Below are 144179 nucleotides of genomic sequence, written 5' to 3'. Positions count from 1 at the left end.
CAGTGCTATACATAATTTCCACCCTTGAGTTGAATGAGCCAGTGCTATACATAATTTCCACCCTTGATTTGAATGTACCAGTGCTATATGTAATTCCACCCTTGATTTAAATGGGCCAGTGCTATACATAATTTCCACCCTTGATTTGAATGGGCCAGTGCTATACAAAATTTCCACCCTTGAGTGAATGAGCCAGTGCTATACATAATTTCCACCCTTGATTTGAATGTACCAGTGCTATTTGTAATTTCCATCCTTGATTTGAATGTACCAGTGCTATTTGTAATTTCCATCCTTGATTTGAAGGGGCCAGTGCTATGTTATTTTCACATTTGATTTGAACGGGCCAGTGCTATATGTAATTTCCACCCTTGATTTGAATGGGCCAGTGCTAAACATAATTTCCACCCTTGATTTGAATGGGCCAGTCTATACATAATTTCCACCATTGATTTGAATGGACCAGTACCATATGTAATTTTCACACTTGATTTGAAGGGGCCATTACTATATGTAATTTCCACCCGTGATTTGAATGGGCCACTACCATATGTAATTTTCACCACTGATTTGAAGGGGTCATTACTACCAGTATATGTAATTTCCACCATGATTTGAAGGGGCCATTACTATATGTAATTTCCACCCTTGATTTGAAGGGGCCAGTACTATATGTAATTTCCATCCTTGATTTGAAGGGACCATTACTATATGTAATTTCCACCCTTGATTTTAATGTACCAGTGCTATATGTAATTTCCACCCTTGGTTTGAATGGGCCACTACCATATGTAATTTTCACCACTGATTTGAAGGGGTCATTACTACCAGTATATGTAATTTCCACCATGATTTGAAGGGGCCATTACTATATGTAATTTCCATCCTTGATTTGAAGGGACCATTACTATATGTAATTTTCACCCTTGATTTGAAGGGGCCATTACTATATGTAATTTCCACCCGTGATTTGAATGGGCCACTACCATATGTAATTTTCACCACTGATTTGAAGGGGTCATTACTACCAGTATATGTAATTTCCACCATGATTTGAATGTACCAGTGCTATATGTAATTTTCACCACTGATTTGAAGGGGTCATTACTACCAATATATGTAATTTCCACCATGATTTGAAGGGGTCATTACTACCAGTATATGTAATTTCCATCCTTGATTTGAATGGGCAAGTACTATATGTAATTTCCACCCGTGATTTGAATGGGCCACTACCATATGTAATTTTCACCACTGATTTGAAGGGGTCATTACTACCAGTATATGTAATTTCCATCCTTGATTTGAATGGGCAAGTACTATATGTAATTTCCACCCATGATTTGAATGGGCCATTACCATATGTAATTTCCATCCTTGATTTGAATGGGCCAGTACAATTGCCAACAGGGTTTCTTATGTTAGCATTACAGGGACAAGAATTCACAAACAGTGAGGTTATAACGCAGACATAATAGAAATATTTTATTTCAAGTCAAATAAAGCAATAATCATAAACTTTACACATTAAAAATCTGTACATTTAGTTCATTAAAAGCAGTTCAAAAGTTACAGTATGATCACACTACATGCAATTACATACACTTACCGGGTAATGCCTTCAACGTTACCCCTGTATTGATATGGTCCAGAATTCACTGCACATTGATTTTAATGTTTACTGGATAGAAGAATGTTAATGTTACCATGCTGTTCTGGTACTACAGACAATGGAAATGGTGATTTTCTTAGTAAAAAGTTGTTTTACTAATGTAGAGTGTGTTTGGCTGCTCTCTGGCAGACTGACCAGGATGTCTCTCTACAACTTCACAAACAGTGCTCTCTGAAACATCTTTCTGACCAGTAGGAATATTGCTTCAGTAAGTTTTACATTTTTGACATAATGGTTTTGGCATAATCAACTGAAAGATACATATAAGAAGGCTTATTATGGCTGCATGGTTAAAAAAAATCCAGTTCTTAGATGTTATATTTTTGTCAGTAATAGCTCAGATGGACATGTGCACAGCCAAGGATGTACAGTATAATCTCACACTAATGTGAAAGGGAAATTGATAGACCAATGAACATATTAGTAAAACAACTACAGCATCCAGCTCTTGAAATGTGTCCACAATAGCTGAGTCTCAAGTTATCTGGTAATTTTTTTTACAGAACATGTTGATTTTGTTGAAGGTATTCAGATTGCAAAATATGAAAAATATATTTTTTTGTTATTCTTACAAATTTGCCAAAACAAGCCTGGTACACGTTCAGTAAAGAAGTAATCAGGGAACTCCATACAAGTGTTGTGTCAAATATCAGATAAAGTATACACCCATGATTTGAAAAAAAATGTATTTACAACAAGTCCATGTGAATGTGGATGAATTCAAATGTTGTATACATGACATGATGAATGAACCATGCAGCCCAAGAACAAGAATTTTGAAGTACAATATTGAAAAAGAAACAAAATCCACACAAGACCACACGAAATGACGGAATTAATAAATTAGAATGAAATATTTTTGATAAATTTAATTTTTTATTGAAAAAATAGATTTCTATTTTTAGTTGTAACAGAGTTACATTTGTCAGAAATGTATACCCCCTTTAGATATTGGTACATTCCTCAATGTACTACAGTGGAAATGGAATATAGTGGGTAATTCATTTGTAGCATTTTTAAATTGACCTTTGTACAGCTACAGCTCACTTTTATCTTCTGTAGTATCAAAATTGTTCTTACACGATGACATCTATTTCTAACCCAGGTATAAATATATATATGTGTATTTCATAGCACAATAAATTAATTTTTGTCATCAATATTGTAAGTGTACACAATCTAGAAATCTATGTGGTGTATTAAATGAAATGTGATGAAGATATCATGAAAATTGAAGAAGAGTCACATGACAAATACTTAAATAAGTGAATCTATGAAAGAACTGGTTAGTGTTTATCTCAGACTGTTCTGCTAGATTCTTGAAATCACTATAGACAGATACAAGTTGCATACCATCTTATCATCCCTTGTCTGTATACAATTTATATGACACATTTAATGTAGTTTGGTTCATTTTTACCTGATTGATAAGCAGGAAGTGATGTCAAACATGATTGGTATACAGGAAGTGATGTTAAACCTGGTAAGTGAACTGTATATGTGAATTACCCTTGATTTACTTTGCATAGATCTCTAAAAATATACATGTTCCTGACATGAACCCTGTAAAGTGAATACAACATGGATGATACACACAGGCAGTTTTTTTATTTGCTTATTACAGCCATGTGATCTACTCAATTCAGCAGGTTGTTAAGCACTGACTGCACAATTCACAGATTTCAGATAGTAGCTACAAATACAATCTAACATGAAAACTACCACACTATAAGTCCTCCATTTGGAAAGGTGGCAGTGATGTGATTTTATTCCATTGGCAACAACAACAGTTTGTGTGACCTTTGACATCAGCAAGGCAGTGTGGGATACCATATTACTGGTACAAAAATAAATAAATTATTTCACAATGTTTAGGCTCTTGAAATTCCACATGCAGCATATATGTGTCTATAGTTACCATCTCACAATGGTACTGCTATAAAAGTGATGCAGCTTGCAAGTTTTCTCTTATGATGGTATCCATGACAACTTGAAAGACCACCTGAACATTGGTAGTATCTGTTGCCGTGGTGAAGTGCGGATAAATCACTTTGGATGAATTCTTGCATTGTATCATGAACTGATATTGTATGAATCTAGCTGCAGCGTCAACGTCACAATCAGGACCTAACAGGTTAAAAAAAATCATAATTAAATAATAAGTCATATAAATCTCCACTCATCAAGTTACAGTGGAATGTATTCATGGTGGCTCAGCTTAACTGTGACTCCCTGCTAATTTTCCATGATTTGTGAACTTTGAAAATTGGCCCTTTGCAAAATTACGATATATAACAAGACCCCAATAAAAACAGAACAAACAAAAAAACAAGCCATGCATGGCACAGTCCCCGTTAGTTATCAAATTTAAGATATATAGTTTTGTTTATAGTAATATACCTGGAATATAACCATGTCAGGAATATGATTTTCTAACATTAAAATGATTGACATTTGTATCTGATCGTCAAACAAGTACTTGTCCATATTGAGAGATATTGCTCTGGAACAGTATTCAAAATCAACCATTTTGAATACATATAACAGCGTCCGGATTACTTTCGGAAATTCCGTCGCGTTTCGGAAAGTTTTAATTTTCAAAACTTTTGAATATTTATTTGTGCTTTTAGGTTAGTGAGAAGGTTATAATAATTCTTCATTTCACTTTAACACTGTTTTTACACCCCTCAGACCCCTTTAAAAAGTCACTTCTGGCCATTATAATGGCCACTATTTTCTTAATGGCCAGAGTATTGACCAGAATATTTTAAGTGGCCAAAATATTTACCAGTGTTTTTAAAATGGTGGTTTTAATGACCCATGTTTTTTATACTGGTCAGAATAATTACAATTGCTTTTTAAATGATGGAGTTGATGAACATTTTTTTTTGATGGGCAGTATAATGGTCATTTTATTTTTCATTACATACATAAAATGACCAGTATTTTTGTTTATGTCTCTAAATATAATGGCCCAGAAAACAGCCTCAATATACGTGTGGGAATTTATTTTTCCCAAGTTTCACTGGCGCTTCCAAGTACACTTAAATGAAATTTCGCGAATATTGCCTCGATCCCCAGTGAAATTTCATAGTAACGCTGATGCCAGTGACTGCTGGTGGACTGCATAACCTGCGGAGTATTTAGATGGTGTTGAATCATAGGACGATTGCAGTACTGCAACTGGCACATCAAGGTATGAATTTGTAATTATTTTACCATTTTACAATGACTTCAATACAATATTAGATACTTTTGTTGTTGTTTATGTAGCAGCATGGAACTATAAACCCATTTATAGTTCCATGGTAGCAGGATAGTCTTTTGGGGCTTTCGTTTTTGTTCAGTCATGGCACACTGTGTAAGTAATACTTCATTATTATTCATAATTGTCAAACAACAAGCTCAAGTAGGTGTTAATGAGGATTAGCTCCTATGTTTGTTAATACAAGAAAAGTATAAACAAAATTTATTTCCAACTCCTGAAATCTGCAAAAAAACATCAACGTAAATTTGTTTCCATTCATGGCAATGTTTTCAAATTATTTTAATAAAATAATTTAACTGACTGCAAAATGTTTGTTTTTTTTAAATTTTTGAAGACTATGTATATTGTTTTTTTTTTCTCTTCAGACAATACCAGCAATAGTGTACTGTACACTGGGAAATCTAATTTAGTAATCATGTATTAACTATACATGTATATATTATGCCCATAACATCAAATACCATACAGAATCCCTTTTTCCTGTAAACTAGTATAGATGATATATGCCTACAGTGTGCAACAGTTCATTTTACTTTGCGCACAAAAGAAAAAAGTAAAACTCATACTCAAAATAACTTTTAATTTAGCATGGATTTAAACTAAATTTCAATTGAATCTAATATTCTTTGCTCATCTTTGATTTGATTTGAATGAGTTGTAGAGATCAATATAAAGGGGAAGTGAATCTTAATGTATGCACCTAAGGTAGAAATAAACAGAAGACACTTATTCGTAGATTCACGTAGAGCTCTTTAGCAAAGGCTAAGAGGTCCAATACCTTAACCTGTGCTAAAAAAATGTGCATGAATACAGGCTAAGAAATACTAGGTACAGAGTAAATCTGGTCAGTCCAAAGCCTTAGCACAGGCAAAACAAAACAAGCATGAACGCTTAGCTCGGCTAAAAAACCCATTGAATTTAATGTTCATTTAGGAGATTTACTACTATATTCATAACTTTTTATTTTGGTGTGCCATTTCCTGCATGACAATCAACGCTAACACATATAGAGAGATTGACTCAAGAAAAAATGTACCGATGATGAGATACTGTGCTACTTCCTGTTATTCTGCAATTTGCACTTTCTGAATTTGCTTTGGTATTGTTTTATAGCTGTAGAACTAACCTTCCTACTTACTCTTACTGAGCACTCATAGTTAAAGTTTCTGAAGATTTTGCCTATTCTTAATAAGTTTGGGCGTTCCTTACCCCGTGCTAACCATTGTTTCCTTCTGTGCATGAACTCAAACATATGAGATTAGCTTAAATCTTAGCCCGTACTTTGTGTAGCATGAACACTACTTTTGAAGATACAGGGGGCAAATGGGCGAGACTTAAACAAAATATAATGAAGGTGTAATATGCAGTCAGTAAATGTCCTAGGCATTTCTGGGTCAGCCAAATTGATCATGGGTACTCTTGCTCAACTTGGACAAAAAAATATTTAGTCTATATAATGGTACTTAAATCATAGACCTTAGAGAACAGGGACATGCTACTGTGGCTATCCCTTTCATGTAACCTTAGTTATAATCCCCCTACCCAAATTAACACCTTAGAGAAACTGATAATAAATCTATGTCAACACCACTGTTACATCCTCTCCTGTTTCATAAGCCAAACATGGCTGCCAGGGTGTAGCTACACAAAATGAGACAATTTTGTGGTTGGAATATAATCAGAAAAATTAAATTTGATCAAAACTTGAATAGCCAAGTCCATTCTATTGATGCGAGTGAAACTAAAAATTAACAATTTGTATTCCACTATGAAATCAGGAAAGGTAAACAAAAATGGTAAGTTTTCTCTGCAAGGAAACAAAACTGCCTAAAAGTAAACAATGACCTGTGAAAATTTGTGTCATTATAACAAGTGGATTTTTCATCATATTTAGAACAGATATAGCATAGTGTACTTGTTATACACTGACTAATGGGAATACTAGTAAAAACTGTTTCAGATGTATAAATCTTCTAGGTACATGTATATGTATTAATAAGATTATACAGGAGGTTATAACCCACATTGCACATTGTCTCATACAGAAGTTGCATGACCCTGTTTTCTAAGGTCATGCTTAAATCATAACCATCTGAATACCATTATTTCACTTTTCAAACTAAACTGTTTTTATATTTTATTAATATCATTTTTTTGATTTTGAAAAAAAAATATAGAAACAATATTACACTTAACATAATTACTCTATTAGCAGCACATGCACTTAGGTAAATTACAGGGATCTTCAATGGTCGAAATATGTAATATTTTCATGATTTAGTATCCACAAATGTAATTTTAGAGCAAATATGGTATTGTATTGGATCATAATTATAATACAATTATTTATTTTGTGAAAGTACCTGGGGATCGATGAAGTTGTACATGCATGGTGGCATTCCCATTGTGGAGGGACTCTATAATTTTGTATGTACACAGCTTCCTACTTTGAAAGACAAAATCATGCAGCTGCATTGTTACATAACTTTCTTTTGTCTCTTGTAGGAAGTTAAATCCCCCTATTGTTCTCAGAAATTAGGTTCCCAAGTACAGCAATGTACTGTCCACAGAGGGACTGTGTACTGTCCTAGTCTCTCAAGAGATGAACTGTGTGTATATATGGCACAACCCCTAATATATTCGGTTAGGAAACAATTTGATGTTATTCTGTTTTATTTGATATTTATATTTTTTCAATCAGAATGTACCGGGTATCATCTTTTTGGAAGTATATCTGAGTTGCATAGGGAAAAAATTGACATATCACAAGATGTTATTTTATCCACATTGTTATTAGTGAGGACAGAAATATGCCAAAATACACAGACACCACAAATTTTTGTTTCCAAAATTGATTACAAAGTGTCTTAATTAAAAACTGGTCATTGTAAGCTAATAGCAATCTGAATTATTTTTTGCAGATAATGACAATTTAAAAAAAGGAAATACTATATAAATGGAACGTAAGAAGTTGAAGAACCAGAATTTATGGACGTTAAGGGGAAAAAAAAGTTTAACCAGTATTGATGGATGCAATGGTTTAGCATTTGCATGTTTATCAGTTTTACATTTGCACACAGATTTTGAAAGTTCCAAGTGTGTAGAGTTACTGTACATTCCTTTTTTTATGTTTTCCCTCAAATAAAAGTGACATCTTTCAACTGGTATTTCATGATTTTCAGCTATCTTATATAGTTCTTCTTGCTGACCCTTTTGTACACACCCACACTCACTCCACAATCTTTCATCTTCTTAATAATAATTAACAGGAAAATATTATTGAAAAAATCCTGTAGAGATCAAAAACATGAACAAATTTTACACGCCTACATCTTTGAGAAAAAATATTTTACACTAGAAAAAGAATAGCACAAAAACAAAGAGGAGAAAAAACATTTTGCACAGCCCCCTCCTTAAGCTAATCGCCTCTCAAGAAAACTTGATGAATATCTGGAGGAGTATGACATTGCAAACCTAAAATATTATTATCCACTAAAACAGTCTGTATGGCTGTGCACTACATCATGATTTTTAAAAAACAAAACAAAATATTGCTTACATATTCTTGTTTTGTCTAATGTTTTCATTAATTATCCAATTTCTGTACTTTATGTGTTTGTACACTGAGCTGAATAATTAAGATGATGTTTTGAAGCACAGTGATAGAGGGACTGTGTTTGAAGCAATGTTTTAACCCACCCCCCCCCCCCCATATGACATTTTTACTTTGCAAAGCTGTACCTCCCAGATCTTTAGTTGTTTATGCATAGATGGTCTTTGGTTATAAATTATTTACTTAAGTGTAAACCTTTGTCATACTTTCTGCTGTGTTGACTTCCTGTCACTATGCTTTTGTTTCCCTTTGGTTAGCTAAACATATGAACGCTTGTTGAAAATCACACTTGGAAGTAAGAGTTTCTAATGGAATAGCAAGCAATCTAATCTATTCCTGAAATTGTTAAATTATATATAGTGTTATTTGAAAATGTCAAAATAAACTTCTAGGAATCTGTTATTCAGTTCAAAAAATAAACTGGTTGCATGCAGAATCTCAGAGAAACAATTGCATGTACATGCAGGAATGGTCGGATGTTGCAGCAGCAGAAGTTTGGGCCTGGACATTCCAGTCACATTTTTAAAATGATTTTAAATAATGTACGTATTCTTAACAAACTGTTACATGAGAGGGGGCAGAGCATGAAATAATATTTTAGTTTTGGAAACTATGCAAAGATGTGTGTTCAGTAATTCAATACCTTTGATGAGCCATTATTAATAGCACACATTAGGTTAGATTTGAATAGATTCCTAGTAAGATTGGTGCATTCTTAATTCAAAAAAACTTAAAAAGTTTTAATACTACTAAATTATACATATGTTTGATATAATTTATTGTAAAACATTAATGTTGTTGTGAAAATAGTTTCATACAAAACGGTGAAAATTTGCCAAAATCCTTATATGTGTTGCCAGTGATATGCTAGTTTCCATTGTTATTTAAATGTACTCATCAGGGAGGTAATCCATTACAAAACATCACTAATTCACAGTAGTCTGGTTTCAGGCTACACCAAGTCATAGTCATAAGAGGGACTTTGACCAAGTACAGGCTAAGATATAAGTGAATCCCAAATGTTTGCATATCAGCTATACCCAATTGTGTTCACTCACAGGAGGGCCCAACAGTTATAGCACAGGCCACAGTGTTGAGGGTCTGTGCACTGGCTAAGAACACCCAAACTTGTTTCCCAAGGGAGGCAGCAATTATGAACAAACAATTAAACAGCAATGGTACAGTTCTATAACTACACTGTTAACCGAAATAAACCAACCACAAATTATCGAAACAACCACCATATATTTTTCTCCCTTAATATTTTTTTTTTTCATTCCTTTTCCATGTTTTATTGATTTATAATGCTTATTTTTTTTTATTAACCAGTTTTTTCAATTGTTTTTTTTTTAAACCATTGTGGTGCTTCCGATACTAGTTTGCTGATAGTTGTTAGAAGGGAATTTTTGTGATGTTGATTGGTACACTCAAAAGCAATATCACATGTGCAATTTACGTTACACTCCAAAACGGCATGCGTGCGCATGCGAAACACCATATCTTCGACTTCTGGGGAAGTCGTCAACTAGTATCCCACCAGTCATTAATTACTCCGTACACGCTTCCACACTGATTGGGTCGCTGTAGTAGAGCATACAACAACGCCAATTTGGTTCGCTGTCTACAACATGCACTAATAAAACTCTGCATTCTGTAACGCCGTTATATACTGTTCCTGTGCATCCAAATAAATCGGTCTGTCTACGCTCGTGTTTCAGTGCACTTCGCTTCATAAATTAGAATGAAACATGTCAGCAGCAGAAATTTTGCGTTCGTAAACAGCGCCCCTTAGCCCGTGCTAAGGACTGGCCCTCCCAATGCATGGATGCAATTGGGTCTAGTCAAAACATCAGCTAAAATCTTAGCCAGTACTTCATGTAGCATGAACACTATTATTGTACAGCATTATAATACCGTGAACAAACAAACATGCCATTCACTGCTAAGTCAGCTAGCTACACACATGGAGCTCTATGCTAGGACCCCCCCCCATATAACTTACTGAACCACCCAACACCGTTTTGTACACATGCAGTAGTCGTGGAATATTTTCACAGATAATTTTCATATCACATTAAACCATTCATAATAGAGAAAATAGCAAAATATAAAAATAAAGCAGAGCATCATGGGTATTTTTTAGTTGACTGTGTCTTAGCCACTTTAAAATCACCTTCCATCAACCCTTCAACATAAACTTCTACAGTTTATAACACATGTTATGAAAAGTTACTGGTTAAGTATTTCAATTTAAAATGTTATAGTTTGGGTGTATTTGAAGACTAAACTTTAGTTTTTTGTCATTATTAAAATGGGAATTTTGTTTATGTTTGAGCTTAACCCCACTCATAAAGACAGGCTCATTTTCGGATTAATAACTCGCTGTTAATGTGACTTTTTGGAGTAACTCCCTGTGACTTTTTGGAGTAACCAGCTGTTTATGTGACTTTTTTTGGTGGAAAGTCAGTTGCTGAGTATTTTTGGGGTTGCACCCTTTTCGAAGGTTCAGTAGTGAATGTCTTGTTTGTTTGTTCAAGGTATTAAAATGCTGGACATTGCCTTTATAAGAACAGGATGTAGTACAGAGTCTCATTGTCAGTCCATTTTTATCTCAAGAATAATGTCACAGGATGTGCTTGTATTGATTGTCAAGTTTAGTATAGTTATGAATAAGAATAGTTATGAATATAATAGTTAAATTTTCAAATGGACATCAAGTACAATGGTATTTTGGGTGACTAGCCTGGGCTCAATGTTTGCACACACTTCATTAGCACCCGTGATAAGGGTCTAGACCGAATTTTGAAAACGAGTCATCTTCTATGTTCAATAACCTATTGCATTATACTATATATTATTAAGTCAACAGTATCAAGTGCATGATTTGTTGTGATTTTAAAAACAAATTAACCCAAAACGTCATATTTTTTCAAGATATATAATTCCATATTTCAAATTTTTCAAAATCTTGTATTTTACGTTTACCTACAATTGTACTGGCTTAAAATTGAAGCAAACTGAAGCGAGTGAGGAAAAAGAGGAGAGCTGTCAATCCCCATGTGCCATTACCAGGTATATCTGTGACATGAAAAAAAAAATGACCATTTTATTCATGTAATGAAAAATAAAATGATCATTATAATACCCATTAAAAAAATAGATTGTCACCCACTCCATCATTAAATAAAAAATTACTATTATTCTGACCAGTGTAAAAATAGTGGTCATTATAACAACCAGTTTGAAAATACTGGTCAATATTTTGACCATTAAAAAATTTCAGGTTGGTATTCTGGCCATTAAGAAAATAGTGGCCATTACAATGGCCAGAAGTGACTTTTCAAAGGGGTCTGAGGGGTGAAAAAAACAGAGTTAAAGTGAAATGAAAAATTATTATAACCTGCTCACTAGCCTAAAAGTATGAATAAATATTCAAAAGTTGTGAAAATTAAATCTTTCCGAAACGCGACGGAATTTCCGAAAGTTATCCGGACGCTGTTATATATATAACATGATGTACAACGAATATATAAAATTTGAATATAATCAGTCAAAGCATTTAAGACATAATGGCCGCCAGACAGACATTTTGAGTCTGATCTGAAAAATAAATGATGTGCATCAGGAACCTGTAATGTCTAATATATGTACCAAGTTTGAATTAAATCCATCCATAAATGCCAGAAATGCTTGATATTTGATGATTTTTGGCTATCTATGACATGATATATAATGAATATTTAAAATTTGAACATAATCAGTGAAAGCAAGTCAGAACTATGGCACAAGAACCACATTCATTAATACAAAATGGCCGCCAGTCGGCCATTTTGAATCTTATCTGAAGAACAAAATTATTTGCATCAAGGTCCCATAATGTCAAATGTATATACCAAGTTTGAACAAAATCCATCTGTAAACAGCCGAGAAATGCTTGATTTGTAGGATTTTTTAGCACAAAATCAGAATCAGATCGTGAAACAAAATGATGTACATCAAGGTCCTATAATGTCTAATGTATATACCAAGTTTAAACAAAATCCATCTGTAAACAGCCGAGAAATGCTTGATTTGTAAGATATTTTAGCACAAAAATGGCCGCCATTCGGCCATCTTGAATCAGATCGTGAAACAAAATGATGTGCATCAAGGTCCTATATAATGTCTAATGTATATACCAAGTTTGAACAAAATCCATCTGTAAACAGCCGAGAAATGCTTGATTTGTAGGATATTTTAGCACAAAAATGGCCGCCATTCGGCCATCTTAAATCAGATCGTGAAACAAAATGATGTGCATCAAGGTCCTAAAATGTCTAATGTATATACCAAGTTTGAACAAAATCAATTTATAAACAGCCGAGAAATGCTTAATGTTGATGATTTTTAGCACAAAAATGGCCATCATTCGGCCATCTTGAATCAGATCGTGAAACAAATTGATGAGCATATGTATAGTATCATGTATGATCTATGTGTGAAGTTTGATTGTAATTGGTCCAGGCATTTCTAAGATACAGGTCTGGACGCACGCACAGACGCACACACAGACGGAGGTCAAAACATAAGTCCCCGTTTTCGGACTGCGTCCGAACGGGAACTAAAAAGTCTTTAGCATTTCATCATCACTTTCTCATTGCCTCCATTTTACTCACCCTGATATTCAGGAAAATAATATCTTAAATGCCTTCCTGACGTTGTAATTTTATCTTGAAATAAATCCACTTTATTAAGAAATAATATCAAACATGTGTGTGAAAAAAACTTATTGTTGCAGATAGAACTGAATAGTTTCAAGCTCTCATGGAGACGATTCTGAAATAAAAAAAACAATTACTGTATTTTAACTAGAATTAAATATACATTGAAGTTCCCACTTGGATTTGTGCATCTCATGTTATGCAAGATACATAACTAGGGACCACACAAATTGGCTTGTCACTGTAAGCAGATGTGCACCTTACAAGCTGACAAAACACATAACAACACATAACAATACATAACACCACATATTCATGGTCAGTAAACAATCATCAATGTGTTTTGGGGTTTTCACATGGCATTTTTGAAAACTATGTAATATTCAAAACTTGAAAAATCAAAGAAAGCTTAGAAAGAACCCCTGTGTGCTGAGATTGGAGAAACATTAAAATTAATTCAAAATTTAAGATGGTTTTTAGTCTAATTTATTCCAGAGCATCTCTGCGATGAATACAATTTAAATCTGATTTTTTTAGATGGGCTAATAATAGATAATCAATATGCATGTTTATCAATATTAAACAAACCATGTCTGTGGATTACCTCATACATGTACTATACACACACACACATACATGTACTTGTATTGCTATATGTTCCGAGGACTTCATTGGATTAACTTTTAATATAGTTGAATTAACTTTTAATATAGTTGCGATATGAACTTGATTAAAACGCGTTCCTATATAGGGTTGCATTTTAATTGGAGTTTAATTAAACTCAATTACAATGCAATACAATGGAGAATTGCATTTTAATTAAGTTTAATTAAACAAGAGTTGAATATCCCGTGACTGAACATAGAAATGTTTGCAAAGCTTAGGTTTAGTATCGGGGGAAGGTATGGTACAATTATATTAATATTAATATAAACTGAACCATACCTTCCCCCGATACTAAACCTAAGCTTCGCAAAACGTATTAATAATCGAATTAACTATTAATATAAATTATGTTTTCCCGAGGACTATGAAAAAGGTCCTCGGAAGGTGTGTATGTCCTCGGAAGTAGGTATATATCTGTATTTTTGTCCATGCAACATATAGCAATCCAAGTACACACACACATACAGACAGGGTAACTGCAAAGACTCCCATTGTGTGCTTCGCACACAGGAGTCAAAAATGGTTGAGATGTATCTTGCAGTATCATGTGATGGATACATAATATTTGTAGATGCAAACCATCAAATGTGCCTTCATTCTCATATCACACATTACCAAGTTCCAGGCAACAAAACAAGGCTTTCGCTATCATATCGCCCTCTATGATCCCCATATCAACATTTTTGTTTATTTTCTTGGTAGTCAGTTTTAGTGAGATTCATTGAGTCAGACACTTTTGTTGGTGGAAACGTGTATTAGGGCTGAGAAATAGAACTGTTTTTGTGATTTAGATAAGTTGAAAATGTGTGAATGTATGAACATGACATGCCACATTATATGTAAATGTATAGATGCTATGTAAATGTGTGGATGCTATGCAAATGTGTGGATGCTATGTAAATGTGTGTATGCTATGTAACTGTGGATGCTATGTAACTGTGGATGCTATGTAAATGTGTGTATGCTATGTAAATGTGTGGTGCTATGTAAATGTGTGTATGCTATGTAAATGTGTGGTGCTATGTAAATGTGTGTATGCTATGTAACTGTGGATGCTATGTAAATGTGTGGATGCTATGTAAATGTGTGGATGCTATGTAAATGTGTGTATGCTATGTAACTGTGGATGCTATGTAAATGTGTGTATGCTATGTAAATGTGTGGATGCTATGTAAATGTGTGGGTGCTATGTAAATGTGTGGATGCTATGTAAATGTGTGGATCCTATGTAAATGTGTGGATGCTATGCAAATGTATGGATCCTATGCAAATGTATGGATACTATGTAAATGTGTGGGTGCTATGTAAATGTGTGGATGCTATGTAAATGTGTGGGTGTTATGTGAATGTGTGAATTCTATGTAAATGTGTGGATTATATGTAAATGTGTGGATGCTAAGAAAATGTATGAATGCTATGTAAATGTATGAATGCTATGTAAATGTGTGGATGCTATGCAAATGAGTGGATGCTATGTAAATGTGTGTATGCTATGTAAATGTGTGGGTGCTATGTGAATGTGTAAATTCTATGTAAATGTGTGGATTCTATGTAAATGTGTGGATGCTAAGAAAATGTATGAATGCTATGTAAATCTGTGGATGCTATGCAAATGAGTGGATGCTATGTAAATGTGTGTATGCTATGTAAATATGTGGGTGCTATGTAAATGTGTGGATTCTATGTAAATGTGTGGATGCTATGCAAATGTGTGAATGCTAAGAAAATGTGTGGATGCTATGTAAATGTGTGAATGCTATGTAAATATGTGAATGCTATGTAAATGTGTGAATGCTATGTAAATGTGTGAATGCTATGCAAATGAGAGGATGCTATCCAATGGGTGGATGCAATGTAAATGTGTGGATTCTAAGAAAATGTATGAATGCTATGTAAATGTGTGGATGCTATGCAAATGTATGGATGCTATGTAAATGTGTGGATGCTATGTAAATGTGTGGATGCTATGTAAATGTATGGATGCTATGTAAATGTGTGGATGTTATGTAAATGTGTGGATGCTATGTAAATGAGTGGATGCTATGTAAATGTGTGGATGCTATGCAAATGAGTGGATGCAATGCAAATGTGTGGATGCTATGCAAATGAGTGGATGCTATGCAAATATGTGGATGCTATGTAAATGTGTGGATGCAGTGTAAATGTGTGGATGCAGTGTAAATGTGTGGATTCCATGTAAATGTGTGGATGCTATGTAAATGAGTGGATGCTATGTAAATGTGTGTATGCTATGTAAATGTATGGATGCTATGTAAATGTGTGGATGCTATGTAAATATATGGATGCTATGTAAATGGGTGGATGCTATGCAAATGTGTGGAAGCTATGCAAATGTGTGGATGCTATGTAAATGTGTGGATGCTATGCAAATGTGTGGAAGCTATGTAAATGTGTGGATGCTATGTAAATGTATGGATGCTATGTAAATGAGTGGATGCTGTGTAAATGTGTGGATGCTATGTAAATGTATGGATGCTGTGTAAATGAGTGGATGCTGTGTAAATGTGTGGATGCTATGCAAATGAGTGGATGCTATGTAAATGTGTGGATGCTATGCAAATGAGTGGATGCTATGCAAATGTGTGGATGCTATGTAAATGTATGGATGCTATGTAAATGTGTGGATGCTATGTAAATGTGTGGATGCTATGTAAATGTGTGGATGCTATGCAAATGAGTGGATGCTATGCAAATGTGTGGATGCTATGCAAATGTGTGGATGCTATGTAAATGTATGGATGCTATGTAAATGTGTGGATGCTATGTAAATGTGTGGATGCTATGTAAATGTATGGATGCTATGTAAATGTGTGTATGCTATGTAAATGTATGGATGCTATGTAAATGTGTGGATGCTATGTAAATATATGGATGCTATGTAAATGGGTGGATGCTATGCAAATGTGTGGATGCTATGTAAATGTGTGGATGCTATGCAAATGTGTGGATGCTATGTAAATGTGTGGATGCTATGTAAATGTGTGGATGCTATGTAAATGTATGGATGCTATGCAAATGAGTGGATGCTATGTAAATGTATGGATGCTATGCAAATGTGTGGATGCTATGCAAATGAGTGGATGCTATGTAAATGTGTGGATGCTATGTAAATGTATGGATGCTATGTAAATGTATGGATGCTATGTAAATGTGTGGATGCTATGTAAATGTGTGGATGCTATGTAAATGTATGGATGATATGTAAATGTGTGGATGCTATGCAAATGAGTGGATGCTATGTAAATGTGTGGATGCTATGCAAATGAGTGGATGCTATGTAAATGAGTGGATGCTCTGCAAATGTGTGGATGATATGTAAATGAGTGGATGCTATGCAAATGAGTGGATGATATGTAAATGAGTGGATGCTATGCAAATGAGTGGATGCTATGCAAATGAGTGGATGCTATGTAAATGAGTGGATGCTATGTAAATGAGTGGATGCTATGCAAATGAGTGGATGCTATGTAAATGAGTGGATGCTATGTAAATGTATGGTTGCTATGTAAATGTATGGATGCTATGTAAAATTGTGAATGCTATGTAAATGTGTGGATGCTATGCAAATGAGTGGATGCTATGCAAATGATGGATGCTATGTAAATGAGTGGATGCTATGCAAATGTGTGGATGATATGTAAGTTACTTACAACATCAGGGTCCTCAAACAATGTCATATCATAACCACTGAGTGCAGTAACAAACAATAATGCCCTGACATCATCAAAACACTGGATCCATTTTCTTCTTTCCGATCTTTGACCCCCTACATCATACAATCTAGAATGCCAAGGAAATACTCATAAATAAATCAAACAAGTTTTCTGTTATTTTTGCAAAACATTGTTTGTTGCTGAACAAACTGAGAACTGTGACATTACTAATACACCATACTGCTAATTATTTACAGGGTTTGAATTTCGCTATTTTCAGTGATAAGTAAAATCCGCTAAATTAAATCTATCTGAACATGTAAAATAACAATAAAACTCATTCATTGACAAATTCGTGAAATTAAAACACAGTGAATATGCTCAAACGTGAAATTCAATTTCAGTAAAAATAAATAGTTTTACAGTATATTGATTTTATTCAAGGATTTTGAATTGCTATTTTATAGACAGCAACAAGCAATGCTAAAATTAAACAAAAGGAAACTTTCCTCTAAGCACACAGCCAATGAATATTCATTTCATGAAACATATTAGTATTACCAGTAGTAATTTAAATTATACAGCAGTTTTGACAATTTGAAAATCTGAATTTGAGAATCAATCAAGCATGTCAATTCTATATTATACACACAAATGTGGATAGTTTATTTTCATGAAGGTTATCAAAAAGAATATTTTAGATTTCTGACACAGTGTGAAATTACTAGGTGTGGGAGGCAAATCACATTGTAGCTAATTATTCTCAACAGTTGACTCATACATTAAAAAAAATAGAAGAGTTTTTTCTCTTTCATACTTTTTTAGCAGGACCCTCCCCTACAAAATTATGCCACACACCTTTCAAACTAATAGCAATGCTGAAAAATCTGGCACTTGTGCTGAAATGGTACTGTATTATCCATGTACATTGGTTTGTGGATAACACATGTCATGGTATCACTGAACCAGATCTACAAACAGTATTATATCTGCCATACCCTGTACTCACCTGAATATGACCCCATTGATTTTAAAGTGAGTTTCTATAATACCAGTTGTCCGAACTCTTGCACGGAGTACGTCGGTGGCAGAAGGGATGTAATTAGGAGAACATATGCGATCCATACTTTCAAAATAACTGAAAACAAGAAAACAAAGTGATGAACGTTAGTTAGAAAAGTGTAATGAATTCTCAATTAGCAAGTTTTCTCTATTAGAAGCATAACTCCAATACAAACACATGACAATCCACAAAGAAATATGTTGATAATATTTTAATTGTTATTTCAATTATTTTTGTTTTAATCTAAATATCATATCAACAAATATGAAATGTAAAGATTCAGGCCATGGACAATAATTGACAATGAGAACAAGAGAGTCAAGCTACAAAACATAGTTATAGGCAGCAAGCTGAAACAAAAATGGTCAGGATGCAAATCATAAAAAGTTACAGACAAACTGACTACCATAAATTAACAAGTTATTGTTAATGACATAGTCCCCACTGGAATTATGGGAAATGTTATACAAAACATGAAACAAATCATCATGTACATGTATAATGATTGTATCAAATTTGAAAACTGACAAATCCTGAGATACCAAAAAAAGCAAGATGAATGCCAGTCGACTGTCTTTGATCCGATTTTCAAAATACAAAATGGCTGCAAATTGGCCATCTTTGATCTGATTGTGAAATGAATCGTCAAAGACATGTATCCAAACATGTATAATGTATGTAGCAAATTTGACCAAAAACTAACAAAGCATGCATCTGATACCACATTTTCAAAAAACAAAATGGCTGCCAGTCAGCCATCTTGGATTTAATCAGTTAACCACTGCATGTGCATATGTCCCAGATAAAGTACTAGACACATGCAAAGAATTAACAGATTTGGTCTACAGGGTTCTGAAATATGACTCCGGACAGATGGATGGATGGACGAATAACAAAGTCCCCATTTTGAACTTCATTTGAACTGTGTAGTGAAAGAACACTATTGCATCTTTGCATTTAGTTTATTTCAATTATAAAACTCTTGGTCAGGTTCTGCATTTTTCCTTTATGCAAATTGTAAACCAGTCACACTTGTATTCATATGCTAATCTAAATACTACAGATAACCGTGCCTAACTCTTAGGTGCATAAGTGAAATCAGATCTTTCTCTTTGGCTAAGCCTGTGCAGCTATAGTCAATGTCTGGAGTTGACCATGGAAGGTACTAACGTTAGTTAGTTGAAGAGACAGATTGAGGAAGTTGGCAAGGGAAGGGGTTCAACCCTACATCATCAATCATATCAGGGTGGGGCTTCTAACGACTGAGCTATTAAGATTTCCGGTGCATATTCAAAAAAATGTGGTATTCTTTGAATTATTTATGTAGCATATGATATATCTTTTGTATTTACACTCATTCAGTGCTGTACGCTGGCAATAATAGCTAATAGCTGAATCTGAATCAAATGCCACACTTTTGGTCAGAGTCCTTTAATTTGCACGAGTGCTTCAGACTTTGCACATTTCCTTGTGGTTTTTTGCATAAGTTAACAATAAAATACTGTGTGTATGTGAACATATGGTTTTATTGTTACAATGAACACATTAATACACTCAAGCCTAAATACATGTACATTATAACTATATGACTGTCTAAATGTCTAATTAATTATAATTTTGGTGAAAACAGATATTTTTATTGGTTCAGGGTTAAATTCACTGAACAGTGATTACCTACATGTACTTTAGTTTGCATCACAGAAGTCACCAATGAAAAGAAAAATGGTAATGTGCACAGCACCACAGTGGTATGTTCTCAGTGGGTGGGGAGAGACAGGAGTGACTTTTGGGGAAAACATTGTTCGATGTAAACATTGTGTAAATCTTGTCTTAAAATGTTAGTCATTTAATTGCACTATGTCCTGTGACTTTGTTAGTTATTGAACAATTTTAAGTTTGTGAATATATGCTATTTTGATGGAAAGTTGTACTTTGAATTTTCATGATTTAATCTGTAATACTCAGGAAGCCCTGCTATGTCATAAGATTGAGTTACCTATTATAGCATGTGATATCCCAGGGACTATAATGTGTTGTCATCAAAACAGGATAGCAGCAGTATATATTTGAACACATGCAGTTTTTAAAGCAAATGATATAAACAAGTCTTTTACTTGTTTAAAAGTTTAATATTTCACTGTGACTGTCGTAATCTAAAAATGTTTCAATTTAGCTTCTTGGCTAAGTTTAACTGATCTTTTGAAATAAAATTCATTTGTTGTTTATCAATGCAGAATTATGGTTAATTCTGTAAACCTTGTCTAAAAATAATGCACTATATAATAGGGTTGAACCACCTAGCTAGACGTAGTGATGGGTTGAACCACCTAGCTAGACGTAGTGATGGGTTGGACCACCTAGCTAGACGTAGTGATGGGTTGGACCACCTAGCTAGACGTAGTGATGGGTTGGACCACCTAGCTAGACATAGTGATGGGTTGGACCACCTAGCTAGACGTAATGATGGGTTGAACCACCTAGCTTGATGTAGTGATGGGTTGAACCACCTAGCTAGACATAGTGATGGGTTGGACCACCTAGCTAGACGTAGTGATGGGTTGGACCACCTAGCTAGACATAGTGATGGGTTGGACCACCTAGCTAGACGTAGTGATGGGTTGAACCACCTAGCTAGACGTAGTGATGGGTTGGACCACCTAGCTAAACGTAGTGATGGGTTGGACCACCTAGCTAGACGTAGTGATGGGTTGGACCACCTAGCTAGACGTAATGATGGGTTGAACCACCTAGCTAGACGTAGTGATGGGTTGGACCACCTAGCTAGACGTAGTGATGGGTTGGACCACCTAACTAAACGTAGTGATGGGTTGGACCACCTAGCTAGACGTAGTGATGGGTTGGACCACCTAGCTAGACATAGTGATGCATTGGACCACCTAGCTAGACGTAGTGATGGGTTGGACCACCTAGCTAGACGTAGTGATGGGTTGGACCACCTAGCTAGACGTAGTGATGGGTTGGACCACCTAGCTAGACGTAGTGATGGGTTGGACCACCTAGCTAGACATAGTGAAGGAAATCAATTCAATGCTTCACTGGTGTACAGAGTATTTTTCACACATAAATAACAAACTCACTTGTCCAGAGAGAAACATTCATTTCTTGGGATCTCACCATTAATCTACACATTGACATAAACATTGTAGCATATATTGTATTGTATATGTAGCATATACAGATATTTACTGTTTATCATAACTTGCCATTGAAGTGTGGAACTTACAAATCTAACATTTTAATTTGCATTTATTTGATTGTATGTAAGATATCCTGCTTGAGCAGTCTCTGTATAAACAATGACTGAAATATGTCACGTTGATAAGAGTTACTTGTATCCATGTAGAAATAAGTACAACAATTTCAAAGACAATTAGTTTCAGTAACGCAGACAAAGAGTAAAAGCAAGCAGACTATGTGGGAAACAAAACAATAAGTGAGTTATATCCACATCAAAGAAGCAGACACAGTTTCACCGGTTATTGTAACGACTTGCTACACCATGCATGAATGGTACACAGTCCTATATATCATGCTATGGTAATTGACATGGTTCGCTTCACAACCGATCTTAAAGACAAACACCTGTTTACGTTAACCAATTGTTTAAAGGCAAGTTAACCACCTGTTAGACAGTGTAGAATTTCAACTTATGGAAACTTAAAACAAGGTGTCACTAAGTAAATAACTGTACTAAGGCTAGTTCAGGGAATTGACATTTTTGGACAGACAGACAAATTAAAAGATGGGGTCAATGAAAGGTGCCCTTAATATGTAGTTATTTTAACAATTCAATTTAATAACAAAACATTTGTTGATAAAGTTAAGTACTTTAATATATATAATCTAGAATTTATAAAATAAGACTATGTAACTTTCATAACTATACATTACATTATACATGGGTATAGTTATAATGTGATAACGATCTCACAGGAAGAGAACTCTCGCAGGAAGCGAACTCTCGCAGGAAGAGAACTCTCACAGTATGCGAACATTTGAAAGCAATCACATTGTGTGCGCGTGACCTTAATATTTTGTTTGTTTGACCTAATATAAATGCATCTTATGATGTGGTTATATTTACATTGAAATCATCTTTCAATCAAATCAATAACTCAAGGTTTAAGTCTCCTCTTTGCCAGACTTAACAATCCATAGTTGCAGTAATTACACTGTCACTGCTTTGTATAATTGATTTATGTAGTGACAAATCAGGTTTGTAAAAGCAGTTTTCATTTTGTATTTGACAAGTATCTCAAGCTCCAATCACATTTACATGTTCCATCACGTTTTTTTGTATTCATATGTACAGTTTTTGATGAGTATTGTAGTTTATTTTCTATATTTGTTTTAGTGTATTAAATACTGTTACAAATGTGAAATATTAATTTCCTCAAATAACAATTATTTTATACTACAAAAAGGGAATTTAGAACCACAATCACAAACACGATATTTGGTATCATTAATGTAATATACTCTAATTAAATGAAATGATAAAGTATTCTGTTTCACTTTTATTGGTCTCTAGGGAGTTATAAATTAAACCTAAACCTTAGTAACCATTCTCTATAAATAAAACCTAAACCTTAGTAACCATTCTCTATAAATAAAATAATTTATGAGAAGCTAATAAAGTATGACCTTTTTGTTGACCTTTAATGATTGGATATGTATGAGATATTGTTCTAGACTAGCATTAATATTATGCAAAATAAGAAGAAAAAATACACGTATGTTCAAAATGACAATTATTTTTCAGTTTCTCACAAAATTGTCATAAATATAATAAAATCACACATACATACATACATACATAAAAATGGGAGCTGGATCTCAATAATGAAATTAAAGGTGTCTTCAGCTAATCAAATTATAATGATTGGTATAGAATATTTTACCCACATTTGATTAGCAATATCCTAATAATGCCAGTCAATATGGAAATACACAATGCTTTGTCTGATTCAGGTTTTTTTTATAAAGCTTTGTGATACATGAGCATTTTATAAATGATTGCGAGAGGGAGTGATTTCTTTTTTGTCTTCTGAAGTATCTACAGTACAGTACATGAAACATTGCATCTACAGTACATGAAACATTGCATCTACAGTACATAAAACATTGCATCTACAGTACATGAAACATTGCATCTACAGTACATGAAACATTGCATCTACAGTACATGAAACATTGCATCTACAGTACATGAAACATTGCATCTACAGTACATGAAACATTGCATCTACAGTACATGAAACATTGCATCTACAGTACATGAAACATTGCATCTACAGTACATGAAACATTGCATCTACAGTACATGAAACATTGCATCTACAGTACATGAAATATTGCATCTACAGTACATGAAACATTGCATCTACAGTACATGAAACATTGCATCTACAGTACATGAAACATTGCATCTACAGTACATGAAACATTGCATCTACAGTACATGAAATATTGCATCTACAGTACATGAAACATTGCATCTACAGTACATGAAACATTGCATCAATTTTCCAAATGAATGAATTTTCCAAATAATAATATAATCTTATAATTATGTTACAAAGACAGTTTCATAAATTATTCATAACTACTTACTTTTCATAATTCACTATAAGCCAAGCTTGTAGTTTGTTTTAATTTCTACATTAAAAGCCCATGTTACCAAGCCATAATATAATATTTATTGTCTGTGATGTTTGCACTCAGAATTTTTTTTCTTTTTGAATAATTTCTAAACCCTGAAAGTCTACTTGTTTTGATCTGATAAATGACAGGATTATTAAAGTTGCATTTACATTCTTGTCGTCAATTTGTAAGGTACCATATCCCCTGACCAACAAATATTGAGATTGTGGATGGATAACTTGAATTTGTAAGGTACCATATCCCCTGACCAACAAATATTGAGATTGTGGATGGATAACTTCAATTTGTAAGGTACCATCCCCTGACCAACAAATATTGAGATTGTGGATGGATAACTTGAATTTGTAAGGTACCATATCCCCTGACCAACAAATATTGAGATTGTGGATGGATAACTTGAATTTGTAAGGTATCATATCCCCTGACCAACAAATATTGAGATTGTGGATGGATAACTTGAATTTGTAAGGTACCATCCCCTGACCAACAAATATTGAGATTGTGGATGGATAACTTGAATTTGTAAGGTACCATCGGATGCCCCTGACCAACAAATATTGAGAATGTGGATGGATAACTTGAATTTGTAAGGTACCATATCCCCTGACCAACAAATATTGAGATTGTGGATAGATAACTTGAATTTGTAAGGTATCATATCCCCTGACCAACAAATATTGAGATTGTGGATGGATAACTTCAATTTGTAAGGTACCATATCCCCTGACCAACAAATATTGAGATTGCGGATGGATAACTTCAATTTGTAAGGTACCATCCCCTGACCAACAAATATTGAGATTGTGGATGGATAACTTGAATTTGTAAGGTACCATCCCCTGACCAACAAATATTGAGATTGTGGATGGATAACTTGAATTTGTAAGGTACCATATCCCCTGACCAACAAATATTGAGATTGTGGATGGATAACTTGAATTTGTAAGGTACCATCGGATGCCCCTGACCAACAAATATTGAGAATGTGGATGGATAACTTGAATTTGTAAGGTACCATATCCCCTGACCAACAAATATTGAGATTGTGGATGGATAACTTGAATTTGTAAGGTACCATCGGATGCCCCTGACCAACAAATATTGAGATTGTGGATGGATAACTTGAATTTGTAAGGTATCATATCCCCTGACCAACAAATATTGAGATTGTGGATGGATAACTTGAATTTGTAAGGTACCATCGGATGCCCCTGACCAACAAATATTGAGAATGTGGATGGATAACTTGAATTTGTAAGGTACCATATCCCCTGACCAACAAATATTGAGATTGTGGATGGATAACTTGAATTTGTAAGGTACCATATCCCCTGACCAACAAATATTGAGATTGTAGATGGATAACTTCAATTTGTAAGGTACCATATCCCCTGACCAACAAATATTGAGATTGTGGATGGATAACTTGAATTTGTAAGGTACCATATCCCCTGACCAACAAATATTGAGATTGTGGATGGATAACTTCAATTTGTAAGGTATCATATCCCCTGACCAACAAATATTGAGATTGTGGATGGATAACTTCAATTTGTAAGGTACCATATCCCCTGACCAACAAATATTGAGATTGTGGATGGATAACTTCAATTTGTAAGGTACCATATCCCCTGAACAACAAATATTGAGATTGTGGATGGATAACTTGAATTTGTAAGGTACCATATCCCCTGACCAACAAATATTGAGATTGTGGATGGATAACTTGAATTTGTAAGGTACCATCCCCTGACCAACAAATATTGAGATTGTGGATGGATAACTTGAATTTGTAAGGTACCATCCCCTGACCAACAAATATTGAGATTGTGGATGAATAACTTCAATTTTACTGCACAATATGAATTTAAGCCAGCCTCTTAAATAATTAGATTTGTAAATAACTGACACTGAGTTAGGGGGCTCTGAAGCCCAGTTCCATTGTAGGACTAAGACCCTCCAGTACTGTTAAAATGAAATGTATGGTCAGGGCAAGGAAGGATATCTAATGTTAATATTTCAGAATTTTTAGCAAATACAAAATCATTTTAACTTTTTTTTTGTTAGTATTCAGGTTATGTTTTACATGTTTTCAAAGTATGAATGTAATTTTTATAGTTCTAATGACAGCAGCCATATTTCCAGTGCTTTTAGCTTTCAGTATTTACTTGTGATAATAGTATTTGCAGTAAACACACAAATAGTACATACAAAACAGCTAAATTTTATTATATTTTGATAAAAGCGTCACTCGCTTTATTTATTTATTACTTTTCATAGTAAGCCTCTAAGTGTTCAGCAGTGGGCAGTAGTTACCTTGGAGACTGGTTAGCGCTGATATTAGTTGGTTTCCAATGAGCTGTTAACAGGAGCAGTATACTAGTACAGATTTTGTGTTAACAAACTACTGAATTTTTTTATATTTTTTATAAGTGCAAGGTGCTATACAAATGTTGGTATTTACATAATTCTACCAAAACTATAAATTCAAAGGTCAACACACCTTCACTACTGGTTAAATATATTACTCCAATTTTTCACACACCTAGCAACAGCTGTTTCTATGGTGGTATACATTTACCACCAAACTGACCTCACAATCTAAGGTCAAACCACAGCTACTCTTAATCTAATATATCTACTAAATTTAAAAGATATCAAGATTTATTTAATTAAATATTTCCTGTCACAAACTGGAAACCTATTTCATTAATATCCTGTGCTTTGTAATAGCTGTTTTTTTATCTGTAATGATTTCAACAATAAATTTCTGTTATTAAACATTCAGTTGTAACAGTGGTGACTGATCCAGTAAACCTATGGGTCACATAGGCCATATTAAAATAGTTGCTGGTCTTGCCTTCAATTATGGGAGGTCATTAAAGTAAGCAAAGTTAGATACATGGGTTAAAGAGTGTCAATTTCAATCAGTTTTATATAAGTATGTAGAGTCTCCTACAACACATGTAAAATAAATTTCAAAGTATTACAATTATAGAGCGTTAATAGTGACTCAATTTGGCAAAGAACAAAGAAAGCACCGTGGGGTATTGGAAACATAACATAGATAGAGAATATTTAAGGTTAAATTAAAATTTGTGACTAGATTATTAAAACAGTGTATACCAAGACTCAATGAAGTATCTTTAAAACAGATAAAAATAGGGTAATTTATGTAAAATGATATATTAATAGGCACATCTCTAATATGTCATGCCTAATCTAAACATATGAACTGTGGATTACCCTGAAGAATCTATGTATAAAGTTTTTTATAAATTGAGTGAGTGGATTTCATGTAAATCTCATGGTGAATGTGGAGTATTCCAGAACATATATATACCCTATACCAAGTTTTATTTCAAAATGTTGTGTTGTTTTGAGACATAAGAAAGTTGCCTAATTCATGGAAATCTCAAATCTAGGTATGTGCATTTTACCAAAGCATCTATGAACCAAGAGTCACTAAGGTTGGATTAGCCACTAAGGTTGGATTAGCGATACTGGCAATAGATATCTGTGTAATAACTACAAATTTACTAATTTATGCAAAATGGGTCATTAGTATGCACAGATGCCAGCCATAAAGTATTACCCCAGAGCACACATGTACCAAGTTGCCCTGAAATCAAATGAGTGGAGATATCGATGTGAACAATATTTTGAATCGTGATAAGAAGAGAAAACAATGGAGTTGACTTACTAAACTGCAGAATCATTTAATTCATATTCGTAACCACGTATGATACTCAGTCGTATTCCTTTGTCATTCCATAATGACTTGAGAGCGGTTGCAATACTTGGTCTCATTATAAAAGAGTCATTAAAACATCGTGTACATTGCAAGATTGTCTGTGCATGAAACTAAAACAAGAACAAAACAAAAAGGTCAAATTCAGACCATGCAATGCATTGTGGGTAGTATAATACATGAAAAGTAAAAAAATCAGTAGGTATTGATTTAGTTTCCAGAAAATCACAGTCTGACAGTATTCATAACACTTTTTGTTTGGCATTAAGAATTTATTTGAAAGAAATAAAAACATGTGTTAGAAAACAGAACCAATTTAAATGATGATATACAATGTAGATGGAATGTTGTGAGTGTGAAACTTACACAGTAACAATGAGGGTGGTCTGCAGTACAGACACTAAATAAATACAAATGCAATTATTGATTGTTATGATTTCATTCTTCACAATAAAATACAGCAGTCAATTGAAATTGTTTAAAGGCCCAGGAATACTATAAATACGCTCCTAAACAATAGGGATTATTTCCTTGGTTGTCATGCTGTAGTAAACAGCTCCAGCCAAGCTCCGGTAAATAAATTTTTTCTCAAACTTACAGGTCGATTATGTCGTGCCAATGTGGATGCATGTAACTATGAATATCACAGCAGTGACTGTGTGTAGTATTTATGACAATAAATAGTGTACAAGCTTAGATTTTGGCAGATAAAAGTCAAAAACACGAACCGGGGAAAGGGACACGCTACTAATCTTGAATAATTAACTACTGTCAATCAAAGTCACGTGATGTTGGACCGCTGAAACAGGATGCGTCATAGGCTATGCAAGTGATTAACAACACTCATTAGCATAGCCACACCTCCAATTCAAACTTGCCTGGGGCAAGTGAATTGGGCCTTTAAAGGGGAACCGCTCAATCCCATGGATTGCACCAAAGAATCATGGGACACTATTGCTTATGTTGTCTACAAAGTTAATCTATCTTTTGTTATCCATTGTAATTTTAATCCAGAAAGTAAATTTGTTGTGAGATTAGGCTTAACTGGAACTGCCCCTTTAAGTGGTATCACCATCTGAATGACTGAAATATGCAAAGCTTGACGTCAACGCCAACAGACTTAATTCTTTGGACATCATAACATTTTGTATAATTTCATGTTTTTTTCTATTGGGACAAACTTGACATCATATCACATTGACTACAAGTATTGATAACATTTTATGGTAAATTGGCAAATCAAAGTTAATTCTGCAGACATCCTGTGTGAAAACTTAAACGAACATAATGAAGTAATGCATATAAGACTGAGAACATCGTCTGTTGTCTGCAGTTGGTTCATTTCAATCACAAATAAGTTATGGTTACATCAATTCTATTTTAGTAAGATTTTGTAATCATTACCAACTGTATTAGGTTCATATATAAACAAAAAGAAATGGCTGCCAGACATGTTTCTGTGGATTAGTTTCTCCATGTGTTTAGGTAAAAATAGTTGTAATTTTTGAGAAAATTAACACCCTATTCCTGAGACAATTTCCTTCCTGGCCCTACTCAATAAAGAGATTATTATGAATGTTATAAAGTAAATTGAAAAATAAAACAATGATATATAAAACTGATATTGTTTATTTTTCAAAATTTGTGAAGTATTTCACACAGAAACAGAGGGAAAGAAATACTGCAGTAGAGTGTTGAGTTTTAGTTATAAGGTGACACTGACCTTGTTCTTTGGATTAGCCAGATTAATACGAAGCCAACCCATACCAGTTAATACAAACTTCATAGAACTCAAAAGATTGTCCAATACTGCCGGCTGAAAACAAAACAGTTTGAAATTATCATTAATATGAAAAAATAAAAACACAATGGAAGCATATTTGTATATGGTTGCTAAACACATTAGTTTGTTCAAATAATAATCAAGAAAATGGACATTATAAAGTTTCAAACATGGGCTATACAGGGCAAGTAGAGTTATGATTGCTATGATTATGGTCGCTATGGTAATGGTTGCTATGATTATGGTCGCTATGGTGATGATTTTTCATGATTTGGGTTGCAATGGTGATGACTGCTATGATTATGGTTGCTATGGTGATGACTGCTATGATTATGGTTGCAAAGAAAGGTTTTCATGAAGAAGTAGAAAATAGGATTTTTTAACAATTGTTTTAACATAAAAATTTCAAAAAATGAGTATATTGGATATATCTAAACCTAGGTTATAAAATGCATTGTTGATCCATGAAGATGTACTGATCATCACTAAAAATCAAACTCCTCTGTACATGCAACTCATAATTCCTTGTGTTACTGTGTTTTATTGAAATTTGTTAGTTCAAAACAAGTATGTGACCAATCATATTCAAATGAGTTTCTCCTCATCAAGACCACTGCTTTGCCTGCACTCAATGACTACAAATCACAAAAATATTCATAAAAAAGAAAACTTAAATTATTTTGCAAAATCAAATAATGTGCCACAATAACCCACCATATGGGATGTTCATGTTTTGTTTCATTCATTGCTTAAACATTGTACAATTACCCATACAAGCACAGATGTACATATCCATACACAGACACTGTACATTCCTCTAGCCTCTGTTTCAAACTGTGCCTAATGGGAGGGCTAACAATTAGTTTTTTTCTAGGGTAATGCTGTTCTAATTAATTTATTTTTTCAAAACAAAAGGGAACATTTTTCGTATTAGCACAGGACTGGGGTATAAGAAAGTACATGTATCAACACCTTACTCAAGGTGTGCTTTTTTTGAGTTAACTGACTTATTCAAAGTAGTGAATGAATACAAATACATATCTTTATAATATTTCAAAGTTACTTTTTTGGTTTTAAACAATTAAACAAGAGGAATTTTCAAAATTAAGAAAGATATTCAAGTTGCTAAAATACATGTACATAAAGATGAATTTCAATTCTTACAGATTTCACAAAAATGTCTTTGGATACAGAAAATGAAAAAAAAAGGATTTCACATGGCTATGTAGTTTGTCTAAATTGGGTTTCCATGGCAATTTTGTGAAATACCAGTTTACCAAAATTGACATTTTTGTTAGTTTTGGTTACAATATAGTTTCTATGGTAAAAGTATTAATTGACTGAAGTCAAATTCAGTTATTGATTCCATTCCATTCGATTGTGCTCAGTAACTCACTAGTGTTGTAAACACAGGAAGCAGAATTCTTGAGATTTAAAACTGGTGAGGCTAGTGGAGAAAATACTAATTTGTTTACTTTGTTCTCTGGTATGTCAGTCTCTTTGTCTGCTTGAGGTAAGCAATTGGTTTGTTGTAAAACAATGTTATTCACAGATTGTTGTGAACAATACTAGAATACAGTTAGTCAGCAGTCAGGGCGGTGCAAGTGTTAACCTGCATTACAATAGGTTTGAATGGAATTTGACACAGGGAGGGGGCGTTAACCTCAAAAAACAGAAGAAGTGGCACAGATCAGAATCAACATTACAATTTATAATATCACAAAAGCTATAACTCACTCATGACAAACATCACAATAGGACTGTTCAGTCTGAGAAAGTTTAGCAAAATGACAAGAACTTAGCAGTCTGACACTTGAGACGTAGAAAATGGATCCCAAAATAAACAGAAAAGAAGTATTCTTTACAAAACAATGTTTATTTACTCCATTACTAAGCTTGCATGATTTCTTGATCAAACATCGTTGGAATGTTTGCAGTTCAGGAAGCTGGACTTTTATAATTCAATGTCATTGGTTCCTACTATGAGAGACTAGAGAGGTGTGTCTCACTCAGTATTTATAATTCAATGTCATTGGTTCCTACTATGAGAGACTAGAGAGGTGTGTCTCACTCAGTATTTATAAACCTAGAGTCTTTTTATTATTTTTTGAAATCTTTTCAAATGCACATATCCGTATAACTCCTTTGTGATGCCATTTCCTCTGTTTTTTTCTCCTGATTTCCCTTAAACATAGCTGACTAACCAGGTACTTTGAACCCATTTACATGCTTTTATTTTACAAGTTCACATGGATTTAACTAAGTTTTAGTAATTTTCAGTAAAAAATAGTGAAATTAACAAGCAGTGAATAATTATTGCATTTACAGCAGCCAATGTAACATCATAACAGCTGATATAATAGAATGAAATATACATAACAAGTGGCTAAAATTTCAACCGTACTGTAAATTACAAGTATTAATTTTAATGTTTTTAAAAAATATGTAATTTTAAATGTGTACATTTTGAAGTTTTTTAAAAATATGTAATTTTAATGTGTACATTTCAAAGTTTTTTAAAATTATGTAATTTTAATGTGTACATTTCAAAATTTTTTAAAAATATGTAATTTTAATGTGTACATTTCAAAGTTTTTAAAAAATATGTAATTTTAATGTGTACATTTTGATGATTCAGGAATTATAGGCCATAAATAATTTAATCACTTTTGTACACTCAAAAAATATTTTATTTTATTGAAAAAACACCAAAAAACTAAGAAGAGACTGTACGAAAGTCTACCCACGATGCTTCTCAAAGACCTTTATTAATTCACCCTTTGAAATAGGACATACAGTGTACCGTATTTGCTCTATTAGTAGCCCATACGTTTACCTTAATTACAGAGGTGTTTCATACGATAAAAATAATCATATAGTAATGATTCAATATACAAGAAATGCAATTTTAGGTTTAGGTTTATATGTGCTGCAAAATTGTTTCGGTGCAAATGTTTTTTTGTGTTCTGAATTCTAAAGTTAAAATCACTTGCTCTAGTTGACATGACACAAGTCAACTTGATCACTGAAGTACATGTATATATTTTATTTCCTGTTTTAAAACATTAGATGCCACATGAATACTATAAATGTTTTTATGCGTTTTATGTGTTTCCATGGCAACAATTGTTAAAATGAATTAAACTTAAGTGAGTGATTATACTACATATGGCAGTGTATACTACTCATATCAAAAATGAAAAATACATAAAACTGACGTATAGTTCAGGTCAACCTTTGATGTAAAACAAGACATGAATGTCACATTATAAAGTAGTACAAGGAACATCTGCACACAGGTGAATAAATATGTACTCTTTGTGGGTACAACTCATCATAAAGTGATTTCCCATAATCTAGTTTTGTACTGACAACTAAAAACTTCCACTGACCCATGTTCAGAATCTCAGAGTACACAAGTGCAACAAAATTATTTGTCATACATGTATACATGCTCAAGAAACTGCATTCATAAATCTGAGTGAACCTTGATGTACATGACTGCTTTGTTAATCAGGTCTTAATATATTACCAGGACCTCGGTTTGTTTCAACATCACCACTGGGCATCAGAATCATTCTCATGTTGTCAAATACAATTTGTTATTAATACAGTAAGGTTTATTATTTAAAATGTATTCATTGTACATAGAACAACATCTGTTAATTTAAACAATTGTAAAAGCTATGTTTTCAGAGCAAGTACATGTAATAATTAAGAAAGCCAGTAGTGATAAAGGTTGGTCTGCTCATAACCTTCAATGGAGAAGTAACAATAATTGTTTGAAGTCTTTTTAGTGCAGTGATATTATTGCATTTCAATCATTATTAATGGGTATAAAATACTGTAAACCATTTAATTTTCACTTCTAGATATATTCAGGATTTTATGGAATTTGTGTACATTTCAATAAAGTCCCAGAAAAAATTGCCTTGCGAAATTGAAGCAGTTCATAGCACCACTGTAAAAAAAAAAAAAGTTTAAAATGAGAATAGTCAAAGATATACACATGTGGGTTCATAAGACATATGTACCAATCTGAGTGGTTCTAGAGATTAGTATCACAAGATTTTACTCTCTGTGATTCAATATCAGCCCTATGTATAACGCTGTGTTGCTCAGGCGAACTAATTGACAATGGCCCTACAGGTATCGCTATGCAATCACAGTAGTTTTGTATTCTTCTAGCATTTCAACCATGGAAAAAAATAATTGGGGAGGTGGCCGAATTATCAGAGGCGTATTTTGATTGGTCGAATTATAGGAGTATAAATTCTAGTAATTGAAATGCAGGATTGAAAAAGAACAAGACAATACGCAAGATTGATAAACCTTCAGCGAGCACTCCTGAAATTTCAGATCATTGGTACCATGTTTTTGGATACATTCAATGACCTGATACATAAAACTACATTTTTTATTGGTCAATCGCTTGACCATGTATGGCACAAGATAGTAAGCTTCTATCATAAAATTGGGTTTCTCATTTGATGCAACAAAACATGCATTCACAGCAGACGGAAATTCGTTTGAGATGTTACTGTATTTTTGTATTCAGTTTTCCATTTCAACCACCATCACCACTTAGTAAGCTGAGATTGTGCAATGGGATACTGACATCATTACCAATATAAATCATAATTCTGTTCAAACAATTAAAAATAAGATCACATTTAATTTAGTCAGTTTTCATAATGAATTACATAATAACATGTATTTATAAAATCTCTGGTTTAGGTGTCAAACACAGAGAAGAGTGAAAGGCCTTAATTTGGTTCTGAAATAGGCATCGCGAAATGTTGAAATTGAATCCCCCCAAAAAATTCACATAATAAAATATGCATTACTTTTTTCATAATTTTGATGATAATGAAAAGTAAAGTATGTTCTAAAAGAAGTTTCGAATAAATACAAACACGAATACATTGCTTAGTGGTTAGTACCGGTAGCAAATGATCACGGTAGCACAATCTGGTCATTCTGTGTGTCGCAAGTGAATAACTTACTTGTTTTCAAAGTATTGCAATTGTTGATTATTATTCAGTAATGATTATAATAACGTACAAAAAATTTATTTGTTGAATTTTTATGAATTGGAAGTAAAATTCAACTTAGTTTCATCGTAAACGAATGATTTCGATCGAATGTAACTGCTCGATGCAATATGATATCTGTCATGTTTTTCATTATACATAGCTCATTTAAATATGTTAATGACATTGGCACGTATTTTACAATATATATTAAATCGTTTCGGGAGGCTGTTTACTAAATAATAATGAATGAAACTTGCAAGAACAAACTGGCCCCAAAATAGCGGAAATTTGTAATGAGTCTACGCTGCTAGTGTCTGGTTAGGAGGGCGTCCTACCCATGATTTTATCATGTTCAAGGTCGTTCTATTTTCGAAATAGTTGTAACCAGAAATTATGCAAGTACTTTTGAACTTCAAACACAAATTTGATTATCATTATTATGTGTTAGTTTCTGTTGTTTCAAGGATTGAATTATGTACTAAACAAGATTTCACTAAAACTGTGAAAAGAAATATCAAGTTCCGTGTAAAAACACTATGTAAAGAGAGGGTGGAGCGCTATTTTAGCCAAAATAGGCTAGTAAGGCGTCATATGACACAGGTCTGTGCTGGGAGAGCGCTTCCTGTGATGACACAGCATGGTTCAGTAACCTTGTGGTGAACGCAACAATAACAAAATTAGTTGTTTTCAAAATATAAACTGAGCATTTGAAGAATAATTCAATATTGTTAACAGAAATAACAGCTCATTGTCGAAACGAAGCTTACCCATTCACGCTATTCACAATAAACATGATACTCTTGAATAGGTGTCAATGACTACGGTAAAATATAAATTAGACTCTTTTAGGCATCAGGAGTGAATGAAATATTCAAAATATAAAAAAAAAAAACTAAAAAAAACTGCCGAAAAAACATCGGGCGATTTCATGGTCTGTTGCAGACTGTACTTGATCGACCGTCCATACACGTGTTGTCACTGTACATTCACCATGTTGAATAGCACGAGATCCGCAAAATCTTCATTACAACTAACAGTTTAATGCTCACAATATAAAAAATATGAATATAATCATAGGCAACCTGCTATTATATAATGAATAAATTGACCGATACAGGGACAATCTTTTCCCCTGAAGTTGTGGATATTTCGGAAATCGCGACACGAGCAAAAGACCGATTTACTTGAAAACTATGTCCCCATGAATTAATCGTTCTGTACAATAATTTGACAGGATATACAATTTATGAACTAGTTTCGTAGATTGGAGACAATTGTTTGCTTTTTTGGCTTTTCACAAGAACATAAAGCTGGCAATCATAATATTCACATCCGTACGTCACGGAATCCTACCCCAATACATTCAATTTTACTGAAACTGGAAAACTTACCTTTGTCTCTTTTGCCCCCTTCTTGAAGTTCTTGAAATCAAATAAGGTTACTAGTTCTTCTAGTAACTGGTGAATGAGACCACTGAGCCGAATAGAATACATATATAAACAGTACTACATGTATAATAAATTGCACGCAATGGAGAAATCACTTGCCGTAATAACAGCAGCGTTACTCACAGATCTAATCTACTGTAAAATACTTTATTTCAGCTTTATTATTATCATTCGCTGAAAAGACTTTTTCTGGGTGTTTTGTATGGAATTTATTTCCATTGATTTTGACAAGTTGAATGTAAAATATAGGAAAAAAGGTATATTCGCTGGATTTTATTTTAACTGAAACATTCCTTCAGCGAAAATAGCAAAAAAATACTTTGCTAGTGGTGGTGATAGTGTGTGGTGGTGATAGTACATGGCACTAGGGTGATAGTGTGTGGTGGTGATAGTACATGGCACTATGGTGATAGTGTATGGTGGTGATAGTAAATGGCACTAAGTATTTTACAGTAATTAATTTATTCTTAGTATGCGCAGTCGGTTCTGTCAATGTTGCCGGGAGAGGTAATTTTTGATGAAAATCGTGAAAAAGACCTACTTAGGATTTTCAGATCTGGAGAAAATTTTTGTGTCTTTAGTAGACATATTATTGTTCATCAACCTGCGAAGTTTCACTGATATCTGCTGCAGAATTTCTGAGAAAATGTTGGAGACGGAAGGTGGGAAATGGAAACTCAAGGTTTGACACAGAGTTAATTTTAACCCACTGTTGGAAAAATGTGTGAATAAATTAACCTAGTTTTTTAGTTAGCTTTGAGTCAGAAAAGCTGGCCTCAACCCACAGTTCTGTTTTTACCCCCCCCCCCCCCCCACACACACACACACCACAGATGATCCAATGGTGGGTGAATAAGGCATGAAAATGTGAGGTATTAAATTAAATTGAAACAAACAGAATACAGGTTTAGTCCACTGATACAGAATATTTACAAAGCGATCTAGAACTCTGTTTCCCAACACTTAGATATCAATTGTTACAATGTATCTATCACATCACTTGATATTAGATCATTAACAACACAATGTGAGAAGTCATATAAAACTCTCTATTATTAGGGCTATATAACTTTAATTGAGCTATTCTAAATGTACATCCAAGTGTAATAAAACAAGGTTTATTGCTGAACAGCCAAGGTCAACACAATAAATTTAACAATGGCAGCAGTTGTTTACTTCATTGAGTCACAAATACCATGGCTATTGTTTGTATAAGTGTCCCAATAGAATCAAATGTCAACAGAGTTCAATGCCATGAACACTGCTTAATCAAATTAACAAGGATTTTAACAAATATATGGAATGAAAAAATAAACAAAAACTATTTTTTTTCGAACTAATATAATATATATTAAATATATTTAACTTTAAATAACTTAAAATTATTTAAATCAAAAAAATTTAATATTATTGCAAATGATTCATTCATTCAAAAATTATACAATGACAAATTACAATTTGAACAACTGCACATCAAATTTTGCAAGCAAACACTCGGTGTACATAAAAGGTCCAGTAACATTGCTTCTAGAGCAGAGCTTGGAAGCTACCCAATCATCACTGATATATGTGCACAAATGCTAAAATACCAAGAAGAATATTTAATTCAGAAAGCAGCCCTTTGGTTCAATGTGCATTCAAGTCAGAAAGCAAACTAAATGGCAACACCTGGATAGCATTTGTGAACAAATTACAGGAAATATCAAATGTACATGATAATGCAGAGTTCAATAGTATACAAACAAAAATGAAATTACAGAAAACCTATATTAATAACCAGTGGTTGCCAGCCCTCCAAAAAACAGAAAATAATAAATTACGCATTTACAAGACATTTAAATCAAAATATGAATTTGAGCCATATCTAGAACTTGTAAAAAATATTAGTCATAAAACAAGTACAACCAAATTTAGAATCTCTGCTCATACACTGCCAATTGAAAGGTTAAGATACAAAGGCATGCCTTCAGAGGAAAGAATTTGTAATTTGTGTGAAGACAAGGCTATTGGTGATGAAATACATGCATTATTGGTTTGTAAGAACCAAAGGTTAATAACTAGTCGTACACAATTAATTAATACTTTGTCATTGTATAATGATAGTCTACTAACATTATCAGAACAAAACATGTTCAAACAAATTTTAAGTTCAAATGATGGTTTCATTACCAACAGCCTGGGAAAATTCATCAATGATATTTTAACAGAAAACAAAAATTAAACTTTTAATATTTAAACTGAATATATCACATATAAGTGAAACAACACTCCACAGTGATGAGAGAATTACAATTTTATTGTGGGTATTGCAATTCTTTTTTAAATCATTCTGTCAAGAATACAAAGTGATGTGATGTCAATATTTGACCATTTTGGTTGTTAAAGGGGGAGGCGTCACTCCCCGGGATTGTACCATAAACTTACTGGGTATATTAGACAACATCCCAGTCTAGACACCCTATGCCATTTTTCAGATTATAAACATTAAGGCATATCTTAGGAGTCCTCACTATACTATTATGACCACAAACCCATTCTCCTGATTTTTGACAATTCAAAATGAAACATTTTTCGCCAATGGGAGTAACAGTGAAGCTTTTTCAAATGATGTCATTGCACACTGTGCTCGTTGATTCGCTAGTTGGATAATCCAGGGTATGGTGTGTGGTGGTGATAGTACATGGCACTAGGGTGATAGTGTGTGGTGGCGATGATAGTACATGGCACTAGGATGATAGTGTGTGGTGGTGATAGTACATGGCACTAAGGTGATAGTGTGTGGTGGTGATAGTACATGGCACTAAGGTGATAGTGTGTGGTGGTGATAATACATGGCACTAGGGTGATAGTGTGTGGTGGTGATAGTACATGGCACTAGGGTGATAGTGTGTGGTGGTGATAGTACATGGCACTAGGGTGATAGTGTGTGGTGGTGATAGTACATGGCACTAAGGTGATAGTGTGTGGTGGTGATAGTACATGGCACAAAGGTGATAGTGTGTGGTGGTGATAGTACATGGCACTAAGGTGATAGTGTGTGGTGGTGATAGTGTGTGGTGGTGATAGTACATGGCACTAGGGTGATAGTGTGTGGTGGTGATAGTACATGGCACTAAGGTGATAGTGTGTGGTGGTGATAGTACATGGCACTAGGGTGATAGTGTGTGGTGGTGATAGTACATGGCACTAGGGTGATAGTGTGTGGTGGTGATAGTAAATGGCACTAAGGTGATAGTGTGGTGGTGATAGTACATGGCACTAAGGTGATAGTGTGTGGTGGTGATAGTACATGGCACAAAGGTGATAGTGTGTGGTGGTGATAGTACATGGCACTAAGGTGATAGTGTGTGGTGGTGATAGTGTGTGGTGGTGATAGTACATGGCACTAGGGTGATAGTGTGTGGTGGTGATAGTACATGGCACTAAGGTGATAGTGTGTGGTGGTGATAGTACATGGCACTAGGGTGATAGTGTGTGGTGGTGATAGTACATGGCACTAGGGTGATAGTGTGTGGTGGTGATAGTACATGGCACTAGGGTGATAGTGTGTGGTGGTGATAGTACATGGCACTAGGGTGATAGTGTGTGGTGGTGATAGTAAATGGCACTAAGATGATAGTGTGTGGTGGTGATAGTACATGGCACTAAGGTGATAGTGTGTGGTGGTGATAGCACATGGCACTAGGATGATAGTGTGTGGTGGTGATAGTACATGGCACTAAGGTGATAATGTGTGGTGGTGATAGTACATGGCACTAGGATGATAGTGTGTGGTGGTGATAGTACATGGCACTAAGGTGATAGTGTGTGGTGGTGATACTACATGGCACTAGGGTGATAGTGTGTGGTGATGATAGTACATGGCACTAAGGTGATAGTGTGTGGTGGTGATAGTACATGGCACTAGGGTGATAGTGTGTGGTGATGATAGTACATGGCACTAAGGTGATAGTATGTGGTGGTGATAGTACATGGCACTAGGATGATAGTGTGTGGTGGTGATAGTATATGGCACTAGGGTGATAGTGTGTGGTGGTGATAGTACATGGCACTAGGGTGATAGTGTGTGGTGGTGATAGTACATGGCACTAGGGTGATAGTGTGTGGTGGTGATAGTACATGGCACTAGGGTGATAGTGTGTGGTGGTGACAGTACATGGCACTAAGGTGATAGTGTGTGGTGGTGATAGTACATGGCACTAGGGTGATAGTGTGTGGTGGTGATAGTACATGGCACTAGGGTGATAGTGTGTGGTGGTGATAGTAGATGACACTAGGGTGATAGTGTGTGGTGGTGATAGTACATGGCACTAGGGCGATAGTGTGTGGTGGTGATAGTAGATGGCACTAGGGTGATAGTGTGTGGTGGTGATAGTACATGGCACTAGGGTGATAGTGTGTGGTGGTGATAGTACATGGCACTAGGGTGATAGTGTGTGGTGGTGATAGTACATGGCACTAGGGTGATAGTGTGTGGTGGTGATAGTACATGGCACTAGGGTGAGTGTGGTGGTGATAGTACATGGCACTAGGGTGATAGTGTGTGGTGGTGACAGTACATGGCACTAAGGTGATAGTGTGTGGTGGTGGTGATAGTACATGGCACTAGGGTGATAGTGTGTGGTGGTGATAGTACATGGCACTAGGGTGATAGTGTGTGGTGGTGATAGTACATGGCACTAGGGTGATAGTGTGTGGTGGTGACAGTACATGGCACTAGGGTGATAGTGTGTGGTGGTGACAGTACATATCCATTAGGGTGATAGTGGTGGTGGTGATAGTACATGGCACTAGGATGATAGTGTGTGGTGGTGACAGTACATGGCACTAGGGTGATAGTGTGTGGTGGTGACAGTACATGGCACTAGGGTGATAGTGTGTGGTGGTGACAGTACATGGCACTAGGGTGATAGTGTGTGGTGGTGATAGTACATGGCACTAGGGTGATAGTGTGTGGTGGTGACAGTACATGGCACTAGGGTGATAGTGTGGGGTGGTGACAGTACATGGCACTAGGGTGATAGTGTGTGGTGGTGATAGTACATGGCACTAGGGTGATAGTGTGTGGTGGTGATAGTACATGGCACTAGGGTGATAGTGTGTGGTGGTGATAGAACATGGCACTAGGGTGATAGTGTGGGGTGGTGACAGTACATGGCACTAGGGTGATAGTGTGTGGTGGTGATAGTACATGGCACTGGGGTGATAGTGTGTGGTGGTGATAGTACATGGCACTAGGGTGATAGTGTGTGGTGGTGACAGTACATGGCACTAAGGTGATAGTGTGTGGTGGTGATAGTACATGGCACTAGGGTGATAGTGTGTGGTGGTGATAGTACATGGCACTAGGGTGATAGTGTGTGGTGGTGATAGTACATGGCACTAGGGTGATAGTGTGTGGTGGTGATAGTACATGGCACTAGGGTGATAGTGTGTGGTGGTGATAGTACATGGCACTAGGGTGATAGTGTGTGGTGGTGATAGTACATGGCACTAGGGTGATAGTGTGTGGTGGTGACAGTACATGGCACTAAGGTGATAGTGTGTGGTGGTGATAGTACATGGCACTAGGGTGATAGTGTGTGGTGGTGATAGTACATGGCACTAGGGTGATAGTGTGTGGTGGTGATAGTACATGGCACTAGGGTGATAGTGTGTGGTGGTGACAGTACATGGCACTAGGGTGATAGTGTGTGGTGGTGACAGTACATGGCACTAGGGTGATAGTGTGTGGTGGTGACAGTACATGGCACTAGGGTGATAGTGTGTGGTGGTGACAGTACATGGCACTAGGGTGATAGTGTGTGGTGGTGGTGATAGTACATGGCACTAGGGTGATAGTGTGTGGTGGTGATAGTACATGGCACTAGGGTGATAGTGTGTGGTGGTGATAGTACATGGCACTAGGGTGATAGTGTGTGGTGGTGATAGTACATGGCACTAGGGTGATAGTGTGTGGTGGTGATAGTACATGGCACTAGGGTGATAGTGTGTGGTGGTGATAGTACATGGCACTAGGGTGATAGTGTGTGGTGGTGACAGTACATGGCACTAGGGTGATAGTGTGTGGTGGTGATAGTACATGGCACTAGGGTGATAGTGTGTGGTGGTGATAGTACATGGCACTAAGGTGATAGTGTGCGGTGGTGACAGTACATGGCACTAAGGTGATAGTGTGCGGTGGTGATAGTACATGGCACTAGGGTGATAGTGTGTGGTGGTGATAGTACATGGCACTAGGGTGATAGTGTGTGGTGGTGATAGTACATGGCACTAAGGTGATAGTGTGTGGTGGTGATAGTACATGGCACTAGGGTGATAGTGTGTGGTGATGATAGTACATGGCACTAAGGTGATAGTATGTGGTGGTGATAGTACATGGCACTAGGGTGATAGTGTGTGGTGGTGACAGTACATGGCACTAAGGTGATAGTGTGTGGTGGTGATAGTACATGGCACTAGGGTGATAGTGTGTGGTTGTCATAGTACATGGCACTAGGGTGATAGTGTGTGGTGGTGACAGTACATGGCACTAGGGTGATAATGTGTGGTGGTGATAGTACATGGCACTAGGGTGATAGTGTGTGGTGGTGACAGTACATGGCACTAGGGTGATAGTGTGTGGTGGTGATAGTACATGGCACTAGGGTGATAGTGTGTGGTGGTGATAGTACATGGCACTAGGGTGATAGTGTGTGGTGGTGATAGTACATGGCACTAGGGTGATAGTGTGTGGTGGTGATAGTACATGGCACTAGGGTGATAGTGTGTGGTGGTGATAGTACATGGCACTAGGGTGATAGTGTGTGGTGGTGATAGTACATGGCACTAGGGTGATAGTGTGTGGTGGTGACAGTACATGGCACTAAGGTGATAGTGTGTGGTGGTGATAGTACATGGCACTAGGGTGATAGTGTGTGGTGGTGATAGTGTGTGGTGGTGATAGTACATGGCACTAGGGTGATAGTGTGTGGTGGTGACAGTACATGGCACTAGGGTGATAGTGTGTGGTGGTGATAGTACATGGCACTAGGGTGATAGTGTGTGGTGGTGACAGTACATGGCACTAGGGTGATAGTGTGTGGTGGTGACAGTACATGGCACTAGGGTGATAGTGTGTGGTGGTGATAGTACATGGCACTATGGTGATAGTGTGTGGTGGTGATAGTACATGGCACTAGGGTGATAGTGTGTGGTGGTGATAGTACATGGCACTAGGGTGATAGTGTGTGGTGGTGATAGTACATGGCACTAGGGTGATAGTGTGTGGTGGTGATAGTACATGGCACTAGGGTGATAGTGTGTGGTGGTGATAGTACATGGCACTAGGGTGATAGTGTGTGGTGGTGACAGTACATGGCACTAGGGTGATAGTGTGTGGTGGTGATAGTACATGGCACTAGGGTGATAGTATGTGGTGGTGATAGTACATGGCACTAGGGTGATAGTGTGTGGTGGTGACAGTACATGGCACTAATGTGATACATGTAGTGTGTGGTGGTGATAGTACATGGCACTAGGGTGATAGTGTGTGGTGGTGATAGTACATGGCACTAGGGTGATAGTGTGTGGTGGTGATAGTACATGGCACTAGGGTGATAGTGTGTGGTGGTGATAGTGCATGGCACTAAGGTGATAGTGTGTGGTGGTGATAGTACATGGCACTAGGGTGATAGTGTGTGGTGATGATAGTACATGGCACTAAGGTGATAGTATGTGGTGGTGATAGTACATGGCACTAGGGTGATAGTGTGTGGTGGTGACAGTACATGGCACTAAGGTGATAGTGTGTGGTGGTGATAGTACATGGCACTAGGGTGATAGTGTGTGGTGGTGATAGTACATGGCACTAGGGTGATAGTGTGTGGTGGTGACAGTACATGGCACTAGGGTGATAGTGTGTGGTGGTGATAGTACATGGCACTAGGGTGATAGTGTGTGGTGGTTACAGTACATGGCACTAGGGTGATAGTAAGTGGTGGTGATAGTACATGGCACTAGGGTGATAGTGTGTGGTGGTGATAGTACATGGCACTAGGGTGATAGTGTGTGGTGGTGATAGTACATGGCACTAGGGTGATAGTGTGTGGTGGTAATAGTACATGGCACTAGGGTGATAGTGTGTGGTGGTGATAGTACATGGCACTAGGGTGATAGTGTGTGGTGGTTACAGTACATGGCACTAGGGTGATAGTAAGTGGTGGTGATAGTACATGGCACTAGGGTGATAGTGTGTGGTGGTGATAGTACATGGCACTAGGGTGATAGTGTGTGGTGGTGATAGTACATGGCACTAGGGTGATAGTGTGTGGTGGTGATAGTACATGGCACTAGGGTGATAGTGTGTGGTGGTAATAGTACATGGCACTAGGGTGATAGTGTGTGGTGGTGATAGTACATGGCACTAGGGTGATAGTGTGTGGTGGTGTCAGTACATGGCACTAAGGTGATAGTGCGTGGTGGTGATAGTACATGGCACTAGGGTGATAGTGTGTGGTGGTGATAGTACATGGCACTAAGGTGATAGTGTGTGGTGGTGATAGTACATGGCACTAGGGTGATAGTGTGTGGTGATGATAGTACATGGCACTAAGGTGATAGTATGTGGTGGTGATAGTACATGGCACTAGGGTGATAGTGTGTGGTGGTGACAGTACATGGCACTAAGGTGATAGTGTGTGGTGGTGATAGTACATGGCACTAGGGTGATAGTGTGTGGTGGTGATAGTACATGGCACTAGGGTGATAGTGTGTGGTGGTGACAGTACATGGCACTAGGGTGATAGTGTGTGGTGGTGATAGTACATGGCACTAGGGTGATAGTGTGTGGTGGTGACAGTACATGGCACTAGGGTGATAGTGTGTGGTGGTGATAGTACATGGCACTAGGGTGATAGTGTGTGGTGGTGACAGTACATGGCACTAGGGTGATAGTGTGTGGTGGTGATAGTACATGGCACTAGGGTGATAGTGTGTGGTGGTGACAGTACATGGCACTAGGGTGATAGTGTGTGGTGGTGATAGTACATGGCACTAGGGTGATAGTGTGTGGTTGTCATAGTACATGGCACTAGGGTGATAGTGTGTGGTGGTGATAGTACATGGCACTAGGGTGATAGTGTGTGGTGGTGATAGTACATGGCACTAGGGTGATAGTGTGTGGTGGTGATAGTACATGGCACTAGGGTGATAGTGTGTGGTGGTGACAGTACATGGCACTAGGGTGATAGTGTGTGGTGGTGACAGTACATGGCACTAGGGTGATAGTGTGTGGTGGTGACAGTACATGGCACTAGGGTGATAGTGTGTGGTGGTGATAGTACATGGCACTAAGGTGATAGTGTGTGGTGGTGACAGTACGAGGCACTAGGGTGATAGTGTGTGGTGGTGACAGTACATGGCACTAAGGTGATAGTGTGTGGTGGTGATAGTACATGGCACTAGGGTGATAGTGTGTGGTGGTGATAGTACATGGCACTAGGGTGATAGTGTGTGGTGGTGATAGTACATGGCACTAGGGTGATAGTGTGTGGTGGTGATAGTACATGGCACTAGTAATATTCTTAAAAACAAAACAATTCCTGATCTTTTGCTACAACAGATAATAATTTATTCGAACAAATCAAAATATGCCAAAACCAAGCTGTAATAATTTAATACATCCAACAATTTTCAAATTCAATCAGAAACTTATAAATTATGAGTGAATGATTTCTGTTAAGATTACCAGTACTGCTATAAAAGTCATTTAACATAAATTGCCTTTGTATGTCAAAGGTCAACAGTAATGCAAGACAAATTATGCCCTTAGGTAAAAACACTACTCATAAAATGTACCACTCATTCTTGTATTAATAAGTAGAAAAGATAAAATAAAACATGTATACTGAATCCCTTGAATGAGGTACACACAAACATCATCATATTTTTCCATATTTGTTTCAAAAAAGCGAATCAAGACTGGTAGGCTTTGTCTAAAATAAACCAAGAATTAATATACTATATTTGCTCTATCAGTATGGCTATCAAATTATATATTATGTTTATATAGTAACAAATTTATAATACTTCAATTTTTCAAGTTTGTGTTTATATGATCTTCTAATAAAGCAACTGCAGTAGTTGAAAGTAATAATATTAGCATACCAGTCATTTCTAGGGCATTATGGGAAGGTTGTAAATCAACTATGGCATTACGGGAAATATTGTATTTCAAGCATTTACATTATCAGTTTTTTTTTTATTTTATTTATTTTATTTATTACATGTATTTAAATCCTGTGAGCGTATTTAGAGAATAAAGCTATGTACATGAACTTAACAAGTGAAAGAGTGAATGACACTAAGTGGTCAACTAAAGTGATTTCAACATTATCAAAATGACATTTCATCTTGTAAAATGTGAAGTGGATGTCAAAACAAGGGCACCACCTGCTTGTTTACAACAAGTGAAAGTCAACAGTTGTACATGGGTGGCTATTTAGACTCAAAACTAGAGTGAGTACATATTGCATTCCATGCTTGAATGAAGACATATTAATTAATCATTATCAGAGGAATCATTGTTTGTTTAATGAATAGATTATAGATTGCCTTTCCTGGTGCCTGTTCATTTATGAATGAAAACACATCCAGATCTAATGACTTACTACATCAAAGTTCAAAGTCAATCTCTATATTGTGGTGCACTTTAGACATTAGGCATGTTGTTTTAAGCTGAAAGCTGAACCATACCTTCTGATGAGAGTTGTGTATGCAGTGAACTTGAGCATGAATACAATGTTAGGATTCTTGACAGCAACAAAGCATACACTGAATGGTTAAACAGTTTTAAAGTATAATGCAGAATACCACTTAGCAATTCTAGTTATGACTACTACAGTTATTAGGTTTCTATGGGTTTATAGTTTCTGTAATTTAAAGGTAACAATGATTGAAGACTCAATGTCTTGGGTAAGTTGAAGTTTGCAGACAAAGATCCTACATCGCATGGCACATAATACAGTTAATTCAAGCACAATGTGACAGAACATAAGAAATGTAGATAACAGCTGTAGCTTGTAATTTATCATCACAAAAACTGTTCCAAACAATTTGATTTATTTACTACAAAAAACATTGATTATTTATTGATCACAGAATCAACACACTGGAGGCCCTAACACTCAATTGATTTTGTAAATTTTTTGTATTAACCAGATTAGCAAAGTAAGTCATTTTAATCAGCAATCTTGATTATAAACTCCCTGCCTTGTAATGAACATTCCCCTGTATTTCATGTCTTCAGTACCCCCCCCCCCTCAGACACATCCACCCCCTTACCCCCTTTACCTTGAAGCTCAATAATTCTTCATCAGTAAAGCCATCATGGTGTATAATTTTCATCTGTTTAACCAGTGTACTCTTACCACTCTCACCAGCACCTATATATCGCACGCATATAAATGGAATAAAGCATGTAAAGAGTAAATGCTACATTATTTGATAAGTTTTTTGTAGTTTCTTTTAGAATCACAACTTTAAATATGCACAATGTGACTTACTGTAGAGAGACAAATTTTCATGAATTTCACAATCAGTGAATATAGCGAAAATGTGTAGCTGTGATAATTTATCTGATGTTCTAAACCATGGAGTCTCAGTCACTGTTACAAAACTTTGTCTACACGAACGCCATACAATCTTTTCTAGCAGTGACAATATAAAATAAGACTCACATTGACTACAGCAACACATGTTTAATTTATGTAATTCTACACAAATTGAGCAGACATGGTATTGCACACTGGATCATTAAAACTTATTTTCAGAGCAGATAAATCTCTCTCATTTACGTGAAAGCAAAGGTAGTAAGAGACAGCTGTGCTTTCAGTTTCAATCATTTTAGCTTCAGTTTTGTTTACTCCAAATTACCACTTACATGTAATTACTATATATTGTACAGGGGATGATTAATTACAGCGTGGGATACTAGACCAAGTATGGTCTTTTTATTTCACAGACTGTTGCACTAACTGTAGATTTTATGACTTACACCCCTTTGGCGTTGTGAATACAATGTGTGACCAGTCAGCTGGGTTATCTCGATCAGAAACCGGGTTACAGGTACCTGGATGATTACACTCACTCGTTGTACAATGTTTGTTTTTTTAAATTAGCAAACTATGTGTAATGTGAACATTTTAAATGTTAATCTCACCTAAAAGCAGAATTTTTATGATGTTCTGTTCCTCCCTAGCATGTAACATGAGCTCGCGGTCAATCTCATCGCTTCGTTCGCGAGCCCGTTTTTCATCCTCGTCCAGAGTCAAACACGCCCCCATGGCCGATTAAATCGACGTACGGGCACCTCCAAATACATCCCAGGCGGACACAAACTTGCAAAATTGACGAAAATCAATCGTGATCATTGCTACGAAGGTCACGACAGTTCCCAAAAACTGTGGCTTTTGTTATTCCAACATGGCGCACATGTAAACACGGAAGTTAGACACAAGTGCAGAAATGTTACACACTCAATTGACCCATATTATTACGTCCCCATCAGTACCGGAAAGTTGATAACACGGATCCTCTGTAACTGCAAATACTCCCAGAAAAGCTAAAGTACGGAGACCTTATTCTGCAAAGGTGACATGTGAAAATGTTCTGCATGAAATTTCAAATGGCCAGTCAGCGTACTAATTTCATGCTTCGACACACACGTAAATAGTTGTTGAAACTCGCTTCTCATTTCGTAGCCACGTCGCTTGAGGGCGTACATTAATCAAATTTCCGACAAAAGATCAACGTGAATACATACCAGATAAAGCTATCAATAAAAACCGCATACATCGATGGTGTCAATGGAACAATAGGCACCCTTGTAATGTGCTCTATTTTCTCCTCAGTAAAGAACGTTCTGAATAATACAAACAAGATTTTGACAAACACTATTCCCCTAGCAATTTATTTGCAGTCGTGGTGTGAGGTAGGCGGGGCCGGCTATATTGTTGCTCAATCCGATTCAATGTTTGTTTTTGGCCAACGTTGTAGGTATACAAAACAGAAAACAGACATGCAAACATGTAAAAATATGAGGTTATATTTCTTCAAGTTGCCAAACTATGAGAATATTCGGAGACAACTTTTAAATATTACATCCTAAATTATGCAAACAAATGGTCATAGCAAATCGTTGTCCAATCATTGTTGTTTGCATTCAGTTGTAGAATAACGTCCGCATTGAAAGTCCTTGCAGATAAAGGCGTTCACTGTTTTTGACAGCAAAGATAGGAATGACAATTGGCTTGTTTTTAGAAAGTGTTAATGTTTATGTATCATTTTTATAGTATATCTATTTTAATTTATGGTTTTTCGATCTTTAACAAATTAAGGACACACCAAATTTAAGTAGAATAATAATTATTTAGATGATATTTGAAGTCATAGACATCGAATTGGTATTAACAATATTCTGAATAGCGAGCCATAACTTGCCAATACGTCGTCAGTATTCCGGCTAGGCAAAGATGTGTGTAATTCATATACATGTACATGTAACTGGTGAAGTTGGTGATGAGATTCACGTATTATTTGATTTTAAAAGTGGAGTTCTCTTCATGAAGTATTTTGTTGATTTGGGGTCCGTAGCTATCAAATAAATTACTGGTATTTTCTGGGATCTAACGTTGTGGTTTTTGATGTCATTTCGATTGATGAGCTGGCAGTAAGTAATCAGAATTTACATTTTAGCTTTGATTCCCAGTTATGCCCCCGGTGGCGACATTTAGTTTTATGAACGGCGAAAATCAAAATCATTTATTCATTTAGAAATATTTGAGAGTGGTGGTAGTCAATGTTAGTTATGGTAGTGGTAATATTGTTGGTAAGATTAGTGATGATGGTCTTTGTGAGAAGAGTGGTTCATTAGGTTGGTTTTGATGCTGGTATTAGGCACAGTGTTGAAAATAAATAATAATCAATAAATCAATACATTACTTTCAAGTTAGAAACTGTGCTTTGTTTATTTTTAGGGTGGCCTAAGACAACACGACTCTCCTTTAAGGCTGGCATAAAAATGATGACCCCTTTAAAACAGAGTCACGAGAATGAACGACCCTCACCACATACCCCCGGACCCTCTCCCTGGTATGAAGAACTGGTAAAGAATGGCATGAAATATGCAACGTTAATAATAAGAATTGAATAAGTTGAAATAAACACTTTACACGAAGTGTGGTCATGACGGAGTTTATTTAAATTGTTAAAAACAAGGCACCCACTCGACATAACTATGGTTATCAAGGAAAAAACAAATGAGTCACAATGGTTTTGAGTTTTGATGGAAATTGCCATTAAGATTTAATAGATTATCATTCACACTAAGTTAAATGTGGATGTTTTAATAATATTTTAAACACTGGTATTTTCTCCTGATTTATGGGTTAGATACCTGATCTGTCCACTGCCTAAAATGGTAATTGAAATATTAATAACTATAGAAAAATAATTTCACTGCTAGTAAATGACTAAATTATTCTGTCGATCATATATGTCAAAGCTTGCATTGAATATTTCCGGGAATAATTCAACTGTTTACGAACAGGCATGATTTCGGAGGAAATATTTTTACCGTAAATACTGATTTGTTACGGTAATAACTGATTATCCACTCTTAAAATGAAGGCTGTACTGTGTATTCGTTGATTTCAGAAAGCTTTTGATAGGATAGGTCATTATTTGTTATTCTATAAACTAAACTATTCAGAGTTATTAAATGTGTACGTTTTCAGTGAAATATTCAGTTGGTGTCCGACAAAACAACATATTATTACTATTTTTGTTTACAGTCTTTGTAAATGGACTGCAGTATGTACTGAGTACCAAATAACATGACTTTTTTCAGTAGCCCAATAATAGGAATACAAACAAGAATATCATTTTGTAAACGAGGGCCTTTAAGGAATAATGAGAAATTGTCTTTTAATGGATCTAACATTTGAAATAGTAAGTAACTACTGTTATCTAGAGATGTTTTTTTCTTCATTTTGACTTTTTTATCAACCACTGAAGAGCAACCCAAGATTATAAAGCTGTGTGTTGTGTCGGAAAAATGTTATCTAAAATTTGGGGTTGTTTAAAAGGCTACCAATTATGTATGGAAGTGCAATCACGCGGGGGGGTGATATTGAAGTCACAATATAGATTTTGTCGTTTTGTTCTTGGAGTAAATTGTAGTACATAAAAACGGTGAACTAAGAGGCTAGCTTAGGCGTTGAACTCCCCACTAATAAAAAAATATTATACATTTTCATATATGTACGGTTTATATTTTTTTCAATAAAAAATACTGTGATTTTCAGGAATTTAGCCAAGTATATTGTGGGGGGGGGTATGTTGTATATCATTGAATAATGAAGCGGAACATTCATAACCCTTTGCGCCCCAATACGGCCATATACAACCGCTTATTTCTGACCAAAGATAACCCATAAAAGGCCACCCGTTTATGCACTGTCAAAATCATAATCAAGGCCGTAAACGACCGGTATTTCATAGATTGAAACAGAAGTTGACTCTGATCTCCCCCGGTCTTTGCATGAAAAAATAAATTGTTGATGAAAATAATTAGAAATACAGGTACGTTCAGACTGAAAGTTATATACGAATTGACCTCGTACTTTTCTTGTACAACGTTTTTTTTCGGATGGTGTCTGTGAAGAGCTGTGAAAATTGCATAAATAAACAAACACAGCGGCATGTTTAGTGAAAGTTCATTTATTCACTGTGCTCAGGCGCCATTGGACTACTCCCCTTTGGCCAGTCCACAGTCCCTCAACGAACGGTTGGGAAACGCAGCTGTGACAGACCGTGTTTCGTTTGCGCTGATTTGTTCTACGCGTCTTGTTTGGGGTCATTTAAATTAGCATACGCGATGACGTTATTTTTTTCTCGTGCGCACGCGCGTATTGTTGTTTTGATTCACAGCTGTTTTGGTGTCTTATTATATTACCAGTACTATGTGGAAAGCGTACGACGATTTTGTCGCATTTGATGACGACGACGTTGATTGGTCGTACGTTTTAGAAGAAAAAGGCGATGACAACTACGACGTTACCGTGGAGAATACGAACAATCAACCCCCAGTGTTATCTGGTTCGCCAGAAACATCCTCACTCGCTGTTGACCGTGACATCGGTGATCCCTCGGTGACCAGTACACACGGGTATGATTGTCCGTTCTGCAGTAAGCATTATAAAAGTGCCAGTGGATTCAGATGGCATGTAAAAAAACACCACCACCAAGATGTGAAGGGTGAGTTTTGATATGAAATGTTTTTTTATTTTTTTATTTTCATGTATGGAAACGTCCCGCGACTATAATCTTTGGTCAATTTACAATATTTGAATTATGAATTTTAAGATGTAATAATTCTAAACCATTTTTTTACAGCTTCTCAGCACAAACATATTATAGCTGATGACAATTTAGAAGATAATTTGCAAAGAGGTATTGAGTTTTTAATATTTTTTTTTTTGACAAGAAAATTAATTTTAGATAATGAATACAGTATACAATTGTAAATACAACTCCATTTATAGTAATAAAAAAAAATGTCTGCATATTATTTTGCAAAACAATTTGTCAAGTCTAGCATTTTCTAGACTCAATGAGACTCAATGGTTATAGCAGATACCTTTGACAAGACGTTTATAGTTATGGACATTTTGTGCACACTGCAAATTGATCATCAATACTTTTATACATGTTTCTCCTGCTTTTCCCATAGATGGTTCTAAAAATGACATAAAGACTCCATCAGATAGTTCAAAGAAAACAGGTATGCAGAAATTTTGTTTTTATCATCAATTAAAGTGGATAAAATTATTGATATAATTGTTGATGGTTCTGGTAAAGGGCTTAGTTTGATTTTTGATTTTAGTTGTGTTTAAGATTCGATGATTTACCTATACATGTAATGACCTATACATGGATTCTCTTAATTTGTTATAAGCAGCTTCTCTATGTTCTTCATATAACATTGTAACAACTAATATCATAGCCAGATGATCACCTACATATCTATTCACATGTATAAAACACGTATAAGCTAGACACTATTTTCTTTTTTCCAGGTTTTGTCAATCCTCATAGAGCTTTGGATTTAGATGAACTTAGTCATAACATGCCCAATTATATTCAACAGGCATTTGAAAAAATTAGAAGTGACCCCAATTTAAACTTTGAAACAAGTGTTCATGGAAAGGATATTTCTGAATTAGCACATATGCTCGAAATGAAAATAAAACTGGGTTATGACATCACCACAATAACAGAAGTTATGGTTAAAGTAATATGGAAAGTTTTATCAGCTGGGGACAAGATGACCTTGTACAGCACACAAAATGAAGAAATATGGCATACCTTTTACAATGAATGGATTGATACCACCACTACCAAGATATTATCAACTCAATTTTATGCAATTCTGGAGGACACACAAATTAATGATTTTCACATTTTCCTTTTGACAAGAATTTTTTTGTTTGAACTTATTAAAATTGTCAGGACAATTGAAAATAATGCTGAAGGTGAACTAAATGCACATAAACATGATGTCTCATTGAGTAATGAAGAGAAACAAGCTCTTCGTTATTTTGCTGGGTATATCCCATTTAAAATAATGAAAAAATTAAATAGAGCCAAAGGTGGTACGACCCAGTTGTCAGATATAATTGATGACATGAGGGAAACCGACAATGATCATAGTGGTGGCTGTATGGCAGCTACAAAAACATGGCTACACAAGCAAGACCGAGGCGGTTTGTTTAATATTACTGACAGAGTATTTTTGTTCTTCGAAGAAGTAGAGAAAGTATGCAAAAAGCATCTCACCAACAAAATATTGAATATCTCCACCAGGGATGTTCATAGCAAAATTCAGGATGATCTATTTGCAAATAGAAAAGTTAATGTTCTTTGGTCTTGTGTGGCAAGAAAAGCAGCAAGTGAAGAGGCTTCATCAGTTCTTGCTACTATGGTTATTAAACTGTATGTTCAAATCCGGTGTTTTACATTTGCTAAAAGCGTAATGGATCTTGTCAAGAAGAGAAATAATATACACACTAAGGGCTCAAAGGGGCTCAGAAAGTCATTAAAATGTTAAATTTCAATATACTGGTACAATATTGTATCAAATGGAACGGATTTCATTTCCGATTTTTTCTTGTACGTTTATATTATAAATTTTTGAAATTATCAGGCAAAACTCTTTGCTGAGACATTTTTGTTGTTGTTTAATTCTATCAAACATTTTTGCTGAGACAAGTGAATAATTTTTATTAAATTATTTAAAAGCATTATATTTTTAATTCAAAAAATGTTACACATTATACATATTCAGCTGGATTTTGTTCACCCTAAATAATATATATCTCAACTAATTAGTTAATGATAATATGGTTGTAATTGAAATAAGATGTAAGGGATGAGGTCACACTTGGTTGGAATGATCACATTCCCATATAAAATCATACTGTACAAGTGTCTCTTTTGAATTTCATATTTTATTAACAAACAAATGTATGTTCTGTTTCAACGTTAATGTTTTCTTACCACTTATTATATAAAAATAAAAAATAAACTTCAATGCAAACAATCATGTTTTAATTTTTTTAAATGCTTCTACCATATTTGCTATATTACAAGCGCATCTCCAATAAAAGCGCATATACCGGGGTAAACTAAAAATCACATTGGCTGTATACTAAATCATTAAAATATTAAATATTTGACAATAGAAAAGTATCTGTGTGTAATATATGCAAATGTATGCGCTACTAATAGAGCAAATATACCATTTAATTTTCCTGTAGTACATGTATAACCCACGGATGTTGTTTATGGAATGTTTGGTCTCTAATTACAACAGATTTAGGAGTGCCTTTCAAACTTTTATCTAGTGATCGAGGTACCCTTGACTAGTGTCAGCCACTGTGACTGGGAGGATGGTTTTCAACGTGAATTTTAAATTATATACGGTATATTCAGCATCATTAAACCACACATTTGAATGATCCATTGAGGGCACATAGTTAAATTTTCCATTGTATGTATAAATATAGATAAAGCATACAGATTCCAATGTACCTGAAGTAAGTTACACATATTTAATTTAAATACGAAAATGTATAGATATTGATAATTTGATAAATGTGGCATCAGAAAAAAACATACAGTGACAGATGTATAATATTATCTTTTAATATTTTCTTCTTTTACAATATACAATATATAACTTATAATTAACAGTCTCTAATGTGCTTGAGTAGTTGTCAGAAGTCTACGGCCCAGTACGGGCAACAGTATTAAAATCTGACTTATTTTGACCATAGACACAACACAACATACAACATCATATACATATAAAGGCTACTAATTCAACATGGTGTTGGTTTTTTTTATCTAAACTCCTTTCCTACTCCTTTTCTGTAAGGGAGTGTTATCAATGACATGATCTGCAGGCTCTTTTCGTTTATAGTGCCCTGTGTTGCCTGTGACACACTGCAAATGGTGCGATTTCTGCAACCGAATAGCATTTTCTTGGTAACCAAATGCATAAACAGTTGGATCATTGTTTGCTCCACCTCGATGCCTATGTTTGCTAAAATGTTGCTCTAAAGGATCCTGGCACAGCTTCTCACTTAAGAAATATTCAACTCCATGCTGTAATAAATATGACGTAGCTTCCACAAATGAATTAACTGCAAACAAAAAAGAAAGATATTGTACATTTTTAACAACAAAACAACATTATTTTTACCTTTCAAATTAATTCAAGACATTTAAGGTAGAAGCCTACTCATAAATTAAAAACCCCAGAATTTATTCATTTTGCAATAAATTGTATTTCAAGGCAATATAAGGATATTGACCTCAAAAAAGTTGGAGGTCACTAGCCTTTTTTTCAAGAAATTGATGGTTGTATTTAGTGGAACGTCGCCATTTTAACACTATTAGAGTCGGTCGGTCGAATTATTGTTTTTTTTAAACTCATAAAAACTAAGGTTATCGTAAATAGCCGAGGTATATAGACTTCATATTATTATTTTTTTTTTTATTGTTAATGATGGAGTAGTTTTTGTTGTTCTGAATTATTTAAAAAATCTGGGTTTTAAAAAGTGTCAAAAAATGCATTTTTTTAACATTTTGTTTTATGGAATTGTTCTAAAAATAGCAATTTTCAAGAAATATTAGGACACATTTCCTAAAAAGCGTAACTGTAACCTACAAAATAATGGTATTTCATTGAACCATGAGACATTAACTTCATGATTGTACATAATAAACTAATGAACATTGTCATGTAATTTATGACCAATTTTGTCAAAAATTATGACTAGGCTTCATTACCTTCGCCAAATACTGAGATATGGGGAAACTTTTACCATTAGAACCAATGGACAACTACAATATTTTTTTTTGGCAAATAATTTATTCCATTACATTATTTCTTTTTCCAGTCCCCTTACAGTTTTCAGGTAGGTAACTATATCTAGGTAACAATGCTGTTCAATTTTCCAATCCTATACTGCCTGTGGTACAAACGGAAATTACTAAAACACAAATGGTTTACATACCTGTCATTCTTAATCCCTCCAATGTTTGTTTACTTATGCACATAGCATTTCTTTGAGATTTTGTGAAATTTCCTGGTCGTGTCATGACAGCCTCTTCCCAATCATCAAGATATTTAAGAAAATCATTTTTAAGCCACTGGAATGTAAGAAATGTGCATTTAAATTTGAAATAAAGCCAATATGTATTATAATATACTGGTATATCAGATCTATGGCATATAATTAAAATTGGCTTAATGTCACCAAATTGTGGATCAAGTAAATTTATTATAGTCACTGAAACTGATAGCCTATAAATGTACAAGACTTGTTATGCTATTCCATGATGTCATACACATGCCCCTTGCAAAGTAATATATTTTACCTTCAATCGTGGATCATTTGCATCAGTATAAGGGGCTAGGTTTGGTTTTCTTTTCCGCACATGTTCTTCCTTGCTCCTCACATTCAAGCAATCAAAGAATTTGTCCATAAAACGTACATACTTGGCAGTTGCTGTAGCTTCTGGTGGTCCAAAAGTTTCTATAGCATTGGCTACAGTTTCACTTAAGACCTAGGATAAAAAAATAATCATAAAGTTACACAAAAACAATAAATAAAAAATAGGTTTGTTAATTGGTTTAAATGTTTGTTTCGGCTAATGTGTTACATGTATAACTTCAATATACATTGATTTTCCGCTCACTGCAAGATCTTGCATATTTGTAAAAGGCATTATGATTTGATTTTGAATTTCCTTATATATAGCTAATGTCACAGTGCCAACCTTTGGGAGGGGAATATTTAATTGGAATACTCTTACTTCATCAAAATCGACAATCATAAAATTTATATATTATTTGGCAGGAAAATACCTCAAAATTATTTTAGCATTTGTTGAATCCCATGTGATATTTTGATGTCACCACAAAGCTATGACCCTTGTTTGTTTCGTTTTTAGGTTTGATTTCATGCATAACATAGGATCTTGCATTGAACAGAAAACGGTATATTGCATTAGCATAGTTTGATGAATAAATGTCATTTGCACATTTGGGGTAAAGCAGTGAAGGGTCATCAACAAGAATACTATCCACTCATTGTGTATAATTATTTTTACTCACCTGAGCTGCAAGGTTCACTTTCATAATTGAGAAGGATGTTATATTAATGTGTTCGTATCCAATTTTATGCAATAAATGAATATCCCTTGACTGGTCATCAATTACTAAGTTAGTCAAATGTCTCCATAAAATTGGATTTCCATTCTGTAAATACAAGTATGCATAATTATTAAACCATATGTACTACATTACATTGCATAAGTTTCCTACACCTTTGAATATATTTTTTCACATACTGTATTTGTTATGTTAGTAGTGCTTGCCCTCTATGTTAATGACAGAGGTGTCAAAGAAATCATAATGATCAAGTATACAAAAATGCAATCTATGATATATATGTCCAATACATACCCATAAACTTCTTGATTTTCGATGAGCCTCAGAATTAGCCCAACAATTCCTGGCAGTTTTAACCAAGTGGGGGACATCAGATATGAAATATATAAACCTTTCATTGGAAGCCCAGATATTTTTGCACTTGAATACTAGTGTATCTCTGGGTGCACCTGGAACCCTGTGCATTCTGTAAAATTTCCTGTTCCATGAAGCACCATCACTTGTTGATACCAAAACTTTCAAACCACAGGATACTTCAAGGTATTTAATTGTATTCCAGATGATAGGGAACAGGTGATCGGCCCTACAACCATCAGTTGGATGGTAGGCCACACTCATATGCAAATTAGATGCTAGACCACGAATCATGAGAACCAAAATGTGACTAGCAATTCCCAGTTCTCTAGTAATGCTCTCATCGTTGCTGCATTTCTCAAGTTTCAACAGCTCATTATTGATGTTGCCAAGATTAATGAACCCAATAAGCTCCCCTGTATATTTATCATATACTAGTTCTTGTTTAACCTTAAGCTCATCATGAAGAAGCGCTACATATTTCCCACCTTCACATTTCCCATGTGAATTCAATTCAGATATCACTTCTTTCAAAACTGAATGATTGATTCCTGGCTGAGGCTTAATACAGTTGGAGTAGTCACTCAAAGTTCTCTGACTTGGCAACTTAACAAACCCTGAAGAACGTAATGCTTCATATGCAGATGATGATTTGAATTTGAGAAAGAGACACCAACGTATAATTGTTGGATGCCAGCGCATCTGTCGGCTGTCATTACATCTAGCATGTTTTAGCTGTTCTTCCCAAAATAATCGTTGAAAGCTGTCTTCTGGATAAGATTTAATTACCTCACTACTTTTATCTTCCATTATTGCCTTAAGGTCACAATGCAATGATTTATCAACGCATATACTGTCAACACTAATGAGTCTCTTCGCTGCTCTATTCAATGACTTCCGGAAAGTTGTCTTTTCTTTCTGTAGGTTTTCAGCTCTTTCTTGCAGTTGTTTTTTGTCAAGATAACGTAAGTTGACTCGACTGTCAGGATGTGTTTTGCGTTCATGATCTTGACTTTCTCTTCTTGACAACAATGATCGAAGATTATTTCGATAGTTAGAACATTTAGTGCATCTTTTTTTTCCTGTGACAATTAAAGAACAATCAACAGACCGAATGGTAGAAGTGTAGACTGTACCATCTATTGATCTTGCATTAAAAGCATCTTCAATGTATGCAGAAATTTGTTTTTCCCCAGAAAAAGAAATCGATTTTACAATCTCTCCTCCTCTATTCTGTAGGAGCTCCATAAATGACTGATCTGTATTTCCCATGCATACATTACATTGACTTATCAGAGTTATCAAGTTGTTCAGAATACTCATATCTGTTACTATTGGTGGAATGCCTGTAAACATACTGTTACTGTTGATAACATTCTTTCCATGAATTTTCACACGCCAGCATAAATTATCATCGATCATAAGACATTTTGCTACTTTTGACTCATCACCAACAAACTCAATCTTACAAAATCGGAATTCTGTTGATGAACTCAAAATTGACCAACTGGAAGGCAGCACGACCTCACCAACATGTTGTTTAAGATACATAAAAGAAAACAAAACTGGCTCTGGTTCTGGTTCATGACATACCTGAAATATAAAATATTAATATATTTAGGTTGTTACAATATGAGTTTGACTCATGCCACTGTTGCCATAAAGAGATTCATTGTCTCATTGTGATACTGTGAAACTATAATGTGTAAGCTATGTATCTGTCTACCTGAAGCAGTTTTTCCACTTTTTTTCTTTCAACTAAATTTTTGTAATAACGCTTAGGCTGGTCCCATTTATTTTTCTTGTATGGCATTTTAAGATCCTGTAAGATAATTTAAAATTAATGCAAGAACATCACCAGAAATACAAATTGTTTTATGAGCCACAATACAGAGCCTTACTAAAACTGGTGAAAGAACAGAGAGCTCTGTATGGCTTCTTAAGGGCTCTACAATAAAAAAATAGGGTGGGCTGGAAGATTTTGGATATAACAACATAAAATTTTCTGCCCAATGAATTGAAGAAAAATAAATTGTTTATTTTAAAAAATGCTACATAGGATATAAATAATTCAATTGAAAGCAATGAACGGAAAATATTACCCCCCCCCCAAATTTGACATTGAGTAGATCTTTTTTATATCAGACATGATGCATATTCACAACATTTGCATTTTTGTTGCCATTAAATCAAATTGAATATAACACACTTTCTTCAAAAGGAGACTATTCCCCGATAAAAGGAACTATAAATAAAAGATAAATACTGAGGAGGACAACATTCAACATCATACACCATGTATAAAAAGGTTACAAACTTAAGTGGTCAAACCGAAACACAGTCATGAAATCAAATGTTATGTGTTCAGTCCCTGACGACAACATTCGTAAAAATAGCCGAATTTAAAGATATTGAAAGTAAAACACCAACATATAAACTAATTCTTACAAGAATTTTATAGTGGTTAAAGATACTATTTTTGAAAAGTCCTTTTATTTTTTAAACTATTTTTTGCAGGCAATAAGTAAATGGGGCAGACGATATTATTTTTAGTCAAAGGCGCCATTTGTATTTTCTTCACGAGAAACAAGTCGTCTGCAAATTTTAACAAATAGATGATTTATGATAACAGTACGGATTAAAGAAATACAAAGCCTGAATCATCGATAATTAAACTTCAATATTTGTTTTATAAATGAACAGATTATCAACATTAGGCCCTCGGTAGATGGTTACAAAAAATTGTCTTTGCACTGACACCCTGAGGTACGAAGTCAAAACACGTACAAACACAATCTCATGATTTTCTAATGAAAAAAATGAAAAAAAAACATTAACAGTGTCAGATACACTCACCTTGCTTTGGTTCCTGTTAGTTGTAATCTCTTGGTGTAGATGCTTTTATCGAAGTATATAACATAAATAATGTCCGTTTTGTCATGTAATGAAACCGCTGTTACGACTACCAGAAAGTGGGCGAGATGCCGGCGACGTCAATGACACTTGGGAAAAGCGAAACGCGCATCGTCAGCTGACACTTGTAAACAGTCGACGTGACGTCACCAATTCGTCAGCAGCCAATGAGACGAGCCATCAAACCAGATTACCATGACAATTACAGTGGTCGTGCAGCGTTTCCCAACCGTTCGTTGAGGGACTGTGGCCAGTCTAAACATTCCTCCCCTTTGGCAATTTGGTTGTTGATGCCCCCTTACCCGCTCAATCTAAAAATGGAACTTGCCTGCCCTCTGAATACAAAATCTTCTCCTACTGGAATTCCCCTCTGAGAAACCCTATTTTTAATGCCCTCCCACTGAAGATGTTTTATTTTGCCTGCCCGCTAAAAATCCCTTGCGAACACATTTTTTCACGAACAGCTCCGTTGACTGCACCTGATCAAAACGCTATAATCACTGTTTTTTCGTCTATAATGTGTAAAACTAGAATTGTATCGGTGAAACTGTCAAGTACAGTGCGATAGAGTTTAGCAGTTGTATGGCTTTGTATATTTTCGTTGTTAATTCGTGCCCCAAAAGGGAATTCGGTTAGCAAATATGCCAATTTGGATTATTTTAGTCACACCACCCGTTGTGTCGTCACCGGAAGCGCTGTCCCAGCACAAACCTGTGTCATAAGATAAGATAAGATAAGATAACTTTATTAACATTATTCTTTCTATAGAAGATGAACATAGTCAAGCGAAATAAAAAAAAAAGTAAAAAGGATAATAAAAAAATTAAAATAACAGATTAATTAAAAGGCAATTAAAAGGTAGTACAGAATCAGGTGTTTTATTAATACACACCTGTTTGCATTATAAACACACCAAGCTTAATGTGGCAGTTTGTCATAATGTAAATAAATTTATCGGGATGATCCATTGAAGTAAAATTAGGATTATCCTTATGTAAGTCTGTAAAAAGTATCTGCCTCATTTTATTGTGCTGTGGGCAGTCCATAATGTAATGGTACTCATCCTCAACTGAGTTATTGTCACATCTTGTGCAGAGTCTGTGTTCCAGTTTTGTTTTTGGTCTAGTATACCTCCCTTTCTCAATCATACTAGTAAGCTGATGGTCACTAATTCTTAATTTACAAATATATTTTCTATATTTTGAATTATTCACATCCATCAAATACTTTTCCATTTTGAAGTTTGTTTTAAACTTCCTGTAGGTGCGAAGATCATGAGAAAGTGAAATTCATCCTCAATCACATTCATGTTGCACTGTTTGCATTTTCTTTCATTTACTGGTGTTTTGGGGTGTGTGTACCTGCCCTTTTCAATTTCAAGTTTGTGTGTGCTTGTTCTCAATTTTAGTAATGCATTTCTATGGTTAAGGTTTTGTAGTGTCAAATACGGCTCAAAAGAGTATTTAAATTTGATTTTTGCAAATGTTCTAAGTTTACTATTATCATTTGAGATTTGTGACTTCCACTGGTTTACATATTTTTGTTTTATATTTGCTTCAATTTTATTTATAATCTTATGAATGTTTCTTTTTGGAATACCTGTTGTAAAATTTATTAATGATGTGTAATAATTATCTTTTAATATTTTATTTACTGATGATAACCATGTATGTTGCTGTGATTTTCGTTGTTCATAGTATGCTTATTTTGCAAGGTTATCCTCTGGCATATCTTTTAGTCTTAACCAGTATTTTATTAGCATTTTTTTAATTTCTATTAATAGTGGTAGTTCGCCTATTTCGCTCCTACATGCTGCGTTGCTTGTATATCTGTTTAAACAAAGTGTTCTTTTAAAATTTTAAGTGGGTTTTCTCAATTGGACATTTCTCCCATTTTCCAAAATCCAAAATGTCTGATCTCCAGACATAGAGTAAAATGGGTTCAATGTTTGAATGAAATAATTTCAGAAAGAGTTTGATGTCAGTGTTCCCTTCCAATGTTTTATTCAGTATAAACATAGCTTTGCATGCTTTCTCTGCTAATGTTTTCTTTGCTTCTATAAAATTTCCAGATGATGAGATTATTATCCCAAGATAAGTATAACTTGTCACACAGCAAATAATTGTATTTTTGTAATAGAAGTATTCAGATGTTTTTAATGATTTATTCCTAAAAATTATACGCGGAACTTGATATTGCTTTTTACAATTTGGGTTGCCTTTGAATCACATATTTTAGTAAATATTGTTTATAGAGTGAAATATTATTGTCATACATAATTCAATCTTTGAAACAACAGAAACTAACACATAATAACGGTAATCAAATTTGTGTTTGAAGTTCGAAAGTAGTTGCGTTATTTCCGGTTTCAACTAGTTCGAAAATAGAACGTCCTTGAGCGCAATAAAATCACGCGTAGAACTCCATCCGAACCAGACTCTAGCAGCGTAAACTTATTGCAATTTGCGCAATTTGGGCCCAGTTTGTTCTTACAAGTGTTCTAAGTTTCATTTATCATTATTTAGTAAACAGGTCTCTGAAACGATTTAATATATCCGTAAAATACGTGTCAATCGACGATTGACTTCGAAACGTTCGAAATTTCGAACAAACTCCCGGCACACCTAGCGCGATATGCGTCAGATCGGTGTAGAAGACGCCGAACTGCAGCGTCAATGCACACCACCACTATATGCACGACAAAAAGCGCCGGTTTACGGCATTTTTTATTGCGTGCTCTTATTTGCGTGCCAGCTTCTATTGCGTACCGTCTGCTTCATTACCTGGTTTGTTTGGACTCAAATAATAATAACTGGTGTAATATAGCTGAAACAGTTTTTGTTGTCGTATATTCGGAGAACCTTCAGAGTATCTTCAAAGTAAAGCGCCCGAAAACCGGCGATATCTGTTGGCAGATATTTATTTTTCGTCAGCACGGCTGTCAGATCTTGCGCGCGCTTCTTGAATTTTGTTACTCATGTAAATTAACAATCAAAATGATGACGACGACGATGCTAGTATGAATACGACATAATCTTTTAAAATTCTGTTCGTCGAGAAAGGGCAAGTGTTGTCTTACACAGACATTATGGATTACGTTCAGTACGTCCTAGTACAAATGTTGCTTCTCGTAAATATTGATGTTGTGCAAGGAAAATACATTCATGGATATTTGAGCACGAACGTGGTAAGTAATACTAAACTTCACAGAAAGCTCGTTTAACGGACACCAGAACAAATATATCATGTATTTATTAAATTTTCATATTTCTATATTTAAAACTTCTTCGTTTCTGCTCTAGTTATTATTATAATAAGTGGATCGCGATACACATTGATGTGCTAGAACACTGTTGTTATTGTCTTTGTACCAAGATTGGGCCAAACCTGGCAGCGTGAATTTGAATTACTAGTTTAAGCAGAATTAAAAAAAAACAAAGTGACATTTAGTCTGCTATTTTGGATATGATTGTGACAAAAGTCAACTTGCATCGATGTGAAACAATATAGTGGTAAAGTTTAATCAAGTTATAAGCAAAAAATAATTTTGACATACAAGATGGCCGCCAGGAAAAATCCTGTGATTCTTGTCATTCTTGATAACCTAATACAGAGGGTGTACCCATATAAAATAGAATAGAATACTTTATATCACCATAAAGAAAGTTTGACATTCCGTTTTTGGTATACATGTATACCGATAAAATCATATCACTATCTGTATTACCATTGCTAACTGATCAAAGATCAAAATGGTTACACAAAACAAATAAAGAAAAAACAACAAAAGCACAAGGCCTGGAGATCCAAACTCATTCAAAACACAGTTAATGTCTGGTACTAAAACTGACACATTCAAACTTGGTACTACATACATTGGATATTATATGGAACCTTGATACACAATATATTTTGCAGATCAGATTTAAAATGGTCACTGACTGCCATTTTGTTTTTTTCATGACTTAATTGGTACATACATTGGAAACTATAAGACCTTAGGGATATAAGCAGGGCTTAAACTTCACAAAGGTGTTAAAAGCAATTGTCTTGGTGCCCTTCATTATTCCCTATTTTATTCTTATGAAGGCCACTTCACTGAGCATTGATTTAAAACAAAACAATTGTTTTTGTTCGTTTGATTTTTGAGAAAATGTCAAGAATTTAGGTGATGTAAAATTGTGCCCTCTATCAATGTATAACGCACAGCAATATGTAATGTATCGCACCAGAAACCATTTTTGTTTCCCTTGTTGTCAGGCTGCCTTCAGTTCAAGTTAATTCTAACTGTTATCAACTGGTATCAACTTTAAGGAGGTTCATACCAAATTGAAGATTATATATCATCTTCTTCAATTTTTTTTTAGAAGAAATTTTAAGAGGGAGCACACCTTTGTTATCATTGGTAACAGTCTATATTTGTTATAACTGATCAACTGATCATAATCTACTGACTGTTCAAGGTTTGGTAAGAGGGTGCAAGCCCAGGGTATGAGGGCGCTCCCCTTTACCCCTGTCTGGAAGAAACCCTGTTCTTATTCATGCCTTCATTGTTAGCCCCAATTTCGATCGTGTCTGTGCATCCGTGTGTGCACATTCACAATACCAGCTTTTTCTCACACATGTGTGATCCAATTCAGTTCAAAGTTGGTACAGAGACAGGAACTGATGTGGTTATTAGGCACATCAAGTTATTTTTTTGATTCTTCAAAGTTTCACTGTGTTTTTCTTTGATTTTTAACATTTTTCCTTCAAAATTGCTGGAAAATCCGACTTTTCCCAAAATTACCCGAGTTTAATCCAAGTTTTGATGACGCATGCGCAGTTATCGTCTCGGTGGAAATACAGTCATTTTGGTGTGAGGATATTGTATCCCGGAATTGTATCTTCATTTGTCTCGCCAATTTCAAAGGTAAGAAACTGTGCTTATTATGGTATTTATACACTTTGTATTATTGTTTGTGTCTTGGGTTTGTTGATCGTGAGAAACTCTTGCTAACCTGGTGAGAGCTTTGCCAGAAAAACTGCCTTTCTATTATTGTTGTAAGAACTGATTGTGTATTGTGTAAATTGAAAGTTTACCTCATGATTTAAGAGGCTTGCAAACATCGTGGTGCAGTGCAGTGCTGCCTCGCTCAAAATCATTATCGCCATGCTTGATTTTTTTTGCAACATTTACATTTGTTTATGATTTCCACAGCTATTGTTCTATGAGATGCGTCTTCGCTGTTCATAAACAGCCATAAATAAATTTATTTGGGTCGGCATGTACTCATTGAAAGTGTTGGTTTATTTACGTAATCCACTGATCACGCCATAGCCGAAGTTAAAAATAAGTCGCTACTCAGGAGAGCTTGCCCACAATGCTCCTCTCATGTCCCAAATAAACGTAGCGGTACGTTTATTTTTTTCCTGAAAAATTCCACCTGGTACATTCATATTTGGGACAGTATGTTTATTTATTTTTTTGAAATCGGCCAAATAAAAAAAAAAATCATGCCTTTTTTCCATGAAAAACAAAGCCAAAAGATCGCACTAAAACATCAGTAAATCTCTTCTGTGTTATTTCGCCATGAGGTCGCTGAACTGTCATTAACATATTTAAATGATTTATGGTAATTTGAGCACATGGGCACAATCCAGCATTTTGATTGGTTGATTAGCGACTTGACCTATCTGGTCAATAAACACGTCTCGTGTGCATGGATAACATGGCGGATATTGTATCGCATCGAGCATTTACATGTAACCGAAATCATTTGCTTACGATGAAACTAAGTTGAATTTTACTTTTATAACAATTCAACGAATTTCTTTTTGTTCATTAATACAATCACTACTGAGTATTAATCAACGATTGCAATACTTCGAAAGCAAGTAAGCTACTGTACCGTGATCATTTGCTACTAAGCAATGGTTTGTTTTTATTTTAAACTTATACTTTATACTTTTCATTACCAACAAAATAAAAAAAAAAATAATGCATATTAAATATAGTGAGTATTTTTTTTTGTCATGTGAAGTTTTTTTGATTGACTGTAATTTTCCAACATTTCATGACGCCCATTGTAGAACCAAATTAAGGCCTTTCACTCCTCCTTGACGTCTATTTAAAAGATTATACGGCATCTTGCTTGTCCCCAGCCACGAAGGTCACACTAGACGAACTTGATCGATACTGCTGACCATTCCGTGCATTTTTTATCGACGCACGACAACACACAAATCAAGAAAAGTATTTTCCTTGCAACAATTTCGCGCAATATGTCACCATTGTTGTACAGTGACTGATTTTAATAATAATAATAATATTATAATATTTATTCAACATTAAAACAAACTACAGTGAGTTGTTCTATGGTCGTATAAAAAAAAAAAAAAACTACATTAAGATACAGTAAAGTTAACCAACTAAACAGAATGCTAAATAAAGCTAAATAATATTACAAACACATGGAATCACAATAAACTTGTATGATACAGTACAGTACAATACAATACGCTAACTAGTATTGCTAAGGAGTGGAAAATCACACTCACATTAAAGTCATAACTATGGAAAGAATATTTTTAAATTTGGTGGAGCTGCTCATATATCATTTGCATAAATTTTTGTATGTATTGTGCAGTTTCCCAGCCAGTCCGACTCGAGTAGTGATTGGTTGCTATTTCATTACATCTTACGACCTTTCAAACAGTATATTGCTAGACATGCATCAATTGTAATTGCTCAGTGTAAACTGCAGGGATTGAAATAGAATTTTTTTCCTGCATGCACAGTGTGCATGTTGAATTTGAAATTTACCTGCACTAACTTGTTGTGAAATGCACCACTTTTAAAGTTTAAATAAAATTTACAGGTTCTCGATTGATCACAAACGAATTTGCTTTTTATTGAGTTGTCTTACAATGTTAGTTGAACTTAATTTAGGCTTAGTGAATATAATGAGAAAATGTTGTGTTAATTTCTACATGCACAGTGTGCACATTATATTTTGAGTTTACTTGCACTAGCTAATAATCTATGTGCATAGTGCAGTGTGCACCAGAGTATTTCGACCCCTGAAACAGCAATTTCTTTCTGGCTGGTATAAATATATTAAGTAATATGTTTTCGTACTGAAAAGACTGTACACAAATATCTTTTTTAATTAAATTTAACAGCTAATGGGAGCTTACTTACTTTTGACTAAATGTTTTTTTGTTTTTTTTCCAGGTGCAGAGCCTGAATTTTTTTCTCAGAAAGCAAAGCCACTGAAACTGCATATATTACAAAAGCATACTATTCGCTGCATGTCTGACAATTGTATAAAGTTTCGCAGGTTCTCTTTTTTTTTCTGTCAAGTGCTGTCAACCAAAGCATACATATGTGTTTCTTTGTACATAAAAGTTCAATTTCACACGATTTGTTAATATTATTAATGTATGATAATAAAAACTTGATAATATTTTTCAGGATTCTTGCACTGTATTTGTATCATTGTCATATGAGAAGTACTCTTGTCCTTACTTAGAGATATTGAAACTAATTCAGGGCCACAAACTACATGTAGATCTGTACATGAAGTACATGGGAAGTAAAGTTCTTGTCACAGGTACTGTACACCAAGGATCATTGCAGTTTCTCAGTTGCTCATCTGGTGCTAGTACTTGTATGACAAACAGTATCATTGCCCTGTTATTGTCTACAAAATCAGAAGTTTTTCACTGGAACAGTTCTGTGATTGACAGTGTCCTTGTATTAGGAATACAGTTGTACAAAGAAGTTTATCCAAACAGACACAACACTGACTCTTCAACATATTTGCAGATCTGATTTGTATACTTACATGTCATTTTACCAGTTGTACTTGTTTGTTGCTCTCTGGTGTTCTTGCTGAGACCAGGATGGAGAGTGCTATAAACTTGAAAATGCCATAGAAATCATGTTTGCCAATTTATGTCCTTGCCAAAAACTGGACAAATTATATGTTGCAACTTTCAAATGACAACAAGTGAAGGCAGTGTTATTCATGACTTGTTTGATTGAATAAATTTTTTACTGCTTGAAGGCCATTGTTTTCCACAAAAATCTAAAAGAAAACAAGCTTTTTCTAGCTGTTACCAGCTTTTTGTGTCATCCAGTATTGTTCAAAGTTGGTACAGGGACAGGTAATAATTGTTTACAAGTGCACATCACATTATATGTTTAACAAGTTATAAATTTTTTCTAAGCGGGGGCTTAGGTTAATACCTTAATGTAAAAATTCTCATTATGGTTAAATTATTTCTTCATCTCTCTCAAATTCTGCTCCATGATGTGAATGAATAAGCCTATTGTTATTGAATCCGTATGCTTAAACATTTCAAAAAAAGTTTTATTTATAGTAAGTTTCAAGTATGAGAATAATAGTTTTATTTATTATATGTGCAGTAATTTATTCAGTGGTGCAAAATTCAAAGTTGGCTCAAGGTGCCTTACTTTGCTTTCTATATTTGTATGCATACTCATAATGGAAATTTTTTATTGCAAGAAATGAAAGAAAAAGCACTTAAAATTAATTAAAAACATAAAAATATATGTTTTTCTTTTCATTCCAGAATTTTAAATTCATAGACCGTTTTTGTTTCCAACCAAATGAAGTTGGACAGATGACTTTTGAGTTTAAGTATGAAGCAGTAAGTATAATTCATTGTATATTCAAGCTGTGTTAATGGTACCTCAGCAGCCACAATCAAATTTACATGTAAAATACACTATTCATGGGCTACCTGCTAGCAGCCAGTCTTTACCGACTAAGTGGTTGATTGAACTGGTTTTCCAAAGGACAGCAAGATTGGTGGACTTGTCCATTGCTTTCTAAAACAACTTATCAAGACTGCAACAACCACAAAATGTTCCATAATTATTAATTAATATTGGCAAACAAAACTACTGACTTTAGAACTTATTGTTCCAATTTTTATCTTTTTCCCCCCATAGTTCTGCTTAATATCTAAAATTTACACTGTCCAATTGACAAAGAGGTATAAACATTCTACACATACAATTGTGTTTTTGCAAATCAATGAAAGTTGATCTGTCTCATGATCCAATTTTAGCCAACTGTTTCACATATCACCAACATAGACAATATAGACTCACTTACTAATGTAATATATTTTTTACTACCAGGATGAGTGCTGTTATACACTATTAATGTTTAATGATGAACCATTCCAGTGGCCCTTTGTCAGAAAGCATGGAGCATCAATGGTAAGATTTTTTGAGATTTGTAATTTTTATTTCAACACATTGCCTGCTGGAAGCCTTGTTGGATAAACCAAAGTTTTTGTCAGTCTTGTCAATTGTACTCAGATTGGGGCCCTGTTAACTGTGTCTGTAAAGGTATACAATCTTGTGGTGTTTCTGATACTTAACTTTATTTTAGACATGTGGAGAGCTGAAAGAGTTGATACCAGGCTCATATAATGCTAAGATGACACTGACAGATCCTTTTAATGGATGTACGAGAACTAATAATCATACAGATGGAATTGAGGTAATTGACATTATATTAAAAGCTATATTAAAGCCATAATTTAATATATACTATTTTCATTTTTCAGAGATAAATGTATATGAATTATGTTAAAATGAAATGATCATCACAATCTTTCTATCATTAATCTTTTTAACATTCTCATTGATGTTTGTTTTGCACTTTGACACTTCAAATCTCAACAAGCAGACATGACACTCTTGGACACAACTATTTTCATGAGGAGTGCTGAGTGTTGAAATGTCAATACAGAAATCTTAATCTTATACATTACAGTATATATATATAGTTTTCATTTCACCCACGTACATGACATGTTGAAAAATAACCAAGCTAAATAACATATTGTCAATGCCACATTGATATTTCTGAATCATGTTTTAGATAATGCTCTGTGGATGTTGAATTTCTAGAGATGTTTCTCTGTCAATGCACCTCTGATCTCTCCAATACATTATGTCTTATATATGCATGATCTGAAAAAAAATGGCTGACTGAAGATGACTAAAGCCAATTTAAATCAAATTTGGTACAGTGATTATGCATATTTTGTGATTTAAAAAAATATGACCGACTGGTGACCATTTTCATTTTTGTGGGTTTCTTTTGAATGCAATTCCTGATTCCCAAATTACTGTCAGAAGTGATGTGATTCTGTTTGCGCATACATAATCTACATAGTAATGGGCGAGGGTAGGTCAAAAATATAGAAAGTCAAAAGAACACCGGTAGACATGCAACCCCAGAAGAAGTCAGCGGCATATATGAAACAGTTTTTTAAAGATAGTGGAGTGAGTGTGGGTGCAAATGTGGGTAGCTAGTAGAACTAAGACAGCTGAGAAACATGGATTTTCAGTTGAAAAGTTGATTGAAATAGAGATGGTATGAGTGTTTGATACCCACAAAAAATATGAAAATATTACGCTACAGTCAAAGATAATTTTCATGCTCATAGAATAGGCAGAATAGTGTGCAAATTTTCATAGGCTGGTGCAATTTAGTTGAAAGATGAGTGGAATTTTTAGGCTGTGAGTTGGAAATATTGATGTTTGGTATACTGCAACTCTGCTCAAAATCTGTCCTACTTTCCAGTACATGTATGTTGACCTTAAGTAATGCAATATGCACAAGCACATAAACAATTAACAGGCATATGCTATCAATTCGAAAATCAGAAATTACTTTTTCTATTTAATCTTAGTATGTAGATAGAATATCAATAAATACATCTTTTTTTTGGTGGTTTGCTTCAATATCGACCATTGACTGTCGATTTTATGTAAAATCATTTAAATCGTCATTTTCTGTTTCCCAGAGAAGACTGGACTAGTTTGATGATGATCATACATATTGTTTTTACAGGTGCACATCTTTTTTTATCTCTGCTAACGACCAAGTCTAACAAAGCTATTCATATTCTTTCATGGTTTCATGGTGTACATGCCAGTTTCTCTTGAAAGCAATGACTGTTTGACTTTAATCTTAGTATTAGAAGTACCAAGTATCTGAACTAATATTTACTTTTGAAATTCAGCTGAAACTGAGCTGATCACAAATTGCCAACAGTTCATCATTTCTTAAACATAGTCTTATTACTTTTTAAAATTTCTTACAAAGTCCAATGCCAAAGTCATTTTTAATGACTTTTTTATTTCTAGTATATGAAATGTAAAGGAACACGCAATTTTGTAACAGTTCGTGAAAGATGGTGGTACATTGTGATGAGTCATTGTTATTATGATACTGGTTTACATATCGAGTACAAAATTACAATGACTAATGGTAATAAGATATGGGATAGACACTTTTCTGCTGATGAAAGATGTAAGTATTGAACCACAATATGTTAATCTTAGCAGTTGATGTTATAGAATACAGAATAATCCTCAACAAAAATTAGAAACATCACATAGAAAAATACAGGGTCTAAAATTATGTCAATTTCAAAACAATTCAACCGACAACCAGTTTGCCGCCACAATTTCTTGCTGGAGCCACAGGCTGGAGCCTGAGTTCTATGCATGATTTGATTGCATTCAAAATTGTTCCATTTCAAACCACGCATATACACACACAGTGGTTTCTTGAAATGCATTCTAATTAGGTAGCTTGTCACTGATAAAAGTTACTGAAAACATTTTGAGCAATAGTACTCCAGTGAAATATCAACGTGCCTCTGCATCAAATGTATTTGATGAAGTTGCTGTTCTCCTCTGTTCTCTGCTTACCAAGGATTTATACTGAGCAACATCTATTATTTTGGGGGATTGGGTCAAAATTGCCTTCACATTTTTTCACATCTCAAAGTCTAAATTGGGTACACAGTCAGTTGTGTTCTACTTTTTAGCTCCGCTGTCGACTTTGTCGAGCGGAGCTTATCATATGAGTGATTGTCCGTCGGTGTCCGGCGTTCGGCGTCCGTGTCAATGTTTTACTTTTTCGACTTCTTCTTGAAAACTACAAGCCTGAATGCTTTGATACTTGGTGTATATGTACCTTGGGTAGACCTCTGTTAGATTTGTTCATTTCATGATGATATCTTCAATCCTCTAATTTTGGTGAATATTTTTGTCATTTTTGGTAAAAAGTGATATTTTCAACTTCTTGTTAAAAACCGCAAGTCCAATTGCTTTGATATTAGATATATAAGTACTACATGTGGACCTCTCTCAGATTTGTTCATTTTGTAATGATATCTTTAATTCTCTAATTTTCATGAATATTTTTGTCATTTTTGGTAAAAAATGATATTTTCGACTTCTTGTTGAAAACCGCAAGTCCAATTGCTTTGATATTACATATATAGGTACTACATGTGGACCTCTCTCAGATTTGTTCATTTTGTAATGATATCTTTAATTTTCTAATTTTGGTGAATATTTTTGTCATTTTTGGTAAAAAGTGATATTTACGACTTCTTGTTGAAAACCGCAAGTCCAATTGCTTTGATATTAGATATATAAGTACTACATGTGGACCTCTCTCAGATTTGTTCATTTTGTAATGATATCTTTAATTCTCTAATTTTCATGAATATTTTTGTCATTTTTGGTAAAAAATGATATTTTCGACTTCTTGTTGAAAACCGCAAGTCCAATTGCTTTGATATTACATACATGTATATAGGTACTACATGTGGACCTCTCTCAGATTTGTTCATTTTGTAATGATATCTTTAATTCTCTAGTTTTGGTGAATATTTTTGTCATTTTTGGTAAAAAGTGATATTTTCAACTTCTTGTTGAAAACCGCAAGTCCAATTGCTTTGATATTAGATATATTGGTATTACGTGTGCTTCTAACTCAGATTTGTTCATTTCATGATGATATCTTCAATTCTCTAATTTTGATGAATATTTTTTGTAATTTTTGGTAAAAAGTGATATTTTCCACTTCTTGTTGAAAACCGCAAGTCTGATTGTTTTGATACTATACATATTGTTCATTTTCTAATGATATCTTCTGTTCTTTAATTGAAATTTGCATTGCTAACAGCGGAGCTATCTATTTTACTACTTTCTAGAGAACTTTTACTTTTTTCCACTCAACATTTTCAACTCTCCATCCAACATTTTTCAAACTAGTTTTTGAATCATGTGTGCAAAGAACACAATCCTTGTGGCTATCCTTCATGTGTATGTGTAGCTTATCAGAATATCAGTGATGCTTAGTACATTATGCTCTGTGTTAAGCCACTTATGTGTATAGTGTGTATATGTATTAGGGTTGAAATTCAAACATACTTATAACATATTTTGCACAAATTAGGCAATTTTCTGACATATAAACTTAAATACTGTAGGTTAGATTGCTTTCACATACATCTCAAAGAGCCATTTTGATGATCTTTTTTTGCACAATTGTGTCTATGATTTCAATGTCTAATGTGTCAAAAATTTGATGAACAGTTATTAATAACCTTTATATTTGTTTGTTATTTTCAGATATTTTCGAGACAGACTTTACATTCCTGTTTCTGTATTTGTTTGCCCTCATAGTTACACTGTATTATATTAGTAAGTATTTTTATCACATACTTGTACTACTCTAATATCACATACATCTGTTAGCTGTGTAGATTTTGCTTGCACAGTTTACTTTTGTACCAGCTGTAAACTAAAATCTTCAATTGTTTCCTTTTTCGCATATTTCTGTTTCTATCTTAAATTCTTGGTGCCCATTTAGGTTCAAAATTAGTGTGCAGACAGTTGTGTTCTAGCACATTGATGAAAGTTAATTTGTCACAATCCTATATCTAAGATGGTCAACTGTCAGTCATACATTATATTGCAATTCCAAATCATAGTGTATTGTGGGATAGTTATAACCAAATACAACTGTGCCAATCAAAGTGTGTCTGCTCTGCAGTCTGACATATTGTTGGAGACTCACATTTTTATGGCAGTCCAAGGCATTAGTTAAGTGTAGAACTGGTACATACACTTGATCAAAGAGAAACCTATAAATGTTGACATTTCATTTGTCATATATTAAAGTACAAGAACAGTGGGAGCTGTGACATTCTCAATAGCTTTTTATATATAAATATAAAATTATATAGCCCGAATGTTTTTATTTTACAGAGATATTAAAAGAAAGAAGACTTCTTCATAGTACTTATAAGATGTTTGTTTTTTCAATGGTTTTTGAAAATATTAGTTTATTTTTTATGAATATTCAGCTTGGAACATATGCTCAAGATGGTGTGGGGCTTCCCAAACTTAAAGTACTTGGTAAGTAGTAATTTTAGAATTGAGTCACTGTTTGAGGTAGTCCAAAGCAGAATTTATGTTTTAGGTTTTGTGTGTCTGTCCAATACTATATTACAGACATGCCTAGATTGATGCCGTTGGTATAAAGATATAGATATAGTATACATGTGCATGTCAATTTGTTTTATTTGTTTTAATGACCTCCTACTGACTGGTGGCCACAATCCATCGTTTCTCAGAGATGTCTGGGCCAGTATTATTTGTGTGAACTTCACACATTGATTCAAAATGGCTGACTTGCAGTCATGTTAAACATTTCTTTATCCTAAGATTGTCTTTGGATGCACATCATTCAGCTGATTTATGTGGATTATGCAATTTTGTTTGTATGATATGAGAATATTATTACTTGAATATAATGCCATTTTGACTGAACAGAACTTAGATATACCGTATTTATTCGGGTAAGAGCCCAAGGCCCTGAACATGGAAAATTGCCAAAAAATAGGCGTGGGCGTTTGTCCGGATATCCCCGGCAAAAAGAAACGAAAGTCCTTGAAAATCGAAAACACGCAGACCAAATTGCGACAGGGAATAGAATGGTAAATAAAAACATGCAAGAGAATTAAATGAACAATATGCAACATTAGAAGTAAAACAAAAATAATGTATCACTTATAATGTGACAAATAAACCAGAAATAATAAAAATCGACAGTGAAGAATCATTTGAATTCAGGATTCCCTCGCTGACAAACACACTCAATATGCGTGAACTCAAGAACTAAAATGTCACGGGTTAAACTGCGTAAAATTATTTCCGGTTTTGACAAATACCGGATCAACAGTCAAAAACGAACAATAATAATTTACAAATTTACACAGTAAAAATTATAAAAATTCATAGCTGTTTGAAAAAACTTCTCAGATCTTTATTTGTACGTTCATTGCCATCTTCGTCAAACACAAAACCCTCAAAGTCCAAGTCGACGTCACTGTAGCCGTCGAACAAAATCTCTACAACCTCTTCCTGAAGTTCTTCGATATCATCCCACACAGTCTGTCTGTCAGCTTGACACTTTTCATTCGGGTCTAATCACAATAAAGAGACAAGAAAAATTGCGTCGCTCTGCTGCGATGGCACACGATGCTTTTGTTTACACTCTGGCAATCATCTTTGACCTTTATGCATCTGCTTTACTGATTGGCTAAGAATGACATCACTACTAGTATTTCATCATAAAGGTCAAATTGTGACATTGCTTTCTTATCAGACTAGACGCTTATCAATCACGGTGAAAGTTATCATTCAGCAAGTTTCGCCGGTTGGAATGTCTCACTATATGGATAGTACGGTGGGCTTGAAATAGGAAGTTTTTTTTTTTTTATCCAACGACAGAAGAGTAGTTTTCATGACAGAAATGCAATAGCGGTGATGAAAGATAGTAAAAAAGTTTGCAGTCTTTGGCGTGACATTGCAAAATTGCTGGCCCCAGTTATGGATTCGCAAGCTGCTACCAAATATTTTATAAAGCCAAAATAACGTGATTTCAACCACTCTCTCAGTATGGGCATCTACAATACTGTAACATTGGTTTAATTGATACATGTAATGTCGCTACGGCCGACCGAGTGCGCCACTCGCTTGCTTCGCGGCTCTCCTTATACGATTTGCTTGAATTGTTTCTAAGGAAGCACAAACCAAACGGGCCACGACATATTTCAAAAAGAGAACTACCGTTTCTGCTTTAATATATATTTTTGACTCCCGTATGCGAAGCACAAAAAGGGAGTCTTTGCAGTTAGTGTGTCTGTCTGTGTCTGTGTGTCTGTGTGTGTGTGCGTGTGTGTGTGTGTCTGTTCCACTGCTATCTCAAGAACCATACATCGGTTTTTGATGAAACTTAGTGCATACATGTAGATGCTCTGGGCCAATGCGCAGATTTGATTAGGTTTTGGTAAAAATCTATGCATATTAATTACCTAATTTGCATGATAATTAGCTGATTTTTAGCTGTTCCATGACTATTCCTCTGATATCTAAAGAACCATTCATTTGATTTTGATGAAACTTGGAACATATATGCTCTGAACTGATGCACACAATTGATTAGTTTTGGGTAAAAATCTGTGCAATATTAATTACCTAATTTGCACAATGATTAATCAATTTTTGGCTTTTCCATTGATATCTCAAGTACTAATCATCACATTTCAATAATACTTGGTACATAGATATCATAGAACACTGCACAGACCTGATAGTTTTTAGGGTAATATCAGTACATATTAATTGCCTAATTTGCAAAATTAATTAATTTTCAGCTTTTGATATTTCAAGTAGTAATCATCACATTTCAATGAAACTTGGTACATAGTTACTTAACGACTGTGCAGAGAACTGATTAGTTTTGTGGTAAATATTTGTGCATATTAATTACCTAATTTGTATAATTAGTTATTTTTTCCATTAATCCCTTACAAAAGTTTCCTATAGGATTCCTATAAGAATCTTACAGAACAAATTCCTGTAGGATTCCTATAATCAGTGTTCTCCACAAATCAAATTTAAAGAACGACGCTAATTTGCATATAATTAGCATATCTAATTTGCATATAATTCGCATACCAATCAAAGAAAATTCTTAGCACTTTTATATTTACATCAACCTTAAATACTGTGTACAAGTACTATATTAATGTTCTTGAATTATTTTGATGAATAAATTAAACCACTTGATGTAAAAAAAGTATCAACTTTGACAAATGAAGAATATCAATTTTATTCTCTGTAATAGAACAAGTTGTGAAATTCTAGCCTTTCATTCATTTCTTTTAAATTTCTTTCAAATATTTTCATTTTCAAAATGTTACAATGTGAAAACAGACAACCACTCAGCTATAATACGTATCGAGACAAAACATAATTTGCCGATAATCGAGTGTTGCCAGGAAAAGTGAGATTGTTGCAAAATGTAACAAATCGTTTTCAAAACAGTGCCGCTAAGAAAGTCTCGCTATATTGCAACGTTCACTAAGACTTAAATCTTGTTTGCGTCCACTGTAAAACGTGTATAGTAAACAAACCGCCCTTTTAGAAAATATTTTTATTAAAAATAAGAACAAGTCAACTAAAACGAAAATTAAAACATGTATAGTAAATAGACAGACACCCGCCCTTGTGGAAAATATTTTTATTCAAAATTATTCAAAGTACAAGTCAACTGAAACGAAAATTAAAACATGTATAGTAAATAGACAGACACAGGATACGACAGCAATAAAATTATATTCTACGTCGACGGTAAAGTCTGCGTGACTTGCGTGTTTTGATTATAAACAAAATAAATCCTGGCTAACGAAATTGACAATGCTATGATAAATGTGTTTTTCGTTGTCGCTATAATGCACTATCAGAACTCCAAGTTAAAATATTAACGGGGAAGTACAATTGCGCATGCCTCCCATTAGTCCCAAAGAACGGCATTATCACGTCGGTATGTTCAATGGTCCACACTGAATACAATGGCATAACACTAATAGTTTTGAAAAAAAAACCATTAACATGTCGGCAAGTTCAATCGTCCACACCGAAGACAATGTCATAACTCTGTAATAGTTCTGAAAATAAGGCGTTATCATGTCGGCAAGTTAAATTGTTCAAACTAAAAGCAACGTCATACACTGATTTAAAAAAAAAAAACGCCGATACCACACGGGTTTGGAAAAGATCGATCACGGGGCGTGTATACAGAAAACTACTGGTATGTAGCTCGCCAACTGGGCTTGGGATCTCTCCATCGCGTCAAGTGGTCATTCATTCGCAAACGTGAATTCGTACAGCGGGCGATGAACTGAACTTGACCTTTCGATGTGTCGCTTCCAAGGCGTTGTGATACTCTCTTTATTACTACCTATATTTAATAAAAGTGGGAACGTCATTCAGTTTCAGTTTCATTGTTAACGGCAGGTTACACTAGCGCACCGGAAGCATGTGTGCGAATGGAGGTCATAGCCGTCGCATCGCGATTTTATAGTAGCTCACATACCGGACTCACACCCTGCTCGGGGATCATGTGGTCCGTGTTACGAGCCCGGCCATTACAAATTGGTCTGGGATCAGCTTGTAAATAATCTACTGTAACTATACACTGCACAAACAAACTACAAGAGATTCCATAAAATAGAAATACAAGGTGGCGTTTATCACGCCATTAATTTATTCAAGACCTTTTGTTACCTGTTACAGCTCCAGACAGAAACAACAAATGCTTTGTCTCTAGACGCAACTCGTCCAAGCCAGAACAAATGAGAAATTTTTTTCTGAATTTACACAAGTTCATCATATTTGGTATGTCATGTTTATTTAAAAGAAACGTGCCTTGCTTGGGTTGAACCACGGTTACTAAAAAATAGTGACCGTGGTTGAACTGAATTAGGGACAGTGTATGTTCCTCCTCTTTGTTGTAGTTGTACAATAGAGTGTCAATCACAGCTGAATATGTGTCGCGGCGTCAACACTTTGAAATATGTGGACGAATTGTAAACTCTGTGCTTTCGACAAGAAGTATAAACCAGGTTTACCGTAAACTGCGTGTACAATAAGAAATTTACCGCATGCTGTAAGAGTGGGGACAGGGGGTGGGTGACTGGTACAGGATTACATTTTAAATCTTGTCCATGGCTACGAATATACGTTTTTTATTTGTTTGAATTACAAAGTATAAAAACATTGGACCACAGCCTACGAAAATATCCCCTCTGTACTGTGTACGAACACGAGATTTACCGAACTCTGTACCGTTCACGATATTTACCATATACAAACTTGCACTGCAACAGGAAACACAAAGACGTTACGATATTCTTAGGATACCGATTTCATTGCATGTGTGCGTAGCATTGTCACCTGCATACAATGCTGTGTTTACAGGGACACATAACAATGAAAAAACGACATGAGGTGAACAATTTCTGCGTAACAGACGTCTTACATGGTCATTTTTGAATATTACTAAACAATACTACGGGAGTCTCGCCACACTTCCACAAACTTGTCCTGTCATTGTCCCTCGTCAATGTCGGCACATTCGCAGGACTGTCACCCCCATGGATCGAATGGTATTGTCCTATTGTTAAACGCTAACCAAAATTAGTAAACAACATGGGGGACTCGACTCGCTGGAATGCCCGGGCGTCGATCATAAAAAGTGTGGATAGCTGCTCGAATTCGCCACTCTGTTTCAAATTTTGAGCATAAACGAATATTATACAGTACAAGGATTGCTGCCGCTGCCCCGCGCGTTAGGTATTCTCCCCTGTTTGCTTCCGCGCGTGCCCGGACACTCCCTCGCGTGTCCGCGCGTTAAGTAGTAGGACTGGTTTCAGTGTTTACCGTTTTGTTTTGGTGATTTATTTGATGATTCTTTTTACTTTTCGCCAATAAAAGGCAAGTAACAAGCTATTGGACCAATAAGTTGTTGCTGGTTCTTCTGTTATCAAGTATCTAAGCTAATTCTGGAATGATGAGGGAACTTGTTTTGACTCTCCCATTGCATGATTAACGCAGTGCTTGTGACAATCACTTCACGCATCCAGCCATTGTTTTTTGTTCAGCCAGTTTTTTCCCAGACATCCAACCATTGTCCTAGTTGTCACCTATGCCACTATCTGTCTCTTAGTTCTTTGTTTTATCGCTTGTCAATTAATAAGAGGTCTCAATAACGTCGTCGGGACATCTTCCGGACTCGTGAAACAGCTGTTTACCGAAAACAACGGAGCTAAAAAGTGATATTTTCGACTTCTTGTTAAAAACCGCAAGTCCAATTGCTTTGATATTACATATATAGGTACTACATGTGGACCTCTCTCAGATTTGTTCATTTTGTAATGATATCTTTAATTCTCTAATTTTGGTGAATATTTTTGTAATTTTTGGTAAAAAGTGATATTTTCGACTTCTTGTTAAAAACCGCAAGTCCAATTGCTTTGATATTACATATATAGGTACTACATGTGGACCTCTCAGATTTGTTCATTTTGTAATGATATCTTTAATTATCTAATTTTGGTCTAATTTTTTTCACTCATCAAAAATCAGTGAAAATAATTTCCTCACAAAATACCCAAGGGGCCCTTTCAGCGAAAATTAATTCCAGCTAAAATAAAGTATTTTACAGTAGATAAAAAAACTACCATTTACTGCATATGCACTATTAGATGCTTATTCCCAATAGAAGTGCATATAAACCCAACATTGCATTGGCTGTGTATTTAAATTTACTTTTTTTTGCCATAGAAAAAAATTCTATATTTTTTATAAGCAAATTCACTACTTAAGGTAGCGAGAAGGTTTTGTGACGTTTTTAAATAAAACATTCTCTGTCTGTTGTCTCGTTCAGAACAGTAATTTAGGTTATATATATCAAAAGACTAAGTATAGAGGTGCAAGTTCGCACAAACTGGACAGACATTGTTTACATAATTATCACGTGACATCAAAAATGGCGGACCTTGTAAAAATGACTAAGTACGCGATTGCGAAAGCACACTGCAGAATTTCCTGGTGAAATTTAAGTTATGCATTGTCCGTAATCAAGTCCATTGAAATGCGTCTCCGATAATCAAAAGACCTACTCCGATTTCTATGCAGGTTTGTTTTTTTGTCCCCAAATTATTTCATACTTGGCACGTTTAACAGACTATTATTCTGTGACAAAGCATTTTCTTTAAAAACCCAGACATATTTCGCACCATCATTATCTTTTGAACGATAACTGCGAGTTTGAATGTCCTAGTCCGAACGCACTTGATTTGGCGGCGGTCCCAATGAGTCGTTCTCGATCAAAACTTCAACTCGAGAAAAACGCGAAAAACAGTTTTGGTTAATAAAACACTGTAGATTTGCTGCATTATTATAAATATACACTAAAAATGACCAAACATATTAACCACTGATATCATAGAACTCATAAAGAGTGTCAGATAATGAATAATTTCAAACTCGAGCGTGAAAAATGAAGAAAACTGCTGGCATTTGAGTCCGTACTCCAGGAACGTTCGGGTTTTCCATTGTTATGCAAACGAACAACGAGGGATAATCCTCTGACAAACATTACTGTCCCACTGTACACGCTGACAGTTTACAAACAAGCTAATCCTTCAAGTGTCTCAGATAAGACATCTAATAAAACGGTTTTCATGGTGAAACAAAATGGCCGATGTTTTAAAAAAAATTGCTGTGTCAGAGTGCGACACTGAGTGGCAGATTTTTCTTTGCCTCGTCTGTCAATGCTTTCTTTCCTTTCTTCGCCATTGCGTTAGAAAAAAAATGTATTAGTAAAATAGAATATTGACTTGGAAAATAAAACGATTTAAAAGAAAGTTGTGCAAAGTTACAGTACTCCTTTCGCACAACCTCCCGCCCGCTTCCGCTTTCCAATCATCTTTTTCTCTCGCTTTTGCGACCGCTTGTTGAATTCAACCGGACAATTTCGGCTTTTTTTTCGACCGAGCAAACCCCGAAATATCACCGCCCACCTGCTCGTTCGCGCGCATTTAAAATTCGGACTAACAGAATAATTTCCGAGGTTCACATTGTCTTATAATTGTCTTTCTGGTTTTTATAGATGTTGAACAGCTGACAAAAGTTCAAATACTTTTTGTTTTATCTATATATAATTATATGCACGCAACCTGACCCTTTGACCTCGATTTGGCTTGGACTGAATATTTTATTTTAAACAATATTCTGACGTGAAATACAAAATGTATTTCAACACAAGTACGACATGGTTGTCTGGGGTTTCTTTCCTGATTGTTGAGTCTTTGCAATGTGTTTTGTATAATTATTGTTGTTTTCCCCCGATGCTGAAGGACCGTAAAGCTAAATGGCAGTTACATGCATGGGCTGAGTGAAAGAAAATATTTCTAAGCCTAAAATAAAACCTAATATTACACCTCTTTGTGTATTTGTTAATTTTACATATGTTTGTCATGACAGTATGTTTGTAAATATCTAGAAAAATCTCGTCTTTCGTTGATAATTTCGATTGTTTGTTTGGAATGTCGATCCCCATTGGTTTCTCCATACTGAGTTTAGGAAGGGCGTCGATCAACACCGTGACAATCAGCCGAGAGAAGACAAACATTGACCGTAATTCATGGAGATCATGTCCGTAATTTGTGGGCTGAAACCCCAAATAATTAATCAAGTATTATTATTTTAATATATATTTTATTTTACATCGCAAAACTAAACCATGCCCAAAACAGAGCTAGAGTTGTTCGCGGTGAAACAACCGCATTGAAGACGATGCAACTTCAACTAGCCATTTCTTACCTTGAAATAAAAAAAAATAAAAATTCGAAGAGCATCGGGGAAAATATTAAGAATCATCCTTATCAATCGCTTGCTTTATTTTATTCGAATCCATGAAATTCACGATTTTTTTTACATTTGTTGGCAACTTCCGCGCTAAAAAAGATTGAAAATGTGGGTGTGGTTATTTTGCAAAGTCCTGTTGATAATACGGACAAATATGGTTCTGTGACCCAGTTCGTGCTCCGATCAGGTGACTCTCAGCCAATCAATGATGTTGTAACAAAGCATATTTGACGCTCATTGAAGGGTCGTCGTACAATCCAATCACCGGCGTCGATTCACATACTGTAGTTGCTTGTGCTGCGACAGGCTTCAAAATTATTCGCTGAAAAACATATATTTTGACAAACTGATGGAATTTGACCTTAGTTCAAAAAGAAAATACTAGGCTAAGATACATTAGAGCTCACGCGAATCAGTTTTCTCTGCAAGTTGTGAAATAAAGTAAACCAGAGGAGCGTCGATGATTTTCAGCCCTGAAGGACTTTGAATTGTTCATCGACTGGCCACCAAATAGTTATGGCTATAACTAAATTTGACACGTTTTTCTTTTAAGCCCAATAAATTATTCATACATGTCAAGCTCTGTTCGATTTTTTCAGGGCATGTGGCCGTTTTTAGTCGAAAATATTTTTTGTGGGAACACTTTTGCGGTACGTATACGGTATAGACCGAGCTCATTCAATGATCGTGACTTAATTTTAAAAATTGAATGTCAAATTTACCAGACGTGGACCGATGTGGATTCGATATAGTTATTTTTGGAATTAATCACTAACATTTCCTCGTTTCTCTGCTCTGTCAAAAGGAGTTACCTAGGCTTTTTTCACGTAACTGTCTCATTAAAATAAAAATAAAAATATTACATCTAGAACAAGCACCCAAAACACGTAACAAGAGGTCCCAGTTCAGTTGCTTTCACGATACAAGTGTAATACAGCTATTAGATTTGAGGTGTCGTTCAGAATGTAATAATAGTTAATACTAGTTGTATGTTCACACTTCACTATCAAAACCACCATTTCGACCACTCATGTGCCAGTGATCAGTGTTTGGGCGAGCGGTCAATGTTTTCAATGAGCGAGCGAGCGAAAAAAAAAACGCGATTAAAATGCGGTCGGTTTCCGGTCGGACAAGACCGCGTGGTCGGAAATTAAGCGATAAGCGGTCGATGTAAAAGCGGAAGGTTGGGCGAAATGAGTACTGTATGACCATGTTTCTCCGACGAAGTCTCGACTGACAATAATGCTGACAATGGACGTTAGATAAACACGCATTGTTTGCAACTGGAAGCTTATCACCCGTTATATCAGAATCGTCAACAACAGAGTATACAGATAAGATTTTATCATTTAATTCCTTCCAAAGATAAACACTATGCAAATATCCACGAAACGGCAGTTGTAGTCTTTTCTGCTAGTGTTTTAAAACACTAATTTGAGCAACGTTATTTCGCAATTTCGATCTTTTGTAAACCTGGGGTGATGTATCAAGGTCTAAAGTAACCGTTTTATCAATTTTTGAAAAATCAAGAAAAAAGTGAAAATTTCCCTTCTCGCTACCTTAATGGAGCAAATAAGCTAAAACAGTAAAATTTGAAGGTACATATGTGTGTAATGTTTTTAAATACTACATGAATTTTATTGACTTTATTAAATGCATTCCTCTAAATTTGGCTTTCACAAATTGAATAAAAAAATTTACTATAATAATAATAATAATAATAATGTTTATTCAACCTTTGTATCGGCAGCATGAAAACAGTAATACATATATTTAAATTACATTCATCATTTCTTTTCTATATTGCCATAGTACTAGTAATATGAACAAAATGGTACTTTCTAAAATTACTTGAATTAAATTAGCATTTAATTATAATTTCCCGAAATTAAAAGTTGTTAGAGAAATCAAAATTGGTTCAACAGGGTAAATATTAGGATATAATATTGAAATTCACTGCTGTTATGAGTGAATTTCCTCCCAGAAAAAGCCATGCACTGAGTGACTATTTACAATTATTTACAAGCATTCTAAACATTAGACTAACCACATTCTTAGAAAAAAAGAACATACTTTCAAACAAGCAATTCGGATTCCGAAAAGATCGACGCACAACAGACAATATCTTCATTCTTAAGACAATAATTAACAAATATCTTTATAATAGAAGCACTGCCAATAACAAAGAAAATATTAAAATACAAAAAAATAATAGTAAAAATACAAATAAAATATATGCGTGCTTTGTTGACCTAAAAAAGGCCTTCGACAGTGTCTGGCATCAGGGGTTGTATATTAAATTGTTAAAACTTGGAATATCGGGTAAAATCTATAAAATTATAAAAAATATGTATAGTAAGGTAAAATATAAAGTTAAGAGCAAAGAAAGATTAACTGAACACTTCACTTCAAGGGTGGGAGTAAAACAGGGCTGTAATTTAAGCCCAACCCTATTCAACATCTTCATAAACGATTTACCTGATGTCCTTAATAAACCTAGATGTGACCCACCCAAACTACAAAACACACCTATTAACTGTATAATGTATGCTGACGATCTTGTAATACTTTCTGAATCAAAAACAGGATTACAAACTTGCCTTGATAATTTATCGATATACACTAAAAAATGGCATCTAACTGTTAACACGGAAAAGACAAAAACTATGATCTTTAACAGATCAAACAGACTTCTAGAGAATGATATTTTCTTCTTTGAAGGTTGTGAGTTAATTACTGTAAAATCAACCAATTACCTAGGATTAATAGTAAGCGCTAATGGAAAATTCAAGGAAGGCCTAAAAAGCATAAAAAGAAAAGCTTTAAAGGCCTTATTTTCCTTAAAGGGAAAAACAGGCAAAAATCTAAGTATACCACTGTCACTCTCTCTGTTTGATAAACTAATCAGACCAATTCTCACATATGGTAGTGATGTATGGGGAGATGAAATTTCACTAAAATCACCAATTGAAGATGTACATATAAATTATCTTCGTTTTCTTTTGGGTACATCCAAAAACACTACAACAATGGGTTTATACGGCGAACTTGGACGTTACCCATTGGAGACTTTTATCGAAAAACAAATGATAAAATATTTTAATCGTATAAAGAACTCGTCAAATCCATTACTAAAACTAGCTTTCCAAGAAAATAAAGAAATTAACAGTAAATGGTACACCAATATAGATTTCCTTTTAAATAACATCAACCATTCTTACCTGATCGACAGCGATGAAACTCTAACTGCAAGGCAATTAGGACAAATCAACAAAAATATACAAACATCATTCATATCAACTTGGAAAAGTGAATTACATAATGACAATGGATCAAAACAAAATGAAAAAAATAAATTAAGAACATACAGAGAATTAAAAAACAACTTTGCTTTCGAAACATACCTTGTTACCCTGAAAAACATTGATATGCGCGAAAATTTAACTAAATTCCGCCTCAGTGACCATAACTTGAAAATTGAGACTGGCAGACACAAAAGAATACCCCTTGCTAATAGATTATGCAACCTTTGTGATAAAAATGAAGTAGAAGATGAGTATCACCTCATGATGTCATGTAAAAGATATACCCCCGAAAGAAATGTCCTATTCGAAATAGCAAAAACCAAAATCCAAAACTTTAAAAATTTGCCGCTAAAGACTCAATTCATAGCCTTGCTAAACAACAGTGGCCTAACACTCCCCGTAGCAAGGTACCTAAAGAAGTGTTTTGAAATAAGACAGCAACCCCAGTGACAACCTTCTCTCACTATTTGAGTTTTGCATTTTGTTTTCTATCTTTCGTAGTATCATAATTTTATACTAGCTATTATATGTAATGTATTAGCTTAGATTGTTTTTTTTTTTTTTTTTTTTTTATTATCTATTTTCTGTTTTGTAACCTTTTATTCCTTTTTAAACTTTTGTAACCATTGCCAATCCCTCCGGGGAATGTGTAAGTGTTAATAAAAAAATTATCAAAATTACATAATTATATATGCAAATACACCCCCCCCCCCCATCACCGCCACCACCACCACCACATGCACACACAAATAACTATTTTGAAACAACAAAAGTTAAATTATGAAAAATGATCAGCAACCTTGATATATTTGTAATTGCAAATGGTCATGTACATCCCCATCATGATCACAACTGTCTTTAAATTTAGATAAATTGTATACTTTTGAGGTCAACAGTCAGCTAGTTAATTAATTCAGTGTTACTAATCCTTAAGTACACAGTCACAGTACCTTTTTGTGTTTGTGTTTTCTGAAGCTAAAAAATACATTAAGTTATGTATTTATGTTTAATCAAAGACAATAGAAAAGACTCTTTCTAATGTCTTTGGTTTAATACAGTTTTAAAATCAAAGACAATAGAAAAGACTCTTTCTAATGTCTTTGGTTTAATCACCGTCCCTCAACGGTGTTGAGGGACGGTGGTTTAATACAGTTTTAAATGTGTCATCTTTTGTTACGTATCCTTTAGTGGCAGATTAAGCAATGTAATCTTTCCCCTCACTACCAGCTGTATAGCAACCAGCTTGTTTATTGGTATAGACAATTTCAAGCCAATGCCAAGACAGGAAAGATCATCGGCGCCAGTGCTTGATTGTTTTTAAGCTAAACGTGTAATTATCTTAGCTAGCGTGGCTAACACCTTGGCACTATATATTGCGGCATTACAGATTGAGGGTATTGGCTAGCTGGCTCGACACGCACGGAAGGCGTTGTTTCCCCAACCCCCCCCCCTTTTTGTTTATTTTATGCTTGTAGTTTTTATAGATTTAGTTTGTAGTTACAGATTTTGAGCTTTGTAGTTTATAGTTTTTGAGGTACTTTATTACCTCACAGGGATGTATCCTTCCATATGGGGTTTTTCATATGGTGGCTTCTGCGCATGCGCCAACCAAGCGCCGGTTTATGAAATAAATTATCGTCAGCAGTCCCTGACTGCCCAACCTTATTCTCTATCTATCGCTTCTTTGACTTAGCCTAGTTTTGACAGTTCATTTAAAAACAAATATACCATACCAAGATATACCATAATTATATTACTCACATGTTCTCCAAAAATTAGCTGAAATGACATCAGTTTCTCCATATTACAAGGTCATTGTGACAGCATGGTCCACAGTCACTGGCACAAACAATGTGTGACTTATAGTGCATGATGGGTAAAACACTCAACCCTAACGAGCGTAAAGTTCAAGGCGCGTAAAACAAGAGACAGTCGATCAAAGGAACAGGAAACAAATATACGATATCAAGAAACTGCTTTTATTAACTCGTCACTGGAAAAGGTTACATGTACTCGTGCGCTAAAACAAGTATTCAGGCCTTTTATAGGCTCGGTAGGATCAGCCACCCTAACAAATTTTAGCGGGCTTGGTGCTGATTGGTTCATAGTGCTATGACCTATGATTGGGTAATAAGAGAATAGCATTTGAAATGGCGTCTGCTATCATTATTTGTGCTAGTTCTCTTTGAGATAAACATGTAATAAAGACGGTTGAATTGAATAAACACAATAACAATATAAGAAAGAATTGAAGAACACAATTGAATAATATTGAATCAATAATACAAACGAATATCACAGTAATAATTAGGGAAATAATAGTGGATTATTCCCCCAATTTGCATAATGATTAGTTAATTTTCGGCTTTTCAACTGATATCTCGAGTACTAATCATCAGATTTCAATGTAAGGCCAGACTTTTTTGACTCCCATGTGCGAAGCACAAAATGGGAGTCTTTGCAGTTAGTGTGTCTGTATGTGTGTGTGTATGTGTGTATGTATGTGTGTCTGACTGTTCCACTGCTATCTCAAGAACCATACATCGGTTTTTGATGAAACTTGGTGCATAAATGCTCTGGGCCAATGCGCAGATTTGATTAGGTTTTGGTAAAAATCCATGCTCGTTAATTACCTAATTTGCATGATAATTAGCTAATTTTTAACTGTTCTATGACTGTTCCACTGATATCTAAAGAACCACTCATTGGATTTTGATGAAACTTGGTACATAGATGCTCTGAACATATGCGCAGATTTGATTAGTTTTTGGTAAAAATCCGTGCATATTAATTACCTAATTTGCATGATAATTAGCTATTTTTTAGTGGTTCCATGACTGTTCCACTGATATCTAAACAACCACTCATTGGATTTTGATGAATCTTGGTACATAGATGCTTTGAACTAATGCTAGGTTTTGATTAGTTTTTGGTAATAATCCGTGGATACTAATTACCTAATTTGCATAATGATTAGTCAATTTTCGATTTTTCCACTGATATCTCAAGTACTAATCATCACATTTCAATGAACCTTGGTACATAGATGTCATATGACACTGCACAGACCTGATATTTTTTATGGTAATATCAGTACATATAATTACCTAATTTGCATAATTAATTAATTTTCAGCTTTTGATATAAGTAGTGAGCATTACATTTCAATGAAACTTGGTACTTACATACTCAAGGACTATGCAGAGATTGATTGTTTCGGATAAATATTTGTGCATATTAATCACCTAATTTGCATAATTAGTTAATTTTCAGCTTTTCCACGGGTATCTCAAGTACTAATCATCGCATTTCAATGAAACTTGGTACATAGATCCTTTAGGACTATGCAGAGACCTGATTAGTTTCAGGGTAAATAATTGTACATATTAATTACCTAATTTGCATAATTAATTTTCAGCTTTTCTACTGATATCTAAAGTACTAATCATCACATTTCAATGAATCTAGAATTATGCAGAGACCCAATTAGTTTTTGGTAAATATTTGTGCATATTAATCACCTAATTTGCATAATTAACCAATTTCCAACTTTCACACTGATATCTCAGGTAGTAATCATCACATATCAATGAATGTTTATACATGGATGCTGTAGAACAATAGACAGACCTGGATAATTGTGGGTTAAAATCTGTACATATTAATTACCCAATTTGCATAATTAACCAATTTTAAGCTTTGACACTGATATCTAAAGTACTAATTTCCATTTTAATGAAACTTAGTACAAAGATGCTCTAGGACAATGTACAAACCTAATTAGTTTGGGGTAAAACTCTGTTCATATTATTTCCCTAATTAGCATAATAATTCATAATTTTTTGGTTCTAATCACATTTCAATTAAACTTGGTACATAGAGTTTTTGTTACATTGCGCAGACCTCATTAGTTTTACAATCAAATCTGTTCATGTTAATTTTCTGATTTGCATAATTAGTTTTCAGCTAAGTAATTTCAAATTATATTTAATGTGTCTCCAATACTCTCAGCACATGGGAGTTCTTTCTAAGCTTTCTTTGATTTATTCCTTGTTTCTCAAGTTTTTATGAGGCAATTTTTTTGAGGGCGAAAAAAAAATAAAATTAATTTATTTTTTCTATTAGATTTGTGTGATTCCCAAAGAATTGTAAGTGAGATCATTGATCGGAGAGAAGAAATGAAATACAATTTTATTCCATGTATAACCTTGTTTCTCATCTGCGTGAGACTTCGGTACTTTGATAAAGATACTCCCACAAAAATGCAACTTGGATTTGGTATGCAGCGAGAGGTAAAAAAATGAAGATAAAAATAATATTTTGTTATCAATTTTTTTGCGGGTTCGTGAAACAAGGGATAATAAAAGTTTGGCCTAACCTCGTACATGGATGTCACAGGACACTGCACAGACCTGAACGTTTTTAGGGTAATATAAGTACATATAGTACAATTGTTTGATTTGCATAATTAATTGATTTTCAGCTTTTGATATTTCAAGTAGTAATCATCACATTTCATACTCAAGTACATACTCAAGAACTATTCAGAGATTGATTGTTTTTGGGTAAAGATTTGTGCATATTACCGGATTCTGCCGTAAATTCGCCCAGGGCCGTTAAACGACAGTTCAGGTTTTTAAAAAGATAAAATGGGACCAGTTTTTTAAGGTGTTATTTTAATCTTTTTTGATGCCTAAAAGTTTATTACGACTAGCGTGAATGGGTTAGCTTCGTTTTGACAATGAGCTGTTATCGCTGTAAATAATGTTAAATTATTCTTTAAATGCTCAGTTTATCTTTTGAAAACAACTAATTTTTTTATTTAAAAACAAATCATGCCATTTTCCAATCGAAATCCAAGCCAAAAGATCGTACAACATCAATAACATTAACATATTTAAATGCTCTATGGTAATTTGAACACGTTGGCATCATCCATCGTTTTCATTGGTTAATTATCGATTGAATCTGTCAAACATGGTGGATATTCATTTCTACAGCATCAAGCGTTGAAAATGCGATCGTAATCATTCGCTTACGATGAAATAAATTGAAATTTATTTGCATTTTATAATAATTCAACGAATTTATTTTTTTCACGTTATTATAATCATTACTAGGTAATAATCAACAATTGTAAAACGCAGCATGACCGGATTGTGCTACCACGATCATTTGCTACTAAGCAATGCAGTTGCGTTTATTGTTATTTGAAACTTCTTTTATTTAGAATATACTTTCGTTACTAATAAAAACAATTGTATTTGGCGCACAAGGTTCGTTATTGTGATTTTTTTGGAGAAAGATGTGCGGTCTACTTTTTAATCCAGCTAGAAAAAAATGTATACAATTTTAGATTAGCTTCTGCAATAGTTTCTTTCGTTTTGGGTGGTCCAACTGCCGGTGTTGAAAATCGGCGTAGGTTAATTTTTCTATGAAAATGTAAGCCCCCCTAAAAATATTTGATGATAATTTTTTTGAAATTTGAACCCCAAATAAGGGCCCACCAGCCGTGAAACCGCCCAGGGCGATTTTTCGGATGGGCGAATTTACAGCAGAATCCGGTAATCACCTAAGTTGCATAATTAGTTGATTTTCAGCTTTTCCACTGATATCTCAAGTACTAATTGTCACATGTCAATGAAATTTGGTACATAGATCCACTAGGATATGCAGAGATCTAATTAGTTTTGGGGTAAATATTTGTGCATATTAATGATCTATTTTGCATAATTAGCTTTTCCACTTGAATATTCATTACTAATCATTACATTTCAATGAAACCTCGTACAGTCAAACCTTGATTATCCGAACACAGTGGGCGGTGACGTATTTGTTCGGTTAACTGATCGTTCGGATAAACGATCCAAACGTAAAATTAACATAAAATGAAGGACAATGGATGGTACGTTGATTTCATGTTTTATTGATACATGTACATTACATTTGATTAATAAACGTGTATTACAATTCTACATTGTAAATTAATGAAAAATCGTTGTTAATGAACATTTTTGTTAATTATTAGGTTAGTAAAATAAGTAAATAAATAATATGTGTCCACGAAGAAAATGTGAAAGTCGACTTTTGTCAAGATTGTTTCAGTTTCAGTCCGTGCAAAATGTTCCTAAATGATACCCAAAGAAATGATCCAGGCGCTGTTGTTTCACTTTCTGTTGTTTTTTTGATTTTGCAAACAAAAGCATTTGTCGTAACTGCATAAGTTTCACTGCATCGATGTCCTCTTGACCTTCATACCAGTCAATAAAAAGTTGCATTCCATCGATTGCGTCGGTCACTGGAACTGCTGGTGTTGGTGCGTTGGGCGGCATGTTTTCTTTTTCGTTGTTGTCACTTTCAATGTCGTCTTTCTGATTTTTGGCTACAATCTTTACAATCTCGTCCTCAGTGAAAGTCTCTGACCCAATGTCATTGTCACAGATGATTCATGCATCAAGTTCGTTCTTGGCAATGACTCCTAATCCTAGATCAACACAGGTCTCGTTGATTTCAGCAGTTATCTCCTCCCTTTCGTTGGCACTCACGCCTTGCTCATTGCCATGGTCGCCGACATGAAGTCCATTGTACCAACACCCCGCCACAGTCCATGAATCGGCGATCATGAACAATGCGTTCTTAACCATGAATCGGCGATCATGAACAATGCGTTCTTAACCGTAAATGTTTTGACGATTTCTTTCAAATTCTTGTCTTCATTGTCTTCATCGACGACGGCACATAGCATGTTTCGAAGCAATCTGATTAAAATAAGATCCTGGTTGGCTTAATTTTTTTTTTTTATTTTTTTTTTATATAATTACTATAATTATTTATTTTAATTATTTACTATAATTATTATTATTTATTTTAATTATTTTTGACATTACAATTATTTTGCTGCAAGATTGGTTTTGTTCGTGAAAGCCACCGGGATCTGAACAACCCGCATAGGAACTCTCGTTCCAGAACCAGGCAATTTACTCAGCCAATCACAGAGCGTCTTACAAAGCGGTTAAACTCATGTTTTGCGCAACTCCAGATGAAAAAATGGCTGACCACACATGTACTGCTGCAGAGGTGAAGTTCGAGGTAGGTTTATGCGTGTTTCGATGAATTTCGTAATTGTTACTGGCAAACAATCGTTGTTTCCTTGCATACTTCGCATATTGTCTTGTTTTTAGCTGTTGTCCTGCAGCGTAACTTTGCGTTCGATGGTCGACTGGTTATTTTGCTTCTCAGACTTGAAACTTTAAGATTACTAGTAGTACGCGCGTGGGATGCGTGCCTTGGCAGAACTTGCTGTTAGTTTGTTGACACACGTTAACCCGAAGATTTCAGAACGCACTCGCATTTATCTGTTTTATGTGTTTTCCTAATGTCATTTCGTAATGTCATTCAAGTCGGCCAATTTTCGCCTGAGTCACAGCATTTTTAGTATTTTCTACTTTGGTCTACGATATCTATGTATATGAATACATAGTGAGCAAATTTATAGCAGTAACTATTTGTCATTATTTTGATTTTCCGCATATAAAGGTCAAATGGCGTCGACAGTGTTCTGTGAACGTTTCGTAGTTTTTTTGTGGACATTGCGTTTGAAAATTTGATATACTCACGCAATTAATGATTGAAGTCATTTAATATTCAGCAGGAAGCTGCAATAACTTGCATATGTTTTGTCGCAATTGTGGAGATTATTTAAAGATAGACAGTACTGATGTTATCATATGTCATTATTTGAAGCTTGGCAGGCAGAGCACTTCCTGTTGTCCAGCCAGTTCAACCCTTACAAGAGCTTACTTGAACAAATACAACATTAGCATACCTATACAAAAAGGGTATTTTCATAGATATTTAAAAGGGAAAAATTAGGTAAATTTGATTATCTACCATAAATTGCAAGACAAACACTAAAATTTTGCAAAGCTTGATGGGTAAAATCCAGGTTAGGTCCGCCCAGTTTTTGATGTTTTTGACTCCCGTGTGCGAAGCACAAATAGGGAGTCTTTGCAGTTAGTGTGTCTGTATGTGTGTGTGTGTGTGTGTGTGTGTATGTGTGTCCGTCTGTTCCACTGATATCTCAAGAACCATACATCAGTTTTTGATGAAACTTGGTGCATAGATGCTCTGGGCCAATGCACAGATTTGATTAGGTTTTGGTAAAAATCCATGCATATTAATTACCTAATTTGCATGATAATTAGCTGATTTTTAGCTGTTCCATGACTGTTCCATTGATATCTAAAAAAACACTCATTGGATTTTGATGAAACTTGGCACACAGATGCTCCAAACTAATGCACAGATTTGATTAGTTTTGGGTGAAAATCTGTGCAATATTAATTACCTAATTTGCATAATGATTAATCAATTTTCGGCTTTTCCACTGATATCTCAAGTACTAATCATCACATTTCAATAAAACTTGGTACATAGATGTCATAGGATACTGCTCAAACCTGATAGTTTTTAGGGTAATATCAGTATACTGTAAAATGACTAATTTTCGCTGGGTTTAAATTTTGCTGATTTACCATTTCAGGAATATTCAGAGGGTTTTAAATTCACGGTTTTATCATTTCGATAATATATTCTATGCTAATTTTAACATATTCACTGGGTTTTAATTTAGCGCATTTTCCAGTCAGCGAAATAAGCAAAATTAAAACCCAGTGAATAATTAACCCCTTTACAGTATATTAATTACCTAATTTGCATAATTAATTAATTTTCAGCTTTTGATATTTCAAGTAGAAATCATCACATTTCAATGACACTTGGTACATAGATGTCATAGGACACTGCACAGACCTGATAGTTTTTAGGGTAATATCAGTATATATTAATTAGCTAATTTGTATAATTAATTAATTTTCAACTTTTGATATTTCAAGTCGTAATCATCATATTTCAATGACACTTGGTACATAGATGTCATAGGACACTGCACAGACCTGATAGTTTTTAGGGTAATATGAGTACATATTAATTAGCTAATTTGCATAATTAATTAATTTTCAGCTTTTGATATATCAAGTAGTAATCATCATATTTCAATGAGACTTGCTACATAGATCTTCTAGGATTATGCAGAGACCTGATTAGTTTTAATTGGATTTTAATTATCTAATTAGCATAATTAATTAATTTTCAGCTTTTGATATTTCAAGTAGTAATCATCACATTTCAATGAAATTTGGTACATAGATGTCATAGAACACTGCACAGACCTGATAGTTTTTAGGGTAATATGAGTACATATTAATTAGCTAATTTGCATAATTAATTAATTTTCAGCTTTTGATATTTCAAGTAGTAATCATCACATTTCAATGAAATTTGATACATAGATGTCATAGGACACTGCACAGACCTGATAGTTTTTAGGGAAATATGAGTACATATTAATTACCTAATTTGCATAATTAATTAATTTTCAGCTTTTGATATTTCAAGTAGAAATCATCACATTTCAATGACACTTGGTACATAGATGTCATAGGACACTGCACAGACCTGATAGTTTTTAGGGTAATATCAGTATATATTAATTAGCTAATTTGCATAATTAATTAATTTTCAACTTTTGATATTTCAAGTAGTAATCGTCACATTTCAATGACACTTGGTACATAGATGTCATAGGACACTGCACAGACCTGATAGTTTTTAGGGTAATATGAGTACATATTAATTAGCTAATTTGCATAATTAATTAATTTTCAGCTTTTGATATATCAAGTAGTAATCATCATATTTCAATGAGACTTGCTACATAGATCTTCTAGGATTATGCAGTGGCCTGATTAGTTTTAATTGGATATTAATTACCTAATTTGCATAATGTTCCACTGATATATAAAGAACCACAAATTGGATTTTAATGAAACTTTTAAAGAGAATTATGCAGAAACCCAATTAGTTTTTGGTGAATATTTATGCTTATTAATCTCCTAATTAACATAATTAATTAACACTGATATCTCAATTACTGATCATCACATTTGAATAAAGTTTGGTACATAAATGCTCTAGAACAATAGACAGGCCTGATTAATTTTGGGTTAAAATTTGTTCATATTAATTCTCTAATTAGCATAATAATTCATAATTTGTTTGTTCTGTTCTGTTCATATTTGTTACCTGATTTACATAATTAGTTTTCAGCTTTTCCATCAATATGTCAGGTACAAGTAATTTTTAATTAATTTTTAATGTGTCTTCAATACTCTCAGCACACGGGAGTTCTTTCTAAGCTTTCTTTGATTTCTTCTTTTTTATTCAATATACACAAGTCGCAAATTACTAGTATATTGTATTACTGCATCTAACAATGGCTAGTGTTTACCAGTACTGTCAATCTTTAACCAAGAAAAAAAGGAAATTAAAGCCGCAAGCGGCGTCACCGGGGCCCAAGCTGATAAGATTCTGTTTCATAATTAATGAGATCACATGTTAGACAATCAACTGCAGGTAGCTTGTATTATCAGTAACATGAGGTCGAAATGAAGTTGGTACCATGTATTTACCTGCTTTGGTTATCGAAATATGGTTTTCAAGATATATAATGAGCTATGTTCTTATGCACAATAATGAGATTACATAATCATATATAGCCATTTCTAATGTCAGTTACATCTTTCATTCAATGTCTTCATAATGACACTTGTTACATGTCCTGCTCTGCGACAGTGTTTTAGATATGACTGCTTTGCATATTAATGAGTTCACATTACCATATATGGTCATCTGTTATTTTAATCAAATCTCTTGTTCACTGTTGTCATAATAACACAGGATTCATCTTCCTAACTGCAACAGTGTTTAAGATATAATGGTTATGCATATTAATGAGTTCACATGACCATATATGGTCATCTGTTATTTTAATCAAATCTCTTGTTCACTGTTGTCATAATAACACAGGATTCATCTTGTTAACTGCAACAGTGTTTAAGATATAATGGTTATGCATATTAATGAGTTCACATGACCATATATGGTCATCTGTTATTTTAATCAAATCTCTTGTTCACTGTTGTCATAATAACACAGGATTCATCTTCCTAACTGCGACAGTGTTTTAGATATGACTGCTATGCATATTAATGAGTTCACATGACCATATATGGTTATCTGTTATTTTAATCAAATCTCTTGTTCACTGTTGTCATAATGACACAGGATTTATCTTCCTAACTGCGACAGTGTTTAAGATATAATGGTTATGCATATTAATGAGTTCACATGACCATATATGGTTATCTGTTATTTTAATCAAATCTCCTGTTCACTGTTGTCATAATGACACAGGATTCATCTTCCTAACTGCAACAGTGTTTGAGATATGACAGTTATGCATATTAATGAGCTCACATGACCATATATGGTCATTTGTTATTTTAATCGAATCTCTTGTTCAAGGTTGTCATAATAACACAGGATTCATCATCCTAACTACAACAGTGCTTGAGTTATAACAGTTATGCATATTAATGAGGTTAGAAGCCCCCACCCCATGGGTGCCCAGGCACGTGGCCTAACAGTGTGCTATTGGGGCAAAATGATGCATCTGATGACACAAATGCACATACAAAATTTGAAAGAAATCAGACTAATACAAAACATGTAGTTGCATAATTTCTATTTTCACAAAATCCAAGATGGCGGCCAAACCACGTGACTGATCAAAATAATATTATTTTTCTCGTATGCAGCTAAGGCCAGGCATGGTAAATATAAAAACATCTAGTAGATTGGTTGAATCGTCTCTGAGAAACAAATACCCAAACTTTTGGTCAATTTTGCTTAAAATCCAAAATGGCGGCCAAACCATGTGACTGATCTGAATTTTTTTTTAGATTTCTGAAAGGGCTTGATACACAGATGCCATGAAGCAAAATTGAAAATATTCCCTCAAGTGTTGCCAGAGTAAAAAACTACTTCCTGTTTAGAAGAAATCCAAAATGGTGGCCAAACCACGTGACCAATCGTAAACATTTTTTCAAACATAAATGAGATTCATATATAGAAGCTAAATACTACATATGAGAGCATTCTGCTTGGTGGTTCTGAAGAAGAAGATTTTCAAGTGTTTTTTGCCGTTTTTAGGAAAAACAAAATGGCGGGAAAAGTCACATGACCGCTAAAGTTTTTATTGCTGATATCTATTACACATGAGTTGTACTATATACCATAAAAAAATCTAGACGCCTAGACCCTCAGAAAGTGGTCAAACAGCCACTTCCGGTTTTATTTCATTTCAACATGGCTGCCAAACTAATTGACCAATCGAAATTCTGAAAGCATGTTGCACCAGTTCACATTAGGGACTATCAGTATAGAGCATTATCAGATCATTCCGTTAAACGGTTTTCTCAAACGGCTTGACGAAAAAAGTTACGGAAGAAAGAAAGAAAGAAGAAAGAAGAAAAAACCGGACAATAAGAATAGGGGCCTCGCCCTTCAGGCTTGGGCCCCTAATTAAAGCCGCAAGCGGCGTCACCGGGGCCCAAGCTGACAAGATTCTGTTTCATAATTAATGTGGTCACATGTAAGACAATCAGGTAGCTTGAATTATCAGTAACATGAGGTCAAAATGAAGTTGGTACCATGTATTTACCTGGTTTGGTTATCAAAATATGGTTTTCAGGATATATAATGAGCCATGTTCTTAATAATGAGATTACATAATCATATATAGCCATTTCTAATGTCAGTTCCATCTTTCATTCAATGTCTTCATAATGACACTTGTTACATGTCCTGCTCTGCGACAGTGTTTTAGATATGACTGCTTTGCATATTAATGAGTTCACATGACCATATATGGTCATCTGTTATTTTTAATCAAATCTCTTGTTCACTGTTGTCATAATAACACAGGATTCATCTTCCTAACTGCAACAGTGTTTAAGATATAATGGTTATGCATATTAATGAGTTCACATGACCATATATGGTCATCTGTTATTTTAATCAAATCTCTTGTTCACTGTTGTCATAATAACACAGGATTCATCTTCCTAACTGTGACAGTGTTTTAGATATGACTGCTATGCATATTAATGAGTTCACATGACCATATATGGTTATCTGTTATTTTAATCAAATCTCTTGTTCACTGTTGTCATAATGACACAGGATTTATCTTCCTAACTGCGACAGTGTTTAAGATATAATGGTTGTGCATATTAATGAGTTCACATGACCATATATGGTTATCTGTTATTTTAATCAAATCTCTTGTTCACTGTTGTCATAATGACACAGGATTCATCTTCCTAACTGCAACAGTGTTTGAGATATAACGATTACGCATATTAATGAGCTCACGTGACTATATATGGTCATCTGTTATTTTAATCAAATCTTTTGTTCAATGTTGTAATAATAACACAGGTTTCCACTTCCTAACTGCAACAGTGTTTGAGATATGACAGTTATGCATATTAATGAGCTCACATGACCATATATGGTCATTTGTTATTTTAATCGAATCTCTTGTTCAAGGTTGTCATAATAACACAGGATTCATCATCCTAACTACAACAGTGCTTGAGTTATAACAGTTATGCATATTAATGAGGTTAGAAGCCCCCACCCCATGGGTGCCTAGCCACGTGGCCTAGCAGTGTGCTATTGGGGCAAAATGATGCATCTGATGACACAAATGCACATACAAAATTTGAAAGAAATCAGACTAATACAAAACATGTAGTTGCATAATTTCTATTTTCACAAAATCCAAGATGGCGGCCAAACCACGTGACTGATCAAAATAATATTATTTTTCTCGTATGCAGCTAAGGGCAGGCATGGTAAATATAAAAACATCTAGTAGATTGGTTGAATCGTCTCTGAGAAACAAATACCCAAACTTTTTATCAATTTTGCGTAAAATCCAAAATGGCGGCCAAACCATGTGACTGATCTGAATTTTTTTTTAGATTTCTGAAAGGGTTTGATACACTGATGCCATGAAGCAAAATTGAAAATAATCCCTCAAGTGTTGCCAGAGTAAAAAACTACTTCCTGTTTAGAAGAAATCCAAAATGGTGGCCAAACCACGTGACCAATCGTAAAAAAATGTTCAAACATAAATGGGATTCATATATAGAAGCTAAATACTACATATGAGAGCATTCTACTTGGTGGTTCTGAAGAAGAAGATTTTTAAGTGTTTTTTGCCGTTTTTAGGAAAAACAAAATGGCGGGAAAAGTCACATGACCGCTAAAGTTTTTATTGCTGATATTTATTACACATGAGTTGTACTATATACCATAAAAAAAATCTAGACGCCTAGACCCTCAGAAAGTGGTCAAACAGCCACTTCCGGTTTTATTTCAATCCAATATGGCTGCCAAACTAATTGGCCAATCAAAATTCTGAAAGCATGTTGCACCAGTTCACATTAGGGACTATCAGTATAGAGCATTATCAGACCATTCCGTTCAGCGGTTTTCTCAAACGGCTTGACGAAAAAAGTTACGGAAGAAAGAAAGAAAGAAGAAAGAAGAAAAAACCGGACAATAAGAATAGGGGCCTCGCCCTTCGGGCTTGGGCCCCTAATTAAAGCCGCAAGCGGCGTCACCGGGGCCCAAGCTGATAAGATTCTGTTTCATAATTAATGAGGTCACATGTTAGACAATCAGGTAGCTTGAATTATCAGTAACTTGAGGTCGAAATGAAGTTGGTACCATGTATTTACCTGGTTTGGTTATCGAAATATGGTTTTCAGGATATATAATGAGCCATGTTCTTATGCACAATAATGAGATTACATAATCATATATAGCCATTTCTAATGTCAGTTACATCTTTCATTCAATGTCTTCATAATGACACTGGTTACATGTCCTGCTCTGCGACAGTGTTTCAGATATGACTGCTATGCATATTAATGAGTTTACATCACCATATATGGTCATGTGTTATTTTAATCAAATCTCTTGTTCACTGTTGTCATTATAACACAGGATTCATCTTCCTAACTGCAACAGTGTTTAAGATATAATGGTTATGCATATTAATGAGTTCACATGACCATATATGGTCATCTGTTATTTTAATCAAATCTCTTGTTCACTGTTGTCATAAAAACACAGGATTCATCTTCCTAACTGCAACAGTGTTTAAAATATAATGGTTATGCATATTAATGAGTTCACATGACCATATATGGTCATCTGTTATTTTAATCAAATCTCTTGTTCAACGTTGCCATAATAACACAGGATTCATCACCCTAACTGCGACAGTGTTTGAGTTATAACAGTTATGCATATTAATGAGGTTAGAAGCCCCCACCCCATGGGTGCCCAGCCACGTGGCCTAGCAGTGTGCTATTGGGGCAAAATGATGCATCTGATGACACAACTGCACATACAAAATTTGAAAGAAATCAGACTAATACAAAACATGTAGTTGCATAATGTCTATTTTCACAAAATCCAAGATGGCGGCCAAACCATGTGACTGATCAAAATAATATTATTTTTCTCATATGGAGCTAAGGGCAGGCATGGTAAATATAAAAACATCTAGTAGATTGGTTGAATCGTCTCTGAGAAACAAATACCCAAACTTTTTGTCAATTTTGCTTAAAATCCAAAATGGCGACCAAACCATGTGACTGATCTGAATTTTTTTTAAGATTTTTGAAAGGGTTTAATACACTGATGCCATGAAGCAAAATTGAAAATAATCCCTCAAGTGTTGCCAGAGTAAAAAACTACTTCCTGTTTAGAAGAAATCCAAAATGGTGGCCAAACCACATGACCAATCGTAAAAAAATGTTCAAACATAAATGGGATTCATATATAGAAGCTAAATACTACATATGAGAGCATTCTACTTGGTGGTTCTGAAGAAGAAGATTTTTAAGTGTTTTTTGCCGTTTTTAGGAAAAACAAAATGGCGGGAAAAGTCACATGACCGCTAAAGTTTTTATTGCTGATATTTATTACACATGAGTTGTACTATATACCACAAAAAAATCTAGACGCCTAGACCCTCAGAAAGTGGTCAAACAGCCACTTCCGGTTTTATTTCAATCCAATATGGCTGCCAAACTAATTGACCAATCAAAATTCTGAAAGCACGTTGCACCAGTTCACATTAGGGACTATCAGTATAGAAAATTATCAGACCATTCCGTTCAGCGGTTTTCTCAAACGGCTTGACGAAAAAAGTTACGGAAGAAAGAAAGAAAGAAGAAAGAAGAAATTAAAGCCGCAAGCGGCATCACCGGGGCCCAAGCTGATAAGATTCTGTTTCATAATTAATGAGGTCACATGTTAGACAATCAGGTAGCTCTTATTATCAGTAACATGAGGTCGAAATAAAGTTGGTACCATGTATTTACCTGCTTTGGTTATCGAAATATGGTTTTCAGGATATATAATGAGCCATGTTCTTATGCACAATAATGAGATTACATAATCATATATAGCCATTTCTAATGTCAGTTACATCTTTCATTCAATGTCTTTATAATAACACTAGTTACATGTCCTGTTCTGTAACAGTGTTTCAGATATGACTGCTATGCATATTAATGAGTTCACATGACCATATATGGTTATCTGTTATTTTAATCAAATCTCTTGTTCACTGTTGTCATAATGACACAGGATTTATCTTCCTAACTGCGACAGTGTTTAAGATATAATGGTTATGCATATTAACGAGTTCACATGACCATATATGGTTATCAGTTATTTTAATCAAATCTCTTGTTCACTGTTGTCATAATGGCACAGGATTCATCTTCCTAACTGCAACAGTGTTTGAGATATAACGATTACGCATATTAATGAGCTCACGTGACTATATATGGTCATCTGTTATTTTAATCAAATCTTTTGTTCAATGTTGTCATAATAACACAGGATTCATCTTCCTAACTGCAACAGTGTTTAAGATATAATGGTTATGCATACTAAAGAGTTCACATGACCATATATGGTCATCTGTTATTTTAATCACATCTCTTGTTCACTGTTGTCATAATAACACAGGATTCATCTTCCTAACTGCGACAGTTTTAGATATGACTGCTATGCATATTAATGAGTTCACATGACCATATATGGTTATCTGTTATTTTAATCAAATCTCTTGTTCACTGTTGTCATAATGACACAGGATTTATCTTCCTAACTGCGACAGTGTTTAAGATATAATGGTTATGCATATTAATGAGTTCACATGACCATATATGGTTATCTGTTATTTTAATCAAATCTCTTGTTCGCTGTTGTCATAATAACACAGGATTCCACTTCCTAACTGCAACAGTGTTTGAGATATAGCAGTTATGCATATTAATGAGCTCACATGACCATATATGGTCATATGTTATTTTAATCAAATCTCTTGTTCACTCTTGTCATAATAACACAGGATTCATCTTCCTAACTACAACAGTGTTTGAGATATAATGGTTATGCATATTAATGAGTTAACATGACCATATATGGTCATCTGTCATTTTAATGAAATCACTTTGTTAATGTTGTCATAATAACACAGGTTTCATCTCCCTAACTGCAATAGAACTTGACATATATCAGTTATGCATATTAATGAGGTTAGAAGCCCCCACCCCATGGGTGCCCAGCCACGTGGCCTAGCAGTGTGCTATTGGGGCAAAATGATGCATCTGATGACACAAATGCACATACAAAATTTGAAAGAAATCAGACTAATACAAAACATGTAGTTGCATAATTTCTATTTTCACAAAATCCAAGATGGCGGCCAAACCACGTGACTGATAAAAATAATATTATTTTTCTCGTATGCAGCTAAGGCCAGGCATGGTAAATATAGAAACATCTAGTAGATTGGTTGAATCATCTCTGAGAAACAAATACCCAAACTTTTGGTAAATTTTGCTTAAAATCCAAAATGGCGGCCAAACCATGTGACTGATCTGAAATTTTTTTTAGGTTTCTGAAAGGGCTTGATAAACAGATGCCATGAAGCAAAATTGAAAATATTCCCTCAAGTGTTGCCAGAGTAAAAAACTACTTCCTGTTTAGAAGAAATCCAAAATGGTGGCCAAACCACGTGACCAATCGTAATATTTTTTTCAAACGTAAATGGGATTCATATATAGAAGCTAAATACAACATATGAGAGCATTCTGCTAGGTGGTTCTGAAGAAGAAGATTTTCAAGTGTTTTTTGCCGTTTTTAGGAAAAACAAAATGGCGGGAAAAGTCACGTGACCGCTAAAGTTTTTATTGCTGATATCTATTACACATGAGTTGTACTATATACCATAAAAAAATCTAGACGCCTAGACCCTCAGAAAGTGGTCAAACAGCCACTTCCGGTTTTATTTCAATCCAATATGGCTGCCAAACTAATTGACCAATCTAAATTCTGAAAGCACGTTGCACCAGTTCACATTAGGGACTATCAGAATAGAGCATTATCAGATCATTCTGTTCATCGGTTTTCTCAAACGGCTTGACGAAAAAAGTTACGGAAGAAAGAAAGAAGAAAGAAAAAACTGGACAATAAGAATAGGGGCCACGCCTTACAGGCTTGGGCCCCTAATAAACTAGGATCTCACTAATACTACTCCCTGTCACAATCCCTCTATCCTCATTTCCAGACCAGGGATAGAGTGTACATCTCGAACTACCTGGTATCTTACATTATTTGATAAAATAATAAACATCCCCTTATGCTATAGTCACATCAGTTTATTTGATTAAAAAGTTAAGCCCACAAACAAATGCATCTGACCAATGCTCATCTGTTCTATAGTAGTTAGAGTTATCTTTCGATTCGTGTTATTGTCTTATTAAAAACCTGGTAATACACTGCTCGAGTGGTACTACTTATACATGACTGTGACCTATGTTACTTTTTTACTATTTAATTTTAAGGTCTGTGAGAAGTTTGGTGTCAATCCCACACAGTTGAAAGGAGAACAAAAATTGACTATAAAGTACTTTTTAGGTAAAAATGATGTACTTGCAATTCTGCCAACTGGATATGGGAAATGTTTTCAATGTTATACCGGTAATCACCAACTGATGGAGCAATCATAATTGTATCACCTTAAAGGTGATACAATTATGATTGCTCCATCAGTTGGTCTTTTGGTGTCCCTGATAAAAGACCAGGTATGTACCTATGTACCTAATTAAATGATTTTAGTAGAATTCTACTTTTTTAAATTACTTCCCTCTAAAAAAAATAATTCAGTTGATTGATACAAACTTGATTAATTACAAATTAATGTTAATGTGCTTCTTTTTTTCTTTAGATATTTTTCATCAGAAATTGTGGTTTGTCAGCAGCAACAATAACAAAATTAAATCTCGATGCTGACCTGCCAAAATATATTTTTGGTCGCCAAAGGAAAAACATGGTAACAAGATCATTTTATTAGTGGTTGATGAAGTTCATACAGTTCCAAAGTGGTGAGTATATCACTCATTAACAACACATTGTACCACAACGTTTTAGAATTTGTTGTTTAAAGCCATAACCATCGAATATGAGATCAAAGCATAGGCATCATCAAATTTGCTACAAATTAAAGCGTGAGGATTGTCACCTGTGCACATGCAGGAATTGAGTCTCGAATGTAATAAACAACACGTTAAAAATGCTTAGGCTTATGAGTAGATGCTTATTTGTGAACAATGACACGCTATGGCCATCTGCCATGCGCAGGTGATATTCTCTACTTTAAACTACACGTATAACTATTTGATTTGCCAAAACTGCCCAATTTGTGACAGCCATGGTACAAATTAGTTAAATAATGCTTTACAAAAATTTGTTCACACTCCTTCCAAGTTTCAAATCCTCAAGCCCCTAAGACAGAGGAAAAATGAATTACCGGTATCTATATTAAATTAAGTTACACATGTTGAGTATCTTCATTTTTGCTCTTTACAGGGGAAAGCCGACTATTGCTCAAAGTAACAAAGGCAGACGCAAAGAGCAGGAATGTGCACTTAGAGTGTATTTTTCCTATTTAGGAGAACTATGATCCTATTTTCCTGATGTGCATTGACCGCAACAGCATTCAAATTGTTACAGTCACAGATCAAGGACAGTCTCCATTTCAGACTGTAATAATATAAATGTTTGTCCCAATAAGGCTAATGTTATATATGGTGTTTTGAAAATTGTATGTGATATCCCCTCAACTTTTTACTGGATGGTTGATAAGTTGAGAGAGGAAACTGACCAGTTTCCACATACACTTGTCTACTGTTCATCACTTTATTATACATCTAGATTATATGATTACGTTGAAGGGAATATCCTGCCTCAATTTCTTACATTGGGATGTATCACAGCGAAACTGATTCTGTGGTATAAGAGTCTCACTTAAAAGAAATGACGAAAGTATCGCATACAGAGTTGCATACTATTTTTTGTACAACAACTCTTAGAATGGGTATTAATTGATATGAAAAATTTTCATCATGTTATTCACTGTGGTCCTTTATTTGATGGAGTTGTATGTACAGGAATTTGGGAGAGATGACAAACCATCTCATTCTGTTATTTTGTATCATACTTAAGAAACACACAATGTATGCAGACGGGTGAAACTTTATGAAGATTTTGCTTCAAGTCTGGAAATAAATCAATTGAAAGACAAAGTATTATATCACAGTTGTAAGATGAGAGTAGTTATATTGAAAGACATTTTATTCATTACTTTGCTGATACAGATAGTGATAGTGTTAGCACTGACAGTATAGAGTCTGATGCAATAATTGAGAATAGCTCATCAAGCACTGGTACAGAGGACTGAATGTGCCATTGATAATAGCAGTGTGAAGTTGGTATAATCAGATTGGCTTTGTATTTTATTGTCATCTGATTAAAAACATTTGAAGAATAAGCATTTTCATAATGTTATTCAGTGGTAAACGAGAATTTATCACATTGTCATAATTTACAAGTGTGACATGTATTTGTTATCCAACAGATTCAAACAAATATCTCTGAATATGTGAAAATTCTTATTTTGGGGATATTTTTAATCCAATGTTGATACGATGTCAAGTAGATTTTGACAAACTTCAATAATAAATAACTAATTAAATTTGTAAAACCTTTTTTTTACCCATTTTTTTCTCATTTTTATGAGTGGGACATGTTATTTGTGATTGACTATAGAAATTGCAGTTAAAAGCTCTATTAACAATTGCCAATGTGTCTTAATTGCTGTGAAAACAGTTTTATATTTTGTTCCCTTCACAGATTTAGAACTATAAAACCATGTACCTAGGGGGTGATCCTTGTAGACAATACAACAGCATTTTATTTTTTGACCAAAAAATTGATTCTAACAGGCTAAAAACAATCATATCAGCTCTGCTGGGCACAGCCAACCATTTTTCAATCCAATAATTTCATCTGTATTCCGGAGAATCTTTTTTCTGGTGTATCCACTGGGAGGTTTCCAGCTTTATTCAAAAACTCCTTTTTAAAACCAAAACTACATACGACATAGTAGCTAACAAACATAAACGATCTGAAACTAAAATAAACAAAATTAATAATTAGTTCACTTGTATTTACAGCTTCTATTCACGTTACGTCACGATTTCGCTGTAGTTTTCGGACCATCGTCCTCAAAATAATTGATGAAAAAGTTTCGGAACCCATCGACAGTAGAAACTTGAGGCGAAAATAAACAAAAGACGTAACTTAGCAAGTCCGTCAAAACAAAGAGGTAACAAGAACCCCATTCTTAAAATCTTTTGTTAACAAACAATGGAGCTAAAAAATGCAGTCCTGTTCGGTAAATAAATTTCATATGGGACTTTGGAAACATGTTCGGATAATCCGTAATTCGGATAATCGGTGTTCGGATAATCAAGGTTTGACTGTACATGGATGTCATAGGACACTGCACAGAACTGATAGTTTTTAGGGTAATATAAGTACATATTAATTACCTAATTTGATTTTCAACTTTTGATATTTCAAGTACTAATTAGAACATGAAGCTTGGTACATAGATGCTCTAGGACAATAGACAGATCTGATTAATTTTGGGTTAAAATCTGTACACATTAATTTCTTAATTTGCCTTATTAACCAATTTTAAGCTTCACACTGATATCTGAAGTACTAATTTCAAGGAAACTTAGTACACAGATGGTCTGTTACACAAATCATATTAATTTCCTGATTTGCATATTTAGTTTCCAGCTTTTCCATCAATTAATTAATTTGAATTAATTTTTAATGTGTTTCCAATACTCTCAGCACACAGGAGTTCTTCCTAAGCTTTCTTTGATTTATTAGTCCCCGTTCAGGTGCAGCCTGAAAAGGGGACTTATAATTCAGGTTATGTCAAATGTCCATTTTCCATATTCCATTTTCTGTCTCCAACATTTTCTCAGAAATTCTACAGCAGATATCAGTGAAACTTGGCAGGTTGATGAACAAGTCTCTGCTGAGTATGCACGTAATTTTTTTTCCAGATCTGAAAATCCCAAGTGGGTCTTTTTCACGATTTTCATCAAAAATTACCTCTCCCGGCAACATTGACAGAACGTTTGCGCATGCTCAGAATAAATTAATTACTGTAAAATACTTTATTTTTGCTTGCAACATTTTTTTGCTATTTTCGCTGAAGAAATGTTTCAGTTAAAATAAAATCCAGCGAATATACCCTTTTCTTATATTTTACAGTCAACTTGTCAAAAATCAATGAAAATAAATTCAATACAAAACACCCAGAAAAAGTCTTTTCAGCGAATGATAATTCCAGCTGAAATAAAATATTTTACAGTAGATTAGATCTGTGAGTAACGCTGCTGTTATTACGGCACGTGATTTCTCCATTGCGTGCAATTTATTATCCATGTAGTACTGTTTATACATGTATTCTGTTCGGCTCAGTGGTCTCATTCACCAGTTACTAGAAGAACTAGTAACTTTATTTGATTTCAAGAACTTCAAGAAGGCGGCATAAAAGACGTGATGCAAAGGTAAGTTCTCCAGTTTCAGCAAAATTGAATGTATATTGGGGTACGATTGGTGTACATTCCGTGACGTACGGACGTGAATATTATGATTGCCAGCTTTATATTCTTGTAAAAAGTCAAAAAAGCAAACAATTGTCTCCAATCTACGAAACTAGTTTGTAAATTGTATACCCTGTCAAATTATTGTACATGGGGACATAGTTTTCAAGTAAATCGTTATCCGTATCTTTTGCTTGTGTCGCGATTTCCGAAATATCCACAACTCGAGGGGGAGGGGTGTCCTTGTGTCGTTCAATTTATTCATTATATAATAGCAGATTGCCTATGATTATATTCATATTTTTTATGTTGTGAGCATTAAACTGTTAGTTGTAATAAAGATTTTGCCGATCTCCTGTGATTCAACATGGCGGATGTACAGTGACAACGCGTGTCGTTCGAGTAGTCTGCAACGGACCATAAAATCGCCCTGCGTTTTTTTCGGTAGTTTTGTTTTTAATATTTTGGATATTTCATTCTCTCCTGATGCCTAAAAGAGTCTAATTTATATATTACCGTAGTCATTGACACCTATTCAAGAGTATGATGTTTATTGTGAATAGCCTGAATCACAGTCAGCCGGCATCGGTGTCGCTGGGTGTATATGATAGAGGGAAGTTGTGCAACCAAATTTGCCGAGTTCGCAGTTTTTCGACGATAAAAAAATAACTAAGGCAAAACTCACGGTTTTTCAGCATTTTTGTAATAAAGACATTATTCTCTATCAATAATCCGCCCAAAACAGGAACATTTCTACTAATTCTTGTGTTTTTTTCACGTTTTTCGAAAAACCTGCGATTAGGCTGCGAAAGTAGAACATTCCACAACTTCTCTTTATCATATACACCCAGCGACACCGATGCCAGCTGACTGTGGCCTGAATGGGTATGCTTCGTTTCGACAATGAGCTGTTATTTCTGTGAACAATGTTAAATTCTTCTTTGAATGCTCAGTTTATTTTTTGAAAACAACTAATTGTTTGATTTTTAAAAAAAATCATGCCATTTTCCCTGTCAAAATCAAAGCATAAAGATCTTGCTACAACATCGGTGAATCTCTACCGCGTTGCGTTCACCACGCGGTCACTGAACTGTCATTAACATATTTAAATGAGCCACGTGTATTGAAAACATGGGGGATATCGTATCACATCGAGCATTTACGTTCGACCGAAATCATTCGTTTACGATGAAACTAAGTTGAATATTACTTCCAATTCATAAAAATTCAACGAATTACATTTTTGTGCATTATTATAATCATTACTGAATAATTATCAACAATTTCAATACTTCGAAAACAAGTAAGTTATTCACTTGCGAAACACAGAATGACCGGATTGTGCGACCGTGATCATTTGCTACCAGTACGGTACTAATCACTAAGCAATGTATTTGTGTTTGTATTTATTCAAAACTTATTTTAGAACATACTTTAACATAAATAATGCATATTACATTATGTGAATTTTTTTTTGGGGGGGGGATTCAATTCCAACATTTCGCGATGCCTATGAACCAAAGGCCTTTCACTCTTCTCTGAGTGTGACACCTAAACCAGAGGTTTTATGGTGTATAAACTGGCACTAAATGAAAAGGCTGTTAAACCTTATTCAAATTTATAAGTACATACATGTTATTATGTATTTCATTATGAAAACTGACTAAATTAAATGTGATCTTATTTTTAATTGTTTGAACAGAATGATTTATATCAGTAATGACGTTTTCATTCAATATTAATTGTGCAATTGTTAAAATGCCTACCTACACATTTATTGTTTTTGTTTGTGTTGCCCTGAAATAGACATTTGTAAAAAAAAAAATTCAAAAATCATTCAAAAAAAAAAAAGATGTAGCCATGTAGCCCCTTTCTGTTATCTGTTTCCAATGTCTTCCAAAGTAAAACTGGCGAAGGCATGTAATTGCCATACAATCAACAACTGTGGGAAAACTTGTCTGTTATTGAAAATCTATATTTTGTTGTCTGTGAATTAATATAATATTTGAAATGATGTAATGGTGCAAAATATTCTCTAACAATCGGTCTTCTGGTGGCACTACACTGCGCATTTATGCACAGTCAGTATCCCAATGCACGATCTCAGCTTACTAAGTGATGATGGTGGTTGAAATGGAAAACTGAATACAAAAATCCAGTAACATCTCAAACGAATTTCCGTCTGCTGTGAATGCATGTTTCTTTACATCAAATAAATAACCCAATTTTATGATAGAAGTTTGCGATCTTGTGCCATACAGGGTCAAGTGATTGAGCAATAAAAAATGAGGTTTTATGTATCAGGTCATTGAATGTATCCAAAAACATGGTACCAATGATCTGAAATTTCAGGAGTCCTCGCTGAAATTTTATCAATCTTTTATCAATTTCAGTTACTAGAATTTATACTAAAAAAAATAGTTTCTGTTTTTCTTCTAATAATTCGTCCACTCTCAAAAACAAATATTTTTCCATGGTCGAAATGCAAGAAGAATACAAAACTACTGTGATTGCATAGCGATACCTGTAGGGCCATTGTCAATTAGTTCGCCTGATCAACACAGCGTTTACATACATAGGGCTGATATTGAATCACGGAGAGTAAAATCTTGTGATACTAATCTCTAGAACCACTCAGATTGGTACATATGTCTTATGAACCCACATGTGTATATCTTTAACAATACTCATTTTAAACTTTTTTTTTTTTTTTCACAGTGGTGCTGTGAACTGCTTCAATTTCGCAAGGCAATTTTTTCTGGGTTCCTACAACATGGAGTGTCAGGGACTTTATTGAAATTTCGTAGAATCCTGAATATATCTAGAAGTGAAAATTAAATGGTTTACAGTATTTTATACCCATTAATAATGATTGAAATGCAATAATATCACTGCACTAAAAAGACTTCAAACAATTATTGTTACTTCTCCATTGAAGGTTATGAGCAGACCAACCTTTACTGGCTTCCTTAATTATTACATGTACTTGCTCTGAAAACATAGCTTTTACAATTGTTTAAATTAACAGATGTTGTTCTATGTACAATGAATACATTTTAAATAATAAACCTTACTGTATTAATAACACATTGTATTTGACAACATGAGAATGATTCTGATGCCCAGTGGTGATGTTGAAACAAAACCAGGTTCTGGTAATATACTAAGACCTGATTACCGGGGTAACAAAGAAGTCATGTACATCAAGGTTCACTCAGTTTTATGCATGCAGTTTCTTGAGTATACATGTATGACAAATAGTTTTGTTGCACTTGTGTACTCTGAGATTCTGAACATGGGTCAGTGGAAGTTTTTAGTTGTCTGTACAAAACTAGATTATGGGAAATCACTTTATGATGACTTGTACCCACAAAGAGTGCATATTTATTCACCTGTTTGCAGATGTTCCTTGTACTACTTTATAATCAAATAACAAGGACTGTGACATTTCATGTCTTGTTTCCTGTAACCTGTACCAGCTATCCCCCCTTGCCCCCTTCTGTATTATTCTGACATTTAAATTCGCTCCATGACGCATATGGAAGTTACATGTATTTAATATAATCAATGATTTTCTATATTTTGTTTTAGCCAATCTTCTGTCAACTTCATCATTACTAGTATTTATATCAGTCATCATCTTATTAGGCAAAGGATACACAATTACCAGGTAAGGCACATCATAATTACAATAAACATGTCTCAAACTAAATCATATAATGTCATTAATAGTATTTCTGGTGTGCTTGGACTGATTATATATTCAAACTTGGTATCACACAAGATATGTTACTAATACATATCAGTTTGCTTTGTAATTTGATTTGAGTTTGTATGTATCCTTAAATATTTTGTAAAACATATGTGCACAACATTTAGCTGACTGGGGGACATTTTAGTAATAAAATATAATTCTTGAATCCTAATATTTTAACATTTCCACAAACTAGTGTGCCCTCCACACTGTTATGATGCGCCACTGATGTACTGAGATTCTTTGTTATGCAACCTGTAATGCTACTTACAGTTTCCTACTTTGATATAGTGGTCTTCAAAAACTTCCTTACTTACTTCCAAAATGTCTAAGACACTAAATTATTAATTTATTATTAAACTTTGTCATTTCCAATGGAGTTACTGAATTGTTTGAGTTATGGACATCGAATTACAAACTTTGAGTTTCGAAAACATCAAGTTACAAACATGACCACCTCAGCATATTAGAAACCATGCATACTTTTAAAAACCAACATAGATTTTTTATTTTGTAACATTGTATGTTTCCCATTACTCAGTTAACCATTAATTGAACATCAAGTTACAATTTAGGCGTAGTTTCCCAAAAGTGGACTTTTTTGTAACTTGAACAGTTCAGCATCTCCTTCCAATGACTTGTAATATCCCAGTTATCTCAGAAATGACTACTAGACCAATCACATTCAAACTAACCACATCATGTCTCATGAATTAATGAACATTATGCCAAAACATGACATTCCAAGTCCGTTTTCATTTTTCCAGGATTCAAGGTAGCAGACAGGCACAAATTTTCATAGTTAATACTTCTGCTAATATTACACAAGCAGATCTAACATGCAATTTCCATACAATTTGATTTCACTTTATTGTTTCACAATAATGACTTGTTTTCAATAATTTGTTATCAGAGGTACAATAAGCCAGTCTGGTGCTATCAAGATCACCATCTATATGTCTCTATTCACATTCACGTATGGAATCTTATACATATATGAAGAGTCAGTGTTTGATGAAAGAGATGTGCTATATAAATATGAATCACCCGCTGGTTATGGTATTGTAGCACTTCATTTTATTGGTAAGTCACCGATGATCCATGTCAGATCACTGCTATATATATAGTATCTGATTATTATATTAATAATAATATCTTTGCATACTTATATAATTTTTCTATCAGTTTATAGCAATATGAATATAAATGAATAGATTAACAGGATGTCAATTTTCTAAATCAAAAGAATATTCATTTCCTATGAAGTGTTAATAAAATCCTTCAATAGCTGTATTGTATTTTTGTCACTACTTTGCATTAAATAAATTTGAAAAAGAATCTTCTTTAGGTGGGTTTAATATTTCAGATATTCCAAAAGGTGAATTATATTTTATGTCACGCAAACAACAATGTCTGCAAATTATATTTTCTTAACAGTTGGGGTGTTTTCAGCTTTTAGAAATTAATTCTTTGTTTTGAATTTAACACATTCAAGTACTCTTCAAAATTGTATTTTAACTTTTAACTTTGTATAACTTTGTGTATGCTCAAATTTGTTGTTGTTGTCTCTGTCGTAAAAATTGTTCTTGTTGTTACAATGACTCAAAGCTTTTTAATCAACTCTTATTAAAACATTTACGTTACATATTAACCAGTTTGGGATCTTGGCCAAATTTTGTATGTGTTAATTATATTTGGTAAATTTCACTTAAAATTGTTTTCTTTTTGTGTTTACAATAACTCAAACAATTTTCATCTGATTATTTCAAATTTGAGAGTCTTATCGATGTCAACTGAAATGTAAACTAAACTAGTTCAATTTTAGTTTGACTAGTAAGTGCAATTTTCAAATAAATTTGTTTAGATGCAGAAATAAGAGGAGAGAATGGAGATTCATACTGCTGATAATGAGAATCAGATGTTAGTTATATGCTCTCCAGGATATGTCAATAATTATAACCTGCTTTGCATAAGATCTAAATTTGCCTAGTAACCAGTTGCTAATCACATGATACAGGTCAAGCTTTGATTTTCTTGTGATGTGTTGTGTTTCCATTTCATGTTTTCGACCATGCATGGTGGACTTTGAAAGAACAACCATGCCACAGCTCGGAAACTTTCATCGTCCAACCATAAAAAATATATTTTTCTTGCAAACGCTAAAGCTATGCATGATTTGGAACTTAATGAATATCCTGATTTGTTATGCCATGTACCTAATCTCAAAATTCTCGAAGCAACAGCTCACTGTCTGACTGCATATTTTGCGGTATCCTCGTAATAACCTTATTATTATACCGGTACATCTTTTCCTCCCTAAATATTTCATGGAAATGCTGAAATCCAAAAAGTTACTTTATGTGGAGTCCGGTCAAACCCTGGGGGCTGCTATGTTTGTTTTTATTATTAGAGGACACTTACACAATCACTCCATATTTGGAATTTGCTTTTCCTAATATCTTAGAATGAAAATACCAGTGCAATACCGCAAAATTACAACACGCTGTAACTTATTGCGTTATGGTGACAAATGTATGCTATTATTGTGTATTTCTATACTTTCAGGTTACATATGGATGCTGTATGCTATACTTATCACCATTAAACGATATCCAGAGAAAACTACATTTTATTTCAAATATTCTTTGATATTTACAACATGGTGGTTGGCAACACCTATTGCAATATTTATTTGTAACTTTTCTCTAGACAAATGGATTAGGTGAGTACTATAACTCAGTGATGTTAATGAAGAAAATGGCCTCCAACTAAACCATGATTTACGATTTTAAATTAAATATAGTAAAACTGCGTTTTTAATTGTCAATGAGTTTAATTCATATAAATTCAAGCTAGTAGAAATGAAATAATGGTTTGCATGGCTTAGGGTAAAGAAAGGAGTTATGGTATTATACAGGTTACCAAACCTTAGCACTGATACTGATACTTGGATTAAACATTAATATATCGTGAATTGCAAATCAATGTGTAGTGGAGGCCAAAAATTATAACTTATGGCACAAATTGGGCTTAATTTTTTTAGGATATCAACATGTTTGTATGTGTGGTATATAGATGTGTATTTACAATTTGTATAAAGTGCAACTACCACTTCACTCATGGTGTTTGCAATTGCTCATTCAGTTTGCAAGTTGTTGTGCCTCTCAAAAGGCTGGGGACTTAATTAGTTTCTGTCTATTAGTTTGTTCATCTGTTGCATTATATTAGAAGTTCATGGGAAAATTTGTTGCATGGTTAATACATGATGGTATACATATGCCCCAAATTTGTTTTTGTTCATACACAAAATGGCAGCCATATTTGATCAAAAAATAACCTATCTTTTATATGTATAGAGCATTATTAAAGCTGGCTGTTTCTGTTGAAATTTAAATTACCACCTAATATACTGAGGCATATCCCAAAATTGGCTGACTGGTGGCCATTTTGTGTTTGTCAAAAATACTCATCAGCAGCCATTTTGTTCTTTTTCCCACATTTTGGCTTATATCTAAAATTCAAGCTGTTCAATTAGGTCAAAGTTTGGTTCACAGATAATTGTGTTCTAGTATATCAATAACAGTTGATTTGTGTTACAATCCAATCCAAGATGATTGACGGTACCAAAAACCATATTCAACCTACACAGATTCCAAAACAAAATTGACATGCTTTAGTGTGCTTTAATGATATATGTCAAAAGTAAATTTCAAATCTATACTTATATTCCCTAAAACATACTGAACATTCACAGATCCAGAAACAAAATTGAACATTAATCTGATGGTTTTGTTTATGACTTAATGTTCTTTTAGTATAAATTTACCAAATGTTCTAATTTACAAATGTGTATCTCAGCCAAGGTATTTGTGTGTATTTTGCTAAGCAATTTTCAGTTAAATGTACAGTTAAAAAACTGACGACAGGATTGATGAATTGTGTTGATGTTTTTTTTAGAGCTAAGATAGTGAATGGTATAGAAAGAAGTGTTATATTTGGTGGACATATATTTTTCTTGATATTAACCAGGCCATCTGCTGCCAATAAGAATTTTCCATTTCACTTAAGAACAACACAGGTACAGTTTATTTTATCTTATTATCAAATCGTCTGAATATGTATGATTGGTGAAATTATCAAATGCACATTTTGAGGTCCTTGTTAGGAAAAATTCATGTTCATTCAATTCACCTGTCTATTTGTCAAATAACCTTAATTGTGATATTGTAATGTTAACCTAATATTATTTTACATTTTTGTCTGCATGCTTTGAGTACTTACAGTCATATTTAGTGTGAGAACTGATTTGTGTCTGTACGATCATTTATTGCGCTGCATCAATGTAAAGTGTTTAAATGTAATGTATATGCACAAACATATTCGAACACACCTTTGAAAGTTTTTTGGAGATGAGTGAATTCTACTCTTTTCACTGCCAGATAGATAATAATAATATGTACTTGTGTTTTACATCATCTGAACTTGTAAAGAAAACTGCACACTTCATTGTTTTCAATCCAGGTTGATGCTATGCAACTTCAAGAGGCATGCCCCGAATCTTACTTTGGTACGCCAAGACAGTTTTCTGCTGGAAATGGAACTACCCCAATTAACAATATCAGTTTTAATGATCTATTTGTCACTGATTGGTCTAGTAGTCAACAAGAAAATCAGGTTTGTATATAATAATTACTGTCATAGCTATGTGTTTGTATGAAGTACTTGTACATGTATATATCACAATCCTAGCTTGATGCAGTCTGTGGGTGCAATATCTTGGTGCAGTCTGTAGATCTGATATCTTTGTATAGTTTGTAGGTATAATATCTTTGTACCACCTGGTGGTATAACAATTAGTTGCTACAGTCTGCATATACCTTGAAATTTGTGCTTGTAATATCTTTGTACAGTTGCAGTCTATGGATATAATGTTCTAAACTATTGTGGTGTTGCCTATAGTCTAGTTTGGGTGTAATTCATTAGTGTGGTCTGAAAAGGTTTAGTCTATCTATGGTCTAGTCACGGGGTGTACACTGTTAGAGCTGTCTGAACATGTGTTGGCTATGATCTTGTCAGGTGTAATCTATGAGTATTTTCTGAACATGTGTTGGCTATGGTCTTGTCAGGTGTATTCTATGAGTGCTGCCTGAACATGTGCTGGCTATGATCTTGTCAGGTGTAATCTATGAGTGCTGTCTGAACATGTGCTGGCTATGATTTTGTCAGGTGTAATCTATGAGTGCTGTCTGAACATGTGTTGGCTACGATCTTGTCAGGTGTAATCTATGAGTGTTGTCTGAACATGTGTTGGCTATAATCTTGTCAGGTGTAATTTATAAGTGTTGTCTGAACATGTGTTGGCTATGATCTTGTCAGGTGTATTCTATGAGTGCTGTCTGAACATGTGCTGGCTATGATCTTGTCAGGTGTAATCTATGAGTGTTGTCTGAACATGTGTTGGCTATGATCTTGTGAGGTGTATTCTATGAGTGCTGTCTGAACATGTGCTGGCTATGATCTTGTCAGGTGTATTCTATGAGTGCTGTCTGAACATGTGTTGGCTATGATCTTGTCAGGTGTAATCTATGAGTGTTGTCTGAACATGTGTTGGCTATGATCTTGTCAGGTGTAATCTATGAGTGCTGTCTGAACATGTGTTGGCTATGATCTTGTCAGGTGTAATCTATGAGTGTTGTCTGAACATGTGTTGGCTATGGTCTTGTCAGGTGTATTCTATGAGTGCTGTCTGAACATGTGCTGGCTATGATCTTGTCAGGTGTAATCTATGAGTGTTGTCTGAACATGTGTTGGCTATGATCTTGTCAGGTGTATTCTATGAGTGCTGTCTGAACATGTGCTGGCTATGATCTTGTCAGGTGTATTCTATGAGTGCTGTCTGAACATGTGTTGGCTATGATCTTGTCAGGTGTAATCTATGAGTGCTGTCTGAACATGTGTTGGCTATGATCTTGTCAGGTGTATTCTATGAGTGCTGTCTGAACATGTGTTGGCTATGATCTTGTCAGGTGTAATCTATAAGTGTTGTCTGAACATGTGTTGGCTATGATCTTGTCAGGTGTATTCTATGAGTGCTGTCTGAACATGTGTTGGCTATGATCTTGCCAGGTGTAATCTATGAGTGCTGTCTGAATATGTGTTGGCTATGATCTTGTCAGGTGTAATCTATGAGTGCTGTCTGAACATGTGCTGGCTATGATCTTGTCAGGTGTAATCTATAAGTGTTGTCTGAACATGTGTTGGCTATGATCTTGTCAGGGGTATTCTATGAGTGCTGTCTGAACATGTGTTGGCTATGATCTTGTCAGGTGTAATCTATAAGTGTTGTCTGAACATGTGTTGGCTATGATCTTGTCAGGGGTATTCTATGAGTGCTGTCTGAACATGTGTTGGCTATGATCTTGTCAGGTGTAATCTATGAGTGCTGTCTGAACATGTGCTGGCTATGATCTTGTCAGGTGTAATCTATGAGTGCTGTCTGAACATGTGCTGGCTATGATCTTTTCAGGTGTAATCTATGAGTGCTGTCTGAACATGTGTTGGCTATGTTCTTGTCAGGTGTATTCAATGAGTGTTGTCTAAACATGTGTTGGCTATGATCTTGTCAGGTGTAATCTATGAGTGTTGTCTGAACATGTGCTGGCTATGATCTTGTCAGGTGTATTCAATGAGTGTTGTCTAAACATGTGTTGGCTATGATCTTGTCAGGTGTAATGTATGAGTGCTGTCTGAACATGTGCTGGCTATGATCTTGTCAGGTGTAATCTATGAGTGCTGTCTGAACATGTGTTGACTATGATCTTGTCAGGTGTATTCTATGAGTGTTGTCTGAACATGTGTTGGCTATGATCTTGTCAGGTGTAATTTATAAGTGTTTTCTGAACATGTGTTGGCTATGATCTTGTCAGGTGTAATCTATAAGTGTTGTCTGAACATGTGCTGGCTGTGATCTTGTCAGGTGTAATCTATGAGTGCTGTCTGAACATGTGTTGGCTATGATCTTGTGAGGTGTAATCTATGAGTGCTGTCTGAACATGTGTTGACTATGATCTTGTCAGGTGTATTCTATGAGTGTTGTCTGAACATGTGTTGGCTATGATCTTGTCAGGTGTAATTTATAAGTGTTTTCTGAACATGTGCTGGCTATGATCTTGTCAGGTGTAATCTATGAGTGCTGTCTGAACATGTGTTGGCTATGATCTTGTCAGGTGTAATCTATGAGTGCTGTCTGAACATGTGTTGGCTATGATCTTGTCAGGTGTAATCTATGAGTGCTGTCTGAACATGTGTTGGCTATGATCTTGTCAGGTGTAATCTGTGAGTGCTGTCTGAACATGTGATGGCTATGATCTTGTCAGGTGTATTCTATGAGTGTTGTCTGAACATGTGTTGGCTGTGATCTTGTCAGGTGTAATCTATGAGTGCTGTATGAACATGTGTTGGCTATGATCTTGTCAGGTGTAATCTGTGAGTGCTGTCTGAACATGTGTTGGCTATGATCTTGTCAGGTGTATTCTATGAGTGTTGTCTGAACATGTGTTGGCTGTGATCTTGTCAGGTGTATTCTATGAGTGTTGTCTGAACATGTGTTGGCTATGATCTTGTCAGGTGTAATTTATAAGTGTTTTCTGAACATGTGTTGGCTATGATCTTGTCAGGTGTAATCTATAAGTGTTGTCTGAACATGTGCTGGCTATGATCTTGTCAGGTGTAATCTATGAGTGCTGTCTGAACATGTGTTGGCTATGATCTTGTGAGGTGTAATCTATGAGTGCTGTCTGAACATGTGTTGACTATGATCTTGTCAGGTGTATTCTATGAGTGTTGTCTGAACATGTGTTGGCTATGATCTTGTCAGGTGTAATTTATAAGTGTTTTCTGAACATGTGCTGGCTATGATCTTGTCAGGTGTAATCTATGAGTGCTGTTTGAACATGTGTTGGCTATGATCTTGTCAGGTGTAATCTATGAGTGCTGTCTGAACATGTGTTGGCTATGATCTTGTCAGGTGTAATCTATGAGTGCTGTCTGAACATGTGTTGGCTAAGATCTTGTCAGGTGTAATCTGTGAGTGCTGTCTGAACATGTGTTGGCTATGATCTTGTCAGGTGTATTCTATGAGTGTTGTCTGAACATGTGTTGGCTGTGATCTTGTCAGGTGTAATCTATGAGTGTTGTCTGAACATGTGTTGGCTATGATCTTGTCAGGTGTAATTTATAAGTGTTGTCTGAACAGGTGTTGGCTGTGATCTTGTCAGGTGTAATCTATAAGTGTTGTCTGAACATGTGTTGGCTATGATCTTGTCAGGTGTAATCTATGAGTGCTGTCTGAACATGTGTTGGCTATGATCTTGTCAGGTGTAATCTATGAGTGTTGTGTGAACATGTGTTGGCTATGATCTTGTCAGGTGTAATCTATGAGTGCTGTCTGAACATGTGTTGGCTATGATCTTGTCAGGTGTAATCTATGAGTGCTGTCTGAACATGTGTTGGCTATGATCTTGTCAGGTGTAATCTATGAGTGCTGTCTGAACATGTGTTGGCTATGATCTTGTCAGGTGTAATCTGTGAGTGCTGTCTGAACATGTGTTGGCTATGATCTTGTCAGGTGTATTCTATGAGTGTTGTCTGAACATGTGTTGGCTGTGATCTTGTCAGGTGTAATCTATGAGTGTTGTCTGAACATGTGTTGGCTATGATCTTGTCAGGTGTAATTTATAAGTGTTGTCTGAACAGGTGTTGGCTGTGATCTTGTCAGGTGTAATCTATAAGTGTTGTCTGAACATGTGTTGGCTATGATCTTGTCAGGTGTAATCTATGAGTGCTGTCTGAACATGTGTTGGCTATGATCTTGTCAGGTGTAATCTATGAGTGTTGTGTGAACATGTGTTGGCTATGATCTTGTCAGGTGTAATTTATAAGTGTTGTCTGAACATGTGTTGGCTGTGATCTTGTCAGGTGTAATCTATAAGTGTTGTCTGAACATGTGTTGGCTATTATCTTGTCAGGTGTAATTTATATGTGTTGTCTGAACATGTGTTGGCTGTAATCTTGTCAGGTGTAATCTATAAGTGTTGTCTGAACATGTGTTGGCTATGATCTTGTCAGGTGTATTCTATGAGTGCTGTCTGAACATGTGTTGGCTATGATCTTGTCAGGTGTATTCTATGAGTGCTGTCTGAACATGTGTTGGCTATGATCTTGTCAGGTGTAATCTATGAGTGCTGTCTGAACATGTGTTGGCTATGATCTTGTCAGGGGTATTCTATGAGTGCTGTCTGAACATGTGTTGGCTATGATCTTGTCAGGTGTAATCTATAAGTGTTGTCTGAACATGTGTTGGCTATGATCTTGTCAGGGGTATTCTATGAGTGCTGTCTGAACATGTGTTGGCTATGATCTTGTCAGGTGTAATCTATGAGTGCTGTCTGAACATGTGCTGGCTATGATCTTGTCAGGTGTAATCTATGAGTGCTGTCTGAACATGTGCTGGCTATGATCTTTTCAGGTGTAATCTATGAGTGCTGTCTGAACATGTGTTGGCTATGTTCTTGTCAGGTGTATTCAATGAGTGTTGTCTAAACATGTGTTGGCTATGATCTTGTCAGGTGTAATCTATGAGTGCTGTCTGAACATGTGTTGGCTATGATCTTGTCAGGGGTATTCTATGAGTGCTGTCTGAACATGTGTTGGCTATGATCTTGTCAGGTGTAATCTATGAGTGTTGTCTGAACATGTGTTGGCTATGATCTTGTCAGGGGTATTCTATGAGTGCTGTCTGAACATGTGTTGGCTATGATCTTGTCAGGTGTAATCTATGAGTGCTGTCTGAACATGTGCTGGCTATGATCTTGTCAGGTGTAATCTATGAGTGCTGTCTGAACATGTGCTGGCTATGATCTTTTCAGGTGTAATCTATGAGTGCTGTCTGAACATGTGTTGGCTATGTTCTTGTCAGGTGTATTCAATGAGTGTTGTCTAAACATGTGTTGGCTATGATCTTGTCAGGTGTAATCTATGAGTGTTGTCTGAACATGTGCTGGCTATGATCTTGTCAGGTGTATTCAATGAGTGTTGTCTAAACATGTGTTGGCTATGATCTTGTCAGGTGTAATGTATGAGTGCTGTCTGAACATGTGCTGGCTATGATCTTGTCAGGTGTAATCTATGAGTGCTGTCTGAACATGTGTTGACTATGATCTTGTCAGGTGTATTCTATGAGTGTTGTCTGAACATGTGTTGGCTATGATCTTGTCAGGTGTAATTTATAAGTGTTTTCTGAACATGTGTTGGCTATGATCTTGTCAGGTGTAATCTATAAGTGTTGTCTGAACATGTGCTGGCTATGATCTTGTCAGGTGTAATCTATGAGTGCTGTCTGAACATGTGTTGGCTATGATCTTGTGAGGTGTAATCTATGAGTGCTGTCTGAACATGTGTTGACTATGATCTTGTCAGGTGTATTCTATGAGTGTTGTCTGAACATGTGTTGGCTATGATCTTGTCAGGTGTAATTTATAAGTGTTTTCTGAACATGTGCTGGCTATGATCTTGTCAGGTGTAATCTATGAGTGCTGTCTGAACATGTGTTGGCTATGATCTTGTCAGGTGTAATCTATGAGTGCTGTCTGAACATGTGTTGGCTATGATCTTGTCAGGTGTAATCTATGAGTGCTGTCTGAACATGTGTTGGCTATGATCTTGTCAGGTGTAATCTGTGAGTGCTGTCTGAACATGTGTTGGCTATGATCTTGTCAGGTGTATTCTATGAGTGTTGTCTGAACATGTGTTGGCTGTGATCTTGTCAGGTGTAATCTATGAGTGCTGTCTGAACATGTGTTGGCTATGATCTTGTCAGGTGTAATCTGTGAGTGCTGTCTGAACATGTGTTGGCTATGATCTTGTCAGGTGTATTCTATGAGTGTTGTCTGAACATGTGTTGGCTATGATCTTGTCAGGTGTAATTTATAAGTGTTTTCTGAACATGTGTTGGCAATGATCTTGTCAGGTGTAATCTATAAGTGTTGTCTGAACATGTGCTGGCTATGATCTTGTCAGGTGTAATCTATGAGTGCTGTCTGAACATGTGTTGGCTATGATCTTGTGAGGTGTAATCTATGAGTGCTGTCTGAACATGTGTTGACTATGATCTTGTCAGATGTATTCTATGAGTGTTGTCTGAACATGTGTTGGCTATGATCTTGTCAGGTGTAATTTATAAGTGTTTTCTGAACATGTGCTGGCTATGATCTTGTCAGGTGTAATCTATGAGTGCTGTTTGAACATGTGTTGGCTATGATCTTGTCAGGTGTAATCTATGAGTGCTGTCTGAACATGTGTTGGCTATGATCTTGTCAGGTGTAATCTATGAGTGCTGTCTGAACATGTGTTGGCTAAGATCTTGTCAGGTGTAATCTGTGAGTGCTGTCTGAACATGTGTTGGCTATGATCTTGTCAGGTGTATTCTATGAGTGTTGTCTGAACATGTGTTGGCTGTGATCTTGTCAGGTGTAATCTATGAGTGTTGTCTGAACATGTGTTGGCTATGATCTTGTCAGGTGTAATTTATAAGTGTTGTCTGAACAGGTGTTGGCTGTGATCTTGTCAGGTGTAATCTATAAGTGTTGTCTGAACATGTGTTGGCTATGATCTTGTCAGGTGTAATCTATGAGTGCTGTCTGAACATGTGTTGGCTATGATCTTGTCAGGTGTAATCTATGAGTGTTGTGTGAACATGTGTTGGCTATGATCTTGTCAGGTGTAATCTATGAGTGCTGTCTGAACATGTGTTGGCTATGATCTTGTCAGGTGTAATCTATGAGTGCTGTCTGAACATGTGTTGGCTATGATCTTGTCAGGTGTAATCTATGAGTGCTGTCTGAACATGTGTTGGCTATGATCTTGTCAGGTGTAATCTGTGAGTGCTGTCTGAACATGTGTTGGCTATGATCTTGTCAGGTGTATTCTATGAGTGTTGTCTGAACATGTGTTGGCTGTGATCTTGTCAGGTGTAATCTATGAGTGTTGTCTGAACATGTGTTGGCTATGATCTTGTCAGGTGTAATTTATAAGTGTTGTCTGAACAGGTGTTGGCTGTGATCTTGTCAGGTGTAATCTATAAGTGTTGTCTGAACATGTGTTGGCTATGATCTTGTCAGGTGTAATCTATGAGTGCTGTCTGAACATGTGTTGGCTATGATCTTGTCAGGTGTAATCTATGAGTGTTGTGTGAACATGTGTTGGCTATGATCTTGTCAGGTGTAATTTATAAGTGTTGTCTGAACATGTGTTGGCTATGATCTTGTCAGGTGTAATTTATAAGTGTTGTCTGAACATGTGTTGGCTATTATCTTGTCAGGTGTAATTTATATGTGTTGTCTGAACATGTGTTGGCTGTAATCTTGTCAGGTGTAATCTATAAGTGTTGTCTGAACATGTGTTGGCTATGATCTTGTCAGGTGTATTCTATGAGTGCTGTCTGAACATGTGTTGGCTATGATCTTGTCAGGTGTATTCTATGAGTGCTGTCTGAACATGTGTTGGCTATGATCTTGTCAGGTGTAATCTATGAGTGCTGTCTGAACATGTGCTGGCTATGATCTTGTCAGGTGTAATCTATGAGTGCTGTCTGAACATGTGTTGGCTATGATCTTGTCAGGTGTATTCTATGAGTGCTGTCTGAACATGTGTTGGCTATGATCTTGTCAGGTGTAATCTATGAGTGCTGTCTGAACATGTGTTGGCTATGATCTTGTCAGGTGTAATCTATGAGTGCTGTCTGAACATGTGTTGGCTATGATCTTGTCAGGTGTAATCTATGAGTGCTGTCTGAACATGTGTTGGCTATGATCTTGTCAGGTGTAATCTATAAGTGTTGTCTGAACATGTGTTGGCTATGATCTTGTCAGGGGTATTCTATGAGTGCTGTCTGAACATGTGTTGGCTATGATCTTGTCAGGTGTAATCTATGAGTGTTGTCTGAACATGTGTTGGCTATGATCTTGTCAGGTGTAATCTATGAGTGTTGTCTGAACATGTGTTGGCTATGATCTTGTCAGGTGTAATCTATGAGTGCTGTCTGAACATGTGCTGGCTATGATCTTGTCAGGTGTAATCTATGAGTGCTGTCTGAACATGTGCTGGCTATGATCTTGTCAGGTGTATTCAATGAGTGTTGTCTAAACATGTGTTGGCTATGATCTTGTCAGGTGTAATCTATGAGTGTTGTCTGAACATGTGTTGGCTATGATCTTGTCAGGTGTAATCTATGAGTGTTGTCTGAACATGTGCTGGCTATGATCTTGTCAGGTGTATTCAATGAGTGTTGTCTAAACATGTGTTGCCTATGATCTTGTCAGGTGTAATCTATGAGCGCTGTCTGAACATGTGTTGGCTATGATCTTGTCAGGTGTAATCTATGAGTGTTGTGTGAACATGTGTTGGCTATGATCTTGTCAGGTGTAATTTTTAAGTGTTGTCTGAACATGTGTTGGCTGTGATCTTGTCAGGTGTAATCTATGAGTGCTGTCTGAACATGTGTTGGCTATGATCTTGTCAGGTGTAATCTATGAGTGTTGTGTGAACATGTGTTGGCTATGATCTTGTCAGGTGTAATTTATAAGTGTTGTCTGAACATGTGTTGGCTGTGATCTTGTCAGGTGTAATCTATAAGTGTTGTCTGAACATGTGTTGGCTATTATCTTGTCAGGTGTAATTTATAAGTGTTGTCTGAACATGTGTTGGCTGTGATCTTGTCAGGTGTAATCTATAAGTGTTGTCTGAACATGTGTTGGCTATTATCTTGTCAGGTGTAATTTATATGTGTTGTCTGAACATGTGTTGGCTGTAATCTTGTCAGGTGTAATCTATAAGTGTTGTCTGAACATGTGTTGGCTATGATCTTGTCAGGTGTATTCTATGAGTGCTGTCTGAACATGTGTTGGCTATGATCTTGTCAGGTGTATTCTATGAGTGCTGTCTGAACATGTGTTGGCTATGATCTTGTCAGGTGTAATCTATGAGTGCTGTCTGAACATGTGCTGGCTATGATCTTGTCAGGTGTAATCTATGAGTGCTGTCTGAACATGTGTTGGCTATGATCTTGTCAGGTGTATTCTATGAGTGCTGTCTGAACATGTGTTGGCTATGATCTTGTCAGGTGTAATCTATGAGTGCTGTCTGAACATGTGTTGGCTATGATCTTGTCAGGTGTAATCTATGAGTGCTGTCTGAACATGTGTTGGCTATGATCTTGTCAGGTGTAATCTATGAGTGCTGTCTGAACATGTGTTGGCTATGATCTTGTCAGGTGTAATCTATAAGTGTTGTCTGAACATGTGTTGGCTATGATCTTGTCAGGGGTATTCTATGAGTGCTGTCTGAACATGTGTTGGCTATGATCTTGTCAGGTGTAATCTATGAGTGTTGTCTGAACATGTGTTGGCTATGATCTTGTCAGGTGTAATCTATGAGTGTTGTCTGAACATGTGTTGGCTATGATCTTGTCAGGTGTAATCTATGAGTGCTGTCTGAACATGTGCTGGCTATGATCTTGTCAGGTGTAATCTATGAGTGCTGTCTGAACATGTGCTGGCTATGATCTTGTCAGGTGTATTCAATGAGTGTTGTCTAAACATGTGTTGGCTATGATCTTGTCAGGTGTAATCTATGAGTGTTGTCTGAACATGTGTTGGCTATGATCTTGTCAGGTGTAATCTATGAGTGTTGTCTGAACATGTGCTGGCTATGATCTTGTCAGGTGTATTCAATGAGTGTTGTCTAAACATGTGTTGCCTATGATCTTGTCAGGTGTAATCTATGAGCGCTGTCTGAACATGTGTTGGCTATGATCTTGTCAGGTGTAATCTATGAGTGTTGTGTGAACATGTGTTGGCTATGATCTTGTCAGGTGTAATTTATAAGTGTTGTCTGAACATGTGTTGGCTGTGATCTTGTCAGGTGTAATCTATAAGTGTTGTCTGAACATGTGTTGGCTATGATCTTGTCAGGTGTAATTTATAAGTGTTGTCTGAACATGTGTTGGCTATGATCTTGTCAGGTGTAATCTATGAGTGCTGTCTGAACATGTGTTGGCTATGATCTTGTCAGGTGTATTCTATGAGTGCTGTCTGAACATGTGTTGGCTATGATCTTGTCAGGTGTAATCTATGAGTGCTGTCTGAACATGTGCTGGCTATGATCTTGTCAGGTGTAATCTATGAGTGCTGTCTGAACATGTGTTGGCTATGATCTTGTCAGGTGTATTCTATGAGTGCTGTCTGAACATGTGTTGGCTATGATCTTGTCAGGTGTAATCTATGAGTGCTGTCTGAACATGTGTTGGCTATGATCTTGTCAGGTGTAATCTATGAGTGCTGTCTGAACATGTGCTGGCTATGATTTTGTCAGGTGTAATCTATGAGTGCTGTCTGAACATGTGCTGGCTATGATCTTGTCAGGTGTAATCTATGAGTGCTGTCTGAACATGTGTTGGCTATGATCTTGTCAGGTGTAATCTATGAGTGTTGTCTGAACATGTGTTGGCTATAATCTTGTCAGGTGTAATTTATAAGTGTTGTCTGAACATGTGTTGGCTATGATCTTGTCAGGTGTATTCTATGAGTGCTGTCTGAACATGTGCTGGCTATGATCTTGTCAGGTGTAATCTATGAGTGTTGTCTGAACATGTGTTGGCTATGATCTTGTCAGGTGTATTCTATGAGTGCTGTCTGAACATGTGCTGGCTATGATCTTGTCAGGTGTATTCTATGAGTGTTGTCTGAACATGTGTTGGCTATGATCTTGTCAGGTGTAATTTATAAGTGTTGTCTGAACATGTGCTGGCTATGATCTTGTCAGGTGTAATCTATGAGTGCTGTCTGAACATGTGTTGGCTATGATCTTTTCAGGTGTAATCTATGAGTGCTGTCTGAACATGTGTTGGCTATGATCTTGTCAGGTGTAATCTATGAGTGCTGTCTGAACATGTGTTGGCTATGATCTTTTCAGGTGTAATCTATGAGTGCTGTCTAAACATGTGTTGGCTATGATCTTGTCAGGTGTATTCTATGAGTGCTGTCTGAACATGTGTTGGCTATGGTCTTGTCAGATGTAATCTACGAGTGCTGTCTGAACATGTGCTGGCTATGATCTTGTCAGGTGTAATCTATGAGTGTTGTCTGAACATGTGTTGGCTATGATCTTGTCAGGTGTAATCTATGAGTGCTGTCTGAACATGTGTTGGCTATGATCTTGTCAGGTGTAATCTATGAGTGCTGTCTGAACATGTGCTGGCTCTGATCTTGTCAGGTGTATTCTATGAGTGCTGTCTGAACATGTGTTGGCTATGATCTTGTCAGGTGTAATCTATGAGTGCTGTCTGAACATGTGCTGGCTATGATCTTGTCAGGTGTAATCTATGAGTGCTGTCTGAACATGTGTTGGCTATGATCTTTTCAGGTGTAATCTATGAGTGCTGTCTGAACATGTGTTGGCTATGATCTTGTCAGGTGTAATCTATGAGTGCTGTCTGAACATGTGTTGGCTATGATCTTGTCAGGTGTAATCTATGAGTGCTGTCTGAACATGTGTTGGCTATGATCTTTTCAGGTGTAATCTATAAGTGTTGTCTGAACATGTGTTGGCTATGATCTTGTCAGGTGTAATTTATGAGTGTTGTCTGAACATGTGTTGGCTATGATCTTGTCAGGTGTAATCTATGAGTGCTGTCTGAACATGTGCTGGCTATGATCTTGTCAGGTGTAATCTATGAGTGCTGTCTGAACATGTGTTGGCTATGATCTTGTCAGGTGTAATCTATGAGTGCTGTCTGAACATGTGTTGGCTATGATCTTGTCAGGTGTAATTTATAAGTGCTGTCTGAACATGTGTTGGCTATGATTTTGTCAGGTGTAATCTATGAGTGCTGTCTGAACATGTGTTGGCTATGATCTTGTCAGGTGTATTCTATGAGTGCTGTCTGAACATGTGTTGGCTATGATCTTGTCAGGTGTAATCTATAAGTGCTGTCTGAACATGTGTTGGCTATGATCTTGTCAGGTGTAATCCATGAGTGCTGTCTAAACATGTGCTGGCTATGATCTTGTCAGGGGTGTAATGTATTAATGCTGTCTGAACAGTACAACAGTCCAAGCAAAACTTTATATTTAGCCCGCTTTAAGCTGGCTTTCAAAACTTTCAAAACTGACACATATCTTGTTCACTATGTGCCAGATAAAAGGCATTACTTCTCTTTGGTGATTATAAAATAATATGAAATTAAGGTTTTCCAGACAGACATGGTTGAATCATCTCTTTGCAAAGTATGAAAACACATCCTGATCTCTTTGCCAGAATAGTCATGATAGTTATTGTTGAAGGGATAGTTCAATTCAAAGCATGTTGTTGAATATGCATACCTAATAAAACGATACAATATTTTTCTCATGAAATTATTTGTTTCTCTCTGTCTATTCATAGTCACACTCCCATCAATTTTAATTCATAATAGTAGTCATTAACTGAATTATATGACAAGGGATCACGGTTTAGTTGCCTTCATAAATGTGTCAGTTGATTGAGAGCCAGTAAACTATATTACTTCATCTTAACATGTACTTTTAATATTTTCTTTTCTAACAGGTGGATAATAGTAATGTTGAAAGCAATGTGTATGCGGATCCAAAACCTTGGGTTGAAGATTTTGAAGTTGAAAAAACAGTAGATGTTTAGCAGTGGTATATTATCTATTATGATCATTTTACTTCATCTTTCTCAAAAATATATTACATCTCAAAATGTTGATATGGCAAATTATAAATGAATGTACCTAAAATACGATATTTCTTGTTTGTATTATGTAACATACTATGTAAAAGAACATTTTTTGATGAATATAGTGGAAATTTATTATAAGCTTTGACTTTGTTTGGTTATTTGCACTTACAATAAGACAGTAGTTTGATATTCTCACCCACAACACTACTCAAAAGTATGATGTAAAGATGAAAATACCCGATCGGAAGAAAATAGTTTCCTCTGTCAAGAATACATTTTTAAAATTTTGCTTGTCATAGAAGCGAAAAAATGATGTATATAGTGGAGGTAATTGTTTGTGTCCAGAAATCATAAAAATTATGCTAATTTGAGTGAATTTTATAATGATGGTGTTTTCATTATATGGAAATGGCTGTTGAATTGCCAATTCATACATATTATTTGAAAATACTTTCCTATATATAAATCTATAGCTAGAAAAATGTAGTTTATACTTTTCTATTATATAAAATGTTACCAACTTTTCCACTACAATTTAATCAACACAAAGAACATACTTTTATTCAAAATCTTCAAATACCTCCTGGAAAAATATTGTTATATATTTTATTCATGAATTAATTAAATAACCTCCATATAAAGATCATCTTTCTATAGAGGAAAATTTTGGGTTGTCATTACACACAGGTTCGTCTGTACTATGTAAGCTGGCTGTGTTGCAGACAAACAAAACTGTATTGTTCATATTGGATACTTGACATATTTTACTCTTTTCATTACCTGAATAAAATGTTGTGATGTTGTAATATCGTGTCCATTTCTTCTTTGTTTGTTCATGTATCTGTTCATGTATTTTTCAATGTAACTTGTTAGATAGAGGTCATAGGACAATTCACATACCTGATTAGTTTTGGGTTGAAATCTATGCATAATAATTACCCAATTTTCAATACTTTTAAATGTTAAAATAATGATACAGCGGTATGGGTTTAAATTGCATTGTGATTATTTAAACATTGTGATGATAATGAAAGTGGTATATGACTTGCGTTGGAATTTCATTGTAATGTTTGTCTATTTGCATTGGTTCAATTGGATATCACATCAGAGTAATAATAATAATAATAATAATAATAATAATAATAACTTTATTGCATCCTTAGAAATACAATGTTTCTATCAGTTAATAGCAATAAAGATTAGTTGTGATAACTACTACTACAAAAAGAAAGTTAGTTGTTAATAGGATAAAGCAAGTGTTACATATCAAATGTCATTTTCATTCCTTGATTGAAATGCGTTATGAATATAATTGCCAATCTTTTTTTAATATTATTACATCATCTTTTGAAGTCATCAAGAACTTAAATTTCTGGAGATCATCCTGTGTTTCTTCTGTAAATGTAATGTCTTGAATGATTTGTTGGCGTATTACTTTATATTGTGGACATATCATGACAAAGTGCAGCTCATCTTCTATTTTATTCTGTGTACATTGTTTGCAAATTCTATTTTCAGTAGGTATTTTTGGTTGCATATGCCTCCCTTTTTCTATTGCTAGATTGTGATTACTAGTTCGAAATTTTGTCATTGAAATTCTTTGCTTCAAATTCAACACATCCAAGTATTTTTCAAAATTATAAGAGTCTTTGAATTTTTCATAAGTTCTCAGTTTTGTTTTTTCGGTTATATTTTTTCTCCAGAAATTTATGTATTTTTGTTTGACAACTTTGCCAATTTGCTGTATATGTTTTGTTAACAAATCATTCTGTTGTTCTCGTGAAAAATTCATGTTGTTCATAATTTTTTGTATTGAAGAATACCATTGTAAATTTGATTTCTTTTGTTCAAGGTATGCTTGTTTTGTGATATTATTGACTGGTAATTTACTGATACGAGTCCAGTATTTTATTAAATTGATCCTAATGTCTACTAAGAGTGGGAATTCTCCTACTTCAGCTCTGCATGCAATGTTTGTCACAAATTTGTTCAATCCTAGTAGTTGTTTGTAAAAATTCAATTGTGTCTTTTCTGTTATTGTTTTGTCCCATTTGTTGTAATCTTGAATTTCATGACCCCAGATTTCAGACCCGTACAATAATATTGGTTGAATACACCTTTTAAAAAGATGGATGAAAGTTCTACAATTTGTTTCTGATGGTAGGAACTGTTTCAATGCATACATTGCTCTGGCTGCTTTATCTGCTGAATTTTGTTTGGCTTCAGTGTAGCAGCCATTTGACTTTATGTTTATACCCAGGTAGTTGTACATGTCTACACAGGTAATATTTTGTTCATTATAATAGAATTTTTCTGTATTTTTTAGTGTTCCTCGTCTGAAAATAACAACTTTTGTTTTTGTCAGATTTACCTGAAGTTTCCATTTATGACAATAAACCTCTAAACTATTTAGTGCATTTTGTAGACCATTTTTTGTTTCAGATATTAACACTAGATCATCTGCATAGAGTAGGGAACTAATTTTACAGTTATTCAATGTAACTGGATTTAATGATTCATCTTCTAGTGAATTATTTAAGTCATTAATAAACAAATTAAAAAGCATTGGGCTAATGACACAACCCTGCCTAACACCCTTGGTCGTTTCAAATATGGGTGTAATTTTATTTTTGAAACGAATGCATGATTTTGTATTTAGATACATATTTTTAATGATGTTATAGATTTTCCCATTTATACCATTATTAAGTAATTTATAGAAAAGCCCCTGTCTCCAGATTTTATCAAATGCTTTTCGAAAGTCTATGAAACATGAATACAATTTTCCCTTTGATTTCAAGTATTTGTTGACAATAGTTTTCAATACAAATATCTGATCTGTAGTACGATATCCCCTACGAAATCCTGCCTGGTTATTATTTGTAATGTTATTATCTTCAGTATATTGACTAATTCTAGTGTTAATTATACTACAGAAAGTTTTACCTACACAACTAGATACAGCTATTCCTCTATAATTATCTGGGTCAGTTTTGTCTCCTTTCTTGAAAATATGAGAGATAATACTAATATTCCAAAGATCTGGATAAATACCCGAGTCTAGGATTATATTAAATAATTTATGTAGGGGGTGAATTAGGAAGTCTGAACTGTATTTAAGTAATTCTGGGCAATAACCATCATATCCTGATGATTTTTTACTCTTTAGTTTTTTAATGGCTAGCCTAATTTCTTTTTCAGATATCTCATTATTTAAATTATAATTTTTAAAATGTTCTTTTTCTTCCATAGCTGAGATGTTAGAGATTATCTGTTTTTGAAAAACAGTATTATTATAATCAGTAGCATTATTATTTAATTGTCCATAGAATTCTTTCCATTTTGGTGGAATTGGATTAGATTGATTTTGAAAGTCATTCATCTTGTCATTGCTGTTTAACTTTTTATAATAATCAACCCATTTCTCTGGTGAGATTTGATTATCCTGATCCTTATTTGAGTCTCTTAAATTGTTAATGATTTTCCAGAATTCTATAGGGTTGTTATTGTTAAGTTGTTTTAATTTGTTAACGATTATATTTTCCTCCTTTTTTCTTTTGTATTTAATCATTTTTTTGAATTTTTTTTTCTTGCCAAAAAATGTTTCTCTTAGTTTAGTGTCATAAGGGAATTTATTAAGTAGTTTGGCTGTTTCAGATACATCTTTTTTGAGAATTTTACACTCCTTATCAAACCATCTTTTGTTATTCTTTGGTTTAAATTTGTTATTGTTATTTTTATTATTTTTCCTACGAAATACCTGATTAGCTGAACTGGTGACTATTGAGTTAAAATCATCCACTGCTTTATTTATGTCTTTATCTTCATTGTAATTATTATTTAGGAAAGTTTTGATTTTATCTTGAATAGCTTTAGAGGCTAGGGTATCATGATAATTAAACACTGATAGTTTATCCCATATATAACTATTTGGCAGATTATTTAGAGTATTTGTATTTGTACTAATTCTATCTAGTTTAACTTTAATGTTTTTATCAAGTCTAAGAAGGCAGGAAATCTGGCAGTGGTCTGACATATAAGTAAAATTATGTACTTTAAAGTACAGAAATTTCTCAATGAGTTTAGATCCAGCTATTGCATAATCTAAGATGCTAGCCCCGTTGTAATGATAACATGTGAAGTTACCACTACAATCACCTGGTATTCTGCCATTCAGAATTCTAACATCACAAGTTTTACATAGGTCTGTCAAAGTTTTACATAGGTCTGTCAAAGTTTTACCCTGCGTATTACTTATAACATCTCTGTTATTTCGGAATGTATCAGTGATATCATTTTGAAAATAACGTGGCAAGGATGTGAATTCATCACTATTGTCTATGAAGTCAACAAGTCTCCCTGACCTACTATTAAAATCTCCTAGTATAATAGTGTTTCCATGTTGAGAATAGTTTGCAATATTATTTTCTAGTCTAGTGAAGAAATCTGGCATGCAGTGTTTTGAATTCATTGGTGGGTGATACACATAGCACAAATAGATATCCTCTTCTAAGTTGAAAAAGTCTTTTTTCAACTTGCACCAAAGCATGTCTTCAGAGTCTACATCTTCAATTTTGATACCTTTCTTGATTTGTTCGTTTATTAGTATTGATAGTCCTCCACCTGGCTGTTTACTTCTTATTATTGAGTGACTGTAGTATCCTGGTATGTTGAGTGTATTCAGAGAGTCCTTGTTCAGCCAGGTTTCCCCAAGACCTATTATATCATGGTTTTTTATGCATTTTATGAAGTCATTATCTTCTATTTTTTGTCTTATACCCTGTACATTCCAATATGATATGGAGATTCCTCGTTTTCCAATCTGTTTATGGTGTTTTGGTTTCATTGTGTAACACATCTTAAGTTCTGAAATGTGATCTTTGATCATATGCTCTTAACCGATTGGTGTAGGTATAATGATTACCGGCATGGAAGGATGGGCCTCGAGTGAACACTGTTTGATTGGATGTTGATGGTGGTCTTTGATAGATCTGATTTGTTCTCTGGTCATTGTGGTATCTTGTGTTGGGTTCATTGTTGTATCTAGAATTTAGTCTGTCATATCTCCTGGCATGTCGATTCACACCAATCAGAGGTGCAATAGTGTTTTTCATATTTCTTACCAAGATTGCAGTTCCATGATTGTTAAGATGTACATCATCACTTAAGTGAAGCTGAGGTTGGATATTATTGTTATCTATGTAGATTATATCTTCTTTTGTTATCATCTTCATCTTGTCATTCAAGATGTCTATCTTCTTGTTCAATGTATCTGCATTGTCACCTCTTCTATGGGTTATTGAAGAGATACATATCTTTGCTGATGGGTGTTTCTTCTTTATGTTGTTGATCATGGTGGTGAAGTCTTCAACACAGGAGTCCACTGTATCATTATCTGCTATATTGTTTGTGCCTGCATGTATGACAACATTTTGTAGCTCATCTTCAGTTGTTTCCTGGATGTATGCATCAATGTCTCTTATTTTCCGTCCTCGTAAAGTTTTCACAAATGTATTTCTGTACACTCCCTTTACATCAATGTTCTTAAGCATGGAGTCACCAACGATGAGTGTTTGCATGTTTTTTCTTGGTCTTGTGGCTTTCTTATGAGTTACTGTTTTGTATTCCTTTTCAGCATCATCTTGTTTGAATGGGTTGGCAATGGTGTTACTCTTCACTGTTGTAAGAATATCAAAAGGGTTGTACGACTGGATGTCTTGTACCGGATTTGGTTTCAGCTGTGTTATCGTTTGATGTAATTTATGGTTTTCACATTGTAGCATATCTATTTCTTCTTCTTTCTTTTTCAGCTGGTAATGGACGCATGTGCTCTCTTGTTGCATCTTTGATATTGCTTCTTGTTGTTTTTGTATACATGAGCGGGTCTGTTCTTGAGATGCTGTGATGATGGTTATTGATTTCTCCATAGAGTTTATACTTTTCTCCATTCTGGTCATGTTTGCAGTGGTCTCTTTATTATGTTTCATAATATCTTCATTCATTAAAGATGTGCTTTCATCTCTTTTACAGACTTCATTTTTTCTTGTTTTGTTTTCCAATATTTTGTTTATTTTTTGAATTTCTTTTGACTGTTGAGATAGACTGTTTTCAATATTTTTCAGCTGGTCTGTTAGTTCTTGGGTTAATGTTTCTGTTTTTATAATAGTGCAGTAATTATCATCAATTTGTTGGATAGTTTTAAACATCTGGCTCAGGGTAGCTGCCAATTCACTGTTGTCTAATGATCCTCTGTTATTTAATGCAGGTGAACTTGATGTCAAGCATGGAATTTTGGACGGTGTGTTTAGATGCTTGAGTTTAGAGTCTGATCTTTGTGGTGTGGCAGCATAACTAGTTGATGACTTTTGTTTTTTTATCAGTAGGTGTGACTGTATGATTTTCTTTCACTTTGGATTGTGTGGTTGTAAACATCTTTGTTTTCTTAGAACCCTTACTTGGAGATTGCATGTCATTTGTGTTTGTTTGGTCTGTCATACATGTAACCTCATCATCATCAGAGATGTCATCCCTGTATTTCAGAGATGTCATCCCTGTATTTCAGAGATGTCATCCCTGTATTTCAGAGGCTTTTGTACATTTCTTTGTGGATATCTTCTCTCAGAATCTGTTTGTTAGATGTTATCTTTAGTTGCAGCTTACCCTGAATGTATTTGAGTAGCATGGTCCCTTCATTCATTATCCATGAGATATATGAATTACCCTGGATTAATAAGGTACCATTGTGGTAGACTTTGAATGTTACTGTATTTCCATTTTGGCTGACTAGACGTAATTGTGTTGTCTTCTCTTCTTTATTGTCATTATACTCATGTCTTGGTTCTGGATATGCCAGCTTCAGGCACTGTAACCATATTCCTTTCAGCTTACTGTCAGATTGTAGGGTCACTGAGGATTTGTTAAATTTGACTTTGATTTCATTCTCCTCTGTAATGTTGAACTTATTTAAGAATGATTGTAGATCTTCCTCTCCTTGTGATTTGTTGCCACTGTTACATTGTAGGTCAGGTTTAGTTGACATAATGGCTCCTTTGTCTTGTTGCTTTGTTAGTAAATGTTTTGTTTGTTAATGGCTGAACAGCATATGTCCTTTGTTTAAAACAAAGTTGGTGTGTGATATCACAAGTTTAAGTTTTCTATCAACAATCTGAGCATGTAGAATGTTTCCAGAATTTTTTTTAGAGTATACTGTTATTCACACTTACTGGCATGGAGTTATTGTGTCTTCATTTCTGGATGTCATGTACTACAGTATGTTATGTAACTTTGTTGTTGTTGTCAGTGGCTGTTGACCTTGAGCTGTGAATGTCTTTGTTAGTACCAGTTCCACTTCATTGCTTCTTTTGTGAACATACACAAGGAGTTCAGTGTTGAAAAGTTCTCAAAAGTTCAAAAAGTGTTGAAGAGTATGCATGAAATGAGAATTATACCTTCAATTCAAAATCAATGGCAACAAATAATAATAATAATAATAATAACTTTATTGCATCCTTAGAATTACAAATGTTCTATTGGTTTACAGCAATAAATATATAAGTAATTAAAAAAAAAAAAAATCAAAGTACGATAACGTAAAAAATAGAAAAAAAGAGTCAAGGTATTATATCCAAAAAAAGCTCATTTCTTAAAATAAATGATTTATGTAAAAATTCCCCTAAAAGTTTTATTATATTTCTGTCATTACTTTTCATTAAATATGTGAATTTTTGCAGGTTGGTAATGATTTCTTTGGGGAATAAAATATTGGAAATAAAATCATTTCTATCTGTTTGATATCGTGGGCAAACTAAAAGAAAGTGTAATTCGTCTTCGATCTCCTGTAATGGGCATTGTTTACAAATTCTATTTTCTAATGGGGTTTTTGGATTGGTATGTCTGCCTTTTTCAATGGCTAGATTGTGACTACTTGTCCTGAATCTAGCCATTGATATTCTTTGATTATTATCCAAAACATTAATGTAATTTTCCAGATTGTAATTAATTTTAAATTTAATGTATGTTCTCAGTTTTGTTTTTTCATTTGTCATATTCTCTCTCCAGTATGTTATGTATTGTTGTTTAATAGTGCTGCTAATTTCCTTAATATTTTGATGTGATAGCTGTGATGTTTTAGAGAGGTCTACATCTTTCAAGATATTTTTGACTGATGTTTCCCATTGTGCTTTTGACAAAGTCTGATCGCTTAACGCTATCTTTGTATAATTATTTTGTGACTTGTCTGTGACACGGGACCAGAACTTAATCATATTGATTTTCACTTCAGTTATCAATGGAAATGCTCCAATTTCACCCCGACATGCACTATTCGCTGTGTATTTATTAAGCCCAAGTAGTTGTTTAATGAATTTTAGATGCACTTTTTCTGTTTTAGTTTTGTCCCAGTTATTGTTACTCATATTTTCCATTCCCCAAATTTCAGATCCATACAGTAAAATTGGTTTGATACATATATTAAACAGATGGATGTACGTTTTACAGTCTGTTTCTTTTGGTAAAGACTGCTTTAGTGCATACATGGCTTTGATTGCTTTATCTGCTAGGTTGTCTCTAGCTTCTGTAAATTTACCATTTGACTGAAAGATTATTCCAAGATAATTATATGAGTTGACACAGCAAAGTTTTTCATTTTGATAATAGAATTGTTCATTTCTTTGTAGTGTTCCCCTTCTGAATACAAGAATTTTAGTTTTCGCAAGATTTACTTTGATTTTCCATTTTTGGCAATAATCTTGCAGTTTATTTAATGCATTTTGTAGGCCATTTTCTGTTATTGAAATTAGCACCAGATCATCGGCGTAAAGTAGCGAGTTAATTTTTGTGTTATGTAGTGTGACCTGATCAAGGGATCTGTCTTCCAAGTATTTACTCATATCATTAACATATAAATTAAATAGTGTGGGGCTTATAACACAGCCTTGTCTCACACCTTTTGTTGTCTCAAATATATCCGTGATTGTGTTTTCTAAACGAATGCATGCTTTTGTATTACAATACATATTTTTAATAATATTATAGATTTTGCCATTTATTTCATTTTTGAGTAATTTATAAAACAATCCATTACGCCAGACACTATCGAAGGCTTTTTGGAAGTCTATAAAGCATGCATATAATTTTCCATTTAGCTGGAGATATTTTTTAACAATTGTTTTCAATACAAAAATGTGGTCTGTTGTGCGGTGACCTTTACGGAACCCTGCTTGATTATTGTTAATTATGTTATTTGTTTCAAGGTATTGGGTAATTCTATTATTTATTATAATACAGAATGTTTTTCCCATACAACTTGATACAGCTATTCCCCGGTAGTTTCCTGGGTCGTGTGAATCACCCTTTTTATAGATGTGTGAAATAATACTAATATTCCACGACTTTGGATAAATTCCGGACTCTAAAATAAGGTTAAAAAGTTTTTTTAATGGTTTTATCAACGAATCTGAGCTGCATTTCAAAAGCTCAGAGCAGAAGCCATCATAACCAGGTGCTTTTTTATTTTTAAGTTTTTTAATAGCATTTTTTATCTCTTTTTCTGTTATTTTATTGTTAATAAGTTTATTAGATTCATTTCTGTTTTCCATTTCTGACATATCAGAAATGATATTATTTTGCAAATTGTTGTTCTGATCAGCTTTGTTTAATATTTTATAGTATTCTTCCCACTGTTCTACAGAAATAGGATTAGATTGATTTTTCTGAGAATTTTTCAATTCATTAATGATTTTCCAAAATTGATTGGGATTAGATACTATCACTACTGGAGGAGATCATTGATTATGATAAACACATTGTATTCTAATGTGTGTATATTGTTTTTGAGACAGTATTAATCAAGGTGCCACTATTTTTTTTTTATATTGAAAGAATTGGATTTTCATCTTGTATCGTACTATGATAGAAAACTCATGAATGTTTCAAAGTACAAAAAAAAATATCATAGCTGTACATGATATATAATTGATTTGCATGAGTTTGCTAATAACGCTACTTCAAAATATATCAGAAACAAGTAAGTTTCTGAAAGAGTGATAACATATTAAGGCATATAGTTTGGAAATTGCTTTGTATAACATGCACAAAACAGCATAAATTAATCCACAAATCTGATGCCAATTTTCATTGGTCCAAGACTGGGCACAAACTCAATAAACATAAACATGCTATTCTTAAAGGCCCAGGTATACTATAAATACGCTCCTAAACAATAGGGATTATTTCCTTGCTTGTCATGCTGTAGTAAACAGCTCCGGCCAAGCTCCAATAAAGACATGTTTTCTCAAACTTACAGGTCGATTATGTTGTGCAAAAGTGGATGCATGTGACTATGAATACCACAGCAGTGACTGTGTGTAGTATTTATGACAATAAATAGTATACGAGCTAAGATTTTGGCGGATAAAAGTCAAAAACAGGAACCGGGGAAAGGGACGTGCTACTAATCTCGAATAATTAACTACTGTCAATCAAAGTCACGTGATGTTGGGCCGCTGAAACAGGATGCGTCATAGGCTATGCAAGTGATTAACAACACTCATTAGCATAGCCACACCTCCAATTCACACTTGCCCGGGGCAAGTGAATTGGGCCTTTAAACGATACAAACGCATGTATATTTTATTCAACATCGCTATCTAAATCCTAGTTATCTGAAATATGATGTACATACTAGAATCACCCATAGTAGTTTTCACAGCCATGTGTCAGTGCATTGGAAGCCCCTGTTCTTACATTGGCATCGCCTATAGTATTACTTTTATTGCATGTTTTACAGCTGATAGATTCAGGAATTGCTTTAGATGATGGATCCTTAATCATCCATATGAATTTAAGTATATCATCTTTGATCCTCCCACCATGACCATTCAGGCTTGGTGACTCAAACGTTCAATGGCATACTTCAATGGCAATGTTAAAATACCACTTACATTGCTTCTTTATCTGATTACCATGGTGTTCAATTATTTCCAGATCTTGTGGAATTGTTTTGTCTCCTTTTCGCCAATGATGTAGCACTAGTGGCCGATTCCATTACTGGTCTTCAGCGTCTTTCGAAAACAAACTTGATTTGTATTGTGGTAACTGGAATATGTCAGTAAATTTAAGGAAAACTAAGATTATTGTTTTTAAGAGTAGGGGTCAATTATGCAAGAATGAGAAACGGATGTACCGAGGCGAAGTGTTTGAAACTGTGTCGTATTATAAATAACTTGGCATTCTGTTTTCTTGTAGACTCCAATGGTCCATGGCAACCAAATTATTGGCACAACAAGCTAGAAAAGTTCTTCTGTATACTTTTCGATCTTTGTCACTGTTAAAACCACTCCCATATGACGTTTATTTAAACATATTCGACACCAAAATCCTCCCTATAACAAACATTTTGGGGACATACGTTAGTTAGACATTGGTTCTTGTGTTGAATATCCAAGTCAAGGCTACAGTGCATGAGTTAACATTGTTTACATGAAGAAGCTGATATTGTTTACACTAACAAGCTGATAATCACATTACAAAGGAAGGTCAATCTCAAAATGGGTGATTCTAGGAACAGCATAAGTTTAAGGAGTAAAGAAAATGTTCAAAATCCAGGAGAGATGAGAAAGTTTATTGAAAGATACTTTGGAAAGAAAGTTGAAATTAAATTCAACCACAACAGTGTCACCATACGGTCAAACACAAATATGAAAGAAGTGTGGATGAAAGCGATCAAGGCTGTATTCACTGAAGACAAGTACACTTACATCAAGAAAGGTGAAGAAAAAAGTGAACAACTCCGTATTGCTGATGGTGACAACACAGTTACTATTAAGATGTATGATAATGGCACTTTACTAATACAAGGAAACAATTACAACCAGTGGATGGAAACAGTGGGAAGAGAGATGTTCTCCAAAATACAAGAACTGTTGGGTTTAAATGTGAATTTTGAATCAGCAGAAGTTACTGAAGATACTGTATCAAAAAATACAAGAGCAAGGCGTGATCCTAAAAAAACAATTAGATTCAACGCTGAGGAATACGAACTAGAAGCCAGCACAATTAAACCACAAAAGACACACTATGATGAAAGCAATACAAAAAACGATTCACAAAGTAAAGGACCAACATCAACCAAGCAAAGACCTACAACTCCAACAAGATCTACCAAGCCAAATATTGCTAACACTCCATCCAGAATCCCATGCCGCATCTCGAAAACACCTATTGTAAATAATGGAGGATCCCTGGACAACACAGAGCTAGCAGCAACTTTGTCA

The 144179-nt window shown here is 34.8% G+C and overlaps 3 protein-coding genes and 1 long non-coding RNA gene across 4 annotated transcripts; 3 read left to right on the top strand and 1 right to left on the bottom strand.

The window, feature by feature from the left end:
* Positions 1 to 1458: 1458 nt before the first annotated feature.
* Positions 1459 to 49022, bottom strand: LOC102802191 (guanine nucleotide-binding protein G(o) subunit alpha-like). The gene is made up of 8 exons (XM_085502588.1): positions 48559 to 49022; positions 47691 to 47782; positions 29816 to 29908; positions 28045 to 28205; positions 18603 to 18731; positions 17591 to 17720; positions 13209 to 13368; positions 1459 to 3799 (listed from the first exon to the last, which is right to left on the bottom strand). The coding sequence occupies exons 1-8, from the start codon at positions 48680 to 48682 to the stop codon at positions 3609 to 3611; spliced, it is 1080 nt and encodes a 359-aa protein (XP_085358714.1). The 5' UTR covers positions 48683 to 49022; the 3' UTR covers positions 1459 to 3608.
* Positions 7135 to 8101, top strand: LOC146740169 (uncharacterized). Its single transcript, XR_014930118.1, has 2 exons — positions 7135 to 7583; positions 7862 to 8101. It is a non-coding gene; the product is annotated as an uncharacterized LOC146740169 (long non-coding RNA).
* A 3338-nt stretch (positions 49023 to 52360) lies between the features above and the next one.
* On the top strand, positions 52361 to 54554 carry LOC102805596 (uncharacterized). Its single transcript, XM_006823810.3, has 4 exons — positions 52361 to 52655; positions 52794 to 52850; positions 53131 to 53181; positions 53477 to 54554. The coding sequence occupies exons 1-4, from the start codon at positions 52361 to 52363 to the stop codon at positions 54505 to 54507; spliced, it is 1434 nt and encodes a 477-aa protein (XP_006823873.2). The 3' UTR covers positions 54508 to 54554.
* Positions 54555 to 64495: 9941 nt separating this feature from the next.
* Positions 64496 to 132045, top strand: LOC144355845 (transmembrane protein 145-like). Its single transcript, XM_085502861.1, has 13 exons — positions 64496 to 64594; positions 69988 to 70065; positions 70562 to 70642; positions 70818 to 70928; positions 72587 to 72752; positions 74873 to 74944; positions 75512 to 75661; positions 113952 to 114030; positions 115028 to 115197; positions 116680 to 116836; positions 118072 to 118192; positions 118636 to 118788; positions 131773 to 132045. Exons 1-13 carry the CDS (start codon positions 64496 to 64498, stop codon positions 131860 to 131862), a joined length of 1527 nt encoding a protein of 508 aa, XP_085358987.1. The 3' UTR covers positions 131863 to 132045.
* The last annotated feature ends 12134 nt before the right edge of the window (positions 132046 to 144179 follow it).

Source organism: Saccoglossus kowalevskii, chromosome 8 (assembly GCF_978046115.1).
Source record: "Saccoglossus kowalevskii chromosome 8, keSacKowa6.1, whole genome shotgun sequence".
Lineage (NCBI taxonomy): Eukaryota > Metazoa > Hemichordata > Enteropneusta > Harrimaniidae > Saccoglossus > Saccoglossus kowalevskii.
The sequence above is the reverse complement of the archived record's forward strand: the minus strand, read 5'-3'. Positions and strand labels throughout refer to the sequence as shown.

Excerpts from the sequence above, each read along its gene's own strand:
- LOC102802191 (XM_085502588.1), bottom strand. The coding sequence starts at position 48,682 with ATGGGGGCGTGTTTGACTCTGGACGAGGATGAAAAACGGGCTCGCGAA. Across the intron at positions 47,783-48,558 it reads CATAAAAATTCTGCTTTTAG|GTGCTGGTGAGAGTGGTAAG; the intron begins GTGAGATTAACA and ends TGCGATATATAG. Across the intron at positions 29,909-47,690 it reads AAGAATTATTGAGCTTCAAG|CCGGCAGTATTGGACAATCT; the intron begins GTAAAGGGGGTA and ends TTTTGTTTTCAG.
- LOC102805596 (XM_006823810.3), top strand. The coding sequence starts at position 52,361 with ATGTGGAAAGCGTACGACGATTTTGTCGCATTTGATGACGACGACGTT. Across the intron at positions 52,851-53,130 it reads AGAAGATAATTTGCAAAGAG|ATGGTTCTAAAAATGACATA; the intron begins GTATTGAGTTTT and ends CTTTTCCCATAG. Across the intron at positions 53,182-53,476 it reads AGATAGTTCAAAGAAAACAG|GTTTTGTCAATCCTCATAGA; the intron begins GTATGCAGAAAT and ends TCTTTTTTCCAG.
- LOC144355845 (XM_085502861.1), top strand. The coding sequence starts at position 64,496 with ATGGATTACGTTCAGTACGTCCTAGTACAAATGTTGCTTCTCGTAAAT. Across the intron at positions 70,929-72,586 it reads ATCATACAGATGGAATTGAG|TATATGAAATGTAAAGGAAC; the intron begins GTAATTGACATT and ends TTTTATTTCTAG. Across the intron at positions 74,945-75,511 it reads AGTTACACTGTATTATATTA|AGATATTAAAAGAAAGAAGA; the intron begins GTAAGTATTTTT and ends TTTATTTTACAG.